Here is a 121,896-nt window from a genome sequence, read left to right on the forward strand (position 1 = left end):
AGAACTTCACGATAACCGGGCGACATTTATCATCCGAAAATGTACCAATCCTATGAGTACGTTCAAACGCATCCTTCGTAAGCGCCGTACTGAAGCAGTTAGGGATAACGTCCAAAAGCTTGTCTTCCGTTCCTTCCCATGTTTCCGTTGGACTGTCACGTAAGCCAAAAAACAATAGATTGTCTCTCCGCTGCCTGTCTTCAAGCTGTGACTGACTAAGCCGCAATTTGGCATTCTCGCTAATCAGGTTATCAGCGAGTTCGCGCAGGGTCAGCAGCTCTTGTTGAGCCTCGTCAGAAGCAGAAGCTTGAAGTTCAACTGCCGACAGCCTCGCATCGATATTGGAGATATTCTGTTTCATAGATTCCTGATTTTCTTTTATTTCAGATATGGAAGCAATTAGGCGTGACGTGACTGGTCGGTTTCCATTCTAGCAGTGCGTGAGTTAACGTTCTGTTATAAAGTTAACAGGTCATTAAGTTTTTCCTGTACAGACTCATCCGTTTCACTTTCTTAGAACGCGTACCAGGGCCAGGGTTAAGTTCGACATCACCCGACTGCAGAACCAGCTGAGCACACACATCAAATGACTGCACAAGCAAACCTAATAGCACTTGAAGGCGTGGGAACAGCAAAAGACAAACATTGCTAGATTTCTTTGCAAACATAGAAAGGTCAATACTAACGTGCATGAACAAACGCATGCTGTCAAGCAACCGTGCCACGATGCTGTCCACACGCCCACTGGAGGCGCGGGCCTCTGGCGTTCGTTTATATCCAGAGGAAATGGTGATGTCGTAGGCGATGAGCTGAACTTCTGCGAAGGAGCCACGGTCCAAGAGAGTTGCCAAGACGGGTCATATGAAGCCAGGTCAGCATAACAGCAATAAGGTGCAGGTGCAATCCAAGTGATGTCTGTTGGAGCGGTAGATGCCACGTAGATCTGAAGATATCCCGCTATCTGCATGAACAAACGCATGCTCTCAAGCAACCGTGCCACGATGCTGTCCACACGCCCACTGGCAATATTCCAGAAGGTGGTGAGTCATTCATACCACATAAAGGCAGTGCAACTGGTTCAAACGGGCTTTTGCTCGAAAATCTCCAGAACATTAGACACCTTTTTAAGACACCATATGAGGGAAACTAAGTACTATCGCATTTTGTTCTTTAATAATGTGGTTAAGTAGGCCCTCAGGTTTTTCTTTCTTCATTTCACCCTCCTCTTTTACTTCCTTTCCCTCTTCACTGGCGGAACGGGCAAACCCAGCACATAAGAGAGTCTGGCTATTAAAATGATTGTCTCAATATGTTCACAAATATGCTACCTGCACTGTAAACAGAGGCTTTATGAGGCTATAAAATGCCTGAAAATGAACAGACATCGCCGCCAGTGGCGGTTTTCAGGAGGAAAGTGCGGTTATGCTAACGGATCTTTTTTTTTTGTCAAGACTCCATAGGGTACGCATCACTGATATCCACATGAAACCAAATAGCACTTTTCGTGCTGATCATATCAAATTCAAATCTAGAGAAAGAGGAAAACAAGTTTGATTTTCGACTCCAAGATCCTCTGCAATAAATGCTCGTCAAGCTTAGGAAATCTAATTGGCGCGGCTGCCGCCAGGTGCCGCTTGGCCCTAAACGCTAAAAATCACCGCGAGAATTTCGGATGCACGGCACATCCCTTCGGTTTTCTATGGTCGTCGGAAATTGCTTCTGTGAGCGCAGGAAGAATATTGTAGTTCAAAATTTTTCAGCGAGGAGGAAGGGCCCTCCGCTATAAACATGTTCGCACAGAACTCTCTGAACACTCTGGTGTTCTCAAAAGTAGGAGGAGATTAAAGTTGTCCCATTTTGTTACGAGTCGTTCGCACGAAGCGGTCAACAGATTACTCTAGCTGCTGGTGACCAGAAAAGTTAGGCATGTTTACTGCCAAAAAAAAAAATGGCTGGTGGTTTGGTATTGCTAAGCACGAAATATTCAGTGGAGGCAAGGTTTTTGCAGGTCGATGGTACCGTCACGTACGTCAAAGCGCGATTGAGGTGTCCACTGACCCAGCGAGCCAGTTACGTGCGTTTCCTTTAGTAAAATCAACGGAGTCTAAAGCTTCCACTGAATATCAGGAACGGACACGGGCACAACTGCCCCAGTTTGCAGGTAAAAGCCATTGCTTACGAACAGCACGACTAAGGTGCCCACTGACCAAGTGGGCCAGTTACACATTCTACTCAGATGCTTGACGCACACCCACCGCTGAAACTCGAGGTGTGCATCTAGAAGTGCTTGCGCACTTAAAAATATCTAGCACGTCCTCAAAGATCCCAACAATATATACTTATTCAGAACCAAATTCTAGTGAAGCTTTCTTCAGCGCCTCTTTAAACTGAACTCAAAGTCATACACTTTTTGTAAAAACAAAAGATTTCCAAGGGCCCGTTGCTTGACCCAAACCATGTAGTGAGGTTCTTTTAACATCTGTGGAAGTCCAGTTTTCGGAGAGGTGAAGACAAGTTTTCGCCTTCATTTCAAAAGATTACGAACGCTGTCGAACGCAAAAGAAGTCGAAAAATGTGGAGTACAACAAATTACCATTAGCTTTGACAATCTCACAGCATAAGTACTTCGTTGTGAGCTGCTATGCGCGGCCACAAATACCGCACAAGTGGAGAGAGAGATTTCCCGCTCTTCACTTTGCCTCCTGTGAACCGTGGCAGTTGAAGGTCGCAGATGCATGTTCTGCGTACTGACATTGGCAGGTGCTAGGGTTCTTCCCGTGGCAGCCACCTCCGGTGTCTACCACCTCTCCCATAAAACAGGAGAGGGGCTTTTCCTCTCCACGTGCGAACCGTAGAAGGTGGCGATAGTGGCAGGTCACAGGAGGCTTGTCAGAGGAGGCTTACCAACCATGCCATTTGGCAAATGTGTGGCCCCGACACCTCCTCCTCACAATGGGGCTCTTAGGCCATCGAATAAAGGCAGGGTTGAGAACCAAATTAAAAAGTATATTGAGGGGCCGGTTTTCAAGAACATAATCCGGAACTGCACTCGCAACATTCTTCCCTTAAACGCTACGTTCTTCGTTCATTCATTTTTAGAACCAATGCTGGCAGGTGCTGACCTTCTGACAAAAGCTGTACGTATTACCGCACCTTTCTTAATGTCCCTTTCTTGCTCTTAAACACAGTTACCTCAATGGTCGCGAAGTTTGACGCCAGGCGATTGGGACCCATAAACAATGCCGTTCACCAGGACCACAGAGTGTCTCAAACACACCAAGAAAGAAAAATGATCATCCGGCACTGAACCCACTCAGGGAATGCCGGGAAGTGAACAAATTGTATCTGGCTTGGCTAGTGTTTGGCCAAAAACGTGAATTCACTCGTTTCACTCGAAGCAAACGTCAAAGAAGTGCTTTACTCCTCTCCATACGAGCCGAATGCAAGATGTTCACTTCCGTCAAACCTATAAAAGAAGCCATGAATACAGCAAAACTGAATCGAATATGAACAGAGTGGATAACACCGCGACGCATGCCATGATTCCCCGGACGAATCCCCGTTTTCGGCCCACCGCTAGTCAAGCCAAATATGTATTGTTCACCCCCGGCAATGCAGCAGTGGATGAACTGCTCTTAAGAAACGCACATAGACTATGGCACCTCTTTATTTATGAAAAAGCCAGCCAAGAAGATGGGAACAAAGAAAGACGAGGCGCACAGAACGACTGGACCAGTCGTTGTGCGTGCCTCGTCTCTCCTTTGTCCCCGTCTTGTTGGCTGGTTTTTTCATAAGTATGTACCAACTAACCCATATTTCAACTCACCTCTTTATTATCTAGGTAATTTTGCGAACCTCTATGACAAGATGATGTTAGATTCATTACTTGACAGTGACACGTAGAAACGGCTAGTGCACCTCGGCGGACTGTTTTGCAGGCCTCCAGCACGTTCCTGGTGACTACGAGCACGTGTTGATCGAAGCGCTCCGCCATGCCTTCGCCGACGGACTACGGCACGTGGCTGACGCCGCCTCCGGGGGATCGGTGAAAGAGCTGCTGTCCAAGGAACGCGCGGGCAAGCTAAGGGAGCAGGTGAAACATGACAGGTATGCCAGTCCAGGTTTCTTGAAACGAGGTTTGCGGCGGAGTGTGAAAAAAAAAAAAAAACAGGCGGGAGGCTCCGCTGGTCCGATCCAAGGGAAGCCCCGCACCATGACTGAAGCCTTCTATCGCCTCAGAGAGGGGTAGCACTCTAGCCTACATTCCATTATTCAGAGATAACAGTGTATACATTTGGGAGCAGACGACGGTCTTGTAAACACTACATCTGCGTGTCATAAAACAGCATCATATTTTAACTCTCACACTGCTCAGAACATCTAGGACCAAGCAATGTCATTTGCGGATATGTGCGCTTTGTGGAAAGGGATCTTTTTATGCAGTGAAATGCCGCCTGAGCATGACCTAGCATCAGTGGCCACACTGTGAGAAGGTTAAACACGCACTGTGAGGAGGTAAACAAGTAGCGAATTTGGGCATCACTGTCTTGCAGCGGCGCCGGGCACAGAAGCTGTCAATTAGGTGCGGACTGGCGAACAGTCTTTATGTGGAACTTGTGTTCCGGTTGCACGTATGTGGAGCCTTGTGTTTCACTGAAAACTTTAAGTATCTGGAACGTCGGTTTCAGTTACATCAGTGGAACTTTGTATGGAAAAGTTAGACTTAAGTTCTAGTTACTCACTACAAATAGTGCCTAACTGCAATAAGAGTGCATAAGTAAACCCCTCTTAACTCTACATCACATATCTAGAAATATCGGTCTTTCACGCCCTGCCTTCATCTCCCATATATGACGGGGTAATGCCACGTCACCTGCTGCGGCGGTACTCTTGATGCTATCAGAACTGCGTTAACCTCTGCTTCCGTGATATCTCTATCCAGAGAGTCGTTTGTCTTCCCTAGATATGCATCTCTGAGAGGGGGGTCCCCGGTGGTGCTGATATATGTTTTTGTTAGTGCCCTTAGCAGCTCGTCGTCGTCACCCTGGAAATCATGTATATCACTCTGTAGGTTCTTTTGTGTTCCCAATCTGGTCACCCCTGGGTCACGGAGATGTTTCAGTAGATGTCAGGTGCTTTTTGTTGCCTAATTGCCTGTTCAGCCTGTCAAAAGTTTGATGCCAATGCTATCTGCTCAGTATTCGCGCGTACTCTTCCATCTCCTTGCTGAGCCGGGCCAGACGAAATTTCAGCTCCGAACAGTGCGCTGTCTGGTGACCAACGCGAACTAAGTTACACGAACGCGCTAACCGCAAAGGTCCCGCTGCGGCGGCTCAGTGTTTACGGCACTCGGCTGCTGGGATGAAGGACGCGGGTTCGATCCCGGCCGCGGTTTGAATTTAGATGAAGGCGAAATTTTAGAGGCCTGTGTAATGTGCGATGTCAGTGCGCGTTAAAGAACACCAGGTGGTTGAAATTTCCGGAGCCCTTCACTAAGACGTCCCTCATAGCCTTAGTCGCTTTGGGACGTTAAACCCGAATAAACTAAACAAACCACAAAGGCACCAACAGAAACAGCAGCAATGCACAATACTTCAGTCATAGCATGTAAGCAGACTTAAGTGCCTCGATAGTGTTTAAATCAGTTATAAATAAAATACTTGCTACGTGGAGTGGTGGATCGATTGGTTGTAAAAGCCACAGATCGAAAGCGCTTTCTTTTGAGCAATTGCAGAAAGCTTGATATAAAATATTACGACTCTCATAAAACAATAACATTTCGCCGAACACATGCACTGGTACAAAGTGAAAGACCGCTAAGCACGAGAAAAGTAGGTGGACCAATGGACTTCCAGCAGAAGTCGGGTGCAAACACTGCAGAGGTGGTGACATTTCTGCAATGCTTGAATATTTTGGAATCACGTGATCGCGTTTGGTGAATAGAGCCACAAGCAGCGCATGGAAAACAGACGCGAAATTTAGGATCCAGTAGGAAGCGTATTGCGACACTTCTATCGCTGGGACCAATGCAATGAGCACCGGAAATAACTTCCGCTGAATCTCACGTTACACAGGCCTAGAAACCGTCATTCAGGTTTCCGAGCGTTAGCTCTTATTAGCCAGCTCCTCAGTTTTCACGCCGTCGTCGTCTGCTTTCGCAGCGCCACCTGCCTCACTAAGCAGGCAGGAAAGGGAGGGCGCGGAATTATGTTCTCCACTTTTAGGGTAGAGGTGAGACAGCGAAAAGGGCGTAAGGCGACGGGTGGCCTATGTGGTTTGGTACACCCGTCGCGTCGGCAGCGGGAGATCGTTGGTTCAAAACCCATCACTTGACAAGGATGGGTACGAGGGCCTCCCGGATCACCGCCCGGCTTCTCAGGAGTGTGCGCTTTGAATCGGCTCCGGAAATCCCGCCGCGCCCTTTCGGGGACAGACACTGTTTCGAAAACGTTAGCTTGCAAAGGTTGTTCCTCCCTCTTACCGTACTCACACGAGGGTTCAATTTGAGGTTTATAGGCGCTAACCAGCCTGCCTAAATAGATGTACAGGCGGACTGTCATCGCTGTAAGCTATCTTTCAAAAGCAGGCAGGCAAAAGAACCCCTTCAGTGCATGTTACTAATCGATACAGTCAAATTGTGTCGAGCAGCAGCGCCAAGGGTAATCGGAGTATCGAAATTATAAACACCGATATGACCATTACTAACGAGCGGCTACAAATATCAAACAGCAACCAAGTGTCTACATGTAAAAGTTAAAAACTAATTGTCAGAAATTTGTTCAGTGCATTGATATGTTTTCTTTTGTCGGTCAATGCAGATCTTCATCTGGCGCACGAGGCACCTTCATTCCTGAAAGTGCCTATTTTGAAATTGCACGTTAACCTTCGCTGAAACACCTGACATAATCGAAAGTGCTCTTTCTTTGCGCAATGCCACTTTTTTTTGTGTAATACAAATAGCGCAGTAAAAAATTAAAATGCAAATCTACTTCGTGAATTTCACTTAGCTGGCTATGCACGTTACAGACAGAGTGACCCGTAATGAGTGTCATGTCACCGAGACTTGATAAAAAAAAATATAGGGCCAATGCAGCAGCCACTAGAAGGGAGACCGTTATTACGTTTTTCATGTCCTACAAAATGGCCGAAATGGAAATTCACTTAGGAGTAATACCGCAGTTCTGTGCTATTTTCGACTAAAAAATAAAACCGAATTAAAAGAGAATTGTTTAGGACCGGTGGTTGTTAAGGGCAATGGAGTGGATTCCAAGACAGGGCAAGCGTAGCAGGGGGCGGCAGAAAGTTAGGTGGGTGGATGAGATTAAGAAGTTTGCGGGGATACGGTGGCCGCAACTGGCAAAGGACAGGGTTAATTGGAGAGACATGGGAGAGGCCTTTGCCCTGCAGTGGGCCTAGTCAGGCTGATGATGATGATGATGATGATATTTGCTGTCACACCACACCTAACGCTCGAACTTTCGCGCTACACACTCCTAACCGTCCTGCGATTTTTTGTCCTCTTTCTTGCAGGAGGGTGGAAAGTGTCTATCCGGAAGTGGCTCTACCTTACGGACTGTCGGGCACCACTTTTGCGGCTGCAGCTGACGAAGGTGGAAACGTGTGCGCCATGATGGGGAGCCTTTCTCTCTATTTTGGGTGCGCCGTGGTCGAGGATCATGGATTCGCTGTGCAGGTAAGAGCAAAGAGCAGAGATACGAGTCAGTGAGTCACGGCAGTGCTAAGTCACAGAAAACTCAACCCATTCCTTGTCCAGGCTCGAAACCTCCATAGAATGCCTTTGACCTAATTTGTTTTTCTAACCCCAAAGATATGTGCCATTCGCACTACGTAAACCACGAATGAGAACAATACTAAGAACAATTACTCTATTTGCGTGGACTAATATATGTGATGTAGGAGCCATAAGGATTGACTAAATGAGGAAACGCATGACCGTCACGACTGAAAAATGTTGAGGTCCAATTCAGCGAATTATTTCAATAAAATGCGCGTTCATTGCCTGGTTATTCGAGCTAGGTGTGGCCGAGAGACCGAATTAGTCCCGACAAGAAAGCGCAGAGATTCATAGCACTTTGTTATTTTTTCGGAAAAAGAAAAACGATACATTACTGGTTGTCAGAAAATGAAACATGCAGTAACTGTCTCACTTCTTCATGGATCCCTAATGACGTCGTGAGGGACGGGAGGAATGTGGGAGTGAAAGGAAAAAAGAAGAAAGAGGCGCCGAAGTGGAGGGCTCCGAAATGATTTCGCCACCTTGAGGATCCTTAACGTGAGCTGACATCGCACAGTATACGGGTACGTTGCGCGCTTCGCCTACATCGAAACGCAGCTGCCCCAGCCGGATTCTCGCACAATAAACCAACTGGGGAGGGGACTGTGGAGGGGACGAGAGAGAGAGATAGCGAAGAGCGACTAGACTCTCAATGATGCCGCGGCGTGTAGACTCCAGGCTGCTAGATTGACCAACAAGCGGCCCGCGTGTGACAGGCGTGACAAGCGTCTCGACTGATCGACATATCGCTGTCACCTTGGCGCCTGTGCATCGCGTCGCCTCTTCCTCGAATCATCCAGACCCGTATTCTGAACCCAGTTCTTTGTAATGGTGGCAGCGCGCTTGCGTTGTCATGGTTACAGCGTCTACGACGCCAACGCGCAGGAACATACCTGAAATGGAGGGCCGTCACATGATGTCGTCACGGTACCCTATGGAATGCTAACTACTTGATTTCAGCAACAGCCACAGGAAGGCTTCGGTGCTCAGGCAGTGCTGAAATTGTTACGCTGGGTGCCTCAAAACTGGAGGCGTCAGCCGGTTCGCCTGCTACATATACCAGTCGTCACTGTGAACCTTTCAACTGATAGCATTTGTTACCTTGAAGGGGTTTTCAGGGAGATTGTGCTAGAAAACCTAATCACCGTTTATGTGCAATGCCTCACGACTTCGAGCGCACCGTAATATTGTAAAGAAGTCTACATTGTCTTAATATACAGCAAAGCGGACTTCACATATTTGTCAAATTACGGACAGATCAGCTTACTGTCCATTGCGTAAAGCTTATTTGCTAAGCACGTCGTAAATATAATCACTTGAACCTAAAACTTCATTCAAGCAAAGCACCAATCTGGCTTGTGTGAAGCCTGGTCTAGAATAGGGCATATACATCGTATGCATACTATCAAACAGGGGATGGAGAAATGCGGGGAATAGAACCGATACTTATATATAGCCTTCATAGATTTCGAAAGCGTCCAACTCAGATGAACCCTCAGTAGTCATGCAGGTACTATGGAACCGTAATGTTCCGTAATGTTCCATAATGTATAAGTACTGGAAGATATCTATAGCGGTTACGCAGCCGCTATATTCATCTAAAAAATAAAGTAACCACATACCAATCAGGAGGGGTGTCAGGTAATGAGGCATGATCTTTGCAGTACAATTCGTCGCATGGTTACCGGCGGTGTTCAAAGACAGATGGAGATGATTTGGAGAGTAGAAGTAAAAGAGCATACCTGCTATTTGCAGTTCACTGACAACATTGCCTTACTAAGTAACTCAGGGGATGGTCTCTAAACCGTGCTTAGTGACCTAGGCAGGTAAACGGGAGAAATAGGCCGAAATACAGTGCAGAGAAGTGAAATATTGTTCAAAAGTTCTGGAAGGAAGCAGCAGTTCGCGATAGGGAGAGAAGATCGGAAGTGGTACGGAAGTAAGTACATCTACGTGAGGCACGTAGTGACCAATGATCTGTAAGAATATTGTGAATCAAGAAATAATTACATTTGGCCTCTACTCTACAGTTTGAATGACAGTTTACCGGCATCCCTCACGAGAAATGTATATAACGGCTGTATCTTATCGCTACTTTCGTATGGGGCGGAAATGGGGAGACCAACAAAAATAGTCGAACTTAAAACGAAGACAACGGATCGGGCTATGGAAAGAAAAGGATACGCGTCACGCTAAGAGATGAGAAAAGAGCAGAGTCAGTTAGGAAACAGACGCGTGCTAAAGGTCATCATCAACCTGACTACGCTCATTCAAGGCAAAACCACTCTCCCACATCTGTCTAATTAACCCGGTTCTGCGTCCGCTGCAGCAACCACATCCTGGCATTTTTCGTAATCTCTTTAGTCCAACCGTCTTGCCTTGCCCTGATGCGCTTGTTTTCTCTTAGAATCCAGTCCATTATCGCATTTATTCGCTGACTGACTCTTCTCTCTTCCTGTCTCTTAACGTTTCGCCCACATTTTCTTTTACATAGCTCGCTGCGTTGTCCTTAACTTAAGCTCAACCCTCTTTGTTAGCCTCCATGTTTCTGCCCTATAGGTGTGTACCGGTGAGATACAGCTGTTATATACTTTTCTATTCAGGGATAGTGATAAACAGCCATTCCTGATCTGAGAGCGTCTGGCAAAGGCGTCTCACCTCATTCTTATTCTTCTAGTAATTTCACTCTCGTGGTCCGAATCTGCGGCGAGTACCTGCCCTGAGTGGATGTATTCCCTACTCACAATCGAACGCCTCGCGACCTATTATAAAGTGCTGGCCTCTTACGAATCTGTGGAGAAATATTTTGGTTTTCTGCATATTAAGTTTTGTAGGAATTATTCCGCTTTGCGTGTGTAAGTCACTGTAAATGCTTTGCAATATTAACAAGACAATGTCATCAGTGAATCGCATGCTGCTAAGGCATTCTCTATTAACTGTTATCCAGAACTGTTCCCTATTCGGGTCTCTGAATACCTCCTGTAAACAAGCGCTGAGTAGCATTGGAGAGATCATGTCTTCGTGGCCTGAAGCCATTCCTTATAGAAATTTTATTCCTGACTTTATGGTGGGCTACGCTGGCTATGCAGCTGTTATAAATATCTTCCAGTATATTTGCATGTTGATTGTCTACACTCTGATTTGTTAATACCTGAATGAGTGCTCAAGTTTAAACGGTGCCAAATGGTTTCTTCTAATTTGCGAAGGCTGTATTAGGGGTCAGTTGCAGCCTGCGCGTTTCTTTATCACCTGTTCGATAGTGTGTATATGGCTACTGTCGAGTAGCTTCTACAAATGGTTGCAAAACGGAGTCAAAACTGTTTAAACTCTTTTGAACGACATGTCTGCGCCTACGTAGGGTTTGTAAGCAGTTATAGGGTGTGATGCCCCTATTAAGACGTTGCCAGACGCTTCGAAAAGCCTCAAGAATGTTTTGTAGGCGTCTATGTAGAGGCTAAAAATAGTTATAAGGAAAAGCGCGGTACAAATCTCAAAGTGCGTGGATACCGGGCCCGTTCCGTCGAGAAAGGCATCAAAAAAGAGATGAAAAGAACACCTGAGGAAATACAAACACAAGCCCTTACCTTGTCTTCGCATTTATTCAGTCGTCCATGTTCTTTGCGCTTTTTTCCCTTCTCCTATCGAACCAACTAGCCTATATTGCCAGTATTCATGAGTGCTGTCGCTTAGTTTCTCGACTTATGGAGCATAGCCTAAGTCTGTCAAATTTTTGCTTACCTTCTTGTAGTATAAATAACTTGGCACACATTTCAAGTGCATGTGGCTGTAAGGCCAGATACCGTACATTCCAGTTTTCTGGTACACCCCTACCAATATCTCAAAAAACTGTGGGCCAGATTTTTACCGACAGTATTTTAGTTGTCCCGGGTGGGGTGGCGAACTTACACGTATTAATGCTGTAGAGTTAAGGCGCCGGTCCAAAAAAAATCCGGCGTCTTCGTTGTCGGCATTGTGGGCTGAAAATCCCAGGAGAATGAACCTCGGGTGGGCCATCTGGGTCGCCTCATCATCTGGCGTCGTCAAAACCTGCCAACCTGATGGCGACAAAATTGTACACTGCTGGCAGCTAAATCAGTGGTTGGTCGCGGGAGGTATTACGGAAAGAGCAACCTTTGTCATACGAGCCCCAACTCTGGCGCACCTGCCATCGCAGGGCTTCGGCGCATCGCTTAACCGCTGCACCACTGCGCCAGGAGGGATATGAGGACTCCCAGGAACCTATGCATGTAAAGTACAGAATAAATAATTCCCAATAAATTTGCATTAAGCCCTTACGAAGTCAAATCACGCCCTCAAGATGGAGCTTAACCATCCCCCCCATAATTTTTTTGATAAAATTAATAGCGGGATTAAGAATCGGAACTCAGAGAGCAGTATAGAGTCCTGTGTTATTCCAGGAAGGGAACACATAGGGTATCTACGTGGTGGACGTGTTATTATTATTATCTGGTCTAGTACGTTAACCGGCCACACTGTTCTGTGGGTTGCCAATGTGAGGAGGACAGTCCGGTAAAAACCTCCGCAGAAATCTTGGAATTACTGGCACTGCGACGACGAAGGCTTCGCAACGAGTAAAGAAAAGACGGCTAATTCAAATTTTATCCCCAGAATTACATCGCAAAATAAAAATCGGCAAACAGTGGCATTAACAGCATCATGAAGACTGTGGGAAAAGTTTTGGTAGTTATCTGGAAGCCAGTAACATAGGCCTAGTAGAACTCTTATCGTCCGAAAAGAGGCGCGGACCCACAGCACTTCTAAATCAAATGGAAGATTTACCGGTAATGAAGGCATGGTTTGCAATACAGCTATTAGAGCTCACCTGCTGTGTCTATCGTCACCGTCGCAGCGCCATATGTAATATTGTTAAGCACATTAAAAACATATCCGAGCTTCCTAACCTCTCTGAAACCCATGTTTCTGTTAGGAATATTAAATCGGCATTGATAGGGCATGCAGTTGAAATAATGCGATTGTATTTTTTAAGAAACTTTCACTCTTCATTATTGCTACTCGACCGCTGAGGTTGCTCGTTCCCCTCGATGACTGTTATCAGGCCCCAAACAGTCGTTTCGCATGAGCTGATCTCTCGTCATTGCTCCATACGCGAATGTTGGCAGCAGGTCCACTACTACTGTCGTCTTTATGGTTATCAAAACTCCTGCTAAGCTGCGGATTTCACCTTCGGACTGCCTCGTGCACGTTCTCGCCGCCTTTATCGTAAACGTTGCTACTTTTATTCACATGTAGCTTATGAAGACAGAGTGAGAAAACTTCTGATTCGGGCAAAGATTTCGCGAGGGCGAGGACTTGCTTTCGGGAGTGTCGCGTCACAGGTGAAAAGTCTTCGACAGCTGGTATGCTTTCGCATTTGAGCTCTTCGAAATGACCATTTCTCTCATTGCTAAACGGCTGAACACAAGACGCCTGGACCTTCTTATTTTTTAAGTGCGTCCTTTCATACAAAACATTTTTCATTAGGCAAGGGGAACCGGTTTCAACCTGGAGGCGGGGCATCCGAACTGCGTAGGTCCTCGCAAGAAGCCGTACCACTCAGTCATGCCCGTCATGGTAACCGACGCCCGCTCGCACGACTGGCTCTGCACTCTCGGCACTATGGCAGGACACCCGCAGCCCGCCATACTAGCCCAGGTAACCTATAGACGTCACTACAAAGTGGCCATGTATCACTGAACAGAACAAGAGCATGAGCTGGTGTTGTGCGTTATGACAATACTCTTACTTTCTCCTTTTCATTGGTACGAAAACACGACAGGAATAGCTCTGTGCCTTCCCCCGACCGATTACAGCGCCTATTTCAGGGACCACATACTGAGTCCCACTGAATCACGCGGCGAGAAAGAGTACAGGCAAAAACTTTATCTCCCGCACAGTCCCCGTTGAAAGGAGCGATTTCACCGCTGGGAGATATTTTACCATGTTAAAAGGAAAACGACAGCAAACAGCAATCGCTGAACATCAAATGCACGTGTCATCAAGACATATTACAGTCTGATTCTTCTCTCTCTCCGTTATTTAGCAGTCGTGCAACAATTTTCTTGGCTGCATCTTATGTCTTCGTCCTTTGCATAGCTTCGAGCGATTGCCCTGTATGTTTCTTCAATGTCGGTGCGCTTTAGATTTTGTGGGCTTCTTCTCTGTGTGGCCATTGAAATCCACCACATTTACTGCTCCTTTATTGTCTCCGTGCTTTATAAAACTTCCAGAGGTGGTCCTGTTCGCTTCTATGCCTCCGTTCTTTATCACACGTGCCGAGAATTTTCTTGTATCAATCTTCTATCTCTCCGTCCTTTAAGAGAAGTTCAGTGATTGTCCTGCTTGCATCCTCTGTGCCTCTATGCTTCGGTCCTTCTCTTGACGCCCATCGAATGTCTTGTGCCTTCTTCAAAGTCTCCACCCTTAAGTTGTCGTCCAGCGACTGTCCGGTCAGTTTCTTCGATTTCTTCGTCCTGTTTTTCACGCCCAGGGATGGTCACGCTTCCTTCTATATGTGATCGTCAATTGTTTGAAGTGCATCCATTTTCCTGTGTCTTCTTCGTACGTGCCCTTCTGTTGAAGTCCAGCGATGGTGCTGACTCCTTATATGCCTCTGTCTTTTTGCGGACGTCAAGTGGTTGCCCTCTCTGATTCTTTAATGTCTCAGTCCAGTGGTTTGCAGTCGGCGAATGTCCTGTCCGCTTCTTCTATGCCTCATTCCTTTAGTACAAGCCGAGGGAAAGTTACTTTTGGCATCTTCTTACTCTACGTCCTTTAAAGGATGTTCAGCGATTGTCCCAACAGCATCTTATGTCTTTGTCCTTAATTTGGCGTAGTACTGTTTTCCGGTCTGCTTCTTCTGTGTCTCCGTGCTTTAGTTCACGCCCAACCATTATCGTGCTTGGTTCTTCCGTGCCTCTATGCCTCCGTCCTTTAGTCGACCTCCACCGATTTTCCTGTATCTTCTTCTATGGCTCGCCCTAAAAGGGGCCATCACACCATATTTCGGACTGAACATTTTTATTGCTCGTTGTTAGCTACACATCTCGTAACAATTGCACAAAATACGAGCTCATTACATGCAGGCAGGAAGTTGTAAATGAATATTTAAAAACTGTCCTGTACCGTGTGCCAGTCAGGCAACACTGGTGCGCTCGCGATCTGTGACGACCTAAGCCGACGGTCATGTGCTTGCTCTCGACTGGCGACTAAACTACGTGTAGAGAGCATAAAAGTGTGGGCGGTTCTTTGGTCAGGATAAGGGTAGGGAGGGTTGAAGGGGTGGTGAGATCATGCGGAGAGTGGTGAGGAGACCGCAGCTCACACCAGGAGGACACAAGACACAAACGCCTGTGTCCTTCTCTTCGGTATCTACCTTCTGCCCGGATTTGGCGACTTCACCACAATGTGGCAGGGACCGAGTCAAGTAGGCGTGCACTGTACTCCGCACCGACCATGCGCCCGGCATTTTTGCAGCAGACGACAACGCTGTCGGGTTATGACGTCACTCAGGCTACTTCAACGTGGCCGTCGCTACCAGGGGAGGGCCTTAGAGCAGATAGCTGCAAATTCCAATTTATTGCTGAAATGCGCGCTTTGAGCCCTGACTCTTTTTTTAAGTTTCCATAATAACGTCATGCCTAGTAGCCGCAATGTAAAATTCCGATTTTATGGTTGACCATGTCATGACTGCTTGGAGTTTACTTCCAGCGATTGTCCTATGATCTTCTCTTCCTCCGTCCTTAAGTGCATGTCCAGAGATTTTCCCCTTTCTTTCTTTTATACCACCTCTATTTGGTGGGCGTCCAGCGATTTCCCTCTCTCTTTCTATCTTTCCTTCAGTGGAGGTCTAGCAATTGTGCTCACTCTTATATAGCTGATGTCACTGTCCTTTAGTTACCGCTCAGTTACTGTGCTTGCTCATTCTATTCCTCTGCTCCTTATGCGAACTTCCAAAGATGGTACTAATCCTTTTATGTCTACGTCTTTTATTTTACATTAAGGAATTGTTCTGGCTGCTTTTCTTACGTCTCCGCCCTTTAGGTGACGCCCATCGCGCGATTATCCTGCCTGCTTGTTTTATGCCTCCGCGCTTTAGGCAACGTCTGGGTATTACCTTTCTGCTTCGTCTACGCGTCTGCAGTTTATTTATTTATTTGTGTTTGTGATACCCTCAGGGTACAGAGTACATTTCAGAGGGGAAGGGCAGTTGATAAGAAAAATAAACAAAGCACAATTCATACAAAACTATAGAACAACTGTTTGACGTCCGGCGATGCTCCTCTCTGCTTCTATGCACCCGTTCTTTGACGTCCAGAACGCTGATTTCGGATCCTCTGATATATCCGTCATTTACTTGATGTTCATCCAATTTCATATCAGCTTACGCCTCTGTCTCTGCGCTGGTGTCAATCTACGTGTTGATCTGTCATCTTCTATACATCAATCCTTTAGTAACTGCCCAGTGTTTTCCTCACTGCCTTTATGTCTCCGTTCCTCAGGTGTCCAGCGATTGTCCTGGCTGCTTCTGTATTGACTCCGTCCCTGAGTTTACATCCAGCTATCGCCATGTATATTTCTTTGACGCCTCTGTCCTTTAGTTAACGTCACGCGACTGTTGTGTCTAGTTTTTTTTTATGTCCTCGTGCTTTAGTTCACGTCCATCCTTTGTCCTGCCTGCTTTTTCTATTTCTTCGTGCTGTAAGTGACGTCCACCACTTTCGTGTCTTGCTTTTTCAATGCCTCTGCAACCTGTTTGACGCCCAGACATCGTCTAGGCTGCCTAGCCTATGTCTTTGTCCTTTAGTTGATCTCTAGTGAGTGTGCTAGCTTCTGTTACATCTCTGCCTTTAAGATGATACCCCGCGGTTCTCCGAGCTGTCTGCTTCTTATATCCCTCCGTCGTTTAGTTGGCGACCCACATTTCCTGTCGGCTTTTTACGTCTCCGTCCTTACGTAAAGGCAGCGTCCGAAGTCATGAAAAAGCAACGCAGCCAACTTCACGTCTCCGCGTGTCCGTCGAGTCCGAAGGAAGGAAAAAATGGCAGCGTGTGGGAAATAGGGGGGATATAATCGTAACGTGATGGGTGCGCAGAATGTGTTGTGTGTCCGCCCTTATCTCCACACAGCTGGGACCGTGAGGTGTACTACGCCAAAAGAAGTTTCAGAGGTCGCCCACACTAGCGAGAAACCCCCTTACCTGGAGCAGCTGTTCCTCCCTTCATTTCAGCGAGCTGGTTTAAGTACTTCGTTTCTAAGCCCAACAAAAGCCTGAGCATGACTTACCAAAGGCGCGGTCACACATAAGGCGCCGTGACGCGGCTGGCCGAAGTTTTTAAAGCGTTAGAGTGCGCGCTGAAAGCGGGAAGAAAACCATATATGAAGGCCCACAATAGCGCGGACATCGAAATCGTTTTTTTTTTCATGAAAACACGGGACTTTAAAATCCCTCAAAACAAAACGAGCTAAGGTCATCAGCATGTTCATGTGGTTGAGGTATCGGCGAAGAAACACTTGGACATGTGTGCAGCATAAGGAGTCTCAAGTGTGAACATGACCATCTAAAATTCGAGCTGTTCCCATGAAAGTGCTAATGAGGATGACCTGAAGCAGTTGTCACCTATTTTGGAGTTTTAGCGCGCTTCGATAGCTTTGCTTCCAGTCTTAGTATTTGCTTTAGAGAAAAGCTGAGTCTTTTTATAGACCTCTCAGCAAGTTACGGCTGTCGCAGCTTTAGCAGAACACGGGCAGACTAACGCCTGTACTTGTGCGAAAGAGTTAGCGCCAGTAAACGCCAATGTTCATGGGAAGGCGCTGATGCGAGGATTCAATGGTGCTGAGGCGACAGGAGAGGAAGTGGTGCCCGATCACACTGTAACCGGAGTGGCTCGGCTCTGGATAGGGTCGAGGAGTGAATGTGGGTGATTAAAAGGAAATCGCGATTGGATTGAAAAACTTTATTCATCTATAAAATCACGGAGGTGGGATTAATGGCCCCTAATGGAGGGCGACGTTTCCACCCAGTCCGCAGGCTTGGCTTGCGTGATCTTGTCAGGTTCTCTAAGCAGCCTAAGCCAGGCCTCCCCGGAGGGAGCCGGCAGAAGGTCTTTTGTAAGCGCATTTTCTTTACAGGCCCATAATATGTGTTCGTCTATTGCCATGTTACCGCAATGTAATCGGGACAAGTACCTCAAGTCTCCTTGGCTGCGAGCAGGTGACACTTACTGTAAAGTAAATATATCGCGCTGACATCATGCGCAAAAGAAATTGTAGCTACAAATGAGATTTGTTTATACGTCCTCGCGGTTCGGCCATAGAATTTCTGGATCACTCGGCTCGCAAAGAGTACGCAACCGCGCACGAGTTGGCTTTTGACCCCACTGTGCTCGATTAGACGAGTTGTCCAGAAAATGTAAATTTTATTCGCTTTTCGTTGTTCTCAAAAACAATAGCTTGAAGCGTAGAAAGCTGAGGCCCACTCTTTATTTCCACTAGCAAGAAGCGAGTAGAGAGGTGGATTCTTGACACATCAAATTTTCATCTCTAAAGTCACCTTCAACTCCTTATTATCATCTTTCATAGACTCCAAGTGTTAAAAAGTTGCAGCGTTTGTGAAGAAATTCTGTATCGGACACAGGGCTGTCGTGGCCTTCACCTGCTGTGGAAGATTTTCTTTATTTGTCCAGAAAACATCCTGGAAAGGTGCCACGGATAAAGTTGTCGCAACAGCTTGAGGAGGCCGAAGAACCTCATCACCTGGCAGATGGCGATACAGCTCACTCTAGTTACAATAGCAAAGTAGAAACAATAATGTGCTAATTAAAAGCAATAATGAAGCTAAATAACACAAGTAATTGCACAAAAACAGAACGACACAACAGTGCATATGTACAGCTGACAATCAAAAGTGTATTTGTAAAATGTACCTGTAATGTACAACATAACAGGTAAGAATAAAGAGTTAAACTATCTAGGACACAATTTACTTGAAGTATACAAAAAGTAGTCATGGGAAGAAGATATAACTCTATAAACATATTTTCAGCCTATTTTATATGTAGGAAATGTGAACGAACAATATATGAGAGAACCTAGGCCGATATCTGTGCACTTCGTTATTGGACGATATCTTCCTCCTCTTATTGAAAGCCTATAGCGCTAAACTTGCGGCACTGCTGCGCGTGGTTGCGAATTCATGCTTACGTTGTAAAAGTAAGTAATAAAAAATCTGGTCCCGTGCATTCCTACACCAGTTCAGGCCACGTTTCGCGGGCGTAGCTGCGAGTTTCTTTTTCTACTACGCCATTATTAATCAACAGGGAATTAGTCGAACATTTGAGATTAACAAGGAAAGTACAGGCCGAACTAAATAAAAATATAAACAAGAAGAAAGAGGTCATCTTGAGGAAATTGCTTTCAAATACTCATATCAACCGAATAGAATTCACCGATATGCTTCCAAATTCGAGGTGGCTGACTTGTACCACACAATATGGTAATGCAAGAAAAATCCAAATATTTCGAAAATCAATAACCCAAAAACTGAGGACTGGGAGGCGGCGCCGTGCAGCTCACATTCGGAAGACCAGCTTTCGCTGCTTAAGCGGGTTAGAGTGGCGGCAAAACCCAATGAGCTCCTGGAATGAGGGTCCACTCAGCTAACTTCGATATATTCTGTGGAATGAATGTTTTTTACACACTCACATTTACGTTAAAAAAACGAAAGAGAAATCGGTTCTCATCAAACTCTGCTTATTCTTCAGATAACACAGGCTTTAACTCTCGAATATGTTTTGGATGTAGCTCAGAATGGTGCCAAGCGGCATTTTATCTTTCTTATACCTAAAACCTCCAATTTAGGCATCATAAATAAACGCCGTCTTTTAGTCGAGGCATCAGAGGTCAGCTGACCTGAAAACTAGACATCGAAGAGTAGGTTGTCAGGAATGTGGCATGGAATTAGAATATAGCTCCTTAAAATTAAGCCTTCGTGTTTTACGATAGATCAGATACAACTTCAGTCAGTCTACGTCATCTTTGCTAGTTTTGCCCAGATGAGTGTTTAAAATATCCTGATTTCTTTACATAACGACTTCAGATGACAGGAATGTGTCGAAGGGGTACAACTGTCACCTTGAAAGTAGCTTCAAGTCACAACGTGAAGAGATAGGGTCCCTGAAGAATTTGCATAATTAATTATCGAATCAGGTGGGAGATCACTAGGTATGTTCTTGGCACACATCTCAGGAAAATCTGATGGTCTGAAAAATTTCCCGATTCGTTAACGTTTAGTGCCAAATGATATAATTATCAACACATAACAATGAACTAATAAAATTATACTATAGGTTTCAATTTGATTTACTCCTTTTTGCCAGCTGCTCGGTCCTCCAGACAGGACCTACTTCGGGACCTCGTAGCGTACTAACTTTTTACGCACTTTTGATTGATATATATTTCGTGTTAATAAACCTTACAAACCTGCGCAATAAAGTAGTGGTTTAATCAACATTGTCTTAATCGTGCTGCCGTCTTAATTAGGCTGCCGGTTGTCGCCGCACAAGCCCACTTGTGGCTTCGGCGCTTCCGTTTTTTTTGTATGTTCAGATTATGCTGAATAAAGATTATTATTATTATTATTATTATTATTATTATTAAGTGGCTCTGAAAGGGGCTACAATAAACTTACGGTACGCCTGTGATGTTAAAGGACGGCGGTTCAGGAATATCCTCCAGCAAGAATTTTTTCGATGCCCTTTGCAGAAGCTGAGCCATCTATAGTTAAAATTTTTAGTCCAGCGTTTTTGCGCATTGCCCTCTTCTCTGCTGACTTCTTGCGCGCATGAAAGGTCGGCGTTCCTCTGCGACGCCCCCCCCCCCCCCCCCCTCCGTGGGCGGGGCTTCCTGACCCGCCGGAGCTACGCCACACATCGGCCGGGGCTATGGTAGCTGCCTGCCTGCTGCCTGGAGCGTTTTTAGAAGATGCTGAATTCCTCGCGAAAGCGGGAGGGAAGACAGAAAGGGAAATTATTGAGGCCTTCCTTATTGCCAAGAGCGCAGATCGATGTGTGAGCACGCCGTCAATTCACCTGTCTGATAAAGAAATCGAGTTTCTAGAAGGGAGCAATGCATACCGTCATGGTTAGATGTTCGCCTTCCTCTTAGTACTGTAGGGTTCATGAGTCACCCTTTTAGCTTTCTATGGTTAGGTTCTTACTTTACACTTGTTTCATGTCACCCTTTTAGCTTCTATGGGTTTGTTGTCAATTTTCACTTGTTTCATGTTTCAGATGGCTTTTGTTCATGTAGGATGAGATTGTCTTCTTTTCATTGCTTTTCTGTGATTCTTGGCGTGTTAGACATGCCGTGGACAAGGCACGTGGCTCATGACCTTCGTCTTTTTGAGGTAAAGTTTGCGCGTGTTTATGAGCCACTTATGTGCCGCTAGGCGCCTGGTCATTAACGTGGATTGTTTCGGACAATCAGAGGAGATAAGCGCACGTGTTTTAAATGTCACGGATGGGTTTGAGGGTGTGTTGATTGTATCCACAGAGGGTATAAAAGACTGCGGCAATCTTTTCGAATAAAAGTTGGAAGTCTGCGCTTGTGTGTGTTGTCTGGTTTCTTGCTCGTGTCCTTGTTTTGTTCGCGCAGTTTTAATTATGAACTGCCGTCTGAAATAATCTAAGCAATTGCCACCTATGAGCTGGTGTACACAGGAGCGGTGCAATCGGGGAAGGGAGCGTGAAAAAGTCCCTGAAAGGGCTCGTCAACTTGCGCGCGTGGCTGTGGGTAGTCTGCTGCGTCTATAAGTGTATTACTTGGCTCAGGTGCTTATGACAACACATTGCAGTGATTAAGCGAGTTAATATGCTCTCCTCGAGTGGTGTTTCAGAGCTCTTGCAATGGTGGAGTAAAAGTGTGTCGGAGGAGAAAGTTGAGAGAAAGCTGTTCGCTTCAGTCGACAGCGTGCAAGAAGGAGTAGTCGGATAGCTTACTATAGTCGGATACAACTTAAGTCTGCAGTGAAGCTCCGCCCACATTCAGCCTCCGCGCACAGAATTCCTCCATGACCAAAAAGTAGTCCGCTGGTTAAACGTTTCTTGTTACGTAAACAAGAAGCTTATCACAAGAAAAAAATTACAAGCTCTTTGATTTTGACACGTGGATTGTTTGATATCGTCAAGCATTAAGAAGCTGATTTCGTTTACAGTTGCGGTTGGCCAGCGGAGTAATGCAAGACACCGCGGACCGCGGCCCAGTGTTAGCAACTGCTGTTTTTTAAGTTGTATCCTACTATAATAGCAGAAGTCTCGATAACGTTCAGATTTTTGGTCCCCATGAACGGCAGCATTGTGCGAATGCTCACAAACTTCGCCGCACTCAAAAATCAGTGCGTGAATGTTCTAATGAGCTGAACGCTGATGTCGGGTGGAACTCTTCCTACTGTTGTATACCCTACACACGAGGTGCACGGGTTCTTGCAGGTGCTGCTCAACATGATGGAACTCGGTCTGGATCCCCAGCAGGCGTTGGGAAAACCGCGGTTCCTGGTGGGATCCACCTTGAACTCGCACCAGGAGTGAGCATGTATTCACACAGATATCTTGATAACATAGCTAGAAGCGTACTAGCTCATTTTAATTAGCTGCCCCGCATTATAATATGAATGGCTTCCTCAAGACACGTCAAGTGCCCGATTCATCACAAGCTGTATGTAATGTAATGGCAGTTAGCTTGAAAGAGGTCCTCCGGTTTCGTTAGTGTGGAGTGCATATTTCAACTGAGGAAACATGAAAACGCAGGAAAAAAGAGTTATGACAAGGCATGGAGTTCAGCTCTCTCTTACTTTCTTCGTCCCTGTTTGTTTACGCGGATAAAATACGAATTCTAAATCCCGCGGGGGCCTCGTTTTAATGGAGGCGAAACGCAAAAAGGCGCCCGTGTGCTGTGCGATGCCGGCTAATGCAAAGATCATCAGGTAGTCTAAATTATACCGAGGCTCTCGTCTAGGGCACCTCTTTCTCTGTTCCTTCACTCACTTTCCTCATGATACGGTTGATGTCTGCGCCTTGAAGTCAGAAAGTTATTGCGCCTTTATTGTCCCCAAAGCCAATTTTCAGGATGTTATTCCAATTCCAGCCACCGAATAGCACGCCTGTCTGCTTTATTTTACTACTCGATCTGAGCGTTCGTCGGTTGTTCGGTAGGTTGACAGGATCACTGAGTCCGGGAAAAGGAAAATGAGTTCACTGGGTCATAACAAAGGGCAAATTATGTGAAATAGTGACATGATTCATATCCCGCTACAGCTTGCCGGAAATGCTGACCACCTTCTACAGGGCTGGCATTGTAATTAGGCTTAACGTGTCAACGGGACACGAAGTTAGACGCTCTTAGCTTCCTGCTTTCGCCTTTGATACGGACGAATTTGCCTCTGAGCCTCCCTTTCTCGAGCTGTTTTTGCAGCAGAAAATGTTTGAGGGAAGACAGCGGTCTTTATTACAGGCGAACTTGTCGCTCTTAGCCTGTTTGTAGAACCGCATTGTTAGGCTTTGCCTGCACAGCACAGCTCGAATGCCACTTCCTTGCCACTTCGCCGGTGTCAGCGCCATTCGTATCAGTCATGCCCCCTGTGGACCGTAATCCTGAGCTGTTCAATGCAGACAGTTTGTAGGCATTATCTAGATGGAACGCTGGCGCCGTCGTGGACACAACTTTTTATTGTGCACTTTGTCCATCGCAGGAATACTGGGAAGAGGAGGTTTATTGTTTGGCTTAGGTACTATGAGCCTTCGTAAACGTATTCGCCGGGCTAGGTCGCTTTACCTTAAAAAAACAAAAAAAAAAACAAGGCGAAGGCAAGATAACCGACGGCCCTTAAGAGTAACGGACTGGGAGTGCAAGAAAACGCAAGTGTAGCAGGGGCGGCACAAAGTTAGGTGGGCGGTTGAGATTAAGAAGTTTGCGGGGATGCAATGGCCGCAGCGGCCAAAGAACCAGGTTAATTTGAGAGACATAAAAGAGGCCTTCGCCCCGCTGGCTATAGTCAGGGTGATGATGATGAATTTAAGCACCATGTCTCTTTTTGAAAACTGCTTGGCCCAAGAAATAGATTGTACCTCGAAATATGTAGTTGCACCGCAATGCTCTCCACTGTGCACCAGTTATTTCAATACAGCATTTCTAAACGCTATAAATTTAACGCAAGTTAAGCTTCGGTGTTAGGCTAGTATGGAAACTTTCACAGCATTACTTCGAGCTTTGTCTCGATAGCAGTCTTATTTTTCGGATTGAATCCTCGTTCTGAGCCCGACGATAGCCAAGCCAAGCAAAAAAACTCGTCTTCGTGGCCTTCCTGCAACTGTCCATGGTGGTTGAGGTGTAGCGCCGCCAGCTTTCCTTTTAGGTTTAAGGAACTCTCTGGAAACATTTTTTGCGAACGCGTCTGAATGATAGACGTAGTTTTCTCTTCTGAAGCTGCCAGATATTGGTAGACACATGCAGGGTGTTTCCCCTAAGACTTTAAAATTTTTTAAAAAGTGGCTATCTGAGTAAGTAGAGAGGTTATTTCGTCACAGCATCGCCAGCGCTGCAGTACACGAGAATACAGCTAAGTCGTGCTGACTTGCAGGCTGGTTAACTAATATTGAATAGTTAGTTTTTCACTATTACTGTTAGGCTCCTTAATTTTTGAGAGGCTTGTAGTCCACCGTAAGTGATATCAATTTCAGTTATCAAAATTTTGAGAACGGGCTTAACCTCGGCGCTGTGGCCCCACAAATTCTGGCTACATCGCGCCAGAATACACGAGCTTTCGAGAAGCTTGCAGGCAAAGAAACCTCTCCAGTGCACGTAACGCGCTCTCTAGAAACGTTGGCTGTCAGAGTGAGGCCTCGATCCCTCCTAATGTTCGCCCTGTGCTGTAGCCTCTGATTACACTGATTACACGCTGAGGAGTATGGTAGTCCACTCACGTACTACTTCGTCTGTTAATCGCAGTGGTCCTCTCACTGTGGAGTCTGACTTTCCGGTGGAGGTTCTGCAGTCGCTCTCTCGGAGGGGCCACATCACGCGGGACAGATACGCCAACAAACTCAATCATGAAGCGGGCAACGCCAACGTGCTGGCAAGGGCTGCGCGTTGGTGGATGGGGGATGACACCGCCGTAAGCCGAAGCACCAGCGCTGACGCCATCTGGTGCGGCGCCGAGCCCCGCTGCGCCGCTACCGCCCTGGGATATTGATATATTGATGACTGAGTGTCTCCTAAGCTGCACGTTAATTGAGCTTCAAGACCAACCCCTGGGCCAGCTATGAATTGACGTCTCTACGAGGAACAGAGGAAGCTTCTCCAATATGTTAAACATGCGGTGTGTGCGGCCGTATAGTACATTGCTTAATATGCTGTACTCTTTGCAGCGCGGAAAGGTGCGTGTTATTCGGTTCTCTCAAGAAGGCAGGACTCCTCACAGCTCCCTTCAGGACACTGTTCTCACGCGCGGGAACCAATTCTGTAGAAAGGAGGCTTCACGCCTTCTTTTAAAGTACATGCTGGTCAATGAGTTAGTCTCCACATGGGGACAGCAGGAGTGACTATTATTTGTGTTGGTGACTTCGGTGCCCGGTTATGTGATTTAGTTGTTGTAGGTGCGGCTACGTTGGAGTAATTGCTGGCGGAAACCGCAAGTCTAACCCCAGCTGTAGTTTACAGCATCTCAACTCAACTCAGAAAGCTTCTCTGTTGGAGAGGTGGTACTTTATTCGAGCTGTGGCTTCTGTCCACGTATTTCATTCTGGGAGGATAAGTGTCGCTTGTAGTTCTCTTGACTTCAGGGAAACCACGTTCGGAGATTTTTTTTTTGTGAAACATGCTGCATATGGACGTCTGACTGGCAAGGCGGAAGCATTTTATTAGAGTGCCTGCATTTTTAATGTCGCAGCATTTCTTTGTGAATACAATTTGCGGTCCTTTAAGGCACCATTCGCCGTAGAAGTAGTAATATTGTTACGAAGACGAAGAGGGCAGTGGCGTGGGACGGAGCTCTCGCGCTAGGCCCACAGCCATTAAATCATATTACCTTCTGTCATCATGTCGCCCTTTTCCAAGGCTTGCCACCTCATAACATTTGGTGGAGGTGCTGGGTACCTAATCGTTATCCTGGTCCCTGGAGCATCGCCACCTCCTGCTCGCCTTCGTCGTTGGCCGAGGGGACCTGGACTCCGCCGCCGGCTCAACCCGAGCTCGACCTGACCTGAACCGACCAGCCGCTTTCCCCCGTCCCCAGCCCCGACCACAAGACACGACGACCAGGACCAGACGCAGCATGACCCGACGACTACCCGAATCAAGACAGCACCCCCGCCCAAGCGGTCCGGCGAGTCCTTAATCCCTGACCTTCAGCTGTGGGCGACCGACCGCTGGATCTGAAGCTCCAGGGACCACCGTTCATGGGATCATCTCGTTCATCTTGGTGGCAAGCCATCTTCTATCCTTTGTGATCATGGTCATCGCCACCTCATGATTGAGAATTTAAGCAATCGATCGGGACGATCGCTCGGAGGACCCGGGTCATGTTACGAAGACGAAGAGGGCAGTGGCGCGGGACGGAGAGCTCGCGCTAGGCCCACAACCATTAAATCATATTACCATCTGTCATCATATCGTCCTTTTCCAAGGCTTGCCACATCGTAACAATATGCTTTACGGCAGATATATGACTGATATTGATAGCTCAGGAGAAGGCAAGGTACGAGAGAACGGGAAAGGACAGTAAGTGCTTGCCCTGCCCATTTCTGATCTCCCTCGTCTTCTGCTGCTGTTGCGATATCCGGAATGTTATGCCAAATGACCAGACATTCAACTTCGTTATGCTTTCTTACGTCACCAATGCAATATCGGGTTTTCCCTCCTCACTGTGCTCTACCACTGCTGTCTACCCGCAGGATAACATTTTATTAGAACTCATACTTGCGTTCACTCTAAGTCCAACAGCCACTCTACATCGCCAAAAAGTAGACATTACACACCGCAACGCATTCAGCCATTCATATTTATTCCTTCTATGAATCACCAAAGAATGGAATAACTTACCGGTACCTATCTGCCTAACTGGAACTAGTAATTTTAGAACGCATGATGGTTTTATTTCGGAAGGTATTGTATCGACTTACTTCTTACTTGTGATTACTATGTTCGTTTTGCATTGTATTTTTATTTTCTTATTTCCAATTGCGGTGCTGCGTAACATTTCTGGGACCATTATTATTTGTATAGATTATTTTTCGTGTTTCGCTTTTCTTTTTGCTCATATATTTTCGTTGTTTGCTTCCTGTGTTTTGTAATATCAGCTCAACTTCTTGTATGATTAGCCTTTTTGTCATGTAATATTTCGCTTTTGTTCCTCCTCTCTAGACTGTACTGCTACCCTGAGGGTAAAATAAATTAATAAATTTCAGTCGAGCATTGGTATACTCACCTGGTGGTCAGTAAAAAATGTACATATGGTTTATATTGGGTTGCAATTGATCACATGATATTAGGGGCACGTTTGAACCGCGTTAGGGATGCATCACTCACCGGTCCTGACCCCGAAGGGCGCTTTCCTCTAAGGCGTCGCCTGCATAGGCGTGCATAGGCGTCAGACCTGCTGGCCGGCACAGTACCGTGAGATCAGCTCTGATGCACTGCGACCGCCCTTTACTTGGGCCACTGCCGGCTTTGCTGGCTGTGGATGCCACCGACCATTACATCTGGAAAATGAGTAGTTCGTCGAGAATCCACGTAACAGCTGACTTGAGATAATAATTCCCACGCAGTGAACGCTAAGGGCAGTGTTTACCGCTTCAAAATGTAAATGAGCAGAGCTTTAAGGGCGGCTACTACGGTAATAACGATAAAGGAAAACCATTCTCTGATGGTAGTGAAAGAAACAGCAAAATATCGTAGGGCAGATTACGCTCTCGTTCGAGACTAACGACACAGCGATGCTGTTTGAGTTTGGTTTGACTAAGTTAACCAAGATCATACTCATTTCTAAGTGTTGTCGTGTATAGTACCCCCCCCCCCCCCCCCGTCCAGATCAGCAAACACTCAGTCATCATTACGTACAAGTGCTTATTCAAGCTCCACACACTGACGGCTGGCGCCACCTGTCGAGCCGGATGACAACTAATACAATAGTTGCAGTCCGCTCCGCCACGGAGGGTCAGGCGTCCGTCGGTGACATCATCACTGCGAATACAGCCACTGCTACGCAACAGCCGCCGGCTTAAATAGTATCGCTGTTAATATTAGCAGTGGTTTAACTACCGCTGAGCCTGGCTAGAGATCGAAAGCTATTGCGTATCGGGCGGCTTGGTGTCTGTACAATGTTGAGTGCGTTCGGGACACTGGATAGGCAGCGCGCCCACTCTGCCACCCTGGCAGGTGGCGTTTAATGCTTGATCGCGAGAGTTTGCTCACTGAGTGAACGCTGCGGCCTGTTGCTGCAGTGCCGTATGTCTGCCACAACGTTGTCAGCGCTAACGCATGCAGCCCACATATATCTCTCTCTCACCATCCCACGTACCTCAAAGCGCCAAAGAATACAATGACGCCGACGGCCTACGGCTTCAGTGCCTTGTTTCTGGCTCAACGTTGTCAATGGCAACGCATGCAGCGCAGACATGCCACTGTTGTTGTTGTTGCGGCTGAAGGAAGCATGAAAAGGAAACTGCATGAGCCTGCCCACCGGCTGGAGCTGAGCCAGCACCGCTGCCACGTGCAGATAGAGGAGAGTTGAAAAATATGGGAGGAAAGAATGAAAGAACAGACGCGCGTCGCAACAACCGCATCCGCCGAAGCGAAGGATGGATGGATGGAAAAAACTTTATTGTTCATAAATTTCAAGTGTTCTTGACCCTTACGGGTCACTGGGCGCCGTGGTCGATCCTTGGTCCAGGATGCCGCACTTGACTGCTGCCATCGTGGCTCGGCGCACGAGAAATCGTTGCGCTTCCTCGTCCTCGCTGGCCAGCAAGTGCTCCCACTGCATCACACTCGGGTTGTTTATTCTGGGCTCTAAGTCTGCCTTAGGGCAGGTCCATGTGACATGCTCTAGTGTAGGTTTACCCTGACACCACGGACATTCGTCCGCATATTGTGTAGGGAAAATCTTGTGTACAAAGTCTTGTGCAGGTGTGGGTAGGTACCTGTTTGTAGTCTGCGCTAGTCTGCACCCTCGTCTTTGGTGAGCCTTTTGTGTGGGGCTGGGTAGCGTTTCCGCTGACCCCTGTAATGATCGAGTATATCTGAGTACGTGGGGGTAACTGGGTCAAATGTGCCTGTGGTGCAAAGTGTTGAGTCTGCTCGGTTGGCGTACCCTCGAGCTAACTCGTCTGCTGCCACGTTGGCCCTCATCCCCTCATGTCCGGGAACCCACACTATACTATGCTTAGTGTTTTTGTGTCCTCGTCGTATGTAGAATATGATTGGCTATGCTGTCGATCCTGCCTCTTGTGTAGTTTCTACATGCTTGTTTGGAGTCCGTCACTATAGTGAGGTTGTGTGCTGTTGCGTTACCGTGCGATATTGCCTGAGCGATGGCGGCTTCTTCAGCTGCTTCTATGTTTGGGCTGTTTATCGTTTCTCTGGTTATTTCTTACCCTCCTTCGTCTGTTACAACGGCGATCGTTTTTCGTTGGTATCGGTACTTTGCTGCGTCCGTGTAGACTACGTTAGGATTGTAGCTGAGTTCCCTGATGAGTGCTCGGACTCTGGCTTGTCGTCTTTCATGATGCATATTGGGATCCGTGTGTCGGGGTATTTGTCTTACCCGGGTGTTGTTTCTGTCTTCATTAATAATCTGTTCCTTGTCTCTTTGTGTGCCTACAGGTAGCCGTAATTTCTCCAGTAGGCATCTTCCCGTTCTGGTTTGAGTGAGTCTGTCTAATTGCGCACCACGTTGCGCTTCTCGTAGTTCGTCGAAGGTGTTCGATACTCCCAGGGCTATTAGTTTTTCGGTTGGTGTGGACATTGTTGGAAGCTTGGGCGCCGTTTTGTACGCTTTGCGTTGTATGGTGTCGATTTGTAGAGGCTCTTGCTTGTTTAGTTCGTGGTAGGGAAGGTTGTATGTTACCCTGCTCGTGACGAGGCTGTCTATGAGTCTCAGGGTGTCCTGTTCTCTCATCCCCTTCTTTTTACTGCGGACTCTTCGCACGATTCTGGCGACTTGCTCTGTTGTATTCTTAACAGAGGCAATGGTTTTGCTGCATTGTCCTGTGTTTTGCAGCCACATTCCAAGTACCCTGACTTCCGTTTTCTCAGCTACTGTATCGTTCCCGAGTGTCAGGGTGATTTGGGAGTCGTATTTTTGTGTACCTTTTTTGATTCTTACGTATTCTGATTTTTCTGCTCAGCACGATAATCCTGTGGCCCTGGCGTATTCAGAATTGTTGATCGCTCTTTGTAGCCGCTCTTGTTTAGCTGCTAGGGAGCGTGTGGTTGTCCAAGTTGTTATGTCATCTGGATACATTGCGTAGCTGATGTTTTCTATTTCGAAGAGTACTTTCGTGAGTCCTATCATCGCTATGTTGAATAATATCGGTGATATTACTGAGCCTTGCGGGGTACCCTTGTGTGGCACCATGAAGCTCTCCGATCTTGTATTTCCGATGCCTATCGTAGCCGTTTGTTCCGTCAGAAAGGCTTTGACATAACGGAAGGCTCTGTTTCCACAGATTATGCTATTGAGACCTTCCATGATGGCCGCATGTCCCACGTTATCGAACGCTTCCTTTATGTTGAGCGCTAGCACTATGTGTTCGCCACTTCTTGGTATTTCAGCGAGGACATCCTCCTTTAATTGTATGAGTACGTCTTGCGTGGACAGGCCCCTTCTGAAGCCAAACATGGCATCAGGGTAATATCCCTTGTCCTCCATGTAGTTTGTCATTCTTTCATTAATCACCCTCTCGTATATCTTCCCTAGGCAGGAGGTTACAGAGATTGGTCTTAGGTTTTCAATTTGTAGTCTTTTACCCGGCTTGGGTATCATAATTACCTCTGCATGTTTCCATTCCGCCGGCACGATTCGTTTTTCCCAGATAGCGTTTAGGTACTTGGTAAGCTCGGCTATGGCCGTGTCTCCCATGTTTCTAATGGTAGCGTTATTTATTCTGTCCTTTCCGGCTGCCGTATTCTTTTTTGCTTCCCCTCTGGCTGCCCCTACTTCCTCCTCGGTGATTGGCCTATCCATCTCGGGGTTGTTTTCACAGGGGTATTCTTGGTCTTGCTTTGTCTGCGTGATTGTGCCGTAGCATTTTTCCCTCAGTGCCTGTGTTAATTGGTCTTCCGTTCCAGGAAAGGTGTGGAGAAGTCTTTTCATGGACTTGCCGCTACGCACTAATCTTTCGCCGAAGCGAAGACGCTGGCTGTAACAAACACCCAAGAGCCAATGCCACTCTTAAACCCCCCCCTACCACCACGTGCTCAAAAAGCACGACGTAGGTGTCTACTGTACCAGAGGGCCAGTTATACGTCAGTGCACGTTAAAGAACCCCAGGTGGTCGAAATTTCCAGAGCCCTTCACTACGGCGTCCCTCTTAGCCTGAGTTGCTCTGGGACGTTAAACCCCAATAAACCAATAAACCAAACCAGTTATAGTCTGTTTTCGAAGCTGCCGCAAAATTGGTAAATTCGTAAAATGGTTTTATTGCGAAAACAATTCTGCTCGAGGTTTCCGCTCTTGGCCGTCGTCCCGGAGAATCCACCATTGACCTTTAGCGTGGCCTATGTGTGACGTCATACCAGCTGTGGAAGAGGGGGGCCCCAACTCGGCTTAGGCTTAGGCTTAGACAAACTTTATTATATCAGATAATCAGGACGGCCGCCTCGCCATCCCGTCCTTGTCAGATGGCCGAGATCCCTTGGGACCGGGCGGCTTCGAAGGCATATTTGATGGTCTCTTTTTGTTCTTGGAGGTCCTGGCTGCGTAGCAAAACCTCCCATGACTCCTTGCAATTCACTAAAGGTGCGGATTGGGCGCTTGCCCACATCATATGTGCTAAGGTGGCTCGTTCTCCACAGGCCCTACATTTCCCGTCATTGAAGCCGGGCATGAGCCTACTCAGCGTGACTGGATTCGGAAAAGTGCCCACCTGCAACTGCCCAGCTTCTTGTGCGGTGCGCAGTATTGTATTCGACTAAGCATGTAGAACTGTGTGATATCGCGGCAAAGAGTATAACCGCTCGTTTTTTTAAATGTGTTGATCCTAGGACGGAGTCAGTGAGATCGGCCGGAAGGTCAGTCCTCGGGCGAGCTCGTGGGCTCGGCTCGTCGCGATCGTCCCAGCGAATCCTCCATGCCGCAGCTTGGCGGCGCTGCCGCGAGGGCCGCTCGCTGTACGTGACGTCATGCCAGCTGTGGGAAAGCGGACCCCTGAACTCGGCTGGTCGCATCGCGGCTACGGCCGCTTACCTGTTTTTTCAGCCAGCGTCCGTTTCGGCGGACGCGGTTGCTGCTGCGACGCGCGTCTTTTCTCTTCTTTTTCTCTTTCCTGTGATCTTTTAACTCTCCTCTATCTGCACGTGGCAGCGGTGGTGGCTCGGCTGGAGCCATTTGGTAGGCCCGTGCAATTTTCTTTTCATCCTTCTCTCAGTCGCAACAACAACAACAACGGCTCATCGCAGTCATCCCAGCGAATCCTCCACGATATGTCGGATGATGTGTATAAGGTGAAGCTGCAACGATGTGCTGCGGATAAGAAGAGGCGGCGTGCGAAAGAAACGGATGAAGAGCGGAAACAACGTTTAGCTAAAAGGAGTGCATATTATGCAGCCAGGCGAATGCGTTCAACATCTCTTGATCTGGGTGCATCTACAAGTTCAGCGTCCTTGCTTTCGCAATCCACTAGGCTTAACCAAGCTAAGCCTCTGCCAATTTTTTGAGGAAATGAACTGTATCACATATATCGGTAGACACCTTAATCACGCTATAAGGAAAGGGATGAAGGTGGGAGTGAAAGAAGAAAGCGAGAAACTGCGGACATGGCCACCACTGCGCACCAGTAATTAACGGAACAGAGACCGGCTTAAACAGCATAGCTGTTAAAAATGGCAGTGGCTTAGCTCAGCTAGGCCAAGATATGCTTAGCGAAAGCAATTTCGTCTAGTGACATTTCGGTAGCGTATCGCATTTCGGCTGGCGAAGCAAGCGGAGGAGAGCGCAACGACGAGGTAAGTGGTATGACGTCATACAAACGGCGGCAGCGGCTCCGCGGCAAGGCGCGCGGTGTGAAGTCATGCCAGATGACGCGGCGAGCGCGCGGCGTCCGCCAGCGGCTGCGAATGCTAGGCAACGGCTCCAGGTCGGTCTCTGTGCCTCCTCGGACCACTGCCACAGCGAAATCGAAATTTCGTGGGCAATGTAGCTTTCGCTACAAAGTAGTTACCAAGCAGCACATAGGATTGGGCGCGACGCCGCTTCAACAGATTGTGGCGACGCCACCTGCTTAACGCGACTGACGCCTACCAGGGGGAATGACGTCAAGAGCGGACAAATGACATCAGCGCCCTCACACGGCGGCCACGAAAAGGAAGCCCGCTCCTAAAACAAGAATGGCGCGGCCGGTTCCTGGGCCAACGCCGTCAAAAATGGCCAACAGATGAGCGATGCGGGCAGGGTTGCCTCCTCCTGCCACCCCTTCTCCCCTGACCCTCGCTCGGCGGCGTACGCTGAGCTCCACAATCTTGTAGCTTCTCTCCGGGCACAAAGCGTGATGCTGCTTGCCAAAATTGAAGCCTTAGAGACGCCGAATTCGAAGCCCGTCTTAATGCCAAACTTGACACCCTGTTGGAGACAGCGATGGAATGCCTCATCACTCGAGTCATGGAGGCTATCCCCTCTATGATCGCTCAGCATGTTGCGACTAACCCGTGCCTTTCTCGCGGAGCCGGTCCTCTTAAGGACGTATCTGGTCGGCCCTCCAAATTGTCCCGCCGAGTCAATGGCCTCGAAGATGACGAAGACAGCTGCCCCTTCTAGGTGCTCACCTTCAGCCCCTGGAATCTACCTCGGGGGCAGACTCACTTCCACCTCTCACCTCTAAACCTGAGCATGGCGGGACGCCCTCGGTGTAGGCGCTCCCTCCATTCCAATTCGGCTTCCCCCTTACGAATACTGAATGGAACTGTCGGGGGTTCCGGTCCCGTTCCAAGCGGGCCGACCTCCGGCGTTTCCTTTCAACCTTGAAGCGTTTACCAGCCGTGGTTGCCCTCCAAAAGTCAGGGAAAGGCGCCACACTAACAAATTATACGACATTCCAGCAGGACCTCTCGTCAAATCTATGCGTGCATAGAAATTACGCAGCCAATCAGGTCAACTTAGAGATGCAACTTGAATACTCTTATGTAATGGTGACCCTCCTCCAACTCTGCAAGCAGGACCCACCGTTACACATACTCAATATATACTGCAATCCGAAATTGCAACATGTATCATTCGCGGACTTCTTTAGCCGCGCGCTGAGAGTTACGGGTCGGGACCCCCCCGGACTGCGGGCGATTTCAACCCTGCCGCTCAGAAGTGGGGTCACTGCTGTGAAGAGAAGCGGGGCCGCAAGTTGCGTCAACAGTGGGCCGCCCTCTCCACACTGACCCAGTCCACCCAATTCATATAGGCAACTCGGTGACTAGGGATACATTTCCGGACTTGACCTTCCCCCGCAACATTCAGTATGCATACTGGGTCAACACCGAGGAAACCCTTGGCAGCGATCACTGCCTCCTGAACACTATGATTAGGATCCATCCTATCGCGCGACCAACAACACAACTCCGACTCCCAGACTGGACCAAGTTCAGGCAAAATTATAACACTGCCACACCCATACATGAGCAAGGCTACCAGTCTTGGTCACAACAATTGGTCTCTGGCCTTCGCTCCTCCGAAACTCAATTTCAGCTCTCAGAGGCGGGCTCGGATGTATCGGGAGATATTACGTTTTTGAGTGTAGATTCACGAACACTGGTAAAGCGATATGCTCAAATCTAGCTTGTTTAGCTCTAAAGCGACGTGGCACGTCGAGTTAAGCACGAATACGTGCATTTCACGCAGATCGGGAGATATTACGTTTTTTCGTGTCAAGGCTACCAGTCTTGGTCACAACAATTGGTCTTTGGCCTTCGCTCCTCCGAAACTCAATTTCAGCTCTCAGAGGCGGGCTCGGATGTAGACAGTCACCTGCTCAACCTCTGGGAGGCCCGGCATTGCCTCATCCGTCGGTGCGCCAGCAAAAGCACAACCGGAACCTTGAAGCTTGTATCGCCCAGCTCACTCAACGTGCAGCGCAGTATGCGGATCAATTTACCGACTCCAACTGGGTGGAACGATGCAACACGGCCGCGCGGCAACACGAAACACGCACGGAAACTCAAAAACACCTCCAAAGAGCAATACACAGGTTTGAGGGCAACACAACTCAGTTGGCCCACATAATCAACTTTGCAATGTGTTCAGAATTGCATCTCAGAACAGAGTGATGAGTGCGTATTTCAAAATGATTGTGGCATTACCGTTGGGTCCTTCCTGGAACTTTTATCCTTTTATTTAGAGAATACCTATGTAACGTGGGAAGGTAAAGTTTTTAAGCAAAAGTCGGGAGTGTGTATTGGAGCCAAAATTGCGCCTATTCTTAGCAGCATTTTTCTCAGTTATGTTGACTGAGCAATAGAAAGTGACTTAAATGGAAAGTGCATTAGAATTTTTCGGTATGTGGATGACTTCCTGGTTCTAGTTAGGTCTTTGGGTACTGAGTGTGTGTCTGAGGTACTTGATGTTTTTTCACAGCATGGGTCCGGACTGCGGTTTACGCATGAGATCCCTCAAAGGAACGCCTTGCAGTTCCGAGATCTGAGCTTGTCCTTCTTGCCGAACCATGTATGCTGGCGATATGCTCCCAGGAGTGAAAAGCCTCTTGTTAATTACGCGTCTTTCCATTCCAAGCTTGTGAAATTCGGAATTGTGACAGGATGTATTGGTATGGCCGTCAAAAAAACTTGTATGCATCAAATGTCTGCTAGTCTTGCAGTCCAAGCCCAGAGATGTAGGGAGGCTGGGTACCCTGATTCCGTACTAGTGGCTGGTGCAGATAAGGTTCTTAGAACACTGAAATGTTCGGGTCAGCCTAAAGAAAATGCTGAGGGGAAGAATATAGTTGTCATGCCTTATGTGCACGCGTTGTCACATCGTTTTAAAAGGGTAGGGGCCAAGTATGGCGTGAGGGTGGTTTTTTCTGCTCCTAATAAACTGGGTAGGTTAGGAGCAGCAGTTCAGAGAAAGCAGGAAGGTGCCAAACGTAAGTCTGTCTGCAAAGTGAACCATGTGAACAAGTTCGTTAATTGCAAGATGGGGGTAGTTTACCAGATTCCATTATCATGTGGTCGCACTTACATAGGCCAGACAGGCCGATGCATTAATGTTAGGCTTATGGAGCATGCCAATTCGTTGCAGAAAAAAGATACTAACTTGGCAAGTCATTGCAGTGTATGTAAATGCGTGCCGTTCTTTGACGATACAGAATTGTTATTTTTTCATACTGACAAGATTACAAGAGAAGTCGCCGAAGCATTCCATATCACTAGAAAATCAAAAGGTTGCGTTAGTAATACTTCTTTAGCTTTGTCAAAGAAAGAAATGACATTGCTGCACAAAGGGTAGCTTGAAGGCAGGTACAACACGTGTGACCATCGTGGCTTGTTGATTTTATCTCCACATTGATGTATGACTGTGCGCACGTGTGCCCGTTTTTGTATGTATATATTGAAATTTTTTCCTTCCAATAAATTCAGTTGTAAGTTCAGCGCCGTGTTTGTCTACTCCTCTATCTCGTCCTGTCGTTTAGCGCTGTTTATATGTACTTTCGCCATGGCCCACAAGATCCTGGACCAGTACTTGTGGCCCACCCAGGACCGCTGCGGGCCAGCGCACTTTTATGCAGGCTCTGAGAACTTTGACCTGGATCAAACGTTCCAGCTCCATGATCTTAGGGCGGCCCTGGCAAAAGTGAAACGTGGCACCGCTCCGGGTCGGGACAAAATTACAGTCAAATTGTTAGCCGACCTCCCCGACCCGGCATAAATGTATTTTCTCAGTCACATTAGCTGAATCGTGCTTGAGGAAGTGCCACTCCCCATCGAATGGAAGACCGCCCTGGTCACCATCATTCCGAAAGCTGGCAAGGTCATCAACACGAACAACCTCTGCCCCATCTGTCTTACTTCATGTGCGGGCAAAATCATGGAGACGATGGTACGCGATAGGTTCTCCTAGTTCATGAAATCCAAACACCTTTTCGCAGACACAATGTTTTTGCCACGGCAAAAACGCCTTTCAATATATTCGACAATTTTTGACCGATATACCATCTTACATTCGAATCCAGGACACGAAACATGGCCCTTTTCATTTAGGAAGCAGGGGTACACCATAGGGCGCGGCGCTCTCCCCTCTTTTATTTAATCTGGCTATGACGCACCTACCGGCCCAGCTGGGTGCTGTCGCTGGTGTGCAGCATGCGCTGTACGCCGATGATATCATCCTGTGGGCCTACACAGGGTTCCCTCGGAGACACTGAGGCCAACTTGCAGAATGCGGCGGCCATAGTGGACCGTTATGCTGAAAAGTCCCAAAGGTCAGAATTTGTGCACAGACGCCCCTCACCAAAGTGCACAGGAAAAATTTCATTGTGTCTTGAGACAGGTGGAATCTATGAAAATATCGAAGTCCGGGTACTGGGGCTCTTTCATCAAGACAGACGGTCAGAAACAACATTAGCCAAACTCCGTCAGGTGGGGGACCAGGTGGGCCGCTTGGTCCGCCGGGTTTCTAACAAGTGCGGGGGCTTACGGTGGAAGGACGCCTTGCGGCTGGCGCATGCATTTTTAACCAGTCGAATTCTATATTCGACTCCGGGCTTCCACCTGCGGTAGCAAGACGAGGATGCAGTCGAAGTCATGCTCCGCAGAATTATTAAGCGGGCTTTGGAGCTCCCCGCGAACACCTCCTTCAAGCGTCTGCTGGGACTGGGCACTGTGAACACATTTCGGGACCTCCGGGAACGCCACTTGACCAACCAATACAGAAGTCTCTAGAACACATCGCCGTGTCGCCGCCTTCTCGCCAGACTACACAGCTAACACACCACACTCAAGGAAGAGCGCGAACGTATTCCATCCAAGTGTAGATGCGGCCTCTGAGTGAAGCCCTCTTCCCTCAAACATCAACCGTGAGGACCACAACGGTCGGCGCCTGGCGCGGGCTTAAGCCCTGGCCTGCCACTATGGATCGAAACCCGGCGTATTCTACGTGGATGCCTCTGGACCCCACCATGGGCAGTAGTAGTACACCACCGCAGTCGTCCACCAGTCCAAAACAGTGACCGGCCTTACTTTCCGAGCCCTTGACAAAACACCTGCGGAGAAGGTCGCCATTGCGTTGGCTGCATCTGATCCCAGTTCTAAAAGAATTATTTACGACTCGCGAGGGGCCTGTCGGAACGTCTAGCAGGGCTGGGTACCGTACCTAGCCTACGGGTTTCTCCAAAAAAGCGTCTACATCGAAGACCCCGTTCACCGGCGCATCGTTTTGGCTCCTGCTCACATGGGTCTTAAGGGAAATGAGGCAGCTGACGCCTCCGCACGCGTACTCTCTCACCGGACAATCCCCTCCGGCCCCGACGATCTGGTACTCAAATTCACTCCACTTTACTCTTTCAAAGAATGTTTTACTCTATTAATGTGGCCATGGTGTTTATCCGCGCCCGTGTAAAGACGAGCTCAGAGAAGCGGACCGGATCGCGGATGGTCCGTTTGCGTCAGCGCAGTTATCTTGACACGAGACCAAGCATCCGGGAGTCGGACCGGACGTCAGGCATTCACATGAACGTAGCGGACAATCCGCGCGTATTCTCGCCCACAGCGGGCTGGAGTTGTTAACGTGGCTTCGAAAACTCAGCTGCCGAGAGCTTCAACATGAACGCCGAGCGAAAACGTTGTTTCGCCGCACTGGCGGTAGCCATTAAAGCGTCTGAGGGCGAGAAGGAAGCTTTCGCGGCTAAAAATGGTTGTGTTGGGCAAAGTCATGGTTGGAAAAAAAGCGTTTGGGCATGTAGGACTGCTGTACGAGGACCTACTTGATTGCGACCCGGAGAGTCCAACCGCTTGATGCGGCTGAGTCCAGGGCAGTTTTACGAGATACTGGCTCACGGAGGCCCTTCTTTGCAGATTCGCTCAAATTAGCAAAAACGGGAATTTACGCACACGCTCAAATACACAGTATGACGCAGTGCAGCATACAAGGACTGAACAACGCAGTGAGCGAAACACGAAAAGGAGGACACACAACGCCACACTCGAGCTGCAAATGCGGCGAAAAGTGCGCCAAAACGAAAGGCGCCAGCACGGATCAAAGCCGTCTTCATTGACAGCTAGCCAGACGCGCGCACCTAGAAGCAAAAAGAGCAAAAACAATCTCGGTCCGCCGCCAAGCCCTCGGACTGGAAAAGGCGCTCGCCTTTTTCATTCGGTCCGCGGTCCGGGCCCGGAAAAGTGCGCGCCGCCCGCTCAAGGTCGCTCAGAGCAGTGACGTTCAAGTCACGTGGCACGCGGACCACGCTGACGCGCCCGGACCATCCGCGATCCGGTCCGCTCGTATAAACCCACCTGAAAGGTCTCTCAAAGGCGGAGGAGCGGCTTCTGCTTCGCCTGTATACCAATACTTTGGTGTGCCTAGCAGCCCTCAAACACTTCGACCCTTCTTTCTCGGGCAGCTGTCCGCACTGCGCGGAGAAATCTTCGGTCATCGACCACATGATATGGACCTGCCCCTGCTACCCTACAAGGCGGGGGGGGGGGGGGGGGCGCAGTGAGCGCGCGCAGTGAGAGGACGTGAAGTGCATCGGCTCCTCCAACTTTTGGATGGAGCCACGGAATTCCGATCGGAATCCCATCAAGACAGCTGTGTCTGTCTTGGTGAAGTTGAAAGCTACATGAGGATACCACTCGCACCCAGGTGCGAGTATATTTAGACCTTTTAGGGCGGATCCTCACTTGCGTATCGTGCCAGCGTAGTCGTCAGGCCTAGTCCTGACGACTACGCTGGCGCCCGGCTGTGGGCGAGGCGCCTACCCGCGGCAAGATGGCTTCTCAAAATTTAGTGCAACGTGGCTATGGCCCGGATGTCGTGGCCTCGTATGAGGTTCCTGTAACTTTTCCTGCTGGCTTTTCAAGCCCGTCGAACGCCGCTGCCGCAAGCAGAACGCTAATTTCAAGAAAACGGACGCCACATCGGCAGGACTCTCAACACGGCAAAACGCTGCTTACGCGGCTTTATCCAGAAGGCATCGTCATTATCCTGAAGGCCTGGGTGACCGTCGGGCTCAAGAATGTGTACCAACATGGCGAGCTGGGAGCAGCATTCGCGGTCTACCTGGGAGCCAAGGCCGCAGCATCGCTCAGCCTGCTCCCCATATGGAAGCAAAACCTGATCGTCGCAGGCACCGGAGAGCCGCACGTGGCAGACAAGCTTCTGCGGGACTTTGAACTAACATCATCGAAGGGCCGGCTCTCCATGTATGGCCAGTTGAAACTCACTGGTGACGTGGGCCGCGGCGTCATCACCGTGGCCAAGTACGAGACCAGTGAGTCCCTCCAAAACAAGATCCAGCGGCGTGCTGGACAGCTTGCTGATATCCACAAGCTTGGCAAATCAAACGTTGAGGCACTCACCATTGTCGGAAAAGTGGTGCCGCGATATGGTCACTACAATTAAGAGGTGACCCTTGTGCGGCCGTAAAAAAAAGAAACCCCTACCGGCCTGCGTGCACTGTGCCACTGTGGGCAACCGGGCGGACACATGCTCCTGCCCGCAATAAAAGTGCGTGCTGTGTGGCCTAACGGCGCTGACCGTCGACGGGGTGATGACACCCCATCAATGCACTCCGTCCTGTGCAGTCTGTGGGCAAGCCCACGCTACCAACTCCCGCGACAGCATGGGAAAATTCCGCCAGCTCAAGGTGTCCGGCCCCAAGGCTAAACGCCCAGAGCTTCCACCAAACCGGTGCCCTGGCAAGCCGCCAAGTCACCCAACTTCAAGTGCCAGTGCGGGAACGCCGCGTGGTGCTCACGGCACCGACCCCAAAACGTCGTCCGCTTCTCCATCGTCGGTGAAGTCAGCGCCCGGGAAGAAAGCGACGCCCCCACCGCCACCTTCTAGCGGCAGGGACGCTCGCTACTACCCGGCCCCCAAGAGAGATGGCGCAGCCGGTGATTGGGCACTAAAATCAGCGCCCCAACACGGCAAGCAACAGGTGAGTAGCTGGGCTGAGATCGCATCCCCTCCTCCCATCCACACTCCTCTCCACTGACCTCCTCTGCGCTCGACGCGGAAAACAAAAAAACAGATCAACGTGCTCCGGGCACATAATGAGCTTTTGCTAAAAAAATTCAAAATTTAGAGTCGAAATTGGCGTCCGCCGCTCCGAACCCCCAGAACTAGGACGCAGTGGAGAGCGACACAGAGCTCTCGCCTGCCCTCGTGACAGCCGTCAGCGCTATGAAGGAGCGCTTAACCTCTACATTGCGATCTATGATTGAGACCGCCGTGAACCAGACCTTCACCAAGGTCATATATATTGCCGTCCCCGCTGTTGTCTCAAAACACATCACGAACAACCCCCGCCTCCTCTGTCGGACGGGGCCCATTAGGACGTATCGCGTCCTTCAAAATTCAACCGTCTGATCATTGATTCGGACAATGAGGACAGCTGCCCCGCTCCTTCCCTCACTAACCTTTTGATAGCGCAAGTACCTGGCTCTGGAGCAACCACTCCCTCCTCGTTCCCCCTAAAAATTTTCAATCATGGCGCGACACCTTAATCAAAGGCGTTCCGCAATCTCCAATTCGGTCATGTAAACTTGAATAACACAGTGGAACTGTACAGGCTTTACGGGCCGCACTAAGCGGGCTAATTTCCGTCTCTACATTGAAACATTGGAGTCCCTACCAGCCGTGGTTGCCCTCCAGGAGCCACGCCTGGGCGCCACACTTTCAAAGTACACGCGTTCCAGCAGAATCCCGCGTCCTGTCTTCTCGTTCACAAATCCTACACAGCCAACTTAGTGGATCTAGACCTTCAGGAGTATTTTTTTGTAATGGTGACTCTCATATCACTCCGCCGGAGGGACCCACCGTTGCATATACCCAACGTGTACTGCGCTCCCAAACTTAAGCGAGTGACTTGTGCGGAACTCTTTAGGCGCCCGCTAAAAGTAGCGGGTCGCGATTCCCTGCTGATTGTGGGCGACTTTAACGTGCTCAGTCAACTATGGCGGTATCGCAAGGAGGAGTCGCGCGGACGTAAGCTGCCGGAGCTTGCGGCCACAATTGGCCTCACCGTCCACACGGACCCCGTCCACCGAACCCGGCTAGCAAATTCTGTCACACGGAATGCGTGTCCGGACCTAACCTTCACTCTCAACATACGACACGCAGACTGGCTCAACACCGAGGAGGAGGCCCTCGGCAGCGACCACTGCATCCTTAACACTACACTACGCACACGCCACCTCTAGCAACCCAGGACACAAACCCGTATCTCAGATTGGACGAAATTCAGGCATAATTTTGACAGGCTGGATAATACACCCATTTCCGAGCAAGGCTACCCAGCATGGTCCCAACAGCTGCTGGGACGCCTTCGCTCGCATGAAACAGATCCAGCTCTCAGAGGCGGTCACAGACGTGGATAACCACCTTCTGCACCTCCGCGAAGCCCGTCTCAGCCTCGTTCGCTACTGGTGACTCCAGAAACACTATAAAATGCTTAAAGCTGGAATTGCGGAGCTTAGCCTGAAAGCGGCAGAGTACGCGGCTCAACTCGGCGACTCCAACCGGCCTGACAAACGCAAAACGGCCGCGCATCATTCTGAATCTTGGCTGTGGTAAAAAACAAAAAAATCTGGCGTCGCACCTGGGTGCGACGCCAGCCGTCTATGTGTAAGCAATCTCGCTAACACGCCGTAGACGATTCGAGAATATTGGGGAAAATTTCACTCACCGGCGACGGAGACCGCGCAACATTGAGCGTTCTGAGTGATGTCCTGTCTACTTCGCCCGCTCGCGGTGGCGCCGGGTCGAAAACATCATCTGCCGGGCTAGTTGGTTGCGATCCATATGTATCAGCAGCGCGAACACAACACAAGAAGAAGAAGGAGAAGACGGAGAAGATCTTCTCCCTCTTCTTCCTGTGCTGTGTTCGCGCTGCTGATACATATGGGTCGAAAAGAAGTAACTCGAACCCTTTGGAAAAATATTTCCTCGACTAACCAATGGCGGTGTGAGCCTCGGCGAAAGGCTGAGAGAGAAGTTGTGCCGTTAATGTTGTGTGTATATGTGCGCATGCCTCCACTTGGGGCAAATCTTTCAAGATAAATGCCTTCAGTGCAAATGTATTTAGGATGAAGGCTTTTACACTGAATACCATATGGGTTAATGCCTTTATGGTAAAGGCCTTTAGGTCGATTGCCTTTAGCACATAAGGACTTTAAGTGCCCACCGTAACTTGCGCTATTACACGATATGCCACGCTTTGCCATATTAGACCACCTCCTAATTTTTTTTGTTATGTCAGGAATTAGTCTTTTTGTAGCGAATTTACAAATTTAACGTTCTCGTGAACGAAACTTTGATCAAAGACTTTTTATTTTTAACGTTTTCGCGATTCGCGAATAGTAAACGGATCCAATGCAGTAATGATAGCGCTTGGCCTTTGGTGAATTCCACGCTTAAAGAAAGCCCGTGCGCGGGTGCTACGAGGGCCATATTTCATTACTTTGCCTCTATATTGTAACGAGGACAGGATCGGCACAGGCCAGTTTCAGCAAAGTTCCGCTCAAAGCAGAGAACTCACAAGATGGCTGTCCGAACCACACACACACTTCGTCTTCGTCCACCGACACACGCACACTTCGTCTTCGTCCACCGACACACGCACACTTCGTCTTCATCATCGGCGCGCTCCCATCAGCACGCGCCATTACCCCCTCCATCAAAGCGGCGGCCCGACGCCGGAAACGAACACGGACGGCAAAGGTAATGTTCGGTATAGATGGTGGAGGGTAGAGAACACAGAGAGCTGTTAAGCTGGTAAAGCGGCGGGTTGCAGCCTGTCATGGTAGGGCTTCATGCGCACCACGTGGACAGTCTCGGACGGATGGCGCCGACGTGGTAAGGAGGTTGTGTCCCGCGGAACAACTTCGTATGTGACATCACTGACAGGACGAACCACCTCGTACGGACCGAAATAGCGTCGGAGGAGCTTTTCGGAGAGTCCGCGGCGGCGCACAGGTGTCCATACCCACACAGAATCGCTGGGCTCGTACCGAACGTATCGGTGTCGGAGGTTGTAGCGACCAGCGTCGAGTTGTTGCTGATGTCGAATCCGGCACCTTGCGAGTTGGCGGGCTTCTTCAGCCCGCTGGACGAATGCGTCAACGTCAGCGTAGGGGCCGATGTCTCCGTCGTTGTGAGCAGCAGGTAGCATAGCATCCAGCATGGTAGTGACACACCGTCCGTAGATCAGCTGGAAAGGTGTAAGACGGGTAGTCTCCTGTTCTGCCGTATTGTAGGCGAAGGTTGCATAAGGAAGAACTTCGTCCCACGTGCGATGCTCAACGTCGACATACATAGCAAGCATATCTGCAAGCGTCCGGTTGAGGCGTTCAGTAAAGCCGTTTGTTTGGGGATGATAGGCTGTTGTCTTCCGGTGACTGGTGTGGGTAAGTTCGAAGAGGGATTGCATTAATGCCGCCGTAAAGGCGGCTCCACGGTCCGTGATGACGACTGATGGCGCACCGTGACGCAAGACGATGGATGTCATAAAAAACTGAGCCACTTCTGCAGCACTAGCGTGGGGGAGCGCCTGTGTCTCGGCGTACCGCGTTAAGTAGTCCATCACCACAACAATCCATTTGTTCCCAGAGGAAGACAATGGGAATGGGCCCAGCAAGTCCATGCCCACTTGTTGGAAAGGTGTTGTAGGCAGTGGGATGGGCTGGAGAAGCCCTGCGGGTTTAACTGGTGGTGTCTTTCGTCGCTGGCAGTCACGGCAGGTCCTCACATATTGCTGGACTGCTGCTGCGGCTGACTGCTGAGGCGGCTGCGTAGCTCGTTGAAGGCAGCTTCCTGATCATCATGCCACACAAAAGATACATTGTCTCTAGTAAGCATTGTAAGGGGCTCGGCAATTGTGGAAAAGTTTTCAACGAAACGTCTGTAATAGGCACAGAGGCCCAGAAACCTACGAACGGACTTTTTGTCGGTTGGGCGCGGGAACTGTGCCACAGCGGCAGTCTTCTCCGGGTCAGGTCGGACTCCGTCAGCGCTTATCACGCGACCAATAAAACTGACTTCTTCGAAACCGAAGTGACACTTTTGTGGCTTTATCGTCAACTGTGCCGAACGGAGCGCCTGTAACACCATTCGCAGCCGGTTGAGATGTTCCTCGAAGCTAGGAGCAAAAATGACAACATCATCAAGGTACACTAGGCATGTCTGCTATTTCAGCCCAGAAAGAACGGTGTCCATCATGCGTTGGAAGGTTGCTGGCGCAGAACAGAGTCCAAATGGCAGCACTTTGAATTCATAAAGGCCGTCAGGTGTCACGAACGCTGTCTTCACTCTGTCCCTTTCGTCCACTTCGATCTGCCAGTAGCCATTCTTAAGGTCGAGTGAAGAAAAATATTTAGCGTCACGCAGTTGATCCAAGGCGTCATCGATACGTGGAAGAGGGTAAACGTCACGTTTCGTGACACGATTCAACTTCCGATAATCGACGCAGAATCGCAAGGTGTTATCGTTTTTCTTCACCAATACCACAGGCGAAGCCCAGGGGCTCGTGGACGGCTGGACTACGTCGTCTGCAAGCATTTCTTGCACTTGGGATCGTATAGCCTCCCGTTCCATCGGCGACACTCTGTACGGGTGTTGGGATATGGGGCTAGGCTCCTCGTTGACGATGATGCGGTGTTTGGCTACCGGGGTGCGCCCTACCTTTGATGTCGTGGCGAAGCACTCTGCGAAATCGTGAAGGAGCTCTAACAAGCGCTGCTTCTGACCCACCGACAAGCCGGGATGTATGTCCACGGTAGACAGAACGGCTGCTGCGTCGCGTCCGTCCGGCGACGGTAACTCCAGAGCACATATTTCTGCGTGCTCAACGAAGTCGGTAACGTATGCGACGGCCGTTCCTTTCGCAATGGGCTCGAACTCGGTTCCGAAGTTGGTGATCAAGAGTGTCGCAGAGCGATCCCGTAAGCGAACAAGCCCTCTTGCAGCGCAGATTCCTTTCTCGAGTAGAAGGCTGCCGTTTCTCTCTGCCATAACGTCTCGATCACCGGGCGAGTCACTGTGCACGGGGACCATCATGCTGCACCGCGGAGGCACCGTCACGTCATCAGCAGCAATACGCAGGGCGGGCATCCTGGAGTCGTCTGGGTCGGCTGTTTCAATTGCTTGCGTCGGCGAAAACGTCACGCGCGGCTCTTTTAAATTGATAACGGCGCCGTTAGCCTGTAAAAAGTCCAGGCCGAGAATGACATCGTGCGAACAGTGAGGTAGAACAACAAAGTCAGAAACGTAAACAAATCCGTCGATTGTAACTCTCCACGTACACCGGCCAACAGGGGTGATTAGGTGCCCACCAGCTGTGCGAATCTGAGGCCCAGTCCACGCGGTTAAAACTTTCCTCAGTTCCTTTGCTAGCTCGTTGCTCATGACCGAATAGTCCGCTCCCGTATTAACCAATGCCATAACTGCTAAATCGTCGATATCGACCGGTAAGTCTGAAGCTGCACATCCTTTGTGATCGTCACGTGTCCTCGTTTGATAGTCGTCGTCTGGTCGGGAACGCGATGGAGGATGTTCGGCTGTTCGCTTGTCAGCGGCCTTACCTCCGCAGGCCGCTGGGTCTAGTTTCCCCGGCAAGGACTCGGTGAGCGGCTGACACGGCTTGTCGAAGGACGGGGACTCGGCGAACGATAGCGGGTAGAGGTTGGTGGGCGGTAGTCAGGGCGAGGGAAATCAGTGTGATCCCGGCGCGTTGACAGGTGTTCCTCAATTTCGCGGGCCCGTTCGCCATTGAGCGGAGAGGGGACTCGCGGATGAAATCCACGATTTCCAGCTCGGCGATAAGGGCACCACCGCAAGATATGGCCAGCCTCACCGCAGTGGTAACAAAGGGTCCGCTGGTCAGGTGCCCGCCACAAGTCCGTCTTCCGCAGACTCGCTTCGGCCAACACAGGGACAGGCGGGGACCGCGGCTGGAAAGCAGGTGGGCTTACGCTCCAAGGGGTGAGGTCGCAGTTCTGCCGGAGTACCAACGCGTACGTCTGGCGCGGCGGCGTCGGTGTAAGGGCAGCAGGGGCAACAGGTTCAGGGACCGCCTGCTGCACTTCCTCTCGGATAATTTGTGCTAACGACGGACACTGCGGCTGCGACTGGGCAGAGAGGTGCATTTTGTGCAGCTCTTCTTTACGATAGATCGGAACAGCTCCCGCAGGGTGTCAGCAGAGTCGCTGGCGGCTGGCCCAAAGTCGGCAGTAGATACGGTGTTCACGGCGCGATTGTAGTAGCGGGCGCGTTGTTGCAGGGTCTTTTAGACGGTAGTGGCCTCCGATAGAAACTCCGAAGTGGTGTTAGGTGGGTTTCGCACAAGCCCAGCGAACAGTTCTTTTATGCCGCGCATCAGGTGGCGCACTTTCTTGTCCTCGGCCATGTTTGGATCCGACCTTCTGAACAGTCGTGTCATGTCCTCATAATACATTGCGACGCTCTCATTGGGTCGCTGGTTCCTTGACTGAAGTGCCGACTCAGCTCGTTCCCGACAGTCGGTGTTAACGTAGGTCGCCAGCAACTGGCTACGGAACCATTCCCAAGAAGGAAACGTCTCGTGGTTCTCGTACCACGTCCGCGCCGAGTCGTTAAGAGCGAAGTAAACATTGTGCAGCTTCCGCTCCGCATCCCAGCCGTTGTACCTGGCAACGCGCTCGAACTGGTCAAGCCAGTCCTGCGCGTCCTCAAACACTTCGCCATGGAATGTCGGCGGCGTTCGCGGCTGGAGGACCAGGAAATGAGCAGCTGAGTTTCCGTTGTCAGCCATAGCTGCCGCGTCTGCGTTGTTAGCCATATGTGCCGGGTCAGTCCTGCGCGTCGCGGCTGGAGCCCTGGTCTTAGGGGATAACGGGCCGAACGGTGACTGACCTTGGAGTCGGCGGCTCGCACTGCGATGAACCGGAGTCAAATCAGTGTTTATAGACGTAGATGTTGGAAAGTACCCAGCACCTCCACCAAAAATGTAACGAGGACAGGACCGGCACAGACCACAGTTTCAGCGAAGTTCAGCTCACAGCAGAAAACTCACAAGATGGCTGTCCGAACCACACACACACACTTCGTCTTCGTCCACCGACACACGCACACTTCGTCTTCATCGTCGGCGCGCTCCCATGAGCACGCGCCAATATGGAACACCCGTCCATACGGGCAAAAAAATTTGGAATCCAGGTCTTAGAAACGTCCCTAAAAAGGACAGCAAAAATAAGCAACACTCCACTAGAGAAAAGAAGTCATAACAGCAGCACGCATTATTGAAGCGATTTTACTACCCACCGTAACGCCAGTGCGAGCAAACGTTTGGCGACCTATTTTACTGGACGGTTGCCTCAAATAATTTTGGATACAAAAGAAAAGTAGATGGGAATAGCAAGCAGGCATTAAAACCAGATGCGGGCGACGCTCCCATTCATGCTTATGGCCGAATCGGGAACAAAATAGCGTTTGCGACATGTTTTGTGAGTTTTTGTACATTCAACTAGGTATACAGTATTGCTGGATAATACCTTTAAGGTGTTGTTAGGGTTCATTAACTATAAAAATAGTCTATAGATAGACTTCTTATAGACTATTTCCCATTCAATGGATAGTTCTCTTTGCCTGTTCATAGTCTATAGATAAAAGGCTGCTCAAAGTCTATGAATATGATTATCTATAGTCTGCTTTGCAGAAAATTTAGACCAGATGTTGCCTGTATAGAGAAACAAAGGGTGATACAGATCAAACAACGAAGAGTTTCTAACAGCTGCGCCGGGGACGGGAAATATGTGTCCCACACTGCGCTCTGTACCGCATCGCGGCAGCGCGCAGCTCTTTGATTCGTTCATAGCGCGGTCGTGCTGTCGGCAGTTAGAGTCTCCCCTGGCGTACGGGCGCGATGGCCTGCTTTCGCCTCGGTAACTTCGTGAGGCGTTTTTCCACCCGCTTTCCCGTGATTGCGGCCAGTGCTGCAGTGGTCAGCGACGAACTGCTCGCCAGTCAAGCTGGCCTCGGTGAGTTCCACTGCCCGAACAGCTGCGCTTACTTGTGTGATTTAAGAGGCGATGATTCACGGCGATGAGTGATGCGCGTGAAACATTTTTAGGCCACTAAATTCATCATAATGGGCAACTGAACCACTTTCTGAGAACTGCACGCTGTTCAAGGATTCAAATCTATATAGGCTGCAGGTAAAGAATGCAGCAGCCGCGCTTCCTTTTGTGATCTGAGAGGCGATGGTCCGCGGTGAAGGAGACGGAAATGGCCTTTATTCGCATTCGTATAAAATGACGGCGGAGAAAGCGTCAGCATAAACCCCCATTCATTCCCCTAACTTTTGGCCGGAATCTCTTGGGACTCGCGCGATAAACTACGCGGACGCTTAATTCACCATGAAGGGCAACTGCACCGCTTTTTGCGAATTCCGCGCTATTTGAAGGTCCAAATTGACCACGTATGAGTTTCGCGACCTGTAAGTAAGTTTTCTGGCCGTTCTTTGTTCGCATGATTGCTCTGGTTCCTTATATGCCTTTGTGTTGCCCGGCATCACTGCCGAAGCCGCCCGGTGTCACTGGTTGTTAGATATCAGTCCTCACTACACCATCGAAAGCTTCCAATCCAGGTCTTCATGTTCTATTTTATATGTCATAATGGTCTGCTCTGGCTCCCATGGCCCTGATGCGAGAAGCAGCCGACAAGTTGAGTTAGCGCGGTTCCGGCCGTAAGCCGCTACTCTGGCTGTTGCCAGCGAATTGCATTCATTTTTAGATTTCACCAGCTGCTCTCTGCTGCGGGCTGCTGGAGTAGTGCTTCGCACATCGAACCAAAGGGTTGAAACACCGTAATGGGACGACTACCCTTCTAGTCGGAATTGACACGGGTATGAAAAAAATGAGAAGATTGTTACCACTGGTTAACGAGAGTTTCATCGGCAGTTGTTAAAGTATTTCTTTTGCGCCTTTTGCGAAAGCTCGAACGTCCTGGGCACTTCTGTCCTCGATATCACATTTTCAGGCCTATGTGTCCAGGCCAATACACGCACCCAGCTCTATATGCCTAGGTCTTCGTCACCACGTACATGTCTCTAGATCTGCACCTCCAGGTGAATATGATCTATTTCATATGTTCAAGCCTACATCGGCTGGTTTATAGGTGTCATGCAAAGCGACAGCTGCGCCGCTTGTGGTGGGACTGCTAAGCGCACTTAGGAAAGGGGCCGATGGCCGGTGGCGCTCGCTGTACGTACCAATGTTGTCGTCTGAACGAGAATTCGTTTTCCACGCCTTTTGTGTCGGTTGCTAAGCAACGCATTATTCCACGAAATTAAACGCATGACCAGCAAAATTTATTTCTCTTCGGAAGTTCAAAAAACGATAGAGCCATTACAGAGGCTGTTTTGTTCCCAACTTGGCTGCCGGCATGATTGGGATCGCAGTTTGCTAACATTTAACTCGTTTCAATTGGCAAAGAAATCGGTTGATTACTGCTTGTCGCTGTTAACACTGTTTTTGTAGCAAGACGCTGTATATTTTTACAACGAGGGCTGCTAATTCCTTGTTCCTGGTTTTCGCGTAATATTAGCAGGCTGTTGTCTCTTGTAGCCGTTGGTGTAGCCGGCGGGTGCGTTGCCATAGGAATCATTCGGAAGGTGGTTACCGCGGAAGGAGGTAAGTTCTATGAGAGTGGTGGAATCCCAAGCAGGGTGGTGGTTACTCAGGAAGTAATATAGCATGGCGACAACGTAAGAAGTCGCAACCAATCGGCTGTTTCCAGCGGAGGCACTCGTAGAGTAGTTTTACTCTGGAAGAGCGAGGAGGGTCAATGCCTTATGGCGGGAGGCTTTACGGCGGTAGTGCAGGAAGGCGTAACAATGGTATGGTTACAAAGGTAACCGTCCGGAAGGTGTTCTCCGTGGAAGTAAGAAAGTGCGACGAAAGAGCAGAAATGCGCGACCGCAGGACGATTACTGCGGCAGGAGGAGGGTATGGCGAGAGCACTAGAAGGCGCAACTGCTGCTTGTTTGCCATGGTAACTAACCCTAGAGTAGTTACCCTAGAAGGAGGATATTTTTCGTCAAAAGGAGGGTACGGCTGGAGTAGGAGGTTATGGCGAGAGTGTAGGAAGGCGCACCACGGTAAACATCCGGAACGTGGCTGTCGCTGAAGATGGAGGAAGGGTATGGTGAGTGAGGAGCAATCTAGCACGGTCCATCTGCGACAGTTGCTGAGAAACGCGCTTCCCGAGGAAAGAACCATCGGCGGCGCTGTGCTTTCACATCGGCGGACTGGAGAGCACACCTGCAAGAGAAACAGCTATGTTTAGAAAACGAAATAGCGCCCTGTAACTAAGCAGATGTGAGGTCGCTCTCATATTCTATGCCAAAACGTGCCGTAAAGTACAAATACTTTAACAACTTTCGCTGAATCTCTCGTTAACCAGTGGTAACAATTTTGTCAATTTTTGTTACCATTGTCAGGGCACCTTTCTTTGGTGTGGACTGCAGTTATATTTTTCCTGGGAGGACGTGTGTTGCAGCTAAAGGCAAACGAATCAAAACGCGACTCAAATCATCCTGGTTCTGAGCTGTTTAGAAGTCATGAACAGCCAATTTGCCCAACAAACTTCCCAGCGTTATTGAGTCTTCAAGCTGCGGTGTGTACGTGTTACTGGCAGTAGTGCACGGACATTATTTCGAAAAGACTGAAGCCACGGTGATCTTCCGGGAAGAACCCCGAATTTCAGAAGCAAAACGTAGCGAATGCTGTGAATAATAGGTGTGCACGAGGTTGGTCGCAGGGTGATGTTGTAGCAGGCGGCACAGCAGTTAGCATTGGGTCGACACGCGACATCATGCGGATATCAAAGGCACCTGCAATGCGGAGGCAAGCATATATAAAAAGAATGAATGAAAGGAAAAGCGAACTTGCCTGCTGAAATCATCTAACGTTCGTGTGTGCACCGGGCAGCAGCTGGCGCGTCGGTGCATTTTGTTCTCGCAGATGGCTGCGACGTCATGAGCGCGCTTACTCCTACAAAAGGGCGCACGTCTCCCAGTGCATGCTACAGCGTGTGAAATTGTTGGGAGCCGGGAAAAAACTAGTAATTGAAGCTGAAACGGCGGCCGTCCGCGCAGCGATGAACGGACGACGGCTACAGCCGCCCCGACCATACATTAGAAATTTACCGCATGAAGGGTTTCAGTGGCACCCTGATAGGAGCTGTTCGGGGCATATACTTGCAGATCTACATGTTGACTTCCACATCCCCAGGTTCACATCTCCAGATGTACAGTCTTCGCCAAAAGTAACCAGGGTGCCCAGTTTGCTTCTCAGTCGTATATTAAAGCGATTACGCCAGCCCTCAGGCTCTAAATCTCTGTATCGTAAGAAGAACCGCTCTCCTCACCTTCAAAAAACTGTTGGTCTTTAGGGAATCCGTGAGGGCTCTAGTATACGAATGAGGAGCAGACCATGCAGCTTGGTTGTTTCTGGCAAAGACTGTACATGATCGTCCAATTCGATGCTGAACGCATTATCTTGCCGCCAGCGCACAGAGTAGAGCCTTTCGCGGGTGTCCTGGGAGGTATTGCATATGCACAATGAAAGCCTATATAGGTTGCACTGCGTTTCTGAATATTACCTAGGAGGAAAGCTGGTGCCATCGCGTCTATGCTAGTTTCATAGAGAGCGCTGCATCCACCGCCTGAATGCCGCAAAGATGAGGTTTCATGTTGACTTGGCTAGTATTGGTTTGAAATCACGGAATCGGTAGCTGCACTGGGATGCTTTCATCTGTGCGGAGATTAAATTATGCCAGCACAGCATTTATAACCCTAATACATTTCATGCAGTTGTGTCAGGCAGGTATGAAACTTTCCACAACATTTCTTCGAGGATTGCAGCGAAAAGCGTCGTACTGTTATGACCGAATCCACGTTTTCTGCCCAGCTTTAGGCAAGCCCCAATACTACACGTAATCTTCCCAGCCCTCGTGCTCCTGTCAGTGGCGGATGCTGTGCAGCGCCGCCAGCTTTCCATCGAGGTGATATTAAGGAACTATTTGGCGAGCGGGACTGAGGCGCAGTCGGCTACAGCAAGTCGCCGCGCTTACATCGGGATGAAGCAAAATTTGTTTTTAAATTGCGCACGGAAATCGCAGGTGGTATCAGGACCACATGTGAGTCTAATGCAGCGGCCGCAGTTGTATCGGCGTCTGCTTATGGTTCATAAACGGACGACATAGATAAGGGCAGCTACATGAACAACTTTTTTCCCTCCAGTCGAGGCTGTGCACTCCGACTAAGCCCCTTAGCTGCGAGATTTTATACATGCGAGTACTTTGTAGCGAGCAGCCAGAATTGCAGGATCTCAACGATTAATTTCGTTCCATCAAAGTGCGGTGCCGTGAAGTTTCTTTTTTTAAATTCTTCAATTTAAGTTTGGAAAGTATGAAGTACGCGGGTGTGCAGATTCATCGTAATTACAGGTACAAGCCTGATGCTGACCGACAATGCAGCCTTAGTGTGCTCGTGGATTTCAGTGGCCAATGCTTTCTCAAACCGCTCAAGCAAATGAATCTGTGGAGATTTTAAACGGAACTTGGGTTGAAAATTTACCATTTCTTCGAAGGTTTCTAAACCAGCGAGAGGCTGGAAGCTGAGCTGGATGAATCATGAGTGCAGCGTCGCGGGCTGTCCTATTTTCACTGAAGAGCTGACCCCTAAAGTGTGTAAAGCTTCGGCAATTCGATTCAAAGAGATACTTGCCAGGAGCTCATGTACACGCAACATACGCCATGCCGACTGGCTGAATACAGAGGACACTCTGGGTAGTGGTCACTGTATAATCAACACATCCATTTACATGCGTCCCCTGAAACGCCCACTAACACAAGCTCGTGTCCCGGACTGGACGACTTTCCGCACCTCTATCGTAGACACCCTCCAGTCGGGATACGATGCATGGTCCAAATCGCTCACGTCTACAATCACACAACACGAAAAGCAGATACAGCTCACAGAAACACAAACGGACGTGTACAACCACTTGCTCCACCTTTGGGAGGCCTTCCGCAGCCTCACCAAACGATGGAAGAAACAGAAACATAACAGACGCCTAAAGAAACACATCCTCGAACTTACACAACAGGCAGCGGAATATGCTACTCAGCTAGCCGACACTAACTGGGCGGACCGGTCCAACGCGGTTGCGCGGCAGATGTCTGGCCGCAACTCGTGGCATCCCGCGCTCTCATCGATCTAATACAAACACGTACGGAAACCCAACGCCAGTTACATAGGGCATTGCACAACTTTACAGGATCGACAACACAGCTAGCGCACACGCTCAGGGATCGATGCCTGTGCACCACTAAGGACCCCCGGCCTTCGGCGTTCTCCTATGCAGGCGAAGAGAACACGGAGCTGGACACTTCGTTCCAGCTCCACGACCTCCGGGCGGCCTTAAGCAAGATGAAGCGGAGCACTGCACCTGGGCGCGACAAGGTTACGGTCAAGCTCTTGGCCAAACTTCCCGACGCAGCCTACGCCGTGCTCCTCAAATACATCATTAGCATTTGGGACGGAGAGACTCCTCTCCCTCTCGATTGGAAATCGGCTCTCGTGACCTTCATCACGAAGACCGGCAAACCTATTGATGTGGAGATCCTTCGCCCAATCTCCCTCACGTCTTGTGTCGGCAAGCTGATAGAGAGGATAATGCGTGACAGACTCTCCGATTATCTCGAAACAGAGCATATTTTCACGGACACTATGTTCGGTTTTCGTCCTCACAAGGTAGCACAGGATATACTTCGGCAGCTCCACCACGACATTTTAGATCTTGTAGAATGTCCCCACAACGACAAGGTGGTCCTGGCCTTGGATCTTAAAGGCGCATTCGACAACATCAAACAAAGTAATCCTGGACCACCTCAGTAACACCAACTGTGGCCACGAAACATTCCATTACATAAGACAATTTCTTACAGACCGTCAAGTGTATATACGCGTACAAGATGCGGAACACGGGCCATGCTCCATCGGCTCGAGGGGAACACCTCAAGGCGCGGTCCTGTCTCCCCTGCTCTTCAATTTGGCCATGCTTCGTCTTCCCTCCAAATTGCCTTCTCTGCCCGGGATACATCCCGCTCTTTATGCGGATGACAATACAATCTGGACCGCGCAAGGTAACCTGGGCCACATGGAGTCCTGCCTGCAAGCAGCGGCGACCCTAGTCGACGACTACGCGGCCTTCTGCGGACTCCAGTGCGCCCCAGCTAAATCAGAATTAGTGCACTTACATCCCTCCCCTCGGGACACAACACCGCTTCGCATCAGTATCCCCTCGCATCAAGTCCGCGTCCTTGGCCTCTTCATACACCACCAACGCAGAATCGACACCACCCTAGACAAACTTCGCACGGTGGGAGACCAGGTGGGTCGCATGGTCCGCTGGGTCTCCAACAAGCGGGGCGGATTACGAATCAAGTGTGCACTGCGGCTTGCCCATGCTTTCGTAATCCTCTACTCATCTGCGTAGAATCCGGGAGTTGTGTATAATCCTCTACTCAACTCCCTACTTGCACCTGCGCAAACACGATGATGACCAACTGGAGGTCATCCTGCGGAAAGTCATCAAGCGGGCTCTCGATTTCCCGGTCGCCACGTCCAACCAGAGACTTCTGGCCTTGAGCGTGGTGAACACAGTCCGGGAACTTCGAGAAGCCCACTTAGTCAACCAATACACGCGTCTTGCACAGACCACGTCCGGTCGCCGCCTCTTGGATCGGCTACACATAAAACATGACTACCACATTGAGGAAAGGGAGAGAGTGCCAGAACCCTGTAGACATGCCCCCCGGGTCCGAACTATTCACCGCAACATGTCCAGAGAAGACCTTAGCGGTCGTCGCCAGGCGCGCGCGGAAGCATTGGCGCGATACTATGGTAACTAAGAACACGTGTATTACGTGGACGTTGCCGGCCCACACCACGGGGGGTGGTACACGGCCGCAGTCGTACACAACAAATACACAGTTAACGGGCTCACTTTCAAAGCCTACAGCGCAACACACGCGGAGGAGATTGCCGTTGCTCTGGCTCTCACGAATCCCAAGTCAAAACACATCATCACCGACTCGCGAGGGGCCTGTCGGAACTACGAGTTGGGCTGGGCTCTCCCGCTTGCCTGGCGCATGCTGGACTATAGCTGTCGATGCGAAGATTCAACTCCACGCAACCTGATTTGTGCCCCCGGTCACCAGGGACTCCAGGGAAACGAACAGGCCGATCAGGCCGCCCGCGCACTCTCTCCCCGGGCCATCTCCCTGTCCTTGGAAGGGTACTCCCAATCAGACAATCTGGCCCTTATATTCAAACAAATAATCGATTACTACAAGAAGGAGCACCGGCGCTATCCGGCCCCTTGTAAGGGTCTGGATCGCGCTGACGAGCGCCTCCTCATCAAAATTCTTACTAACACTGTACTGTGCCCGGCGGTGCTTAAACATTTCAGTACATCCTTTGATGGCGCGTGCCAGTTCTGTGGGGAGGTGGCTGACACCTTCCACATGGTTTGGGCGTGTCAATCAAACCCATCTATCCCCCCCAACCGCAACCCGACAGAGAGGACTGGGAGGTGGCCCTGCTCGACTGTCGAGACCTAACCCTTACAAAAATTTTTAGTAACATTCTTTAGAAAGTCTTTCGACAATTGTTAATAGAACCTATCAACATTGAATAGAAAGTCTTTTAAACGCCTTTGTACATTTTAGTAACAACCTATCAACCGTCTTCCGACAATTGGCCACCGATATCCAAAAGACTCAAGTACATAGAAAGTCTTTATACTTCCTATCATCCCCTTATCGAGTTTGTATACACTTCCTACTGACCCCTTACCGACAATGTCTACCAACACCCTATTAACGGTCTTCCGACAATTGGCCACCGTTATCCAAAAGACTCAAGTACATAGAAAGTCTTTATACTTCCTATCATCCCCTTATCGAGTTTGTATACACTTCCTACTGACCCCTTACCGACAATGTCTACCAACACCCTTTTGACGGTCTTCCGACAATTGGCCACCGTTATCCAAAAGACTCAAGTACATAGAAAGTCTTTACACTTCTTATCAACCACATACCGACAATGTCTACCAACGCCCTATCAACGGTCTTCCGACAATTGGCCACCGTTATTCAAAAGACTCAAGTACGAAGAAAGTATAATTCCTACATCAACTTTTGGAAAAGTGTATGTTAACTACACAGTACAACACTTTTACCAACATAGTTTTATCACTTCAAAATCATTTTGTGAACACTATCCTGGAGTGCTTAAAGAATAATAGAAGCAAAATGCAAATTATTACATTTATTGTGCACAAGTGTACATACGCGCTACAACACATGCATGATGCATCAAAATATTTTATGGAGAACAATAGAGGAACAGAATATTGCCTTCGGCACGCTTCCCCTCAGTTCCCTCTGAGTAACAATGACTGACACACAGCAATTGAAAAACATAACAGGTTTTAATTCACGATGTTTCGGCTGGAGGATCAGCCTTTTTCGAGTATAGTATAGCATTCGAAACAAAAGCTGTGCGCTTCAAATGCTGTAGTACACTTGAAAACGACTGGCCCTCCAACCAAAACATCGTCAATTAAATCCCGTTAGGTTTTTCTTACATATATACGAGGTGTTTCAGGGAAGACTAAGTAATTTTCAAAAAACAGGTATTTTGAGATGAATGTATGGCTTTTTCAGCATAGTATTACCAGTGTTGGCAGGCACCAGAAAACTTGTGAAGAGTCTTACGTAATAAGCTGGTTAGCTAATTTTTATTAATGAACCTTTTCACTATCAGAAACTTTGTTAAAACATTAAGTTGGGCTAGTTGGTAACGGCTTGAAGGAATCATACTCTTAGCGGTAAGAACACACACAACACCAAGACACACACACACAGGACACCCGCTAGACTTCAACTATCTTTACTGGACACTTGTACGACATAAATATGTATCACTGAGCACACGCAGGTGCCTCGTCATCGGCATCAGGTCTAACTACGCCCTCCCCTCTCCTCCAAGGCATACGGTTGCGCCGATAAACAATCCCTTTTTCTGCCAATGCCAGGGAGGGAGTGCTTACACACATGTCACCCGCCTCTTGAATACGAAAGGCCTGGGAGCCGAGAAAAAGAAAGAAAAATTATCGAAGTCTTTCGTATTCAAGAGGCGGGTGACATGTGTAAGCACTCCCTCCCTGGTGTTGGCAGAAAAAGAGATTGTTTATCGGCGCAACCGTATGCCTTGCAGGAGAGGGCAGGGCGTAGTTAGACCTGTTGCGGATGACGAGGCACCTGCGTGTGCTCAGTGATACATATTTATGTTGTACAAGTGTCCAGTAAAGATAGTTGAAGTCTAGCGGGTGTCCTCTGTGTGTGTGTGTCTTGGTGTTGTGTGTGTTTCTTACTGCTAAGAATATGATTCCTTCACTATCAGAGTTAGGCGTCTAGTTGCCATTAGAGATTTGTAGCAGTTACATGCACTGGAGGGGTTTCTTTCCCTGTGTGCTTTCAAAAGCGCATGTATTTTCACACGATGCAGCCAAATTTTGTCGAGCCACAGCGGCGAAAGTAATCATGTTTTGTACATTCCAGAAACTGATATGGCTACTACGAACAACTGGCTAAAAGTCTCTAACTGCAACCAGTTGCAAACCTGTGTTAGTTAAAAAGTTAATTATCAGAAATTAGTTAACCAGCTTACTAAATACACCTCACCGGCTTTCTGGTGTCTGCTAACACTGGTAATATTATGCAGCAAAAGCCATATTTTTGAAAACTACTTATTCTTCTCTGAAACACCTGGTGCATATAAATACTGCTCACTTTCCTGTACAACACAGAAACGAAATAATTTCTTCGGTAACATGAAAGTTCCATGAGCCACATAACAAACCCATGGAAAAAAACTGCATGCATACACACACATCTCTCCAAAACAGCTAAAAAATCCCACACAGTGAAACAATGCTTACACTGTCTTAAGACCAACATTAAAGGCTGCAAATACTAGCGAATTAAAAGTCAAACAAATGCCAAACATATGCTAAATGTCCGCATGGATGTAGATATTAAGCTATGAGCTGATTTTAATAAAAATGCATCAGCACAGAAATGCTTAAGAGACTTTGTTGGTGCACTATCCTGACACTTGTCCTCAATATCAGGCAGCCTGCTTGTTGTTCATCATCATCATCAGCCTGACTATGCCCACTGCAGGGCAAAGGCCTCTCCCATGCCTCTCCAATTAACCCTGTCGTTACTTGTCTGCATCACCAGTGGAAGAGGTAGCGTCCTAGTGATGAGACGTGTGCACGAACAGGTAGCCTTCTCCATGGCAGAATGCAGCAGCAAGAGAACTGCACAAGAAAACATTCAAAGTATACAGTTATAGTAACTTCTAATAGAATCAAACACGGAGCAGCAACAATCAGTTAAATGTGCACTAAAATGCAGCACTCCGAGTGAGTTTGATAAGGCTGCTGAGTAACAGCATAAGCAGCAGTCACAAGACTAGAACTAAATGTAATGCGTCCTTGAACAAGAAAAAGCTATAACATGCTGTTGTGTTCAATTCTGCCCCCACATTCGAAGACTGAATGATATTCACAGGAACTGACATTAACGTGTTACACCTAATTAGGCAGGCTCGAGACAAAGCGCTAGGTGACTATAGGTTCTAGGAACAGTAGGGGAGAGTTATTAGTAGAGTTCGCAGATAGAAATAGTTTACGGATTATGAATACCTTCTTCCGCAAACGAGCAAACAGGAAAAGGACGTGGAAGAGCCCCAATGGTGAGACTAAACATGAAATAGACTTCATACTGTGTGCACACCCTGGCATCGTAGAGGATGTGGAGGTCCTCGGTAAGGTCCGTTGTAGCGACCACAGAATGGTAAGGTCTCGTGTTAGCTTAGATTTGAAGAGGGAACGGAGGAAACTGGTGAAGCGAAAGGCTATTAACGAGTTAGCATCAAGAGGGAAGGTAGAGGAATTCAGACTGTCGCTGCAAAACAGATTTTCCGCTTTAACTGAAGAAGACGACCGCAGTGTTGAAACAATGAATGATAATCTTACAGCTATCGTTACAGAGTGCGTCGCAGAAGTAGGTGGTAGGATGGTTCGACAGGATACCAGCAAGCTATCTCAGGAGACTAAAGATCTGATTAAGAAACGCCAAAGCATGAGGACTTCTAACTCCACAGACAGGATAGAACTAGCAGATCTATCGAAGTTAATAAATAAGCGCAAGGTAGCCGACATAAGAAAGTTTAACGTGGAGAAAATCGAGCATGCTCTAAGGAACGGAGGTAGCCTAAAATCAGTGAGGAGAAAACTGGGCATAGGTAAAAACCAGATGTATGCGCTAAAAGACAAACAGGGCAATGTCATCAGCAATATGGATAAGATAGTTGAATTAGCCGAAGAATTCTACACAAATCTATACAGTAGCGAATGTAATCATCAAGTTACTGAGGGAGGCAGTCGAGCATAGCAATGGGACATCCTGCCAGTAACGAAGGAGGAAGTAAAGAAAGCCTTAGGAGCAATGCAAAGAGGGAAAGCAGCTGGTGAGGATCAGGTAACAGCAGATTTGTTGAAGTACGGAGGAGAGATTGTGCTACAAAAACTAGCCACCCTGTATACGCAGTGCCTTGTGACCTCGAGAGTACCAGAAGCTTGGAAGAACGCTAACATTATCTTAATTCATAAGAAAGGAGACGTCAAGGACTTGAAGAATTACAGACCGATTAGCTAATTGTCCGTTGCCTACAAGGTATTTACTAAGGTAATCGCTAATAGAGTCAGGAAAACCTTGGACTTTAGTCAACCAAATGATCAGGCAGGCTTTCGTAAAGGATACTCGACAATAGACCACATTCACACTACCAATCAGGTGATAGAAAAATGCGCGGAATACAACCAACCCCTATATATAGCCTTCATTGATTACGAGAAAGCATTTGACTCAGTGGAAACCTCAGCTGTCATGCAGGCATTGCGGAATCAGGGTGTGGAAGAGTGTTATGTGAAAATATTGGAAGATATTTCTAACGATTGCACAGCTACTATAGTTCTCCATAAAGTCAGCAATAAAATTCCAATACGGAAAGGTGTCAGGCAGGGAGACATGATCTCGCCAATGCTCTTCAATGCCTGCTTACAGGAGGTATTCCGGGGACTGGAATGGGAACAGTTAGGGATAAGAGTTAATGGAGAATACCTGAGTAATTTGCGATTCGCTGATGACATTGCCTTGCTAAGCCACTCAGGACAAGAACTGTAAAGCATGATCAACCAGTTAGACAGGCAGAGCAGAACGGTGGGGCTAAGAATTAACATGCAGAAAACCAAAGTAATGTTCAACAGCCTAGCAAGGGAACAGCAGTTCGCAATTGGTAGCGAGGTGCTGGAAGTAGTAAGAGAATATGTCTACTTAGGGCAGGTAGTGACCGCAGATCCGGATCATGAGAGGGAAATAACTAGAAGAATAAGAATGGGGTGGAGCGCATATAGCAGATTCTCTCAGATCATGATTGGTAGCTTACCAATATCCCTGAAGAGAAAAGTATACAACAGCTGTATCCTACCGGTACTCACCTATGGGGCAGAAACGTGAAGGCTAACAAAGAGGGTTCAGCTTAAGTTAAGAACAACGCAGCGAGCTATGGAAAGGAAAATGATAGGTGTAACGTTAGGAGATCGGAAGAGGGCGGAGTGGGTGAGGGAACAAACGCGGGTTAATGACATCTTAGTTGAAATCAAGAAGAAGAAATGGGCTTGGGCAGGGCATTTAATGCGAAGGCAAGATAACCGCTGGTCCTTAAGGGTAACGGAGTGGATTCCAAGAGAAAGCAAACGCAGCAGGGGACGGCAGAAAGTTAGGTGGTCGGATGAGATTAAGAAGTTTGCGGGGATACAGTGGCGGCAAGTGACAAAGGACAGGGTTAATTGGAGAGACATGGGAGAGGCCTTTGCCCTGCAGTGGGTGTAGTCAGGCTGATGATGATGATGACCAAATTAGGCTACCACGAAGAGATATTTAGCCATTCCAGTCATATGAAGATAACATGCAGGCCATAAAATATAAAAATTATTTTGTGTTTCTGATTTTTCTGCACGAAAATTCAGGCAGCTTTTGTTTTCAAAAGTGATGGCACAAAGACATTGCAATATAATGCACATGTTGCTGTAGATAATGTATCATTTGGAGCTATACCAGGTGTTAGGGGAAAATGTATGAACAAAGAGTACAAAGGTGAGCAAGTTCGTCAGGGCAAGAGTGGCACACTCTAAAGCAAATGAATCAAAATATTAAGGCACACACTGCGTCAGATACAATACTTGTAAGTAAAGCTGCATAGAACTACAAGCGATAAAAGCCTCAGAAACGTGCCCCTAAGGGAGCAGCTGGACTGGTAGTTTTTTATTTGTCCCGCAGCACATCCCTCTAGTGCTGAGGCCTGCTCATATCTGTTTAAGTTAAGAATACAAGGGAAACAAGCAAACAAGTGTTCCAAAGAAGATAAAAATGTGCACTTAGGTTGTTCTTTAGGAAATTACCTGTCACTAATTGCAGCAATAAATACCTCGAGAAAGAAAATAAGTTATTTACACAGCTTATTACAAACCTTGATGGCACGGGAGAAAGGCAACATCAAATGCATCGGTTCAAGTAAAGCCAGGGGTCTTGTTAAGGTCACAGCAATATTTGTTGACTTAGGCTCAGCTAGTGTAATGCAATCAGTAACTGAACGTCGGCATGAATAAAAAAAACAATGCACCAATACTCAATTCCAAATGCATTTCAACTGTACAGTGCAGTCAGTTGTGACAAAGGGAGTGTGAAAGAAAACCTCAGCAATGCTCATGACATCGAATAAGCACCTTTCTTCTGTACAGCTAAAATATAAGCTTTGCAGGGTTTCATGTAATGCAAGGATAACCTGGTAAGGTATCAATTATTGATGCTTGCAACAAATACGCTTCTAAAGCAGAGTGCTCCACTTGAACGCCAATATTCAATTATGCATTGCCCGTTAGGCCATGCCTATCACATCACTGGTTCACTTCAAACATGCCATACCTTGTAAGAGGTAGGTACTGCTGAAGTAAACCTATAAAATTTATTTGCTGCTTTTAGACTGCTGTATAAAGGTCATGAAGCAGATAATTGTTTTAATTTGGTCTATACAGTGGTCAAGATTTCCAAGCACGAGAGGCATGAGGGAAAAACTATAGAAAGCATTTCACACTATAACACAATGCACTTGACTAGGGGAGTGCTTTCATGACGCCCGCAATATCTTTTCCCTTTCTCTTGGTCCTCTTTTAAAAGAAAAAAAAAACGAAAGAGAGAGGGAGCCTGGACCAGAAGATTTTTGGCAGGCTAAAAAAGACAAGGAAAATATACCCACTTGTCTACCTATCCTTTTACAAGTGGCACATGCTTGATATCCAGTGTCAATGGCTGATAGGCTGAACCAGCAGGTCTTGATGTCATTTGCCTCTGGTTGAGGTAGCATTGGCTCGATGACAGATGAAAGCTGGTGCAAAAGTAGCGTGATGATACCGGTGGAGCAGCTGTACAGGGCTTGACTGCGGGTGCATTTGAAGAAAGGCTGCATTAGAGCCATGCTTTCATAAACATCACAGAAGCCACATCCCATTAAAACCTCTAGCTGTTCAGTCCAATGTGTTCATGAGTGGAGGCTAATTATTAATTACCTATGCCTCCAATAGTTAGCAAAAAAATGGTTTACAAAGCTTGTCATACTTTTCTTAAAGCTATTATTCGCGAATCACGTTATACTTTTATCGCTTCAGACTGAAAATGGGGGAATGACATAAATGTAGTGAACGTAAAAAAATAAAATGACAACAAACCTTCCATTGTGCGATTACCTCAGCTGCACTGCAATGGAATGGTTCTGCTATTTTTAATCGTCGTTTCGTTGACCAGAACTATCAAGAAACACAGCACTTGATGTGACTGCGACGTAGAACGGGCAATGCTCCTTATCCAGTAAACACTCAGGCAGCAGAATCAAAAGACGCACGCCGCTACAAGCACTTTTCGTTCTTATGGTCTCCTTTTCACGCGCTGCTCCTGTTCAGTCGGAATAACGAATCAAGCAGCACCCCATAGTTCTCGGCGTGCAACCAAATTCTATCACATAACTCCTGCGCCGAGGAGCTGACGCAAACAGCGTGAGGCGGCGGGTTAAAAGTTGCATAGTTGGCAAGCGAGCGTGTCAGAACACCTTCTCTCTGCAAACGATCGCGTGGTGCCCGCATTTTGCACCTCACTGCGAAAAAGACGTGAAGACCAACCCAAATGCATTCGCAGCCCTCAATCATACCCCCGACACATCGCAGAAGTCATTTTCCAGTTCTGTACTTACATTTGTCAACGTTCACGGCAAGCCGTTTCTTCTATCGGGCATCGGGCGCCGGCCGCTCTCGGCGTGGTTGCGTGCAGTACGTCAGAGCAGTTTTTGAGCACTGCGTGCGCGTAAGAACGTCTTCCGCAGAACTGGAGCCATCTGTCACCTTCCGAGTTCAGTCACACTACCACAACGCTAACGAGGCCGCACATTTAACACAAACAAACTGAAGAAACGCACCCACATCACAACCGTCGCACCACGCCAACAAAGAGTCGTTTCAGCGTCCTAAAAGAGATAGTGTAGCGCGCGGCCAACATGAGACTCGCAATCCGCCGCCAGCGAACGGAAAGGTGGCGCTAATGTCGCCTAACTTTACACGCGTTAAAAAAAGAATTGATAAAGCCCTTTTTGCCACAAACTTGTTGCATTAAACGACAAAATATTTTGTTTCAATTACAAAGTCAGCAAATTGGAATGATTGCGGTGAAAAAATGCGACTACTCACAAGCATCTGTTTCTGGCGGCGCTGCGAACGAAAGCTTGGAAAACCGGGCAGCATGCCGGGCAGCTACAGGCGACGCATCTGGGGCCAGGAAAGCCGCAGCCGCTGCACGGCTGCACTGTCTGCCTAGTTCTAAGGCTATAACTCGGCTCCCCGTAACTGCGTCGCAGAATAAGGAATGATGATGATGTTGCCAAACGCTACTGGTTTCGGTTTTTATTTTCGCATATTGTGTGGCTTAGCGTACTCTACACAGCTTGGCTCATGCGATTTAGTGTACGTGTGTGTACCTAGGGAACACGAGCGTTCGCACGCCGCTCTAGCGTGACGCGCGAAACTTTCAAGGCTGCGCTGCAGCATCGCCTCTGTTTTGTGTGTGTTTATATCACGTCATTGGACACCTTGCACGCTCTTTGCGCGAGCGAGCCCCGCCGACAGTCGCGCTACCGTAGTCTTTTTGTGTGCTTCCTTGATTGCTTTTTGCCTCTACCTTATGCGGTCCTCGGCTCGTCCTCACGTCCGCTGATGGCAGTAAGAAAAGGCGAAGACTGAACACATGCTTTCGCGCGTCTACTCCGTATGACTACGTTAAAACCCAACACTTTATTCCAGGATTCCTTAGTCATTGCATTACGGGAAGATAGAAAATACAGCTCTCACCACGTTTTCCCTCGCCACAGCTTCGTACCGTGTTTGCGTTGAAGGAGATGCAAGTGAAGATGCGGAAGAGGCACTGCGCCTGTGTTTTAGCGGTGCTCAAAGTGGGGGCTGCTCTCACCCTAGCTTTTTCCATACTGGAAGCTCCTCTGTGGCTCAGTACTACCGAAAAATGTAACAAGTCAAGAATGAGGGCTTATAGTGCTCCAATTGCCGTGCACCTTCCTCATGCAAAGCCCTTGTTACCGCAGTTGAGTACAGCGGGCCGCTGTTACCTGTTTTGTTTCTCTATACTTCTCTTTATAGTATCGGCCGCCGAACATGAATAAAAATTAATATTGCCTTGCCTGAAATTTCGCATGTACAGTCGCTGAGGAACGAAGCAACTTGAGTTCTCGAAGCTGTAAGCCTGCGCACGTTACACAGAATTTACTCAGAGCGCGAAGCGGTGCGGCCCTTTTCGCGCGGGGTTTTTCAGTCCCGTGCGATCAGCCATTGCTGGTCGCTCGAGGAGGAGGGTAGTGCGAGGGTGTAAATTGGGCGCTCCCACGTGGAGTGGCATAGTGTACCGGGCACTTTTGCATGGCGGGCAGTGTGCAGGGAAAGTGTGCTTGCGGTGCAGGTTCAGGAAGCTGGTGATATAATTTGGGCGCCATTTGGGCTAGCGAGAACGTGTCATTCAATGAGTGTGGAAACACATCGGTGCAATGCTAAACTTGAATTTTTTTTGTAGCTCGCAACAATAATCCCTCTGAAACCTCAGAGCGAAACGTTCTTAATGCTAGTGTGTTTTAGCACCGTCGTACGGTACATCACTGTTCAACTGCACGTTAAAATATGACCTATCAAGAATTACAACAATATCAACACCAACGTGTTTCGAATTGGCAGAGTTGTTGTACAGCTCTGCTGAAATTCTTTGTTAGTTCTGAAATGTTAAATCTGTTTAATGACTGCCTGAGTACAGAATTTAAGGACGAATACGCAGCAGAAAGCATTGTTTTCGTGTAGAATGAGCCATCAGCGAAACTGATTCGCTGTAACGAAGTCATCATTGCGCTTATGTAACACAATATGTCACTAGCTCCTATTTTTTCTTAAAGTTCTTTTAATTTCCTTGAAGTGCAAGGCAATAATACTTGAGTATTCTATGAATTCATTCACTTTGTACCAAAATTATTTCGTTTGCTGGTAACTTTTTTCGTAGACTTTATACAATCAAAAATTGTCACTAAATGTCTTCAATTCAAGGCACGTTTCTGAATTTCGGGATAAATGTTCTGTTATGAACTTTGCCCTTTTCCCCGCACTCGAAAATGCGAAAGCAGTAAATCTAGTATTGAGAAAATTGAACTGAAATTTCTAAAAATCCACAGCGTGCTCGGCTATGGGAATGTGATTGCAAATTTTTGTTTCGTCTTCAAGGTTAGTTAAGTTGCCGGTTTGAAGTTGTCGGCTACAGTACTTGATTATTTTTGGCTTTTATTTGTTTATTCGCATCACCAAAATGCTTTCTCGGTTCGTAGTATATTTCTATTGACAGCAGTATATAAGCAGTAAGAAAATTGTATGAACTTTCTATCAACAAATGTTGATAAAATATGCCCTAAGAAAATGTGACTGCAAATGTTTGTTTCGTGTTCAAGGTTGCTTTAGTTGCATTGACATGTTAGGCTAGAGTACTTAATTAATTTAGGCATTTATTCTCATTATAAAACGTTCTGTCGGTGTCTATAGTATGTTTCTACTGACAGCAGTACATAGAAAGCAGTAAGGAAATTGTATGAACTTCCTATCAACGAATGTTAATAGAATATGCTTGGCTAAGGGAATGTGAGTGTAATGTTTGTTTCGTGTTCAAGGTTGTTTTCATAGCTTTGAAGTGTTCGCCTACAGTACATGATTTGAGGCATCTATTCGCATGACCAAAAATGTTTTGTCACTTTCTAGAGTATTTCTGCTCACAGCAGTCCGTAAAGAACATAAAGTATTAAAATGGAATATATCTTCTGTTTTAAAACGTTTTCCCATATCCTGATTACATTCCAAACGCATTTGCTGCGAATAATGTTGGTCGCTTTTCGATATAGTGAAATTGTTGACTAGCTGCAACAGATTCCACCATGCAATCAAGTAAGATGTCGTCACGATTATGCGAACAAGATAGCGTTAATCACCTCGAACACCATGCAGTTTGTTCATTTACTTCTCTCAACGTGTCAAGCTGCACCCAGCTTTTCTAGTAACTTTCTATTGACAGGAGTAAATACAAAGAAGTAACAGTCTACCAACATTGTATTGACAAAGGTACATAGAATGTAAAAATTATTTTCTAGTAACTTTCTATTGACAGGAGTACATACAAAGAAGTAACTTCTATCAACGTTGTATGAACAATTGTTGATAGAATGTAAAAGTTACTACAAGGTTACTAGAGTCAATAGAATGTTAATACAAATTCTAAAGAAAGTTGATATCCATTTTTGTAAGGGAAAGAGACGAACAGCCTTGGTTCAACGGACGCGAGCGGCGTTGCTTGCCAATGGGGCACCGGAATAGGGGGAAAGGGCCAATAGGGTCCTACCCCAATCACCTTTCTGTAAAAATTTAATTTCCCATAACTGTTTTTCACCACCACCACCACCCCTAACAGGACGCGATTAGTTCATCCAGCAAGTTTTGCGTCGCTAGCCGGGTACAATTCTCTTCCCTTCTCACACGGTAATTCAAAGCTGCTCGAACGTTTGCATGCCAGTACAATAAATGCTGCGTCAGCAGCATGTTAAGCGAAGCTTCCTTTTAATGCATTAGTAGCAGGGCGCGTTACCTCGCACCTAGTTTGTCTGAAATAAGACATCAATATATCCATATTTAGAGACAAATGTAGCGCAAAAATAGAAACAAGCATTGAGAAGGACGCACAAAGCGTTGTGCCTGTCTGTCTCTCTGAGTCCTTGTCTGTTTTTGCGCTACGTTTTTTCCCTGAATCATGAAGCAACAAGTCCAAGAATCTACCCTTATATCAAGATTGCTGAGCAACAACAGGCATGCGTATATTCAGTTACACTTCATTTTGTTCTCGTCTTCAAGCAAAAGCCAACTTCCACAGGTCGGACAATGAAAGGTGGTTGATTATTTAGCTTGCAACGAGTTGTGCAGAGCGCAGTTCCGGCGATGACAAATCGCCCGCTGAGAACTGTGAACGAGACACCGACACTTGGCGTCTCATGAACTGTGTGGTGTCTGTACACTCGGAAACGACTCTCGCATAGGAGATTTGCGTGAGCAGAGCAGAAGGGAGGTTCTCTGCACCGCAAAGCAAGATAAATTCGGTGGCCGCGGCACGCTGTAGCAGATGACATGCCGGAGCATTTCCCTACGGCTCAGACATGGGCTGAAAAGTAAAAGTTCTCTCTCCCAATGTGTCTCCTTGCACTTGCGCAATAATACTGAAAGCTGCCCGTGAAAGGGGCTGTACGGATCGCCGTGGAAGAGAACAGTGTGTACATGATAAGTTCCATAAGTTCAGGTCTACATGCTTGGTTCCACGTGTTCCAGGTCTACGCAACCCATTATAGCTGGTTGTAAGGGTAGGAAAATTTGTTTTCAGTCCTTTTGCTCACCGCAGCATACTTCGACTAGTCGTACGCCTTCAGGTTTACATACTAGGTGGAGTTACACCTACGTCTACACGTACAAGTGTAAGCCTCCTGTGCTAAGGTTCATTTCCACATGTCCAGGTCTACATATTCAGGTTTGCATGTCGAGGCGGGCACGTACCTAAACTACACGTAAAGACCTAGTCTCCTGGCCGGTTGACTACATGTTCGCTCCCCCATATCGAGGTCAGCGTTATGAAGTCTACATGTGCTGGTCTACATGTTTCTTGCTGTTCAAGACCACGCGGACAGCGCTGGCTTTTGACAGCAGCTGAACGCGGGATCCTCAGCTAACGATGTCCTAAAGAAGGATCGGAGCTAGTTGGTAATGCATAACGAAAAGTTTAGTGCACTCACGACGAACGGCAAGGTAAAGCACCTGTGTAGTCTTGTCTACCTTGGCGTTCGTCCTGAGTGCGCTCAACGTTTACGTGAACGACGAACTACAAGGGCGACGGCATCTCTAGTTCCTTGCATTTAGCGTGCGCTGCTAAGGGCTCCTTTGGAGTCTCACGATGCTGTTGGCACCATTTACTATGCGTTATTTGTTCAAGCGGGCCGAAATATTCGGCATGCGAAGGCTCTAAACGCCGCGCTACTGTGTGACCGCAGGCCTGTTCCGACTCCTAACCAGTTCTGAATCCGCAGATGTGCTGCGTCGTGGAGGCAACGCGGCCGACGCGGCGCTCGCCATGTCGGCCTGCATGCAGGTGCTGCAGCCTTACACCACCGGAGTGGGAGGGGACTGCTTCGCTCTCTACTACGACGGCCGGACAAAGAAAGTGCACTGTGTGGACGGAAGGTGAGTGCTGAACAGTAGTGTGATTGTTAAAACGCGGCCAGAGCCACTCGTCCTTGCCGCCGCTTTGTCAATCGACCTCGAAAAATTGCGCGGGACGCAATGTGAGAAATTGGAATTACACACGAAGAAGACAATTACTGCTCGAACAAGAAATCAAAATGATTTTTATTAACTAAATCTGAATCCTAGCTCAACTGGTCTCGACCTAAGATGTACGAAGACCATTCTTTAACAATAGTAATGAGTGGCTCGCCAGGGATATTTGTACTTTGGAGTTTGCGTTAGATTTGTCCTCTTCGCGTTTCATTTGGCGCTGATGCGGCCCTGGAGTTTTGCCCTAATGTCTTGATCACAGAGAATGCACATCCCTGTAGGTGTAGTAGGAGACATTGCTTTTTCTTGGACTTCAGAAACATGGTGCATTTCTGCCCTGTACGGCTATCTCATTAAACATCTCGTGTTATGGGTAGCTTATGAACTTAAACACTTTTACGCCTATAGAAGTACGGCTACGCCCGAATCAATATCATCAGTTAGTCAAGGTCGCTGTGGTTTTTAGGTGGTTGTGGCAGCCGGCTGCTGACCTGAAAGACGCGGGCTCGATCCTGGCCACGGCGGCCACATTTCGGTGGAGGCGAAATACAAGGAATTCTACTGTGCGTTGCCAATGCACGTTAAACGTCCCAGGCGGCAGAAATGATCCGGAACCCTCTGCTACGGCGTCCTTCATAGCATCAGCCACTTTGGGAAGTCAAACGCCATTAACTAAAACAGAGCAATTTTTAGTCAGCACCATGTTGTGTCTCCTGGCTGGGTGTTGTTTTTTGTTGGTTCTTGCAATGCATTTCATGCTTAATCTTCTCTCAATGACATGATATACTGCACATTTTTATCTCTCACTGTAGGACACACACAAAAAAGACAGCGAGCTACATAGCACTCATGCTCCCCTGCACATGTGGAAATGACGGCACACACCAAGGGGCTACTGAGAAAGAAATACGTCACTCTCTAGTGACGTCAGCAAGCGGGTTGTTGTCACTTCCTCCGGAATTCACAGCGACTTTCACTGAGCGATATTTGCAGCTGTATTCTTATGTTATGTTGTATAGGGTTTAATGTAACGAAGCCTCCCGTTGGCTATGAGAGTCGCGGTTGTGGATGACTCCAAAATACTTGCCATTAATAGTAATTCTTTAACATATGCTGATATCGCAGGAAACATGGATGTGTTTTGCATGTAGCTTGGATCGAAATGTGGCCTCCAGCGGTCTTCCATATCTTTGATGAAAATTTTCTAAAGTAGAATGAATATTCCCTATTCCAGGCACTTTTTTCTCTGAAGTAGGAAGTAAACTTTCTCAAGTTCAACATCGTGGGGCAATTTAAGTTGCTATCATTCGATGGACCTCCGCAAAAAATTCCCTATTCGCGAATTTTACTCCTGAAATTCTCTGTAGAAGAGGATTTTCTGATGAGAGAATCATTAGTGGCCGATAGATCCTTTGTTAGGTCGTACGCATCCTCGAGTTCTGTAATGGAACTCCCAGCCACCGCGGCCGATAAGTTCCATACTACAGTGCTACTGGAGGGCTTCCTCTCTACGATTTCTGGTCATGAAAACGACTGTCGCGAAAAAGAAGCAGCGTTTGCTAACCGACCAAAAGCGTAATGTTTCTAGTTGACCTTCGCCTTTATTTTACATCTGATTCTCAGAAGTATAGAGATGAATACCTTAGCATGCAAAAGGCATTTCAAAGAAGTTTCCAAAATATTTGCTGTCACAGGACGGAACAACTATATCGCGTACGTAGCGATTTCAGGTAGGTGCATTTCGCTTTTGAAAACATCATTACCTGTATGGCAGCTGTGTTCCTACCGGGAGAAAATAAAATCGTTGTAGCGCATGTGGCAGTCTTTTTTGGGTCGTTTACTTCAAATCGCTAAAAGCAGCTTGAGTTCAGCGCAGTGAATCATAGAGAATGTTTCATGCCTTTCGGTGTTTAGTCTGAAAAACAAACCACTAGGATTCCACACTGCGCAGGGGTCGACTCTTTCTGGTACGCTTAGCGATAATTGGGGAGGAGGAACCATTTTTCGCAGGACGTAAGCCAAGTGCTCATTAAGGGGCGAACAGTCATGATAAGCAGTTATTATTTTAGTCTGCGTTTCCTTGAAATAACACCCATTTTAGGCTGTCGCGTGTAAAGCTCAACACGCAAGCACACAAAAAAATGCAATATCGTATTCACAACTGCACTGGTCGGCCGCATTTCAGGAAGGCGAAATTTCTTACGACTGCTCTTATTAAACCAAAATGCTTACATCTATCTCTTTTTCACTATCTGCATGCCCTAAAACTTGTGGCAACCGAAAGGAATCGGGAATACGCAGGGCCTTGGCACAGATAAACGCAACCAATAACTGCACTCGCCCCATCGGAAAAGTTTTTATAGCCCCTGACATCCTGTCTGGTTTATTCCGCCAGGGCGTGTAGCCTTGCAGGAATTTTTCCTCCAAGAAATGTAGCCTTAGAGATTGTGACACTTTTAGAGACGAGTTTTACATATAGTAAACATGCTCAAGTTATCAATGACACCAGTCAGAGTTAGCGTATTTTCCAATACTCAGTGTACATACACGCGCAAAAAATTTCCCGAAATGTTCCTTGAAAGCAAAACACCGGATACATACAACCACCAGAAGATGGTTTTACTTGCAACTCTTCCAACAAGTGTAATAAAAAATAGCACTGTTTTTGCACAAGATGTCGAACAAAGGCTTCGCTTCACTGCAGAAAAGAGAGCAATCATATTTCCAATATATTACTAATTCACCGAAGACTGCCCAACGGGTAATCCATATGTTCTCACTAAAAAAAAAAGCTTGAGAAACCTCTTTGCGAAGAATTGTCCAGGAGGCGTTTTTTTTAGTTTCCTACCTTCCCCGGTATCATTAGGTTGTGACGTCAATCATGACGAAGGAAACAGCAGTGTGTAGAAGCACACTTCCAATTACAGGCCCAGCCGGTTATTAACGCGGCGCAGCGACTAGGCACCTTTCCGTCGCTGCGTGAAATCCGGCCGTGTCAAATTCCGTCGCAATTCCGACAAATTAAACTCCGTCAATTCGTCACTCTATTACAGTACAGATTCCTCCCGAGATGAATGTAGGGCCGGAAAAGGTCGTCAGCCACCTGAAACATGTCGCCGTGCTCTGTCATTCGTTGCTGTCAGCGAACATCCGCTGGTGCAGCACGGACATGGGGCTAGTTCATGCAAGAGGTTTGGTTTGGTTTATGGGGTTTAACGTCCCAAAGCGACTGAGGCTATGAGAGACGCCCGTTCATGCAAGAGGCATCATGAGCGTCTTGCACATGGATTCACGCCCGCTAACGGAGTTCAATATTCTCGGACACTGGCCGCGGAAATCATCGGCGGTGAGGGCCTGCCAGGTCTTCTGCGGTTATTGCGAGTGTCGGGCCTGCACCACAGGGTGTGACTTTACCTAAGCCTTTTCGCCTTCTGCTTTCCCTTATCTCTTCCTTTTCTCATCATCATCATCATCATCATGACCTGACTACACCCCCTGCAGGGCAAAGGCCTCTCCCATGTCTCTCCAATTAACCCTCCCCTTTGCTAGTTGCCGCCACTGTATCCCCGCAAACTTCTTAATCTCATCCGCCCACCTAACTTTCTGCCGTCCTCTGCTACGTTTGCTTTCTCTTGGAATCCACTCCGTTACCCTTAAGGACCAGCGGTTATCTTGCCTTCGCATTACATGCCCTGCCCAAGCCCACTTCTTCCTCTTGATTTCAACTAGGATGTCATTAACCCGCGTTTGTTCCCTCACCCACTCTGCCCTCTTCCGATCTCTTAACGTTACACCTATCATTTTCCTTTCCATAGCTCGCTGTGTTGTTCTTAACTTAAGGTGAACCCTCTTTGGTAGCCTCCACGTTTCTGCCCCATAGGTGAGTACCGGTAGGATACAGCTGTTATATACTTTTCTCTTCAGGGATATTGGTAAGCTACTATTCATGATCTGAGAGAACCTGCCATACGCGCTCCACCCCATTCTTCATTTTCTACTCACTTTTATATCGCCTCATCCCTTTCCCCCAGTGCAGGGTAGCAAACTGGTTTCGTCTACCGGTTAACCTCCCCGCCTTTCCTCTTACGTCCTCGACATTCTGACGTCATTCCTTAGGGCTGACGTCATTGACAGCAGTGCCCAATGATAGTGGGGCAAACGAAACGAAAACTGAATAAAACTTTGCAAAATACGGCCCCAGGGGTGTGTGTTTTCACCGCGAAGGTCAAGAATTAATTTTAATTCCGTTTCTGCCACGAGTACGAAGTCATTTTCCACGGCTTACGGCACCGGTAGCCGGGACCAATGGCAGATGACTAAACGAAATCTAAACCAACCGGAATTTCACAAATACAATTTACGGCTAAGGGGCGCGTTTTTACGGCCTCCACGAATACATCCCTACAGTGCTTTGTAAATTGACCATGTTTGCTTGATTTGTCAATTCCAGCGGCAGGAGCCCAGCTGCCCTAACGTTGGAGCAGGTGCAGTCCCACAGCCGCACCGAGGGTCCCCTCCTGAAGCGCGCGGTGGGCCTCTATGCCACGGTGCCAGGGGCCCCGAAGGCTTGGTTTTACATCGCCAGCCGCTTCGGGTCGGGAAAGGTGGGGGCGGAAAGCTTCACGGCTAATAATACAGTTACGTCATTATAGTGAACAACTGCACAAGTACGGGCACCAGGACCAAAGAAACTGTGTTACTCTTCCACTAACTGCATTTTTGTTCGTGCTTTGTAATGAGGCGCACAACAAGGGGGAGAAAGCAGTCGTGTAACTGTCTGGAACGGAATATTTCCTTCTGTTTTCCTCCTTTGTCTCTTGTCTTGTCATGCTGCATAAAGACTGCAGTCCGGGGCAACAGAACATAGTAGGCACTCACCGCATATGTTTAAAATCCTCGAATCGATATGCGTTCTGCTATTCCAATTGATTCAGATCAAACTGATTCTGCGTTAGCCATTTTGAAGTGGCACATTCGTTTCGAAGGTTTGCAGTTTCATTCATTTTTCTTGCCAGTAAAACGTAATTACGGCCTGTAGCCAGAATGCCTACGCTAGCGTGGACTGAAACACGTCGCGCAGTTTGTAGCCGAATCATCATCATCAGCTGAACTGCGTCCACTGCAGGATAGTCACCTCTCCCGTATCCTTTCAGTTAACCCTGTCCTGTGCCAGCCGCGCCCACCTTGTACCTAGAAATCTCCAAATATATTTATCCCACCTTACTTGCGGTGCGGCCTCCTTTCACGAGTCTGCGTAGCCCGGAGAGCGCTAAGAAAAAACACACAAATGGGCCCAGCACTAAATACTGCGTCTTAAGTTATGATGCATGACTACGTTGCGACTTCGGAAAACCGACAAGCTCAGAGCGCTACAAAATGGAAGTCAGCCTCATGCGTTTTGTTTATTTCGATGTTGAACAGCGGCTCCATACATACACACACACACACACACACGCACACACACACACACACACACACACACACACACACACACACACACACACACACACACACACACACACACACACACACACACACACACACACACACACACACACACACACACACACACACACACACACACACACACACACACACACACACACACACACACACACACACACACACACACACACACAAACACACATATATATATATATATATATATATATATATATATACATAGCACAAAAAGATATAAGTACTTGGTTGCTAGAGGCAAAATGCAAATTGAGAAACGCTTCATTTAGGTAAATATTTATTGGGAGTCGACGTTTCGGACAGAGCCTGTCGTTTTAAGACAGGCTCTGTCCGAAACGTCGCCTCCCAATAAGTGTTTACCTAAATGTAGCGTTTCTCAATTTCCGATATATATATATATATATATATATATATATATATATATATATATATATAGCGAAGTATACGCTTCGTTAAAGAAAATATATTTATTGGACTCGACGTTTCAATCGGAAGAGAGATCTTCAATATAGATTATACTTTGCTGCTGCTTCCCCTTTTATAGGGGTGGGCACAGAACAGGTATTTGCGTATTTTTCTGCTATCTGCTTTGTGTTTCTCACTTACCTGTTCTGTGCCCACCCCCATAAATGGGGAAGAAGCAGCAAAGTAAAATCACTCTTTAAGAAGATCGGTCTTCCGATTGAAACGTCGAGTGAAGTAAATGTGTTTCCTTTAACGCTTTTTTATTTTAATACATATTTCACCTTGTAAATGTCTATGAACATACTCAGATGAGCTATCTACGTACATATGCATTGTCACATGCATTGGCTGAGAACGTTTTAGCCACTTCACCGTAGAGGGGTATAAGTTCAAGGATCACTGGTGGCCACAGTATTGTTTAACATACCAATCCTTTCGGTGCCATGGCAACTGGTTACGATTCTAGATATCCTTTTTTTTGATGGAAGCGGATGCTGTAACCCTTCGGTCAGTATACGAAAACTTGAGCTGCCTAGAAGTAGGCATTCAGAGCACACTAGACAGGACCTCTCAGTGGTGCAGCAAGACTAGCTTGGCACGGTCACTTGAAAAGGAGGTCTAGACTTTTGATAGACTTTTTATGTACCCAAAATCGATGAGGTTGACGCCGCTTTTTGATAACACCTGTGCAGCTGTCCTTGGGCGGCAATACACCACCTTCGGAAGTCCCTCCTTGGCAGCTTCTCCAGGTCACCGAAAACCGACCACTGAGTGTCATGCGCAACGCTGATCCTTCAGTGAGAGAAACAGAGCACCCTCTCCCAACAAACTCCACACACGCGCTTCATGCTTAATGGGCGGCCAGCACAAAAGATCCTACCTGGCACGCCAGCCTCCTTTGTCCACCTCTCCCTGATGTACGCCAGACAAGTCCCTATATCACAGAGGTGCCGCTTTCCTCTTTGATAGCAGAGTTCGTAGCCAGTCGTTGCTGCTTGTCCACTTTAAAAAGACCGCCTCTGTATTCCATCACCAATTCGTCTTCTCCTGTGTACCGACTCTGCACAAGCAGTTCGATCTCTACGGCGCGTAGCCTGTCCTTTGCGCATCGTTGTCGATGTGCACACCTTTGTGCAATCATATCCATGCCCTGTCCGAATTGTGTGGGCTCGAAGCACTACGCACCATTATAAGAAAGTTGACAATGCATCCCATGCACTGGAAGTAACATATCTGCTGCGTCTACTGACTTTATCCGCTGGAGACGCCGTACAGATGCAAAAAGTATATCTCCGCCAGTCCACGCGCGATTTAATTCTCCACCGCTCCAGGCGTGGATCCAACCTTCCCGGTGGTTTAACACGTTGTGAGGTGCTGGCATTGAGGAGAATCCGGGTGGGTGATTACGGTTGTGGTGGGGGCCTCCTGGACATCAGGGACTCCTATTCTGAATCGCCCCTTCTGCCCGGCTGCCACTACAGAGGTGACGGTAGCTCACTTCATGCTAACGTGCCCAGCTGTTCGGGCGGCACGCAAGCGATACTTCAGCATTCAGGGTTACCCACCCAGCTGACCTCCAGACACATGAACCCCAACACCGGGACCCGTTGTCATTCATAACCAACACTGACCTGCATATAAGTACAGTCGTGATCAGAGTGACCTGCAACGCTCTGGCGGCCACTTTGTCCTCTTCTGCGTTTGATGGAAAATGAATACGCTGTGCTGCGCAGTACCAGGCTCGCGGGCATGCTGCTCGGCAGCTATACAGAGCTTTGCAGGCGTGTCCGACACGGATTGCTTCGTGATATCCTCTCGTACCATCAGATGCGTGTTGGAGGTCATATTGCGCGTGATAGTACATATAACTTTCTTATGCTGAAAGGCATATATGCGTAATGAAAAAAAAAAACTCTATAGATATGAAGTAGCTCTCATTATCACTACCTCAGCATATCGTATAGCAGTAGTAGAAGAAACTTTATTTAAACACAACAATTAGATGCCTAAGACGTCGACGACCCGCTGCATGAGGAGGCGGTGTTCACCTTCAGCTCTAAGCAAGTCTGGCGAGGTCCCCACAATATGGGAGGGGTAGGGAAAGAGACTTGACTGCTGAGCAGCCGGGCAGGATTATAAACAGTGGGAAAGCTTGGTATAAGGGTTTGGGCAGTTGAAACATGAAGGATCGCGTCGTAATTTGTGCAGACAAAGCCATGCAAGTGTGACAAGTGTGTTGAGTTGTATCTGTCGAAAGATGTGAGCTCGGATAAGGGGATCAACGGCGCCCGTTTAAGAGTTTCACGGGCAAGCCGGTTAGCCAGCTCATTGCCGTCAATCCCCGAGTGCCTAGGGATCCGTCGCAGGAACACGGGGAAAGGCTGCAGCTGCACAAGTGCAGCCTTAAGTTCCGTGGACATATGGTGTGACTGTTTTTGACTGAATGGCCCGAACGGCTGCCTGGGAGTCAGTGCAGATGTTCTAGTTAGGTACAGGTGTGAGCGAATGAAAATGTTGAGTGGCGTGAATGATGGAAAGGACCTCGAACGAGAGAATGTCAGGGGGGTGTATGAACGGGCCGCTAGTGTGACCTAAGAGGGGTAGAAAGAAGAGGATGAAAGAGGACTTGCCAGCCGGAGCCGCGAGGAGCCATGTAAGCAGCATCCGTGTATGCCATACCATGAGCATTGAAAGGGGGATTATGTTGAGAGGAAGCAGCATGTCGGCGGCCTACATGCAGGACTGGTGGCATATTCGAGTGAAGTGGACGTATACGGACGTTAGATGCCCCAGGTGTGGAGGGAAGACGAAGAGGGTCCGTATGGGTGGGAGGAATTGTAGCCTGGTTGAGAAGCCAGCGCCCGTGAGCTGTGCTTGAGAGGCGAACCACTTGCCGATCGCGGTGAAGGAAAAGGAGATTGCGAAGAGGATGGAAGATGTAGATGCCAGTGGCATGAAGTTTATCGGTGGACGTGGTTATGGGGAGGCGGAGAGCAGTCTTATATCGCATAATATAAGTTACTTTACACCTGTCACTGAATCTCGGGCTACATAGTGGCAACCGTCCCGTCATTTTTCTGTCGGTCCAACGCAGATGAGCTTGAGCGAGCTTTTCGATCCTGCTGTCCACTGCGCCGAGCACGGCTTCCCCATGGATCATTCGAAGGAAGTAATCTGGGCCTGGCGGCATAACGATCTCCAGAGATATCCTGGTGGCCGCCACTTCCTGGACGAGGGCGGACAAGTCCCGAGCCTCGGACAGATCATCACGAACCGACCTCTGGCTGCTCTTCTCAGGGTGAGTGATGTTGGCATCTCTGCGTAGCTTAGAGAGCAGCCTCCAACTCCTCCCACCTTTAACAAAAGAAAGAAATGCTAATATGAAAACAGATCTATATACTAAGTAAAAATGTGTGGAAGTGATATTTTGAGCCTGTCTAATGTGAGAGTATGGCAGGACCACCTGCGCTTAAAAAAGCATTATGTCATGAGGGCTGTAGATTTTGTAATGTATTAATTTTAATTTTAATTTACATGAGGGAAAAAAATTGACAGAATTATTCAGCAGGGTAAGGTGAATCCCACTTGGTGCTCCATGTTTACTGATCTGCATGATATCGATGAAAGAACGCAGAACTGAAATTTGTTGCATAGGCAGTTACTGACACGTTACGTTAGGATCCGTCTCAATGCTGGACGTCCTGGTGTTACCGCTACCGAAGAGGAACCTTCTCGAGCTTTCCCTTTTTGGCACACATGGGCTTTACCTCTCACAAAAATTTCTTTAGGGAATCCATGGAGAGTATATATAAAGTCTGTTGATACTTTGTTAATTTTTTGGTTAGGAATGCTCTTAGCGCTGTATTAAGCTTTGTTTTCCCAGAAAAATAACACGTTTTCTTCAGCACATAACCCACAGCGCCGAAGACGACGATATAAACCTCTGGAGTGACCCGCTTCTGTTCCCTTTGTACGAAGGCGAATTTACTTCTATTGTTGACTGCATAGTGCTTATTGTCCGGGCTTTTTTACCAGCAAAGCCATCTTCTGAGGACCATCTCCAAGATCGCCCTTGAAGAAGTGCTTGTACAGAGGTTCTGGGTACTAAAAACGAAAGCCAGCATGGAGATCATCGGCGCTGCCTGGCGCATTTCGTTCAACTTGATGTCTGGGGATAAGGTGACCACTTTGGCTGTGGTTCACGTAACTTGATAAAGCGCTTAAAGAAAAGCTGCGCAGTACGTGCGGTTAACCGTTATCATGATGGCTGCCTTTGTATGCAGCAGCTCAGCGTTTTTTTTTCAGTTGTACCAACAGAGGTAATTAGTAAACATCATTAGTGAAAAAGTTTTCAATGCTCATTTAAGGCTCCAGCGCTTATCGTTAAATTTTAGAGGCGGTTCCGAAGCAGCTCATCCTGTTTTTTGCACCGACGTACCTGCTGTGTACTCCTGCTTTTTAGTCTAAGGAGGCCGGTGAAAGATTAAAAGAAAATCAGGTGGCTGCGCTTTGCACTGCCCCTGTTACAAATCTGCTAACTGCGCATTGGCAGGGAGAACCAACCAAAAATATAATTGCATTCATGCGCCTATCTGCAATAGTTAAATAATTATATAATTATCTATAATTTAGTTAACCACGTTTATGATATGATTCTGTTTTTTCTGGTGTCCGCCAGCTCTGGTATTACAGCGCCCGTATAGCCGTCCACATTGCTTGTAGATGGTACTAGTCAAAAGGCCCAGCGCCCGGTCTTTTACATGCGTGAGTGTAGGACCGTAGCGCCATCCTTGGGGAGGGACGAAAGCAGTTTTCCACCGAAAGCCCTTCTCGCCCTGGAGCTCCCCTCTTTCTCTAAGCGGCCTTCTCTCAAAGCCCCTAAACGATCACGTATGACAACGAAGTGTATCGTGGCATGTATGTGCTTTTTGCACGCGTTATTAGAAATCGGAAATTATAATTCCGTGCATTATCAAAAGCACAGCTCGAGTGATATCTTGATGAACATTGAGAAGACACTGGCAGCAGTTATTTTTTGTGACTCGTTTGGAGAGCAGCCGGCGCTTGTATGCCGGTCCCGTAGGAGGGCTTAGAGAGTCTCGTTGAATTTCGTTAAGTCTCGTACGGTGCCGGGATGTTCTCGTTTCAGTGCCCGGATGAGTGGCTCTCGGTCTCTGCGTGACGTCACCACACAGCCGACAAATGGAGCTAAAATCATTTCATGCTTAAAATTGCACGCTTTCCTAAAACACCTGCTTACCAGCCAGTCCAGATCGGCACTGCAAATATGGCATTACGATAGTCCACCTGTTGCCCATGCGCAGAGGCTAGCCGAGGAAGGCCCACGGGTTATCTACGAAGGCCGCGTGGCGCGGAGCATGGTGGATGCCGTGCGTCAGGTTGGCGGCGTTCTTTCCACCGGAGACCTGGCCGAACACCTGGCTTCGACCGAGCCACTGGAGGTGGAGCCCGTGTCCACCATCTACCGCGGTGACGTCAGAGTGCACACCACTCCGATGCCCACACAGGGCGCCGTGCTGCTTGAATCACTCAACATACTTGAGGGATTCGACCTTCAAGGTGAGTGAGCGACCCTAGCAGTCATCCTGTAAGAAGGGGTTCGATGAGCCGTCATGTGCTCTACGTACTGTACATGATATCGTTTTCGTTGGGCAGCTGAACGCACGACTGGAGAAGACGTTCAGCCCACTAGCTTCAAGCAGCGCTTCTTTAGGTGTCCACGAGGCGACGCTGGGACTCGCGCCATGAAAAAAGGAACTTGTACCGGTTTTCAAAGTCAGATGCGTACGCTGTCCTCTAGACTGATGCAGAAATCACGCATATTGGCGTCGTCGGCTCACTTGTTCTAGGGTGCCACTAGGTTCTAATGCGCCAGAGTTCTCTACACATCTTCAAAGATGTTCCGGTAGATTACCTTGGGGACCTGCGCATTCTGCAACGTGGAAGATGTGGGTGAACTCGCGCGCTCTTTGGTGCTGGCAGTGGTCTTCGCCGCGGGTGCTGCCGGTGCGTAAAACTAGTGCTGTAAGCCGGATAGATGGCGGCTCTCATGTTGGATCCGAATATCCACGAGCTCAGGGCGTGTGTCACGGCTGACGATAGGAGTGCATTGCAGGCTTCGCGCATTTTTGCTGGACATCACGCTCGCCATGTGGAATTTCAGCCGATTTTCCAATTCACGTTTAAAATCCTTGGGCCCAGGTCTGAAGATCTGGCTTCCATCCGGCCTACCAAAGAATACAGAAAAGCATAAGAAAAAACAACCATATGCCGCCGGTGGGATCCGAACCCACGACCTCCGAATTGCGCTTCCGGTGCTCTACCGCTGAGCTACGGCGACGGCTGTCAAATCTTCTGCTTTCGGGGTATTTATGTTTACAAGTAACCTAACCTTGGGAGTGTTCACCAGCGCCACCCACGTTCTTCTGCTTTTCTAATCAATTAGCTTTAAGCGATAACATATTCAGTAATATTTTAAATTGATCAACACCGCAAAATAAATAAATTAAAAATCCCCTGTGCTCCTTGGTCTCTGTGGCTGTTGGCTTCTCTCATATTTATAACGAGCCCCTCATTCCCCTTCCCTTGTTTGCTTAATTGCTTAGCGAGGGCCTCGGTTCTGGCAGCCTTGACGCCATAGGAAGCATAAGAGGGTTCTCAGACAGCTTCCACCCTCGCCGTTCGATGATGTTCTACGTCACATCAGCGGCAACTCAGGACGTGCTACGTCCACCGCATAAGAACGTGGGTGGCGCTGGTGAACACTCCCAAGGTTAGGTTACTTGTAAACATAAATACCCCCGAAAGCAGAAGATTTGACAGCCGTTGCCGTAACGCAGCGGTAGAGCACCGGACTCGTAATTCGGAGGTCGTGGGTTCGGATCCCACCGGCGGCATGTGGTTGTTTTTTCTTCTGCTTTTCTAATCAATTAGCTTTAAGCGATAATATATTCAGTAATATAAAATAAATAAATTAAAAATCCCCTGTGCCCCTTGGTCTCTGTGGCTGTTGGCTTCTCACATATCAATAACGAGCCCCTCATTCCCCTTCCCTTAATTGCTATATATATATATATATATATATATATATATATATATATATGTGTGTGTGTGTGTGTGTGTGTGTGTGTGTTTATGTGTGTGTTTGTGTGAGTGTGTGAGTGTGTGTGTGTGGTTGGTTGGTTGGTTTATGGGGTTTAACGTCCCAAAGCGACTAAGGCTATGAGAGGCGCCGTAGTGGAGGGCTCCAGAAATTTCGACCACCTGGGGTTCTCTAACGTGCACTGACATCGCACAGTACACGGGCCTCGAATTTCTCCTCCAAAGAAATTCAGCCGCCGCGGCCGGGATCGAACGCGCGTCTTTCGGACCAGCAGCCGAGTACCGTAAACACTGAGCCGCCGCAGCGGGACCTTTGCGGTTAGCGCGTTCGTGTAACTTAGTTCGCGTTGGTCACCAAACTGCGCACTGTTCGGAGCTGAAATTTCGTCTGGCCCGGCTCAGCAAGGAGATGGAAGAGTACGCGCGAATACTGAGCAGATAGCATTGGCATCAAACTGTGTGTGTGTGTGCGTGTGCGTGTGCGCGCGTGTGTGCGTGTGTGTGAGTGTGTGTGTGTGCGCGTGCGTGCGTGCGTGCGTGTGTGTGTGTGTTTGTGTGTGCGCGCAGGACCGAGCGTTTTCAAGAGGGATTTGCTTTCGCTAGTTTTCCCCCTTTTTATATGGGTTGGACACGGAAGAGGGGAGCGAGAAATGGGGAGAGTATTCCGATAAGTAGATGGAAGTAAGAAATACAAGTAAAAGTAATAAGCACGGATAGGAAAAGGCAGAATGGGGCCCGCACGAAAAACCGGAGAGTGCGCCGAACATGCGAGGAGTGGGGAAATAAAATATCCATATGCGACCTCTCTTTTATTCAATAAGGAAGCATGCGGTGCGTATCATTTTTTTAACACATTATTTCTCAGACTTGGAAAAGTAAATTGATGATCGTTCATGTAATTCAGGAAAATGGAAACGCAATGCTAAAAATACTTTGATCTTAGCTTTTGTTTTCTCTTATTATTCGGCATGCAAGTGTGTGCGGCTTTTGCCTGACGTCCGAGACAACGTGCTGCAGTGTCGATAACCACGTGGGCTAGGAACACTTTTTCCCTACTAGAAGTTCGCTTGCTTGTGCCTCCAGCGCCCTCTGGCAAGAGGTCTTATTTTCCGCGTCAGTGTTTTTTGGCAAAGATTCCCAGGAACGTCGCAATTTATTTCTGCTGCTACCATTTGCATGAAACGTCGATTTGCGTATGGATAGAAATACCTAAGCTTCACTCAGGCTAATACTGAAAGACAATGAATGACATTAATAAAACTGGAGGAGACATAATCTACGCCTTAAGTGTACGGCACGATAGTGTTAAAGGTTTAATTGCCACGTATGCCGAACTAGTCATTGTCTAATTAACATTCATAGGCCGCTGAGTGTTCTCATGCCACTCCTGGAGCAGTGGTGCAGCAGTTAAGCGATGCGCCACCAGCCCGGCAGTTCCAAACACAGCTGCTGATAGAGCTTGCGAGGCCCAGGTTCCCCAGGTTGCGCTTCCCGAGCAAGCTATCGCAACAAAGCTATAATTTACCCGCCAATTGTCATGATTGACACTTTGCTCACAATATGCTTGGCAGGTGCGACGGCGTGACAAGGCAACGTCACCTAGGTTGCAGTTATGGCACCTGCTTTTTCGTTTACTACGTCGTCGCCGCCGACGACTCCGGATCCTCTGCAGAAAGCGACTGCGTTAATAAATGACATAAATAAACGAAACTTAGGTAAATTTCTTGTGCACTGAGAAAGGGAATTAGTTCCTCTCATTAAATTTTTCCTTTCTGTAGCCATGTTACCGTAACTGAGATCTCACCCTGGTAATACACAAGACATGCAGAGCTATCTGCAATGGCGTTAATAATGCGATAGGATTTAAGTTGTCTCACAATAAAGTTTCCAGCTTCTCTGCCACAAGATGCCCTGACTGCACAGCGCGGTCAGGTGAACTACAGAAAATGAATTAAGGTAGAGTAGCGGGTAGATTCAGCTGGTTTAGAGGGTCGGTTTAGTATAAATTTATGACAACTGAACTGAGGTATTCATTTATTTATTGTACCCTCAGGGCCCGAAGGCATTGCAGAGGGGAGTGGGAATACATAAAAAAAATTCACCCAAAACAGCAACAACAAGCAGAGAAAACAAAAATAAACCTGAAATACATGACAAAGTGACGTTTTCTTACAACTTTGGATCGTTTGAGACTGATGTACAGGGCGGTAAAATTTTGCCTTTTAAAGAATTGTTTACATTTTTTCCCTGCTACTGGCCGAAGTATTATGCCTGAGTTCTGATCGTTGATGCAAAAATTTGTACAAGGGGCGAAGGCCTCATCAGGCTCTTAGCCTTTAGCCTTGGCCTCCTCTTAGACACTGTCTGAGGAACAAATAAAGAAAAAAAACACAGGAAGGCAATGAGATCAGAATGCAGTGGGGATACATTAAAACGGTGTGCAGACAGTGAAAGGCAATTTTTATACAGTAATAAACGACACATACTCAGAAAGAAACATTAAGGACTTTACGAAATGCAATATTATCAGAAATACCTGCGATGTCGTGCGGAAGGTGATTCCAGCTGACAAAAGTTCGGGGTATGAATGACTCATGAAAACATTTGGTGTGACAAGATGGGATTCCAACTTTATGACTGTGATCAACGCGTGCTGAAATGTAACATGGTCTTGACAGTAACTTAGGATTGAGAGAGCTGTTGTGGTAAATTTTATGAAAAAGACACAATGAGGCTATTGATCTGCGGTGGGAAAGAAGTGGTAGGGACAAACTTGATTTCATGGCGGTTACACTGCTTGTTCGGTGATAATTAGAAAGAATGAAACGGCATGCGCGGTTCTGCACAGCTTCCAAATCTGAAACGAGTGAATAGATGCCAGGGCTCCAGACAGATGCAGCATATTCTAACTTGGACCGTACCAATGTTTTATAAAGTAATAATTTTATTGACCTAGATGAACGTGAGAAATTTCTGCGAAGGTACCCAAGCATGCAATCAGCGTTATTTATTATGCATTCAACGTGAGTTTTCCACGACAGGTTACAAGAAACGTAAACACCCAGATATTTATAACATGGCACGGTTTGGAGACACACGTTGTTAATGTGACAAGAAGAAGGGGCATTAGAGAGACGAGAAATGCACACATGTTCACATTTATTAATGTTTAGTTGCATGTTCCAAATAAAACACCAGTCAAGAACCTATTGAGGACAAGGGACATCATTACCATCTTTATTTTCGCGGTAAATAACACAATCATCGGCAAAAAGATTAATTGAAGAAGAAATGTTAGCCGGGAAGTCATCTATATAGATGAGAAAGAGGAGGGGCCCAAGAACTGAGCCCTGAGGTACGCCTGAACGGACAGGCAAAGAATGCGAGTTTATATTGTTCACTGTTGCGAATTGTGAATGGTTAGAAAGAAAGCATTGTAGCGATGCAAGGATGTTAGGGTCTATATTAAGACTGCTTAATTTTAGAAAGAGAAGCTCATGCGAAACAGTGTCAAACGCTTTCGACAAGTCCAAGAATATGCAGTCTGCCTGAGACCAGCGGTCAATGATGCAATGAAGGTCATGTATGAAACATATTTGCTGAGTTTCGCATGAAAAAGACTTATGAAAACCATGCTGGGCAATGCTGAAAAAGGAGTTAGATTCTAAAAAAGAGATGAGATGACAATATATGAAGTGTTCCATGACCTTGCACGGTATACTAGTGAGTGATATAGGTCGAAAGTTATCAGGAGAATGTTTATTTCCGGACTTATGCAGTGGAAGCACCTTCCCATTTTTCCAATCATTGGGCATACAACCTGTTGCAAGAGACTATTCAAACAATTTAGTAAGAATTATGGAACAATAGTACTTTGTATGAATTAAAAACTTCGAATTAATGTTGTCAACACCGCAGGAAGAGGAAACCTTAAGATTTTCTATGATGCACTGGATGCCTGACGTGTCGAATATAACTGGATCCATAGGAAGAGCATCAAAAACAGGGCACACGCGATGAACAAGCGAAACATTGCTAGAAAATGCCGCAGCAAATATATTGTTTAGAACGGAAGCACATTCGTATGGAGGAAAGGCAACACCATCAGAAGAAGTAAGTAGAATTGTGGAAGGGTCCTTCTTGTTAACTACATTCCAAAATTGTTTAGGATTATTGACCAGCATAGCAGGCAGTGTGTGGTTAAAAATGTGTCCTTTGCGTTTTTTAGCCCAGCTTTGTACTCTGCAATTGCGGAAAAGTAGACCTCCCATCGTTGTTTAGAATTCAACAACTTAGCAGAGCGGAACAAGCGCTTCTTTTTATTGGAGAGTCTTTTTAAAACATGAGTTTAGAAAAAATTTTATTTACATATGTACACATGCCAAGGTTACCAGGTACAGTGACATTTTCAAGAACACATGACAATAAGCATGTAAGGCGAGCCAACTAAACAGCTACCATAAACATCTCTAACTATTAAGAATTGCTCGTGGGCGATGTAAAACAGGATAGAATACCTATTGACACAAGGGTGAAAAGGCAATAATTTGACATTGAAATATTTAAAAGGACACCTTAGCGACAGTTTGGCCTAAAAACCAGGACACGAAGACTATTATTCACAGAAATGAATGGGCATGACCATTGCCGGAGGAACTCTTCCTCACCCAAGAAAAAGAGTTCCTCGGACAAAAAACTGATGAGCTTCCGTCGGAGACAGCCGAGAATCGGCCACACAGCGCGGCGTCGAAAGCCACCAGCGACCGCGGCGCATCGACTGCGCCATAAACTAAAAAGACCCGCAACAATTAACAGGCGAGCAAAACGGCCGCTGGGGAATCGGCCGCGGGAGACGAAGTACGAAATGCCCTGCCCACGGAATCACGCATGAACCGCGCGCCAAAAGACACGCGCTACCACGCAAGTGACTGTAGCGTGGCGATTAGATTCCGGGAGCGGGCAATTCGGACAGGTACTAGAGCGTAAAAGACCCCATCGCTCTAACCGATCACAAGTAGGGAGCACTGCCCAGCCAAGTTTCCAGACAAAGTCGCGTAGATGGTCTGGGAGAGGTGTCGACGCTAAGCGCGCCCACTGAACGCGGCGCATAAGTGAGCGGCGAGCCGCCGGCACAACAGGCAACAATAGCGAGCCCATAATGTCCACCACACGGTCTGCGACGATGTTGACATCAGGTGCTACTGCTGTTACATGCCTGCAAAAGGCCACTGACGAGGCATAGAAAGCGGAAGGTTGCTCTGACTGAGGTACATGATTAACAGGGGCCGCGGGATCCAAAAAGCGCAAAGAAGGGCCCAAAAAGTACCGAGTCAGGGTTCGCGCCGGAGACGCGTTTCCTAGCAGGATACGCAAAATACCCTTTAAAGCTAACAGCGAGGACGTAACAGACAAATTTGGAAAGGCAAAACCTCCTCTCTCCCGTGGTTGTCCAAGAACAGCACGAGCCACAAGCTCGGTACCGCCTGACCAAAAAAAAAAAAACTGTAGTCTGCACCCGCCTTATGACACGGAGGGGTGGTTTGACAGTATAGCAAAGGTACCAGAAGGCACCGAGAATGACTGACTGAACCAGGTAGCGCCTCTCAAGCAGAGGCAGGTCGAATGTCTGCGCCCTTCGCACACGAGCTGTAATGTCGTTGACGACCGAAGACTATACACCATCCCATATTCCAGCACAGTCGTAGGCCACACCTAAAATGCGCATCTGCGCGCACCACTGCAAATGTATTGCAGATGAAATACGAGTCTGGGTAGACCCCACAAAACAGTAACGACTCTTCGAGTAATTAAGAGCAGCTCCAGACAAGGAGGCGTACTCACGAAACACATTTAGAGTTTCAAGCAGGCTTCGTTCATCAGCTAAGTACAGAGTGATGTCATCTGCATAAGCAGTGACGCGTACCGCTTCGCTCCCTGGCAAAGCCAGACCTCTAATAAGGGAGTGGCGATTCACTGCCAAGAGGAAAGGCTCTAATGCTAAGACAAACAAAAGGGGGGAGAGCGGACAACCTTGACGGACGCCACGGCGAAGATCAAACGCGGTACTTTCCCGGCCATCGAGGAACAGAGTGCTTGAAATATCTCTGTACATCTCTTTAATGAGAAGCACGAAAGAAGCTGGGAAACCGAAAGCATCCAGCGTCCCGTAAATATACTCGTGCTCTAAAAAGTCGAACGCCTTCTCTTGATCAAGGGAAACAAGAAGACCCTGTGCGCGCCGCCGTAAAGTATACGTTAGGATGTCTCGCGTTACAGAAGATAAACTGTATTTCACGGCCTGGGATGGAGCAAACCTGGTGGCAGGAAATAAGCAACGGGAGGAGAGACCGCAGACGACGAACGAGTAATTTTGCTAGTACTTTGTAATCTGAATTTAGTAGTGTGATAGGGCGCCAATCTGGCGGACATGTCGAGAAAGGAGACTTTTTAGGAATTAGGACAATGCGGCCTCTTTTGAATGATTCAGGGAAGACTTGCTGAGTGAAGCATAATTTTAGCACTTCCGAGAAAATGGGGCCTACAATATCCCAGAATTGTAAATAGAACTCCACAGGAAGGCCGTCTGGTCCAGGTGCTGAGCCTCGTTTCATGGAGTCCAACGCCTCCTTGATTTCCCTTGTTGTTGGCAGAGCGATAAGGCCGTCATGGAGTTCAGTGGAAACCTGAGGCAAGCCTGCTAAAAATGGGTTTGCGGAAACTACATTGCGATCAAGTAGAAGGAGCGACTGAGCAATACTCCTGAAATGGTTATAAAATGCACTGAAATTCCTGCCACCTGGTTGGGACATAGCCGCTGCGGTAGATGTAAAGGCAGGGGCACCTTGAGGGGTCAACAGCTCTTGACGCGCAAAGCGAAGTACCTCGGGATGAGCAGTTGGACTGCGTCGACAACGCCATGCAGAAGCTGTCAAAGAGGAGGCACGTAAAAGGCGCTGTAGGCGCTCCGAAAGCTCCTCTTTCCATGCGCACATAAGCGACGAAGGCGACGGGGTGCGTTGAGCAATACGCAACTTCGCCGTCACCACGCGCACCTCATCTGACACGCGAGCCCTAAGGGCTCGACCAGATGCGGCGCAATGGTGACGCCACTGCTCCTTCAGACGGTCCCAGTCACCAGGCACGGCCCCAACAACCGAAAAACGCAAGACGCGCGTGAGCCCTTCTTTAGTGCTGGCGTCGTGAAGGATGCGTCCATCCAACCGTCATGGTCTCTGAGGAGATCCTGCAGCCGCCGGAACCGCGAGCGATAGAAGAAAAGGGCGGTTGTCTGATATGTGCACCGGCGAGGATGGTAGCATCATTACATTGGCTGCACTCACTGTCCGCGAAAGGCTCGTCGGAACATACGCCCTGTCTAGCCGACTCGCCGATAACCCGCGACGCCAAGTCCACACAAAGACGTTGCCATAGAGGAGCTCATAAGCGTCCGTGAGCATAAAATGGCTAACTAGGCGGCGCAACTCGCGCGCATTCCAGCCTGGCCTACCCCTACCAGGGCCTTACACATCGGCGACCGTATCGAGCACGCAGTTGAAATCACCCAACATCACAACATTACGCCCTCCAAGAAAATACACATCTAAATCTTTAAAGAATGCGTTTACCAAATTAGAATGAGCAGGCGCATAAATGCAAAGAATTCTCAGCTGAAGTGCGTTAAACGTGCAGTCGAACGCCAGCACGCGTCCAAGCGCATCGTAGATAACGTGATGATCTCGCAAGAGTGAGCGGTTCAAAACGAGAACGCCAACGCCGCTAGAACGCGTGCTGGCGTACGAAAAGAAGGCATCGACGCCAAACCTACGCTTGAATTTCAACACGTCACTGAGGCGAAAAAAATTGGTTTCCTGCAGGCAGACAATATCGCAACCCGAGGAACGAGCGAATGCGACCACCGCTGCCTGCTTGAAAACACTGCGGAACCCCTGTACGTTAAGAGTAATAATTTTAAGATGAGTCATTTTGGAAATGAAAAATGAAACCTGAACAGTCCTGATGTTTAGGCAATACAAAGCGCGCCGCGAACGGCGCTAAACCACCTCACTTTTTGCGGAGGGTCGGACCAGAGGAGGCACGAGGCCTCCTTGGCCGACCGGCAGAATTGTCCGAGTCCGTAGTTGAAGCATGTGGACGCTTTAAGCTTGAACTCAAAGCGACCATCTCAACATCGGACGACTGTGCGCTGGAAGTGCTGGCGCTGGTCCTCGATGTCGAAGAGGACGGCGATTGCACAGGGTCAGCGTCTGGAGATGATCTTGGCTCCTCTCCAAGCGATGTCGACGACAACGACGGCGGCGTCGGGTCCTCCTCAGGCGTGATGACAGTCTCGTCAATGACGAGGTTGACTGAAGAGGCTGAGGATGGCAAGCTGCTGTCGTCACCGTCAACCTCAGCTATGTCGGCGTCCCTGCTCAAATCCGCAACGCTGGCCGCGGGCTGTAGCACGGGCTCCGAGAGGCGCACGTTCTCAGCATCAGGGTTTTCCAGGGCCACAGTAGGCTCGACCCCCGTGGCATCAGGGACGCACGGAGAGACGGAGGCTGACGCAGCACGCACATTTACTGTCTGCTCACTTGGTGCAGTATTGGACGCATCAAGAGCAGACTCCGGTTCTTCAACGCAGTGAGGCTGGGACGCAGCGGAAGCAACCGTAACGGCGTCGGTGTTGGATGCGCCGGGCTTCTTGATGGTTTCAGCGGCTCCCTGAGCGGCCTGCGGGGGCGCAGGGCGGGCCGCAGCCTCCGAGTACGAGGGCTTGATGGCGCACGCCACGGTAGCGTGTGGATCGCCACAACGGCGACATGGGAGCACGCAACCTTGGCCTTGGTGCCCAAAGACCCCACAGCGGGCGCACAAAGTAGCCGTGCACTGTGCCCTGAAGTGCGCAGTGGACCCACAACGCCGGCAAACGCGCTGCATTCCCTTGTAGTCACACGTCACGCGGTGGCCCGCGACCTTGATGTAGTTTAGTACGGGTGACTCCGGCTTCATCTCAATCCGCACATAGCGGGTCCCGGTGGTGACAGTGGGACGCGACCCCATGACGCCGCGACTTATGTGCAGCACCTTGCCATAAGGGGAGAGAGCCTTGGCAAGGGCGTCACTAGGTACACGGGCGGGCAGAAAGAGGACAGTCACCTGGGTCACCTGCGGGCTCAGGGGAACGATGGCGACGCGTTCCTTGCCGATGATGAGGCAGGAAGCTTGAACGATTTTAGCCATGGCGGCTTCACTTTTCACAGTGATTTGGTAGTTGCGTCCACCGAAGTGCTGGACGCAGTACACTTCTTCCAATCCAACAACGGAGGCTGTCGCATCGACGACATCCTCCGGACTAGCCCCCTCAGGGACGACAACATCAAAGGCAAGAAAGAGCCTTTGTAGGTGGCTGGCTCACCATATTGAGGCGCCCGCCAGCCGAAGGACACCTTAACAAAAGCGCACGTTCAAAGGTCGAACACCGGCCACCGACGCAAGCCGGCGGCCGGAACGCACACCCGCGGAAAGAAGGACAGCGTTATTAGCAGTTGATGGACCCTTTTTAAAACATTATTAAACCATGGTGATTCCCGGTCGCACTTCAAAGATCTTAATGGCACAAAAGTGTTAATGAGATGTTCAACGATATCCTTGAACAAATCCCAGTTAGTGTAAAGAGAACGCTGTGAAAAGCCTGTTAAGTAATTTTTCAAGAAACGATCTAGTTCGCAGTTAACAGCGTTAAAGTCAGCCCGCTTATAATCTCTAATGTGTTTAGTCTGACTAACTCGCACACAGGAATTTGTACATCAAAATGCAGCAAAGAATAATCACTGAGACCAGGTAGGTAAAAAATCGAAGGGATAAGATCAGGCACGTTAGTTAGAACAAGATCTAGAACATTCGATGAGGATAAAGTAGTTCGAGTAGGTTTAGAGACTAACTGCGAAAGGTTGAAATCCATACGAGTTGACAAAAACTTTACACTCCGTAGAAAAAGAGCTGAGATAAGGTGACGTATTAGTCCACACGATACTAGGGTAGTTAGAGTCGCCAGCTAAGACAATAGGTGTACTCGGAAATCGTACAGTGATCACGTTAAGGACATTATGCAATTCATCAACGAATGTTGGGCTCGAGGTTGGGGACGGTAACATATACCCAAAATCATTCTCTTAAAACGTACACTAAGTTCCACCCAAACCAGGTCCAGGCTAGTTGGAATTATAATAGGCGATGCTACTAAGTTATCCGCGACAGCTATTAAAACACCTCCTCCAGATCGCTCACTTCTGTCAGATCTAAACACGTTATAGCATTTTTTACAGTGAAATAGTTCAATGTCCGCTATCTTTGAAGACAGCCATGTTTCGGTTAGTAAGACAACATCAGCATTACACGAATCAATGATAGCATTAAGTTCATCGCGCTTGGGTAGTAAGCTTCGTATGTTCGAAAAAAGAAAAGGAAGCGAGTTGCCAGTATCCGACACAGGCCCACTGCCCCTCGCGCAGCCGTACAGCATGTTTGTCGAGCCAGAGGCACCGTGATTTGACTGCTGATTGTGGACTGGCGAAGTAGACAATCGATCAGTCTGCTCAGCATGTGCCGAAGCAGCGAAACCGTGACTTGAGTTACTATCAAGAAAAGTTGCTGATGCCCGAAGATTAGCCTCCATGAAAATGCAGTTGCGAGCAGGGTTATAACTGTAGAATTTGTTCTTAATGTACAGTTTGTTGTACCTAAGCATGTAAAATGAGTCCTGACCCTTAGCGAACTGAAGCAGCTTTTTTCTAGCCTGACGCGTTTCCAACGAGTAATCTTCACTTACGGTGATACCTTCACCTTTAAGTTTGGCTGACTGGGATAGAATTTGTTGCTTTGTTTTAAAGGAGCAGAACTTCACGATAACCGGGCGACATTTATCATCCGAAAATGTACCAATCCTATGGGTACGTTCAAACGCATCCTTCGTAAGCGCCGTACTGAAGCAGTTAGAGATAACGTCCAAAAGCTTGTCTTCCGTTCCTTCCCATGTTTCCGTTGGACTGTCACGTAAGCCAAAAAACAATAGATTGTCTCTCCCCTGCCTGTCTTCAAGCTGTGACTGACTAAGCCGCAATTTGGCATTCTCGCTAATCAGGTTATCAGCGAGTTCGCGCAAGGCCAGCAGCTCTTGTTGAGCCTCGTCAGAAGCAGAAGCTTGAAGTTCAACTGCCGACAGCCTCGCATCGATATTGGAGATATTCTGTTTCATAGATTCCTGATTTTCTTTTATTTCAGATATGGAAGCAATTAGGCGTGACTGTTCGGTTTCCATTCTAGCAGTGCGTGAGTTAACGTTCTGTTATAAAGTTAGCAGGTCATTAAGTTTTTCCTGTACAGACTCATCCGTTTCACTGTTCTTAGAACGCGTACCAGGGCCAGGGTTAAGTTCGACATCACCCGACTGCAGAACCAGCTGAGCACACACATCAAATGACTGCACAAGCAAACCTAATAGCACTTGAGGGCGTGGGAACAGCAAAAGGGAAACATTGCTAGATTTCTTTGCAAACATAGGAAGGTCAATACTAACGTGCATGAACAAACGCATGCTGTCAAGCAACCGTGCCACGATGCTGTCCACACGCCCACTGGAGGCGCGGGCCTCTGGCGTTCGTTTATATCCAGAGGAAATGGTGATGTCGTAGGCGATGAGCTGAACTTCTGCGAAGGAGCCACGGTCCAAGAGAGTTGCCAAGACGGGTCATATGAAGCCAGGTCAGCATAACAGCAATAAGGTGCAGGTGCAATCCAAGCGGTGTCTGTTGGAGCGGTAGATGCCACGTAGATCTGAAGATATCCCGCTATCTGCATGAACAAACGCATGCTCTCAAGCAACCGTGCCACGATGCTGTCCACACGCCCACTGGCAATATTCCAGTAGGTGATGAGTCATTCATACCACATAAAGGCAGTGCAACTGGTTCAAACGGGTTTTTGCTCGAAAATCTCCAGAACATTAGACACCTTTTTAAGACACCATATGAGGGAAACTAAGTACTATCGCATTTTGTTCTTTAATAATGTGGTTAAGTAGGCCCTCAGGTTTTTCTTTCTTCATTTCACCCTCCTCTTTTACTTCCTTTCCCTCTTCACTGGCGGAACGGGCAAACCCAGCACATAAGAGAGTCTGGCTATTAAAATGATTGTCTCAATATGTTCACAAATATGCTACCTGCACTGTAAACAGAGGCTTTATGAGGCTATAAAATGCCTGAAAATGAACAGACATCGCCGCCAGTGGCGGTTTTCAGGAGGAAAGTGCGGTTATGCTAACGGATCTTTTTTTTTTGGCAAGACTCCATAGGGTACGCATCACTGATATCCACATGAAACCAAAGAGCACTTTTCGTGCTGATCATATCAAATTCAAATCTAGATAAAGAGGAAAACAAGTTTGATTTTTAACTCCAAGATCCTCTGCAATAAATGCTCGTCAAGCTTAGGAAATCTAATTGGTGTTGCTTCCGCCAGGTGCCGCTTGGCCCTAAACGCTAAAAATCACCGCGAGAATTTCGGATGCACGGCACATCCCTTCGGTTTTCTATGGTCATCGGATATTGCTACTGTGAGCGCAGGAAGAATATTATAGTTCAATACTTTTCAGCGAGGAGGAAGGGCCGTCCGCTATAGTAAGCATGCTCGCACAGAACTCTCGGAACTCTCTGGTGTTCTCAAAAATAGGAGATCAAAGTTGTCCCGTTTGGTTACGAGTTGTTCGCTCTAGGTGGTGAACAGATTAATCTAGCTGCTGGTGACCAGAAAAGTTAGGCATGTTTACTGCCAAAAAAATGGCTGGTGGTTTGGTATTGCTAAGCACGAAATATTCAGTGGAGGCAAGGTTTTTGCAGGTCGATGGTACCGTCACGTACGTCAAAGCGCGATTGAGGTGTCCACTGACCCAGCGAGCCAGTTACGTGCGTTTCCTTTAGTAAAATCAACGGAGTCTAAAGCTTCCACTGAATATCAGGAACGGACACGAGCACAACTGCCCCAGTTTGCAGGTGAAAGCCATTGCTTACGAACAGCACGACTAAGGTGCCCACTGACCAAGTGGGCCAGTTACACATTCTACTCAGATGCTTGACGCACACCCACCGCTGAAACTCGAGGTGTGCATCTAGAAGTGCTTGCGCACTTAAAAATATCTAGCACGTCATCAAAGATCCCAACAATATATATTTATTCAGAACCAAATTCTAGTGAAGCTTTCTTCAGCGTCTCTTTAAACTGAACTCAAAGTGATACACTCTTTGTAAAAATAAAAGATTTCCAAGGGCCCGTTACTTGACCCAAACCATGTAGTGAGGTTCTTTTAACATCTGTGGAAGTCCAGTTTTCGGAGAGGTGAAGACAAGTTTTCGCCTTAATTTCAAAAGATTACGAACGCTGTCGAACGCAAAAGAAGTCGAAAAATGTGGAGTACAACAAATTACCATTAGCTTTGACAATCTCACAGCATAAGTACCTCGTTGTGAGCTGCTATGCGCGGCCACAAATACCGCACAAGTGGAGAGAGAGATTTCCCGCTCTTCACTTTGCCTCCTGTGAACCGTGGCAGTCGAAGGTCGCAGATGCATGTTCTGCGTACTGACATTGGCAGGTGCTAGGGTTCTTCCCGTGGCAGCCACCTCCGGTGTCTACCACCTCTCCCATAAAACAGGAGAGGGGCTTTTCCTCTCCACGTGCGAACCGTAGAAGGTGGCGATAGTCGCAGGTCACAGGAGGCTTGTCAGAGGAGGCTTACCAACCACGCCATTTGGCAAATGTGTGGCCCCGACACCTCCTCCTCACAATGGGGCTCTTAGGCCATCGAATAAAGGCAGGGTTGAGAACCAAATTAAACAGTATATTGAGGGGCCGGTTTTCAAGAGCATAATCCGGAACTGCACTCGCAACATTCTTCCCTTAAACGCTACGTTCTTCGTTCATTCATTTTTAGAACCAATGCCGGCAGGTGCTGACCTTCTGACAAAAGCTGTACGTATTACCGCACCTTTCTTCATGTCCCTTTCTTGCTCTTAAACACAGTTACCTCAATGGTCGCGAAGTTTGACGCCAGGCGATTGGGACCCATAAACAATGCCGTTCACCAGGACCACAGAGTGTCTGAAACACACCAAGAAAGAAAAATGATCATCCGGCACTGAACCCACTCAGGGAATGCCGGGAAGTGAACAAATTGTATCTGGCTTGGCTAGTGTTTGGCGAAAAACGTGAATTCACTCGTTTCACTCGAAGCAAACGTCAAAGAAGTGCTTTACTCCTCTCCATACGAGCCGAATGCAAGATGTTCACTTCCGTCAAACCTATAAAAGAAGCCATGAATACAGCAAAAATAAATCGAATATGAACAGAGTGGATAACACCGCGACGCATGCCATGATTCCGCGGACGAATCCCCGTTTTCGGCCCACCGCTAGTCAAGCCAAATATGTATTGTTCACCCCCGGCAATGCAGCAGTGGATGAACTGCTCTTAAGAAACGCACATAGACTATGGCACCTCTTTATTTATGAAAAAGCCAGCCAAGAAGTTGGGAACAAAGAAAGACGAGGCACACAGAACGACTGGACCACTCGTTGTGCGTGCCTCGTCTCTCCTTTGACCAGTCGTTGTGTGTGCCTCGTCTCTCCTTTGTCCCCGTCTTGTTGGCTGGTTTTTTCATAAGTATGTACCAACTAACCCATATTTCAACTCACCTCTTTATTATCTAGGTAATTTTGCGAACCTCTATGACAAGATGATGTTAGATTCATTACTTGACAGTGACACGTAGAAACGGCTAGTGCACCTCGGCGGACTGTTTTGCAGGCCTCCAGCACGTTCCTGGTGACTACGAGCACGTGCTGATCGAAGCGCTCCGCCATGCCTTCGCCGACGGACTACGGCACGTGGCTGACGCCGCCTCCGGGGGATCGGTGAAAGAGCTGCTGTCCAAGGAACGCGCGGGCAAGCTAAGGGAGCAGGTGAAACTTGACAGGTATGCCAGTCCAGGTTTCTTGAAACGAGGTTTGCGGCGGAGTGTGAAAAAAAAAACAGGCGGGAGGCTCCGCTGGTCCAATCCTAGGGAAGCCCCGCACCATGACTCAAGCCTTCTATCGCCTCAGAGAGGGGTAGCACTCTAGCCTACATTCCATTATTCAGAGATAACAGTGTATACATTTGGGAGCAGACGACGGTCATGTAAACACTACATCTGCGTGTCATAAAACAGCATCATATTTTAACCCTCACACTGCTCAGAACATCTAGGACCAAGCAATGTCATTTGCGGATATGTGCGCTTCGTGGAAAGGGATCTTTTTATGCAGTGAAATGCCGCCTGAGCATGACCTAGCATCAGTGGCCACACTGTGAGAAGGTTAAACACGCACTGTGAGGAGGTAAACAAGTAGCGAATTTGGCATCACTGTCTTGCAGCGGCGCCGGGCACAGAAGCTGTCAATTAGGTGCGGACTGGCGAACAGTCTTTATGTGGAACTTGTGTTCCGGTTGCACGTATGTGGAGCCTTGTGTTTCACTGACAACTTTAAGTATCTGGAACGTCGGTTTCAGTTACATCAGTGGAACTTTGTATGGAAAAGTTAGACTTAAGTTCTAGTTACTCACTACAAATAGTGCCTAACTGCAATAAAAGTACATAAGTAAACCCCTCTTAACTCTACATCACATATCTAGAAATATCGGTCTTTCACGCCCTGCGTTCATCTCCCATATATGACGGGGTAATGCCACGTCACCTGCTGCGGCGGTACTCTTGATGCTATCAGAACTGCGTTAACCTCTGCTTCCGTGATATCTCTATCCAGAGAGTCGTTTGTCTTCCCTAGATATGCATCTCTGAGAGGGGGGTCCCCGGTGGTGCTGATATATGTTTTTGTTAATGCCCTTAGCAGCTCGTCGTCGTCACCCTGGAAATCATGTATAGCACTCTGTAGGTTCTTTTGTGTTCCCAATCTGGTCACCCCTGGGTCACGGAGATGTTTCAGTAGATGTCAGGTGCTTTTTGTTGCCTAATTGCCTGTTCAGCCTGTCAAAAGTTTGATGCCAATGCTATCTGCTCAGTATTCGCGGCGCGTATTCTTCCATCTCCTTGCTGAGCCGGGCCAGACGAAATTTCAGCTCCGAACAGTGCGCTGTTTGGTGACCAACGCGAACTAAGTTACACGAACGCGCTAACCGCAAAGGTCCCGCTGCGGCGGCTCAGTGTTTACGGCACTCGGCTGCTGGGATGAAAGATGCGGGTTCGATCCCGGCCGCGGCGTTTGAATTTAGATGAAGGCGAAATTTTAGAGGCCTGTGTATAATGTGCGATGTCAGTGCGCGTTAAAGAACACCAGGTGGTTGAAATTTCCGGAGCCCTTCACTAAGACGTCCCTCATAGCCTTAGTCGCTTTGGGACGTTAAACCCGAATAAACTAAACAAACCACAAAGGCACCAACAGAAACAGCAGCAGTGCACAATACTTCAGTCATAGCATGTAAGCAGACTTAAGTTCCTCGATAGTGTTTAAATCAGTTATAAATAAAATACTTGCTACGTGGAGTGGTGGATCGATTGGTTGTAAAAGCCACAGATCGAAAGCGCTTTCTTTTGCGCAATTGCAGAAAGCTTGATATAAAATATTACGGCTCTCATAAAACAATAACATTTCGCCGAACACATGCACTGGTACAAAGTGAAAGACCGCTAAGCACGAGAAAAGTAGGCGGACCAATGGACTTCCAGCAGCTGTCGGATGCAAACACTGTAGAAGTGGTGGCTTTTCTGCAATGCTTGAATATTTTGGAACCACGTGATCGCGTTTGGCGAATAGAGCGACGACCAGCTCATGGAAAACAGACGCAAAATTTAGGCTCCAGTAGGAAGCGTATTGCGATACTTCTAGCGATGGGACCAATGCAATGAGCAACGGAAATAACTTCCGCTGAATTACACATTACACAGGCCTAGAAACCGTCATTCAGGTTTCCGAGCGTTAGCTCTTATTAGCGAGTTCCTCAGTTTTCACGCCGTCGTCGTCTGCTTTCGCAGCGCCACCTGCCTCACTTGGCAGGCAGGAAAGGGGAGGGCGCGAAATTATGCTCTCCACTTTTAGGCTAAAGGTGTGACAATAAAACCCGAGGTTTCGTCGTCCGGGCAGTGGATGAGTCTGGCTCCCTGAATTTCACGAAGGATTCCATGATCACATATCATGATCTCACCAATCATTTTAAACTAGAGAGGAGAATTTTCCCCCTCCAGACAAAAGACTTACGAAAGAACAAGAGTTTACTTGGCGTCGTCTACAGACGAGATCGGTACGCACCCCATCACTCCTCGCGCACATTTATCCAGATCTTTACAACCCAAACTGCAAACACTGTGGCCAACGTGCTACCTACGATCACATCCTGTTTGACTGCAAAATAGAGCCACCTCCGGGTGATCTAGTTACAGCTCCTTCTCTCGAGCGGTGGGAGACCGTGCTGGCTAGCTCTGACCCCAGAACGCAAGTTTTGGCGGTGGAGTGGGCTGACAAAGTCGTCGAGGGCTATGTACTCTCGACCACTTAACGTGACCTCTTGCCAAGCTCTTTCCGGCGAATAAAATGTTTTACAATCAATGGGACAGGGAAAAGGGCGCAAGGCGACGGGTGGCCTATGTGGTTTGGTACACCCGTCGCGTCGGCAGCGGGAGATCGTTGGTTCAAAACCCATCACTTGACAAGGATGGGTACGAGGGCCCCCCGGATCGTCGCCCGGCTTCTCAGGAGTGTGCGCTTTGAATCGGCTCCGGAAATCTCGCCGCGCCCTTTCGGGGACAGACACTGTTTCGAAAACGTTAGCTTGCAAAGGTTGTTCCTCCCTCTTACCGTACTCACACGAGGGTTCAATTGAGGTTTATAGGCGCTAACCAGCCTGCCTAAATAGATGTACAGGCGGACTGTCATCGCTGTAAGCTATCTTTCAAAACGAGGCAGGCAAAAGAACCCCTTCAGTGCATGTTACTAATCGATACAGTCAAATTTTGTCGAGCAGCAGCGCCAAGGGTAATCGCAGTATCGAAATTATAAACACCGATATGACCATTACTAACGAGCGGCTACAAATATCAAACAGCAACCAAGTGTCTACATGTAAAAGTTAAAAACTAATTGTCAGAAATTTGTTCAGTCCATTGATATGTTTTCTTATGTCGGTCAATGCAGATCTTCATCTGGCGCACGAGACACCTTCATTTCTGAAAGTGCCTATTTTGAAATTGCACGTTAACCTTCGCTGAAACACCTGACATAATCGAAAGTGCTCTTTCTTTGCGCAATGCCACTTTTTTTGTGTGTAATACAAATAGCGCAGTAAAAAATTAAAATGCTAATCTACTTCGTGAATTTCACTTAGCTGGCTATGCACGTTACAGACAGAGTGACCCGTAATGAGTGTCATGTCACCGAGACTTGATAAAAAAAAATATAGGGCCAATGCAGCAGCCCCTAGAAGGGAGACCGTTATTACGTTTTTCATGTCCTACAAAATGGCCGAAATGGAAATTCACTTAGGAGTAATACCGCAGTTCTGTGCTATTTTCGACTAAAAAATAAAACCGAATTAAAAGAGAATTGTTTAGGACCGGTGGTTGTTAAGGGCAATGGAGTGGATTCCAAGACAGGGCAAGCGTAGCAGGGGGCGGCAGAAAGTTAGGTGGGTGGATGAGATTAAGAAGTTTGCGGGGATACGGTGGCCGCAACTGGCAAAGGACAGGGTTAATTGGAGAGACATGGAAGAGGCCTTTGCCCTGCAGTGGGCCTAGTCAGGCTGATGATGATGATGATGATGATATTTGCTGTCACACCACACCTAACGCTCGAACTTTCGCGCTACACACTCCGAACCGTCCTGCGATTTTTTGTCCTCTTTCTTGCAGGAGGGTGGAAAGTGTCTATCCGGAAGTGGCTCTACCTTACGGACTGTCGGGCACCACTTTTGCGGCTGCAGCTGACGAAGGTGGAAACGTGTGCGCCATGATGGGGAGCCTTTCTCTCTACTTTGGGTGTGCCGTGGTCGAGGATCATGGATTCGCTGTGCAGGTAAGAGCAAAGAGCAGAGATACGAGTCAGTGAGACACGGCAGTACTAAGTCACAGAAAACTCAGCCCATTCCTTGTCCGGGCTCGAAACCTCCAGAGAATGCCTTTGACCTAATTTGTTTTTCTAATCACAAAGATATGTGCCATTCGCACTGCGTAAACCAGGAATGAGAGCAATACTAACAATTACTCTATTTGCGTGGACTAATATATGTGATGTAGGAGCCATAAGGATTGACTAAATGAGGAAACGCATGACCGTCACGAGTGAAAAATGTTGAGGTCCAATTCAGCGAATTATTTCAATAAAATGCGCGTTCATTGCCTGGTTATTCGAGCTAGGTGTGGCCGAGAGACCGAATTAGTCCCGATAAGAAAGCGCAGAGATTCATAGCACTTTGTTATTTTTTCGGAAGAAGAAAAACGATTCATTACTGGTTGTCAGAAAATGAAACATGCAGTAACTGTCTCACTTCTTCGTGGATCCCTAATCACGTCGTGAGGGACGGGAGGAATGTGGGAGTGAAAGGAAAAAAGAAGAAAGAGGCGCCGAAGTGGAGGGCTCCGAAATGATTTCGCCACCTTGAGGATCCTTAACGTGAGCTGACATCGCACAGCACACGGGTACGTTGCGCGCTTCGCCTACATCGAAACGCAGCTGCCCCAGCCGGATTCTCGCACAATAAACCAACTGGGGAGGGGACTGTGGAGGGGACGAGAGAGAGAGATAGCGAAGAGCGACTAGGATTCTAATGATGCCGCGGCGTATAGACTGCAGGCTTCTAGTGTGGCCAACGAGCAGAGCGCTTGTGACAAGTCTGACAAGCATCTCGACTGATCGACATATCCTGTCAACTTGGCGCCTGTGCATCGCGTCGCCTCTTCCTCGAATCTTTCAGACCCGTATTCTGAATCTAGTTCTTTGTAATGGTGGCTGCGCGTATGCGTTGTCATTGTTACAGAGTCTACGATGCCAACGCGCAGGAACATACCTGAAATGGAGGGCCGTCACATGATATTGTCTCGATGCCCTATGGAATGGTAACTACTTGCTTCCAGCGACAGCCACAGGAAAGCTTCGGTGCTGAGGCAGAGCTGAAATTGTTACGCTGGTCGCCTCAAAACTGGTGGCGTCAACCGGTTTGCCTGCTACATATACCAGTCGTCAATGTGAACCTTTCGACTGATAGCATTCGTTATCATGGAGGAGGCGTTGGGGAGATTGGACTAGAAAACCTAGCCACCGTGTATATGCGAACCCTCACGACTTCGAGCGCACCGTAATATTGTAAAGAAGTCTGCATTATCTTAATCTACAGCAAAGCGGTCTTCACGTACTTGTCAAATTACGCACAGATCAGCTTACTGTCCATTGCGTAAAGCTTATTTGCTAAGCACGTCGTAAATATAATCACTTGAACCTAAAACTTCATTCAAGCAAAGCACCAGGCTGGCTTCTGTGAAGCCTGGTATAGAATAGGGCATATACAACGTATGCATACTATTAAACAGGGGACGGAGAACTGCGGGGAATATAACCGATACTTATATATAGCCTTCATAGATTTCGAAAAGCGTCCAACTCAGATGAACCCTCAGCAGTCATGCAGGTACTATGGAACCGTAATGTTCCATAATGTTCTATAATGTATAAGTACTGGAAGATACTATAGCGGTTACGCAGCCGCTATAGTCATCCAAATAAGAAAGTAACCACATACCAATCAGGAGGGGTGTCAGGTAATGAGGCATGATCTTTGCAGTACAATTCGTCGCATGTTTACCGGCGGCGTTCAAAGACAGATTGCGATGGTTTGGAGAGTAGAAGTAAAAGAGGATACCTGCTATTTGCAGTTCACTGACAACATTGCCTTACTAAGTAACTCAGGGGATGGTCTCTAAACCGTGCTTAGTGGCCTAGGCAGGTAAACGGGAGAAATGGGCCGAAATACAGTGCAGAAAAGTGAAATATTGTTCAAAAGGTCTGGAAGGAAGCAGCAGTTTGCGATAGGGAGAGAAACGCGGAAGTGGTACGGAAGTAAGTACATCTAGATGGGGCACGTAGTGACCAATGATCTGTACAAATATTGTGAATAAAGAAATAATTACATTTGGCCTCTACTCTATAGTTTGAATGACAGTTTACCGGCATCCCTCAAGAGAAATGTATATAACGGCTGTATCTTATCGCTACTTTCGTATGGGGCGGAAATGGGGATGCCAACAAAAATAGTCGAACTTAAATAGAGGACAACGCATCGGGCTATGGAAGGAAAAGGATACGCATCACGCTAAGAGATGAGAAAAGAGCAGAGTCAGTTAGGAAACAGACGCGTGCTAAAGGACATCATCAACCTGACTACGCTCATTCAAGGGAAAACCACTCTCCCACATCTGTCCAATTAACCCGGTGCTGCGTCAGCTGCAGCAACCACATCCTGGCATTTTTCGTAATCTCTTTAGTCCAACCAACTTCTTGCCGTCCCCTGATGGGCTTGTGTTCTTTTACAATCAGTCCATTATCGCATTTATTCCCTGACTCACTCTCCTCTCTTCCTGTCTCCTAACGTTTCGCCCACATTTTCTTTTCCATAGCTCACTGCGTTGTCCTTAACTTAAGCTGAACCCTCTTTTTTAGCCTCCATGTTTCTGCCCTATAGGTGTGTACCGGTGAGATACAGCTGTTATATACTTTTCTATTCAGGGATACTGATAAACAGCCATTCCTAATCTGAGAGCATCTGGCAATGGCGTCTGACCCCATTCTTAATCTTCTAGTAATTTCACTCTCGTGGTACAAATAATCGGTGAGTACCTGCCCTGAGTGGATGTATTCCCTAATCACAATCGAACGCCTCGCTGCCTATAATAAAGTGCTGGCCTCTTACGAACGTGTGCAAAAATATTTTGGTTTTCTGCATATTAAGTTTTGTAGCAATCATTCTCTTTTGCGTGTATAAGTCACTGTAAATGCTTTGCAATATTAACAAGACAATGTCATCAGTGAATCGCATGTTGCTAAGGATTTCTCTATTAACTGCTATCCAGAACTGTTCCCTATTCGGGTCTCTGAATACCTCCTGTAAACAAGCGCTGAGTAGCATTGGAGAGATCATGTCTTCGTGGCCTGAAGCCATTCCTTATAGAAATTTTATTCCTGACTTTATGGTGGGCTACGCTGGCTATGCAGCTGTTATAAATATCTTCCAGTATATGTGCATGTTGATTGTCTACACTCTGATTTGTTAATACCTGAATGAGTGCTCAAGTTTAAACGGTGCAAAATGGTTTCTTCTAATTTGCGAAGGCTCTATTAGGGGTCAGTTGCAGCCTGCGCGTTTCTTTATCACCTGTTCGATAGTGTGTACGTGGCTACTGTCGAGTAGCTTCTACAAATGGCTGCAAAACGTAGTCAAAACTGTTTAAACTCTTTTGAACGTCATGTCTGCGCCTACGTAGTGTTTGTAAGCAGTTATAGGGTGTGATGCCCCTATTAAGACGTTGCCAGACGCTTCGAAAAGCCTCAAGAATGTTTTGTAGGCGTCTATGCAGAGGCTAAAAATAGTTATAAGGAAAAGCGCGGTACAAATCTCAAAGTGCGTGGATACCGGGCCCGTTCCGTCGAGAAAGGCATCAAAAGAGAGGTGAAAAGAACACCTGAGGAAATACAAACACAAGCCCTTACCTTGTCTTCGCATTTATTCAGTCGTCCGTGTTCTTTGCGCTTTTTTCCCTTCTCTTATCGAACCAACTAGCCTATATTGCCAGTATTCATGAGTGCTGTCGCTTAGTTTCTCGACTTATGGAGCATAGCCTAAGTCTGTCAAATTTTTGCTTACCTTCTTGTAGTATAAATAACTTGGCACACATTTCAAGTGCATGTGGCTGTAAGGTCAGATACCGTACATTCCAGTTTTCTGGTACACCCCTACCAATATCTCAAAAAACTGTGGGCCAGATTTTTACAGACAGTATTTTAGTTGTCCCGGGTGGGGTGGCGAACTTACACGTAGTAACGCTGTAGCGTTAAGGCGCCGGCCCAAAAAAAATCCGGCGTCTTCGTTGTCGGCATTGTGGGCTGAAAATCCCAGGAGAATGAACCTCGGGTGGGCCATCTGGGTCGCCTCATCGTCTGGCGTCGTCAAAACCTGCCAACCTGATGGCGACAAAATTGTAAACTGCTGGCAGCTAAATCAGTGGTTGGTCGCGGGAGGTATTACGGAAAGAGCAACCTTTGTCATACGAGCCCCAACTCTGGCGCACCTGCCATCGCAGGGCTTCGGCGCATCGCTTAACCGCTGCACCACTGCGTCAGGAGGGATATGAGGACTCCCAGGAACCTATGTATGTAAAGTACAGAATAAATAATTCCCAATAAATTTGCATTAAGCCATTACGAAGTCAAATCACGCCCTCAAGATGGAGCTTAACCATCCCCCCCATAATTATTTTTTATAAAATTAATAGCGGGATTAAGAATCGGCACTCAGAGAGCAGTATAGAGTCCTGTGTTATTCCAGGAAGGGAACACATAGGGTATCTACGTGGTGGACGTGTTATTATTATTATCTGGTCCAGTACGTTAACCGGCCACACTGTTCTGTGGGTTGCCAATGTGAGGAGGACAGTCCGGTAAAAACCTCCGCAGAAATCTTGGAATTACTGGCACTGCGACGACGAAGGCTTCGCAACGAGTAAAGAAAAGACGGCTAATTGAATTTTATCCGCAGAATTACATCGCAAAATGAAAATCGGCAAACAGTGGCATTAACAGCATCATGAAGACTGTGAGAAAAGTTTTGGTAGTTATCTGGAAGCCAGTAACATAGGCCTAGTAGAACTCTTATCGTCCGAAAAGAGGCGCAGACCCACAGCACTTCTAAATAAAATGGAAGATTTACCGGTAATGAAGGCATGGTTTGCAATACAGCTATTAGAGCTCACCTGCTGTGTCTATCGTCACCGTCGCAGCGCCATATGTAATATTGTTAAGCACATTAAAAACATATCTGAGCTTCCTAACCTCTCTGAAACCCATGTTTCTGTTAGGAATATTAAATCGGCATTGATAGGGCATGCAGTTGAAATAATGCGATTGTATTTTTTAAGAAACTTTCACTCTTCATTATTGCTACTCGACCGCTGAGGTTGCTCGTTCCCCTCGATGACTGTTATCAGGCCCCAAACAGTCGTTTCGCATGAGCTGATCTCTCGTCATTGCTCCATACGCGAGTGTTGGCAGCAGGTCCGCTACTACTGTCGTCTTTATGGTTATCAAAACTCCTGCTAAGCTGCGGATTTCACCTTCGGACTGCCTCGTGCACGTTCTCGCCGCCTTTATCGTAAACGTTGCTACTTTTATTCACATGTAGCTTATGAAGACAGAGTGAGAAAACTTCTGATTCGGGCAAAGATTTCGCGAGGGCGAGGACTTGCTTTCGGGAGTGTCGCGTTACAGGTGAAAAGTCTTCGACAGCTGGTATGCTTTCGCATTTGAGCTCTTCGAAATGACCACTTCCCTCATTGCTAAACGGCTGAACACAAGACGCCTGGACCTTCTTATTTTTTAAGTGCGTCCTTTCTTACAAAACATTTTTCATTAGGCAAGGGGAACCGGTTTCAACCTGGAGGCGGGGCATCCGAACTGCGTAGGTCCTCGCAAGAAGCCGTACCACTCAGTCATGCCCGTCATGGTAACCGACGCCCGCTCGCACGACTGGCTCTGCACTCTCGGCACTATGGCAGGACACCCGCAGCCCGCCATACTAGCCCAGGTAACCTATAGACGTCACTACAAAGTGGCCATGTATCACTGAACAAAACAAGAGCATGATCTGGTGTTGTGCGTTATGACAATACTCTTACTTTCTCCTTTTCATTGGTAAGAAAACACGACAGGAATAGCTCTGTGCCTTCCTCCGACCGATTACAGTGCCGATTTCAGGGACCACATACTGAGTCCCACTGAATCACGCGGCGAGAAAGAGGACAGGCAAAAACTTTATCCCCCGCACAGTCCCCGTTGAAAGGAGCGATTTCACCGCTGGGAGATATTTTACCAAGTTAAAAGGAAAACGACAGCAAACAGCAATCGCTGAACATCAAATGCACGTGTCATCAAGACATATTACAGCCTGATTCTTCTCTCTCTCCGTTCTTTAGCAGTCGTGCAACAATTTTCTTGGCAGCATATTATGTCTTCGTCCTTTGCATAGCTTCGAGCGATTGCCCTGTATGTTTCTTCAATGTCTGTGCGCTTTAGATTTTGTGGGCTTCTTCTCTGTGTGGCCATTGAAATCCACCACATTTACTGCTCCTTTATTGTCTCCGTGCTTTATAAAACTTCCAGAGATGGTCCTGTTTGCTTCTATGCCTCCGTTCTTTATCACACGTGCCGAGAATTATCTTGTATGAATCTTCTATCTCTCCGTCCTTTAAGAGAAGTTCAGTGATTGTCCTGCTTGCATCCTCTGTGCCTCTATGCCTCGGTCCTTCTCTTGACGCCCATCGATTGTCTTGTGCCTTCTTCAAAGTCTCCACCCTTAAGTTGTCGTCCAGCGACTGTCCGGTCAGTTTCTTCGATTTCTCCGTCCTGTTTTTCACGCCCAGGGATGGTCACGCTTCCTTCTATATGTGATCGTCATTTGTTTGAAATGCATCCATTTTCCTGTGTCTTCTTCGTACGTGCCCTTCTGTTGAAGTCCAGCGATGGTGCTGACTCCTTATATGCCTCTGTCTTTTTGCGGACGTCAAGTGGTTGCGCTCTCTGATTCTTTAATGTCTCAGTCCAGTGGTTTGCAGTCGGCGAATGTCCTGTCCGCTTATTCTATGCCTCGGTCCTTTAGTACAAGCCGAGGGAAAGTTACTTTAGGCATCTTCTTACTCTACGTCCTTTAAAGGATGTTTGTCCCAACAGCATCTTATGTCTTTGTCCTTAATTTGGCGCAGTACTGTTTTCCGGTCTGCTTCTTCTGTGTCTCCGTGCTTTAGTTCACGCCCAACCATTATCGTGCTTGGTTCTTCCGTGCCTCTATGCCTCCGTCCTTTAGTCGACCTCCACCGATTTTCCTGTATCTTCTTCTATGGCTCGCCCTAAAAGGGGCCATCACACCATATTTCGGACTGAACATTTTTATTGCTCGTTGTTAGCTACACATCTCGTAACAATTGCACAAAATACGAGCTCATTACATGCAGGCAGGAAGTTGTAAATGAATATTTAAAAACTGTCCTGTACCGTGTGCCAGTCAGGCAACACTGGTGCGCTCGCGATCTGTGACGACCTAAGTCGACGGTCATGTGCTTGCTCTCGACTGGCGACTAAATTACGTGTAGAGAGCATAAAAGTGTGGGCGGTTATTTGGTCAGGATAAGGGTAGGGAGGGTTGAAGGGGTGGTGAGATCATGCGGAGAGTGGTGAGGAGACCACAGCTCACACCAGGAGGACACATGACACAAACGCCTGTGTCCGTCTCTTCGGTATCTACCTTCTGCCCGGATTTGGCGACTTCAATACAATGTGGCAGGGACCGAGTCAAGTAGGCGTGCACTGTGCTCCGCACCGATCATGCGCCCGGCATTTTTGCAGCAGACGACAACGCTGTCGGGTTATGACGTCACTCAGGCTACTTCAACGTGGCCGTCGCTACCAGGGGAGGGCCTTAGAGCAGATAGCTGCAAATTCCAATTTATTGCTGAAATGCGCGCTTTGAGCCCTGACTCTTTTTTTAAGTTTCCATAATAACGTCATGCCTAGTAGCCGCAATGTAAAATTCCGATTTTATGGTTGACCATGTCATGACTGCTTGGAGTTTACTTCCAGCGATTGTCCTGTGATCTTCTCTTCCTCCGTCCTTAAGTGCATGTCCAGATATTTTCCCGTTTCTTTCTTTTTTACCACCTCTATTTGGTGGGCGTCCAGCAATTTCCCTCTCTCTTTCTATCTTTCCTTCAGTGGAGGTCTAGCAATTGTGCTCACTCTTATATAGCTTATGTCACTGTCCTTTAGTTACCGCTGAGTTACTGTGCTTGCTCATTCTATTCCTCTGCTCCTTATGCGAACGTCCAGAGATGGTACTAATCCTTTTATGTCTACGTCTTTTATTTTACATTAAGGAATTGTTCTGGCTGCTTTTCTTACGTCTCCGCCCTTTAGGTGACCCCCATCGCGCGATTATCCTGCCTGCTTGTTTTATGCCTCCGCGCTTTAGGCAACGTCTGGGTATTACCTTTCTGCTTCGTCTACGCGTCAGCAGTTTATTTATTTATTTTTTTGTGTTTGTGATACCCTCAGGGTACAGAGTACATTTCAGAGGGGAAGGGCAGTTGATAACAAGAAAAATAAACAAAGCACAATTCATACAAAACTATAGAACAACTGTTTGACGTCCGGCGATGCTGCTCTCTGCTTCTTCTATGCACCCGTTCTTTGACGTCCAGAACGCTGATTTCGGATCCTCTGATATATCCGTCATTTACTTGATGTTCATCCAATTTCATATCAGCTTACGCCTCTGTCTCTGCACTGGTGCCAATCTACGTGTTGATCTGTCATCTTCTATACATCAATCCTTTAGTAACTGCGCAGTGTTTTCCTCACTGCCTTTATGTCTCCGTTCCTCAGGTGTCCAGCGATTGTCCTGGCTGCTTCTGTATTGACTCCGTCCCTGAGTTTACATCCAGCTATCGCTGTGTATATTTCTTTGACGCCTCTGTCCTTTAGTTAACGTCACGCGACTGTTGTGTCTAGTTTTTTTTTATGTCCTCGTGCTTTAGTTCACGTCCATCCTTTGTCCTGCCTGCTTTTTTTATTTCTTCGCGCTGTAAGTGACGTCCACCGCTTTCGTGTCTTGCTTTTTCAATGCCTCTGCAACCTGTTTGACGCCCAGACATCGTCTAGGCTGCCTAGCCTATGTCTTTGTCCTTTAGTTGATGTCTAGTGAGTGTGCTAGCTTCTGTTACATCTCTGCCTTTAAGATGATACCCCGTGGTTCTCCGAGCTGTCTGCTTCTTCTATCCCTCCGTCGTTTAGTTGGCGACCCACATTTCCTGTCGGCTTTTTACGTCTCCGTCCTTACGTAAAGGCAGCGTCCGAAGTAATGAAAAAGCAACGCAGCCAACTTCACGTCTCCGCGTGTCCGTCGAGTCCGAAGGAAGGAGAAAATGGCAGCGTGTGGGAAATAGGGGGGATATAATCGTAACGTGATGGGTGCGCAGAATGTGTTGTGTGTCCGCCCTGATCTCCACACAGCTGGGACCGTGAGGTGTACTACGCCAAAAGAAGTTTCAGAGGTCGCCCACACTAGCGAGAACCCCCCTTACCTGGAGAAGCTGTTCATCCCTTCATTTAAGCGAGCTGGTTTAAGTACTTCGTTTCTAAGCCCAACAAAAGCCTGAGCATGACTTACCAAAGGCGCGGTCACACATAAGGCGCCGTGACGCGGCTGGCCGAAGTTTTTAATGCTGAGCGTAAGAGTGCGCGCTGAAAGCGGGAAGAAAACCATATATGAAGGCCCACAATAGCGCGGACATCGAAATCGTTTTTTTTTCATGAAAACACGGGACTTTAAAATCCCTAAAAACAAAACGAGCTAAGGTCATCAGCATGTTCATGTGGTTGAGGTATCGGCGAAGAAACACTTGGACATGTGTGCAGCATAAGGAGTCTCAAGTGTGAACATGACCATCTAAAATTCAAGCTGTTCCCATGAAAGTGCTAATGAGGATGACCTGAAGCAGTTGTCACCGATTTTGGAGTTTTAGCGCGCTTCGATAGCTTTGCTTCCAGTCTTAGTATTTGCTTTAGAGAAAAGCTGAGTCTTTTTATAGACCTCTCAGCAAGTTGCGGCTGTCGCAGCTTTAGCAGAACACGGGCAGACTAACGCCTGTACTTGTGCGAAAGAGTTAGCGCCAGTAAACGCCAATGTTCATGGGAAGGCGCTGATGCGAGGATTCAATGGTGCTGAGGCGACAGGAGAGGAAGTGGTGCCCGATCACACTGTAACCGGAGTGGCTCGGCTCTGGATAGGGTCGAGGAGTGAATGTGGGTGATTAAAAGGAAATCGCGATTGGATTGAAAAACTTTATTCATCTATAAGATCACGGAGGTGGGATTAATGGCCCCTAATGGAGGGTGACGTTTCCACCCAGTCCGCAGGCTTGGCTTGCGTGATCTTGTCAGGTTCTCTAAGCAGCCTAAGCCAGGCCTCCCCGGAGGGAGCCGGCAGAAGGTCTTTTGTAAGCGCATTTTCTTTACAGTCCCATAATATGTGTTCGTCTATTGCCATGTTACCGCAATGTAATCGGGACAAGTACCTCGAGTCTCCTTGGCTGCGAGCAGGTGACACTTACTGTAAAGTAAATATATCGCGCTGACATCATGCGAAAAAGAAATTGTAGCTACAAATGAGATTTGTTTATACGTCCTCGCGGTTCGGCCATAGAATTTCTGGATCACTCGGCTCGCAAAGAGTACGCAACCGCGCACGGGTTGGCTTTTGACCCCACTGTGCTCGATTAGACGAGTTGTCCGGATAATGTAAATTTTATTCGCTTTTTGTTGTTCTCAAAAACAATAGCTTGAAGCGTAGAAAGCTGAGGCCCACTCTTTATTTCCACTAGCAAGAAGCGAGTAGAGAGGTGGATTCTTGACATATCAAATTTTCATCTCTAAAGTCACCTTCAACTCCTTATTATCATCTTTCATAGACTCCAAGTGTTAAAAAGTTGCAGCGTGTGTGAAGAAATTCTGTATCGGACACAGGGCTGTCGTGGCCTTCACCTGCTGTGGAAGATTTTCTTTATTTGCCCAGAAAACATCCTGGAAAGGTGCCACGGATAAAGTTGTCGCAACAGCTTGAGGAGGCCGAAGAACCTCATCACCTGGCAGATGGCGATACAGCTCACTCTAGTTACAATAGCAAAGTAGAAACAATAATGTGCTAATTAACAGCAATAATGAAGCTAAATAACACAAGTAATTGCACAAAAACAGAACGACACAACAGTTCATATGTACAGCTGACAATCAAAAGTGTATTTGTAAAATGTACCTGTAATGTACAACATAACAGGTAAGAATAAAGAGTTAAACTATCTAGGACACAATTTACTTGAAGTATACAAAAAGTAGTCATGGGAAGAAGATATAACTCTATAAACATATTTTCAGCCTATTTTATTTGTAGGAAATGTGAACGAACAATATATGAGAGAACCTAGGCCGATATCTGTGCACTTCGTTATTGGACGATATCTTCCTCCTCTTATTGAAAGCCTATAGCGCTAAACTTGCGGCACTGCTGCGCGTGGTTACGAATTCATGCTTACGTTGTAAAAGTAAGTAATAAAAAATCTGGTCTCGTGCATTCCTACACCAGTTCAGGCCACGTTTCGCGGGCGTAGATGCGAGTTTTTTTCTACTACGCCATTATTAAGCAACAGGGAATTAGTCGAACATTTGAGATTAACAAGGAAAGTATACGCCGAACTAAATAAAAATATAAACAAGAAGAAAGAGGTCATCTTGAGGAAATTGCTTTCAAATACTCATGTCAACCGAATAGAATTCACCGATATGCTTCCAAATTGAAGGTGGCTGACTTGTACCACATAATATGGTAATGCAAGAAAAATCCAAATATTTCGAAAATCAATAACCCAAAAACTGAAGACTCGGAGGCATCAGTGTCCAGCTCACACCCGGAAAACCAGCTTTCGCTGCTTAAGCGGGTTAGAGTGGCGGCAAAACCCAATGAGCTCCTGGAATGAGGGTCCACTCAGCTAACTTCGATATATTCTGTGGAATGAATGTTTTTTACACACTCACATTTACGTTAAAAAAACGAAAGAGAAATCGCGTCTCATCAAACTCTCCTTTTTCTTCAGATAACACAGGCTTTAACTCTCGAATATGTTTTGGATCTAGCTCAGAATGGTGCCAAGCGGCATTTTATCTTTCTTAAACCTAAAACGTCCAATTTAGGCATCATAAATAAACGCCGTCTTTTAGTCGAGGCATCAGAGGTCAGCTGACCTGAAAACTAGACATCGAAGAGTAGGTTGTCAGGAATGCGGCATGGAATTAGAAAATAGCTCCTTAAAATTAAGCCTTCGTGTTTTACGATAGATCAGGTACAACTTCAGTCAGTCTACGTCATCTTTGCTAGTTTTGCCCAGATGAGTGTTTAAAATATCCTGCTTTCTTTACGTAACGACTTCAGATGACAGGAATGTGTCGAAGGGGTACAACTGTCACCTTGAAAGTAGCTTCAAGTCACAACGTGAAGAGATAGGGTCCCAGAAGAATTTGCATAATTAATGATCGAATCAGGTGTGAGATCACTAGGTATGTTCTTGGCACACATCTCAGGAAAATCTGATGGTCTGAAAAAATTTTTCCCGATTCGTTAACGTTTAGTGCCAAATGATATAATTATCAACACATAACAATGAACTAATAAAATCATACTAATAGGTTTCAATTTGATTTACTCCTTTTTGCCAGCTGCTCGGTCCTCCAGACAGGACCTACTTCGGGACCTCGTAGCGTACTAACTTTTTACGCACTTTTGATTGATATATATTCCGTGTTAATAAACCTTACAAACCTGCGCAATAAAGTAATGGTTTAATCAACATTGTCTTAATCGTGCTGCCGTCTTAATTAGGCTGCCGGTTGTCGCCGCACAAGCCCACTTGTGGCTTCGGCGCTTCCGTTTTTTTTGTATGTTCAGATTATGCTGAATAATAATAATAATAATAATAATAATAATAATAATAATAATAATAATAATAATAATAATAATAATAATAATAATAATAATTATAATAATAATAATAATAATAATAATAATTATTATTATTATTATTATTATTATTATTAAGTGGCTCTGAAAGGGGCTACAATAAACTTACGGTACGCCTGGGATGTTAAAGGACGGCGGTTCAGGAATATCCTCCAGCAAGAATTTTTTCGATGCCCTTTGCAGAAGCTGACCCATCTATAGTTAAAATTTTTAGTCCAGCGTTTTTGCACATTGCCCTCTTCTCTCCTGACTTCTTGCGCGCATGAAAGTTCGGCGTTCCTCTGCGGGCCCCCCCTCCGTGGGCGGAGCTTCCAGACCCGCCGTAGCTACGCCACACATTGGCCGGGGCTATGGTAGCTGCCTGCCGTCTGAAGTAATCTAAGCAATTGCCACCTATGAACTGGTCTACACAGGAGCGTTGCAATGGGGGAAGTGAGCGTGAAAAAGTCCCTGAAAGGGCTCGTCAACTTGCGCGCGTGGCTGTGGGTAGTCTGCTGCGTGTATAAGTGTATTACTTGGCTCAGGTGCTTATGACAACACATAGCAGTGATTAAGCGAGTTGATATGCTCTCCTCGAGTGGTGTTTCAGAGCCCTTGCAATGGTGGAGTAAAAGTGTGTCGGGGGAGAAAGTTGAGAGAAAGCTGTTCGCTTCAGTCGACAGCGTGCAAGAAGGAGTAGTCGGATAGCTTACTATAGTCGGATACAACTTAAGTCTGCTGTGAAGCTCCGCCCACATTCAGCCTCCGCGCGCAGAATTCCTCCACGACCAAAAAGTAGTCCGCTGGTTAAACGTTTCTTGTTACGTAAACAAGAAGCTTATCACAAGAAAAAAATTACAAGCTCTTTGATTTTGACACGTGGATTGTTTGATATCATCAAGCATTAAGAAGCTGATTTCGTTTACAGTTGCGGTTGGCCAGCGGAGTAATGCAAGACACCGCGGACCGCGGCCCAGTGTTAGCAACTGCTGTTTTTTAAGTTGTATCCTACTATAATAGCAGAAGTCTCGATAACGCTCAGATTTTTGGTCCCCACGAACGGCAGCATTGTGCGAATGCTCACAAACTTCGCCGCACTCAAAAATCAGTGCGTGAATGTTCTAATGAGCTGAACGCTGATGTCGGGTGGAACTCTTCCTACTGTTGTATACCCTACACACGAGGTGCACGGGTTCTTGCAGGTTCTGCTCAACATGATGGAACTCGGTCTGGATCCCCAGCAGGCGTTGGGAAAACCGCGGTTCCTGGTGGGATCCACCTTCAACTCGCACCCGGAGTGAGCATGTATTCACACAGATATCTTGATAACATAGCTAGAAGCGTACTAGCTCATTTTAATTAGCTGCCCCGCATTATAATTTGAATGGCTTCCTCAAGACACGTCAAGTGCCCGATTCATCACAAGCTGTATGTAATGGCAGTTATCTTGAAAGAGGTCCTCCGGTTTCGTTAGTGTGGAGTGCATATTTCAACTGAGGAAACATGAAAACGCAGGAAAAAAGAGTTATGACAAGGCATGGAGTTCAGCTCTCTCTTACTTTCTTCGTCCCTGTTTGTTTACGCGGATAAAATACGAATTCTAAATCCCGCGGGGGCCTCCTTTTAATGGAGGCGAAACGCAAAAAGGCGCCCGTGTGCTGTGCGATGCCGGTTAATGCAAAGATCATCAGGCAGTCTAAATTATACCGAGGCTCTCGTCTAGGGCACCTCTTTCTCTGTTCCTTCACTCCCTTTCCTCATGATACGGTTGATGTCTGCGCCTTGAAGTCAGAAAGTTATTGCGCCTTTATTGTCCCCAAAGGCAATTTTCAGGATGTTATCCCAATTCGAGCCACCGAATAGCACGCCTGTCTGCTTTATTTTACTACTCGATCTGAGCGTTCGTCGGTTGTTCGGTAGGTTGACAGGATCACTGAGTCCGGGAAAAGGAAAATGAGTTCACTGGGTCATAACAAAGGGCAAATTATGTGAAATAGTGACATGATTCCTATCCCGCTACAGCTTGCCGGAAATGCTGACCACCTTCTACAGGGCTGGCATTGTAATTAGGCTTAACGTGTCAACGGGACACGAAGTTAGACGTTCTTAGCTTCCTGCTTTCGCCTTTGATACGGACAAATTTGCCTCTGAGCCTCCCTTTCTCGAGCTGTTTTTGCAGCAGAAAATGTTTGAGGGAAGACAGCGGTCTTTATTACAAGCGAACTTGTCGCTCTTAGCCTGTTTGTAGAACCGCATTGTGAGGCTTTGCCTGCACAGCACAGCTCGAATGCCACTTCCTTGCCACTTCGCCGGTGTCAGCGCCATTCGTATCAGTCATGCCCCCTGTGGACCGTAATCCTGAGCTGTTCAATGCAGACAGTTTGTAGGCATTATCTAGATGGAACGCTGGCGCCGTCGTGGACGCAACTTTTTATTGTGCACTTTGTCCATCACAGGAATACCGGGAAGAGGAGGTTTATTGTTTGGCTTAGGTACTATGAGCCTTCGTAAACGTATTCGCCGGGCTAGGTGGCTTTACCTTAAAAAAAAAAAAAACAAGGCGAAGGCAAGATAACCGACGGCCCTTAAGAGTAACGGACTGGGAGTGCAAGAAAACGCAAGCGTAGCAGGGGCGGCACAAAGTTAGGTGGGCGGTTGAGATTAAGAAGTTTGCGGGGATGCAATGGCCGCAGCGGCCAAAGAACCAGGTTAATTTGAGAGACATAAAAGAGGCCTTCGCCCCGCTGGCTATAGTCAGGGTGATGATGATGAATTTAAGCACCATGCCTCTTTTTGAAAACTGCTTGGCCCAAGAAATAGATTGTACCTCGAAATATGTAGTTGCACCACAATGCTCTCCACTGTGCACCAGTTATTTCAATACAGCATTTCTAAACGCAATAAATTTAACGCAAGTTAAGCTTCGGTGTTAGGCTAGTATGGAAACTTTCACAGCATTTCTTCGAGCTTTGTCTCGATAGCAGTCTTATTTTTCGGATTGAATCCTCGTTCTGAGCCCGACGATAGCCAAGCCAAGCAAAAAAACCTCGTCTTCGTGGCCTTCCTGCAACTGTCCATGGTGGTTGAGGTGTAGCGCCGCCAGCTTTCCTTTTAGGTTTAAGGAACTCTCTGGAAACATTTTTTGCGAACGCGTCGGAATGATAGACGTAGTTTTCCCTTCTCAAGCTGCCAAATATTGGTAGACACATGCAGGGTGTTTCCCCTAAGACTTTAAAATTGTTTAAAAAGTGGCTATCTGAGTTAGTAGAGAGGTTATTTCGTCACAGCATCGCCAGCGCTGCAGTACACGAGAATACATCTAAGTCGTGCTGACTTGCAGGCTGGTTAACTAATATTGAATAGTTAGTTTTTCACTATTACTGTTAGGCTCCTTAATTTTTGAGAGGCTTGTAGTCCACCGTAAGTGATATCAATTTCAGTTATCAGAATTTTGAGAACGGGCTTAACCTCGGCGCTGTGGCCCCACAAATTCTGGCTACATCGCGCCAGAATACACGAGCTTTCGAGAAGCTTGCAGGCAAAGAAACCTCTCCAGTGCACGTGACGCGCTCTCTAGAAACGTTGGCTGTCGGAGTGAGGCCTCGATCCCTCCTAATGTTCGCCCTGTGCTGTAGCCTCTGATTACACTGATTACACGCTGAGGAGTATGGTAGTACACTCACGTACTACTTCGTCTGTTAATCGCAGTGGTCCTCTCACTGTGGAGTCTGACTTTCCGGGGGAGGTTCTGCAGTCGCTCTCTCGGAGGGGTCACACCACGCGGGACAGATACGCCAACAAACTCATGCATGAAGCGGGCAACGCCAACGTGCTGGCAAGGGCTGCGCGTTGGTGGATGCGGGAGGAGACCGCCGTCAGCCGAAGCCCCAGCGCCGACGCCATCTGGTGTGGCGCCGAGCCCCGCTGCGCCGCTACCGCCCTGGGATATTGATATATTGATGACTCAGTGTCTCCTAAGCTGCACCTTAATTGAGCTTCAAGACCAACCCCTGGGCCAGCTATGAATTGACGTCTCTACGAGGAACAGAGGAAGCTTCTCCAATATGTTAAACATGCGGTGTGTGCGGTCGTATAGTACATTGCTTAAAATGCTGTACTCTTTGCAGCGCGGAAAGGTGCGTGTTATTCGGTTCTCTCAAGAAGGCAGGACTCCCTCACAGCTCTCTTCAGGACACTGTTCTCACGCGCGGGAACCAATTCTGTAGAAAGGAGGCTTCACGCCTTCTTTTAAAGTACATGCTGGTCAATGAGTTAGTCTCCACATGGGGACAGCAGGAGTAACTATTATTTGTGTTGGTGACTTCGGTGCCCGGTTATGTGATTTAGTTGTTGTAGGGGCAGCTACGTTGGAGTAATTGCTGGCGGAAACCGCAAGTCTAACCCCAGCTGTAGTTTACAGCATCTCAACTCAACTCAGAAAGCTTCTCTGTTGGAGAGGTGGTACTTTATTCGAGCTGTGGCTTCTGTCCACGTATTTCATTCTGGGAGGATAAGTGTCGCTTGTAGTTCTCTTGCCTTCAGGGAAACCACGTTCGGAGATTTTTTTTTGTGAAACATGCTGCATATGCACGTCTGACTGGCAAGGCGGAAGCATTTTATTAGAGTGCCTGCATTTTTAATGTCGCAGCATTTCTTTGTGAATACAATTTGCGGTCCTTTAAGGCACCATTCGCCGTAGAAGTAGTAATATTGTTACGAAGACGAAGAGGGCAGTGGCGTGGGACGGAGCTCTCGCGCTAGGCCCACAGCCATTAAATCATATTACCTTCTGTCAGCATGTCGTCCTTTTCCAAGGCTTGCCACCTCATAACATTTGGTGGAGGTGCTGGGTCCCTAATCGTTATCCTGGTCCCTGGAGCATCGCCACCTCCTGCTCGCCTTCGTCGTTGGCCGAGGGGACCTGGACTCTGCCGCCGGTTCAACCCGAGCTCGACCTGACCTGAACCGACCAGCCGCTTTCCCCCGTCCCCAGCCCCGACCACAAGACACGACGACCAGGACCAGACGCAGCATGACCCGACGACTATCCGAATCAAGACGGCACCCCCGCCCAAGCGGTCCGGCGAGTCCTTAATCCCTGACCTTCAGCTGTGGGCGACCGACCGCTGGATCTGAAGCTCCAGGGACCACCGTTCATGGGATCATCTCGTTCATCTTGGTGGCAAGCCATCTTCTATCCTTTGTGATCATGGTCATCGCCACCTCATGATTGAGAATTTAAGCAATCGATCGGGACGATCGCTCGGAGGACCCGGGTCATGTTACGAAGACGAAGAGGGCAGTGGCGCGGGACGGAGCGCTCGCGCTAGGCCCACAACCATTAAATCATATTACCATCTGTCATCATGTCGTCCTTTTCCAAGGCTTGCCACATCGTAACAATATGCTTTATGGCAGATATATGACTGATATTGATAGCTCAGGAGATGGCAAGGTACGAGACAACGGGAAAGGACAGTAAGTGCTTGCCCTGCCCATTTCTGATCTCCCTCGTCTTCTGCTGCTGTTGCGATATCCGGAATGGTATGCCAAATGACCGGACATTCAACTTCGTTATGCTTTCTTACGTCACCAATGCAATATCGGGTTTTCCCTCCTCACTGTGCTCTACCACTGCTGTCTACCCGCAGAATAACATTTTATTAGAACTCATACTTGCGTTCACTCTAAGTCCAACAGCCACTCTACATCTCCAAAAAGTAGACTTTACACACTGCAACGCATTCAGCCATTCATATTCATTCCTTCTATGAACCACCAAAGAATGGAATAACTTACCGGTACCTATCTGCCTAACTAGAACTAATAATTTTAGAACGCATGATGGTTTTATTTCGGAAGGTATTGTGTCGATTTACTTCTTACGTGTAATTACTATGTTCGTTTTGCATTGTATTTTTATTTCCTTATTTCCAATTGCGGTGCTGCGTAACATTTCTGGGACGATTATTATTTGTATAGATTATTTTTCGTGTTTCGCGTTTCTTTTTTGCTCATATATTTCGTTGTTTGCTTCCTGTGTTTTGTAATATCAGCTCAACTTCTTGTATGATTAGCCTTTTTGTCATATAATATTTCGCTTTTGCTCCTCCTCTCTAGACTGTACTGCTTACCCTGAGGGTAAAATAAATGAATAAATTTCAGTCGAGCATTGCTATGGTCACCTGGTGGTCAGTAAAAAATGTACATATGGTTTATATTGGGTAGCAATTGGTCACATGATATTAGGGGCACGTTTGAACCGCGTTAGGGATGCATCACTCACCGGTCCTGACCTCGAAGGGCGCTTTCCTCTAAGGCGTCGCCTGCATAGGCGTGCATAGGCGTCAGACCTGCTGGCCGGCACAGTACCGTGAGATCAGCTCTGATGCACCGCGACCGCCCTTTACTTGGGCCACTGCCGGCTTTGCTGGCTGTGGATGCCACCGACCATTTCATCTATAAAATGAGTAGTTCGTCAAGAATCCACGTAACAGCTGACCTGAGATAATAATTCGCACGCAGTGAAC

At 47.7% G+C, this 121,896-nt stretch overlaps 2 protein-coding genes, 1 long non-coding RNA gene and 1 other non-coding gene across 6 annotated transcripts in view; 2 read left to right on the top strand and 2 right to left on the bottom strand.

The window, feature by feature from the left end:
* Positions 1–27,225, top strand: part of LOC149347284 (uncharacterized) — a 71,747-nt gene extending 44,522 nt beyond the window's left edge. Inside the window, exons 6-10 of one of the 2 annotated variants that reach the window (XM_089585548.1) lie at positions 3,939–4,107; positions 7,531–7,693; positions 13,298–13,468; positions 22,300–22,394; positions 24,815–27,225. In XM_089585548.1, the coding sequence (XP_089441674.1) occupies positions 3,939–4,107; positions 7,531–7,693; positions 13,298–13,468; positions 22,300–22,394; positions 24,815–25,058 (842 nt within the window). In that variant the 3' untranslated portion in view covers positions 25,059–27,225. The remainder of the gene's footprint in view (positions 1–3,938; positions 4,108–7,530; positions 7,694–13,297; positions 13,469–22,299; positions 22,395–24,814) is intronic. The other variant, XM_089585549.1, reaches the window with a different exon arrangement.
* A 21,890-nt stretch (positions 27,226–49,115) lies between these two features.
* LOC149347285 (uncharacterized) lies at positions 49,116–121,480 on the top strand. Its single transcript, XM_089586981.1, has 10 exons — positions 49,116–49,231; positions 70,153–70,306; positions 74,850–75,003; positions 79,440–79,643; positions 81,670–81,925; positions 98,327–98,495; positions 102,420–102,582; positions 108,185–108,355; positions 116,569–116,663; positions 119,075–121,480. The coding sequence occupies exons 1-10, from the start codon at positions 49,117–49,119 to the stop codon at positions 119,316–119,318; spliced, it is 1,725 nt and encodes a 574-aa protein (XP_089443107.1). The 5' UTR covers position 49,116; the 3' UTR covers positions 119,319–121,480.
* On the bottom strand, positions 58,675–64,939 carry LOC149347286 (uncharacterized). 2 transcript variants are annotated; one of them, XR_016292516.1, is made up of 3 exons: positions 64,702–64,939; positions 63,715–63,918; positions 58,675–59,653 (listed from the first exon to the last, which is right to left on the bottom strand). It is a non-coding gene; the product is annotated as an uncharacterized LOC149347286 (long non-coding RNA). The 2 variants fall into 2 exon arrangements; XR_016292515.1 differs by having other exon boundaries at positions 63,715–63,895; positions 64,702–64,935.
* Positions 82,635–82,706, bottom strand: TRNAA-CGC (transfer RNA alanine (anticodon CGC)). The gene has a single exon. It is a non-coding gene; the product is annotated as a tRNA-Ala (tRNA).
* Positions 121,481–121,896: the final 416 nt, after the last annotated feature.

Source organism: Amblyomma mixtum, chromosome 4 (genome assembly GCF_055824585.1).
Source record: "Amblyomma mixtum isolate Tamu chromosome 4, ASM5582458v1, whole genome shotgun sequence".
Taxonomy (NCBI): Eukaryota; Metazoa; Arthropoda; class Arachnida; order Ixodida; family Ixodidae; genus Amblyomma; species Amblyomma mixtum.

Bases quoted from the DNA above. Each gene is read 5' to 3' on its own strand.
- LOC149347285 (XM_089586981.1), top strand. From the start codon at position 49,117: ATGGCCTGCTTTCGCCTCGGTAACTTCGTGAGGCGTTTTTCCACCCGC. The intron at 70,307-74,849 runs GTGAGTGCTGAA...TGTCAATTCCAG, and splicing joins GTGCACTGTGTGGACGGAAG to CGGCAGGAGCCCAGCTGCCC. The intron at 116,664-119,074 runs GTGAGCATGTAT...TGTTAATCGCAG, and splicing joins ACCTTCAACTCGCACCCGGA to TGGTCCTCTCACTGTGGAGT.